Source organism: Canis lupus, chromosome 22 (assembly GCF_011100685.1).
Source record: "Canis lupus familiaris isolate Mischka breed German Shepherd chromosome 22, alternate assembly UU_Cfam_GSD_1.0, whole genome shotgun sequence".
Taxonomy (NCBI): domain Eukaryota; kingdom Metazoa; phylum Chordata; class Mammalia; order Carnivora; family Canidae; genus Canis; species Canis lupus.
The window spans coordinates 9,813,679-9,957,857 of record NC_049243.1 but is presented as its reverse complement, the minus strand read 5'-3'; the positions used below and the strand labels follow the sequence as shown (position 1 = coordinate 9,957,857).

General features: G+C 44.8%; 1 protein-coding gene, 1 long non-coding RNA gene and 1 other non-coding gene across 5 annotated transcripts; 1 reads left to right on the top strand and 2 right to left on the bottom strand.

The window, feature by feature from the left end:
- Positions 1-53,127: 53,127 nt before the first annotated feature.
- LOC111091828 lies at positions 53,128-108,059 on the bottom strand. 2 transcript variants are annotated; one of them, XR_005376299.1, is made up of 4 exons: positions 107,767-108,038; positions 104,483-104,797; positions 76,544-76,696; positions 53,128-53,493 (listed from the first exon to the last, which is right to left on the bottom strand). It is a non-coding gene; the product is annotated as an uncharacterized LOC111091828 (long non-coding RNA). The 2 variants fall into 2 exon arrangements; XR_005376298.1 differs by lacking the exons at positions 53,128-53,493; positions 76,544-76,696 and having other exon boundaries at positions 104,482-104,797; positions 107,767-108,059.
- Positions 105,952-110,639, top strand: LOC485469 (protocadherin-8). Of its 2 annotated transcripts, none has more exons than XM_038569677.1 (3): positions 105,952-108,504; positions 108,987-109,194; positions 109,676-110,639. In XM_038569677.1, the coding sequence occupies exons 1-3, from the start codon at positions 106,159-106,161 to the stop codon at positions 110,047-110,049; spliced, it is 2,928 nt and encodes a 975-aa protein (XP_038425605.1). In that variant the 5' UTR covers positions 105,952-106,158; the 3' UTR covers positions 110,050-110,639. The 2 variants fall into 2 exon arrangements, with proteins under 2 accessions (XP_038425605.1, XP_038425604.1); XM_038569676.1 differs by having other exon boundaries at positions 105,952-108,795.
- A 25,634-nt stretch (positions 110,640-136,273) lies between these two features.
- MIR759 (microRNA mir-759) lies at positions 136,274-136,369 on the bottom strand. Its single transcript, NR_049525.1, has one exon. It is a non-coding gene; the product is annotated as a microRNA mir-759 (primary transcript).
- Between the last annotated feature and the right edge of the window lie 7,810 nt (positions 136,370-144,179).

The window sequence follows — 144,179 nt, the reverse complement described above, 5'->3', positions numbered from 1 at the left end:
TATTCAATTTCCTCTTCCAAAAATTGAAGAGGTAAGCAAGGTAATTTCTAAAATCAAATCTCATTTGAAAAGTTCTTCACTCAGAGATCTAAAACGTCCTTAAAATATCATGTAAATAGCATATGTTTCTATGAATATAAGATAAGAAAAAGAATATATTGGCCATGCTCAATGTCAAAAATGAAATGGGTACAATGATTCCACCGAGAAAAAAACTCACCCTCTCATGGAGAAGGATGTGATAATGGATAGGTTTGATGACATCAAGATCAAGGTTTCTTTGCCCCGGTCTTCTTCCTGCCTTCAGTCAGCAAGCGCTGGTTTCCAGGCAAACCTGGTAATTACTGAAAGACATTTTACTTTCTTTCTATGTCCTACATGCAATAGAAAGGAGTTGGGTAATAGAAATTGATTGGAGTTGCTTTCTTTTCCTGGGAGCCTTCAAATTCTCTTACATTATCTGGAAGTGAAAAAGGGGGTGGGGGAGTGAATCCTATGAACTTCCAATCAAAATAGCAAAGTTGAAATCTTCTACTCAAGGAAACTTTAAGATGAGTTCTTTGAAGACGTACATCAGAGGTCAGCATTTACTGTAGGGATTTCTGAAGTTCCCAGCATGTCTTGTGAACTTCCCACACAATCATTTTAAATTGGTCAAGGAAAAAAAAAGAATCCTAGGCTTCTGAGGTTGCTAGTAACCCAGATACGCAGTTAGAAATGTGTGTAGTGTGAGTGGTATGAGCAGTGCTGGATAAAGAAGAGGAATACAGCACGTGAAGCTGCATTCAGGGTCCAAATTATTTATAAGAAACCTTGTGAAATGGCCCTTTCCCATTGTGTTAATAATATTTGAATAGAAATGGAAACTTTTCAGCTTTTCAACAAGAGGCCTGGGACCTTCCTCCACCCCTCCTGGTTTCTCCCTGACTCACCTCCTCACCCCCTACAAATGATTGATAGCCAAGGAATGGGAGCTGTGACAGTCTCTTTCTTTGCTTTCTTAGCCTCTTTTTCCTCCTTTCTTCCCTATCAGGGGGAAAAAATAGGCAAAGGGCAGTGGGAGGGGGCAACTGTCCTTTCAACCGCAAGCCTTGGAAAGAAAGCTTTCTCAGCAGGGAGTGGGGAATTGAAGCGTCAGTCAAGAGCATTTTGAAAGTGTTTGCCCTGGCCTCCCAGGGGGGCTCCACTGATCCTAGTACCTCATTCCCCTCGTGTGCCTTGGCTGAGCCCCAAGGTCTTATCTGGCTCTCCTCCCCTGCCCCACACCCGCCTGCCTGCCAGTTCCTTCCAACTTTCCATACCAACTGAAGGAGAAAGAAGCAGGATGGAGGGAGGAAGGAACAGGAGAGGCCACACATGCCCTGTGGGTCAGGCAGGGCTGGATATGCTCTGAGGGCTTGCAGGGGCTTTCGGAGAAAGCTGGGAACGGGCGCCAGCTAGACTGCCACCGCTCCTTGAGGCTGCACTAATATTATTGCTGCCTGTAATTAAAATACAGTCCTGCTATAAAAAGAACTTTTCATTTAAAGGTTTGATAGAGATGCATTAAAGATCCCTATACATGAATGAATTCATAATGGCCAAATGACATATTTATGCCATGTACTTAGTTATGCCTTAGCTAACTCCATGATTCTAATTTATTTGCTGGTAAAACACCATCCCTGCTGATGTGCTCTGCTGAGTATACTTCTGTCAAATACCTATTCAATAAACAAACAACATGACATATAAATAACAAAACCATTGTGAGGAGTAGCTATGGATTTCACCTTCCCAGTGACAAACCCTGAGCTGCCGGTGCTTGCCCTACCACTTGCTCTGTGGGAGCATCTCCTAGAGAGACAGCAGGCCTCTCCCTTCTCCCATCAATCTCCTAGCAATCTAACTTAACCATTAGGCCACAGTTTTCACTTTTAGGTGACTTTGTGGATCCCTATACCTGACTTCCTTCAGGTTCAAGGACTCCAAGGACGCACTCACCAGTACCACCACTGAACTGCCTGCAAGATTTCCTCATGTTTCTGACCCTACACACCACTGGCAGGCATCTTATCAGTTCTAAACACCTACCAGCAGAGCTAGTGACCATAGCTACTGCTACTGTTCACTGAACACTTACCATGGGTCAGGGGTTTAGGATACCTCACTTCCATGCCTTGGATAAGGCTTTAAATATCAATGACTCTCCTGTGTTGATTAGACAATAGACCATTAAAAAACTAGAATATCTTACCCAAAGTTATGCAGCAGGGTGGTGGCACAAGCAGGACTTGGAACTCAGGTCTGTCTCTAAAGCCCAGTCCCTTTACAGTGCATTATGCGTTCCCTAAGAGTAATGCTCAATGGAGAAGGAGGAGGAGGTGGAGGAGGATGAGAAGAAGATTTTATAGAGACTTTCCTGTGTTCTGTGAACCTTTTAAGTGCTTTATGTATGATTACTCACCTAATTAATGAGGTAGGGCTATTATCCCGATACTACAGATGAGATATAGGCAGAGAGCATGAGTAATTTTCTAGCTGAGTCACACAGCTGGTTAATGGTGGTATCAGGATTTGAACCCATGCAGTCTGCTCCAGAGCCTGTACTTTGGATCAAATTTTGCCTACCCTGAAGGCTACTAATCAGACCATGAGTAGGCCTCTCTTGGGAATCCAGTGGCTTCTTCCAGAACTAAGAATTGGGGCCCAGGAGGGGAGTGGAGAGAGCAGAGAGACATGCCCATAGACCTTTGGGAAAGCATGCCCTAGATTTGTGGAAAGAGTAGTCCTGGAAACTTCTTGCAGTTTCTTCTCCCTACTCACTAGCTCTTCTCCACATAATCTCTTGCTTCTTAACCTTTTCTTTTTCCTACTACCTGGTATTGGGCCAGATTTCATAGGTTAAAGGCTCAGTCCTCTGCCCTTACATCAGACACCAGCTAAAGTTCAAGGAGCCACAGGCTAGCCTCACTTCTGACCCACTGGCTACAAAGTCAGGGATTCCTACAACAGGTTCAAATTTTCCTGGAATAACTCATAGAACTCAGGAAAGGGCTGATTATAGTTTTATTATAGCAAAAAGATACAAATCAGAAACAATCAAAGGGAAGGACCTATAGTGTGAGGTCTGAAAGAATCCTAAACACAAAGCTTCCATCCTCCTCAGGGAGTCCCATCTACGTGTGGCAATATGAAAAGAGTATCGCAAACCCAGAAGTTCACCCAAGCTTAGGTATCCAAAGTTTTTATTGGTGCTTCACCATGTAGGCACTGATTAAGTGAATCATTGGCCACTTGACTGAACTCAATCTCCAGTCACTTTTGTCTTCCCAGAGGTTGGGCTGATATCACTGGCCCAGAGCTCCCACCCTCTGATCATAGGGTTGGTCTTGCTGGCATAGTCAGCCCACCACCTGAGTGACCTCATTATCAAAAACCATTAGGTGCGGTTGACAGGGCCCACCATGAGTAACTAAGTAACACTCCTATCACTTGGGAAACTCCAACAGTTTAGACACTACCTCCCAGGAATCAGGTAGAGAGCCAGCCGAATTCTTTATTTCACACCTATAATGCAGACTTGAGGCAATGAACACCTTTCTACAAATCATGTGATCACATGCTGATAACAACAAAACGAGAAGCCAACATAGATTCAATTTAATGATTACTAAAAAGTCAATCCAACTTTTTAGGTTATCTTAACAAAATGAAAAGGCTCATACAGCAATCCAATCAGTTTCTCAGATATTAACTATCAGATGACTGATCCTAATGTGCTTTGATCGAGTTATTTAGAGCACATACACTTTGTTGGGGTGTGAACCCTGGAGAGACTCTGAAAGACTCTAACCATTAATCTTTGCCAGCAGAATCTTCCCAACTTCTCTGGGGAGGAAATGAGATGATAAAGGAGTTGGAAAGAATATGTAAGGTCAAGTAGTCCAATACCCTCATTTTACAGTTGAAGAAAATGAGGACAAATGTCTCAGGGAGTCTAGCCAGCAAACAAATTGTATGATGCTGGGCAGTTCCTCTCCATTTGAGATTTATTCCTCAGAGTTTCCTCTACAGCTCCCATCCTTGAAAAAGCCGATATTCCTCAGAGAGGGAACATATTAAGAAAGGGCAACAAATCAGGCCACCTCTTTGAGCCTCCACTCCCCAATCTTTAAACAGAGGGGACTGACTGGGGGCCCCTTGACTCAGACACACCCACCTTAAGGCAGACAGGGAACATAACTGATTTAAGTAGGCAGTTAGGAAATAATAGACAGTGGTGGGGCTGGGAAGAACTGGAAAGAGGAAAACCTTCACATTTGAGTTTAAGAAATACACCAACGCTTTTGGCACAGGATCTATATAGTCTCTGACCCGGATGACCTCCCCAGGTTCCTCCTGGCTTTCTGATTCTATTATTCCATGTTTTCCTTCGCACAGTGTTTGCCAGATTTATTTCCTTTATGGTAGTCAGTTACGCCCTGAGCATCAAGTAAATGGGGTCAGGGGAGAAGGAAGGGAAAGTTTTAAACTGGAGGAGAGAGGCCCAACTGAGTAGCTATAGAAACATGAGTTGCCCAACAGGAGCAAAGAGGACAGGGAGAGAGGAGAGGAAGACACTGTCTCTAAATTTCACAGTTGGCCCTAGGTCATCCTAAGTGAATCTCCTACACAAAAATAAGGCCGCTATGGGAGAGGCTCGCATGCATGATGGGAATGGCAGCCCTGGAACTATGCAGTGTACAGCCTGCACAATAGTATGCAGCAGCCCCCAGTGGCCTGACCCTTAAATAAAAGTTCTGGAGACCTCCAGACCCCAGAAGAAATGCTCAGCTTCTCTCAGGCCTGATGCAACGATTAACCCAGTTTTCCTGCTTCCCAAACCACTAACTTTTCTTTCTGCTAAACCTCTCTGCCCTACAGGCATTTTGATACGTGGGCTATTTTAGCAAGAAAAGGTTCAAGAGAAAACGAAGGCTCACTGCCTTACACACACACACACACACACACACACACTCTCACACGCGCGCACACATACACCCCTGAGCAAGCTTAGCATTGAGGATGAAAGCCAATGTTCCTCCTGAGTAGTTCTCTTTCCCCCTTCCTAAGGTGTCTGGCCCTGGGTATTCTGAGTAGAGAGGCATAGGCAGGAACTGCCCCCTCCTTGAACCCTCCTCAGGTCCCATTTGCATAAATTCCAGTCTCTTGGCCCAGCTTCTGTCCCTTCTCCAAGATCTGCCACCATCCCCGGGAACACTGCGTCCTCAGCAACCTGCTCTGAGGCCCTCCAGCACTGATGGTTTCTCTCCAGAGCAAGGAGAGCTGAGCCTGGGAGGAAAGCAACCTTGCAAGGAGTCGCACCTTCCTCCCTCTGAGAGGGAGCAGGGCTTCTCCCTCCGCAGCTGCCAACACTCCTAATGTTATTGTGCGCGGGAGGCCCCCAAGACAGCTCCAGCAGGAGTGAATTAATAATTGCTGGCAACAGAGCTCCTGCAGCAACCGGCTCCGCCCCCTCGGGGACTGTTTGCCCTTCTTCAGAGAGTCCTCCACAACTGCTTTGCAAACTTACTTCTGTGCAAACAAAAAGCTTGGAAGTTCTGTGTATTCTTAAGAGTCCCCTCATTTTTAGAAAAGCTCAGGGCTGCGTGTCGGAACATGGGCATTCTTGGCTAGCTTAGCCACCGACTGGGAGTTTAACCTTGAGCAGGTCAGAGTCTTTCTGCATCTTGCTTCTTTATGGGTACATGTCTGGGTCGAACAATCCAAGATGTTACAAGCATGACCCTTCACCATGTCCAGATCCATCTTCTGTCGCCGAAATTTCAGCCATCCCCCTGCATCTGGGATCGGTGGCTGGGTCATCACCCCTGGGTTCCTGCAGGCTGCACTACAGCAGCTCCTTCACAGCCAAGCTGACCTGGAGACACACGAACCAACCAACCAACAGCCCCATCTCCACTCTCCCCTCCCTCTCCTTCTTATTTGTCTAGAGCCACAGGGCCTTCGTCTCTATATCCCCCTGGTCACTTCTCTTTGAGGCATATTTGAACTCATGCCAAGCTCTTGCTCCTTTCAGGGCCTTAAGCAAGAAAAAGATCTTGGTGGCCACCCATCTAGTGCCATAAATAATTCAAAATAAATCTGCATTTTGGAAAGCAGCCAACATATATGCTGAAATTCTAATGGCTTTTTTTTTTTCCAAAAGTTTCTGATCACACATGTTTAAAACAATTCATCAAAGTTTTGTTTCTCTTGATCCATCTCACGAAGCCTGTCTGTTGGGTGGTGTCCCATGACCTCATTTGATGAAAGCATGCCTGAGAAGCTTTCTTCTTTGGCCCGCTTGCACCACCGCTTGGACCAAATGCGGACACCTGACCAGCCAAGCCAATCAGAATTTTGACAGAGAAAAAGCCTGAAGTAAAAGACCAAAACCACTACAGGCCAACAGAGCTAGGAGCTTGAGCCATAAGGTCGAGGTCAGAGCACTTGAGGTGGTAATGACAGCCAAGCACAAGCCAAGTTACAAAGGCTTGCGGAGGAAGCCAAGCTAAAGAGCAGATGTGCAGACAAGAGACCATGTGGCTCTGGAAAGAATGGCCGTCAGTGCTGACAGCCTGTGGGTTCCTAATTCTGGAAATTCAGCCACAGTTCCTACTATCAAATGTCCTGAGATTCTCCTGAATACTGACAATTAATCCCCCTCTTGCTAATCTCGCTCCCCAAAGTTTGGCCCCTGAACAGCAGCAACAGCACCTTCTGGAAATTTTTAGAAATGCAGACTCTCTTGCCCAACCCTGAGCTACTATATCTGAGCTACTATATTTGAATATGCATTTGAAAGAGATCCTGGGTGATTCAGTGATTTGTGTACACAGAAGGGCTGCCCTGGTGGGAGTTTTTCTTCCTGTTAAGACACCCTGCTCCCTCTGCGGTCCCCCTTTCCCAGCCAGACCAGGGGCCCCACCCAGAGTCCCTGCTACCCAGCCCCCTGTAGAACCTCTGAGCCCTAGCACCTCCCCTGCCACCCAGCCTGGCACCTGGGCCCTGACACCTGACAAATCCAGCAAGCAGTAAATTAATCATTGCTAGCAATGAAGGCCCTGCAGCCAACCAGCTCCTCCTCTGGGGCGGACAATCTGCCCTTCCTCACAGAGCCTGCCACAGCTGTCTGCCTGCCTGACTCCCTGGTGTTGCCTACTGCTTGCCGCCCCATTTCCAAGTTCCATGCTGCAAGAGAATCTCCAGATACAACCCAGGCGGTGCATCTGGACTGCCCTTGGCTTGCTTGACAACAGCTTTTGTCCCCAGGCCAGTTTCCCCAGCCCCTGTGCCAAAATGTCCCCCTCCTTATCAATCCATAGATCTTGAGACCTGACTGCCAGTGGCCTGCCCCAGTGACAGCTGCAGGAGCAGAGACCTCAGCAAGTAAGGTCTGCAGGCCCCTGACTGGTACCTGAGAAACAGACTCTAAGCTCCAACTTCTCTACCAATATTGATGGGTTCCAAGATTGAGTGTGTAAGGCTCTAGACTGACATGAATCCTCCTATGTGCAGGGGCAGAGGAATACCGTGACACAAAGTCATGCCCACATTGGGTAGGCATGAGACAAAATGTTTGGGTAGACCACGGAAGGCCAGGCTGCTCAACAGGTGGGACATGGTGCTGTCTGGGTGGTCAGCAGGGATGGAGATTCCAAAGTCTTGGTGTTCCACCTGGGATCCCTCACCTCGAACTGGCCTATAGACATATGCCCTAAGCATGGTAGGAGTCCTCCTGAAAACCACATAATCATAACTTCTTGCATCTCTTATTGCTTTTAGAGTCTAGAAAGTCTTTCTGTGCCTTTTCTCCTTGACGCCCCATGAGAGTTCAAAGTCACTTTAAAGGTGAGTTGCATGGACATGATCATTCTCCAAATGAGAAAGCAGTGCTTGCAGGGTTAAGTGGACTACCCAAGATCACACCAGTCACAGTGGAGCTCACCCTCAGAGAAAGATTCTCTAATCCTGTTCTAGTGTTCTAGTGACCCAGTCAGCCAAATTTCTTGAAATTGTTGTCTTTTCTTGTGCTGGCTCTAATTCCCACCTCTCAATCCCTTCTCAATATGTTCCATTCATCTTCTTTCATGCTGTCACAAAAATAGTTCTCAAGATTATCATGACCTCTGTTACAGGTTGGATTATATCCCCACAAAAGATGTATTCACCACCAGTGCCTATGAATGTGACCTTATCTGGAAATGGGTTTTTTGCAGATGTAATTAAGTTAAGATGAAGCCATACTGGATTAGGGTGGCCCTATCTCCCTGTGTCCTTATAAAAAGGCACACAGGGGAGAAGGCCTTGTAAAGATGGAGGCAGAGATTGAGGTGATGCATCTACAACCCAAGGAACACCAAGGACAGCTGCCACTGCCAGAAACTAGGAAAAGACAAGGGAGGATCCTCCCCCTAGAGCCTTCAGAGAGAGCCTGGCCTGGCTGATACCTTGATTTCAGACTTTTGCCTCAAGAAATGTGAAACCATCAATTTCTGTTGTTTTAAGCCACCCAGTTTGTGGTCATCTGTTGCGGCAGCCCTAGGAGATGAATACAATCTGCATGTTGTTGAATCTCAAGGACAATTTCTCATATTGTTTGACATCTCAGCCACATACCTTTGATGGCCCCGCATTTCCCACAGATTCTCTCCCAGACACTGTTACCCTCATACTCTCCCAGTTTCTATCCCCTGGTCACTTTCTTCTCAGTCACATTTATAGACTTCCTTCTTCTATCTGGCTCTTGTGCATTGGAGTTCACTAGGGCTAGGTCAGTCCCAGGCCCTCTTGGTTTCTTACTCCATTCTTCCTCCCAAAGCAATTCCACCTACACCACCACTTTATTCTCCACCTATTCACCAACAATTCTGAGAATCAGAGTCCAGCTCTCCCCTTTGAGTGCAAGTTCATGTCCACCTGCCTATTTGGTTCTTTCCAAAGCCCATCACACTTAGGATGCCAAAGGTGGGACTTCTCATCTTCCCCATCCATCCAGTTGGGTCTCACAGAAACCTGAGAGTCATCCTCAGTTGTCTTCCCCCTCGTCCTTGGTCCAATTTCTTATAAACTCTTATTTTACCTCTCTGATCAGTCCTTTACCTCCATCACCACAGCCACCATGACAGTACGAACTCTTGGTATCTCTCATTGGATCAGCAGGACTGCTTCTGTTGGCTGTCCCCTGCGCTTTTTGCTTCTCACCTGCCGTTCCCCACCCAGTAGCCAGAGCAATCTCAAGACACAAATCTTACCATAACTCTGTCCTGTTTAAAATCTTCAGAATTATCCAATAGTTCTTAAGATAAAGAGCAAAATCCCTGAAAAGAACTCTAGGATCCTGAAGAGCAGCGTCCCTTACCAATTTGGAAAAATTAGTTAACTTCTCCATCTCAGTTTCTTCTTCTGTAAAATAGACACAAGAGGAGTACATATCTTGTAGGTTTATCAGAAATAGCAAATGAATTGATCATATGAAGTACTTAGTATCATGCCTGGGACATAGTAAATCTTAAGCAAAAACATCAATTAATATTATTATCAATACTGTTATTATTACACACAATCATTATCAATACTTCTAACCTTACACTGCAACATTCTTCCCCCTTGCTCTCCTTATCCAGACACACTGGCCTTCTTTCCTACCCTTGACCATGCTGTGTCTCTACCTGCCACAGGGTGTTAGCACATACTTAGCATGTACCTATTTTATCTTCTACTTCATTGCCAAGTTACCTCTTACTCAACTTGCAGATTTCATCTGAAGCGTCATGGCTTCAAGAAGGCTTCCTTGACCTTCCAGACCAGAACTAGGCTCTCCATCATTATATGTTCCCCTTTGTTATGTTTACCACTCTTGTCTTTACATTGGTATTTAAGTGACCACCTTATTAACATATGTCTCTTTGACTAAGTTGAAAGCTTTGTGAGTGCAGAGCTCATACTTAGCTTACTTAACCATTTATCCCTAGTGACTAGCACAGTGACCCACATCAATCCCAGCTGGAGGTATTTGCTGCAGGTATAAATGAACACTGGCCATCCAGCTCACTACCTCCAGCAAATCCCCTTCTTTAAGTCCCCCCTCAAGTCCATGGTGCTGAAATTGCCAAAAGGATAAACAGGAAGAACCACTCAGGTGGAGTCTTTGTGAGTGACACTACTCTGTTCCAAGCAATAGGGAAGTAAATGTTTTCTGTTCTGTTCCTTCTCTCTGGGCAACCCATTCTAGAGGCATTAAAACCATCTATCATGCTGTTTATCACAACACATCCAGATGCTCTGAGCAATAAAGCCATTCACAATACACAGTCATCCCATTTCAGGAAGATGCTCCCAGTCAAGCCTTCCCAGGGGATCTTGCAGATGAAGAGAGACACCCATCTGTCTGGGAAGGGGACTGTTGTCTGCAGAGCTGTCTTTCAGCCTGGTGGCATATGTCATGGGACTTGCCTTCAGAGCCTGCAGGTAGCAGACCCTGAAATGGAGCCTTGTCCAATCAAGCTGACAGCAAGTTCTGCATTTGTTCAGGGTATTAGAAAATGCCAAGCTCAAGTTGATTTTTGAGGAGAGCCTCCTGTTCAAAATAAAGAGGGTTTTGTGCGGGTTTCCCTTTCTGCAGCTAAATAAAATCAAACTTTGCAGAAAAAGGTTTCTTCTAAGAACAAAATCAGAATAAGAGAGAGAGAGAGACTTCAGTCTCCTGGATCAATGAGCCAAGTCTAACAAGATGAAGTTTAATAGCAATTAGTTTAAGATTTTCCACTTCGGTCCAGAAAGCCAACTGAAAAACTGAAAGCAGTATAGGATGGTAGGGATGAGCCTTGGCAGCAGCTGGTATGATAAAGATTTTAGGGGTTTTAGTTGACTCTCTGCTCAAGAGAAGTCATCAGAGTGTGATGTGGCTGCCCAAAAGGCTTAACCAGTGTTAATGGAAGGATAGGATCTAGTAAGACAGAAATGACCATCCTACTCCTTCTGTTCTGGTCACAGCACACCTGCAATACAGAGCACAGAACGTAATTTTCATAGAATACGGTCAAGCTAAACAGCATCACCAGGCAGGTAAGGAGGGGTAACTTCCAGGAAGGTCATGTACCAAAAAACAATGTGAAGATGAAGGAACCAGGACCTTTTGGCCTAGAAAGCTAGTGCCTGGAAGGGACAAGCCTAAAAGCATTCAAAAACTTCTGACAAGTGGAGAAAACATTAGTCATTCTATGCAATCCCTTGGAATTCCCTAGGGGGAATTAAAATTACTAAAGGGGGAAATATAGAGTGAAGAAGGTTTGGCTCAGTATCAAGAACATCAGTGTTGGTGTTTCTGTCTTTTTTTCTTAAATTACACAATACATGTACATTGTTGAAGAAAACTTCAAGCAACACAGATACATACATAGAGAATACAAGTTCCCTCCTTAGCTTCCTATATACCCATATTTCACTCTCCCTCCATGAGGAGCCACATGTGATTTTAGTGTATACCCTTTGACCCAGTGCAAAATGCATTTATTCATTCTCTCTCTCTCTCTCTCAGACACACACACACACACACACACACACACACACACAGAGAGAGAGTTTAAGTTTGGAGTCTTTCCCCATCAATGAGACCATACTTTACCCACTGGGGAAAGCTTGCAGAGCATAGAGCTATCCAGGGAGACAATGGGCTGCCTCCAGAGAGAATGAGATCCCCCTCTAGTAGAAATGTTCAGAGAATGGGCAGCTATTAATCAGGATTCTTACAGAGGGAACTTGAGCATTGGAAGATCCTTAGTTTTCACAAACTTTAGCTTGACAAAGAATCACAGAAGGTGATCTTTGAAAATTCAGATTCCCAGTCCCAAAACCAGAGAATCTGACATAGTAAGTCTCAAGGGCCATGAATCTGCATTTCCTCAAGCATCCCAGGTCACTCTAATGCAAATGGTCAATGGATCACTCATTAGAAAACACTGCACACACAGTTCGAACACTTGCCCTTAAGGTTCTTTCTGTCCTTGGCCCTCCACTTGAACTGGAGTAAATTGGAGAGTCCTTCTCCTGAGGAAACCATTTGCAGTAAGGAGACAGCTGTGATGTCCCATAACTAACTGGCTGACTACCTTTACCTGCTTTTCCCAGCTCCCCTGAGCCCAGGGCCCTGACTTTGCCACATTCTGGAAAGCTGATGGATTCCTCCAGTGGGCTCAGCATGGAGTAAACCTCTATCTTAGGAAGCAGAGTGGGGGACACACCAAATCTGTAGTCAACCACCCCCATGCGCACCCCCAGGGGCCAGTTTTGAGAAGGGCCGAGATTTTGTCCTGACCCAGGCTCCTCAAGAACAGCAGAGCAGGCTGGGGCCCAACAGAGGACAAGCTCCCCTGTAGGGCTCCATCCACCCCATGTGTTTTTGGGCTCCCCACAAGCTCTGGAGGACAGGTTGGGAAGGTGTGGAGGATTTGAACAGTCAGGATGATTGGGGGCAATAACATTATTCAGTGAGCGGGGCCACAGATATTAAACACCCTGCAACTTGAGAGAAAAAACCACACAAAGAAAAAGTGTTCCTCCACCCAAGTGCCAAAATTACTTACCCTGCCCTCCGTGCACACCACCAACTATGCCACTAGTGTCAGCATGAGCTGTACTCCTAAATTTTGTCTCCAGCTAATTACATTGACATCTACAACATCCAAAGACAATTGGATCTAGAGGATATTGGGGGAAAGAGCATGGATTTCAGCAGAAACTGAGGCAAAGTGCATGGCCACCAGCAAAGCAAGGTCCCAGGCCATCCCCAGCTAATCCAGCCCCAGACCTGAGAAATCTCTTCTCACCCAGACAAATATTTTCTGCCCACATTTCAGCTCCTAATGAGGGAACTGCCCTCCGAGCAACACAGTGACTGCTTGTTGTGGGGCTTTCTCTCCAGAGGGCTCATGCACAAAGAGACTTTTTCTCACCTCAAGGTGCTCTTGGCTGGTTGGACAGGAGTGCTATGCATAGCAGGACCACGTCCTCAAATGGTCGAGGCTATTTGCTTTGTCAACTGACAAATGTCATTTATCATTTGAGACAGAGATTGGATATTGGGGCCTCTGGCTGGTGAAAGCTGTTGAATATTTTTTTTCAGGATGGCTTAGCAGAAACTTGGCAAACTGAAATGTTTTCTCGCGCTGTGGATTTAAAGATACAGTCTTCCTCTATTGAAAAATGTCAGCCAGACTTTATGAGACGGCTAAACCCTGCAGTTCAGTTCAAAAGCATGGAGCACTTACTCATGCCATGTCTCTTCTTCTGGTGTTTACCAGTATGTCTTCTCCCTGTCCCAGTGTTTTGTAGATTGCATCCTCCTAGGAGATGGAAATCAAGCCTTTCCCTTCTGGTCCGCCCACAGCACTTAGGACAGGGTTGGGATCATCCTGCATTGAAACAGATGTGTCCACTAACTGACTATCGACTGACCACTACCAGACACACATTTGCTGTCTCCTCGTCTGTTTTACTCATTCTGTTCCACTCGTGCAAACTGTCCTCCCCACTCCTCACTTGTATCACAGGACACAATACAACACTTCCCTCAAAATGTTTTTTCTTGAGTAAATTCTGATCTTTCTCCTACTTCGTATTTCCCTGGATATAAACACAGAACAGCTGAAAAGGATGCATTTGCTTACGGGCCGTGTTACATTATCTTTTCAACTAGCCAACTAGCTTCAACTAGCAGCTACTTTCTTCAGGGTGAACATCAAATTTTCTTTTTTTTTTTTTTCCTTTTTAGATTTATTTATTTATTTATTCATAGGGGACACAGAGGGAGAGGCAGAGATATAGGCAGAGGGAGAAGCAGGCTCCTCACAGGGAGCCCGAAGCAGGACTCGATCTCCAGATCCAGGATCTCACCCTGAGTCGAAGGCAGATGCTCAACTGCTGAGCCACCCAGACATCCCTGGACATTACATTTTCTGCTGCCTCTTTGTCCCCACTTGAAATTTTGCTAAGGTATGTCTTCCCCTAGGCTGACTTCCCCATGATCACATAGCTAACAATCAACAGTGCCAGCACTCAAACTCAGGTGTTCCAAATCCAATCATCTTCCTACATAAACAAACCCTGTTAGTGATCCATGATAATCTGAAAAAAAAGTCTGATTTTGATATTTTCTCTTATAACTAAATTCATGAGGGTCAAAAATACAACCTTAGCTACTTTGTAGACTGTTGTTCCGTTATTAATAATGCTCTGAGTGACTAATTTAGAACTTATTATTTTGAACCATGAACAACAACTGCATATATTTCACTATTGAAGAGAGCGAGTTGTGCTTCTGCCTAATTAGTATTTTAAGATTTGTTTACAACTTTTACAGTAGCAGGCTTTTCAATACTGACTCTTCCCTGGGGCTTTCCAAGTCTTTGCGCATTATGGTTACTCTACTTGCCCCTGAGGATTTTAAAGCTCTCTATGCTTTAATTCATTTCCATAATCTTCCTGGGACAGGAACACAATACAATAATAGCTAACATTTATTGAGCACTTATTGTGTGCCAGGCATTGTGCAAACCACTTTACATACATTATCTTATTTAATTTCCCCAAGAATCTATGTGGAGAATAGCGTTAATATTCCCTTTAAAGAAGAGAAAACCACGTCTCCGGGACGGTAAGTAAAATTCTCAAGGTTATCTAATGCAGTAAACTGAGAACTGAAACTCAAGGTTTGTGGGACTCCAAAGCCCTACTTTATTGAAATGACTACTACTGGAAGCTTAGGGAACTGGATTCTACAGAAGACTGCCAAAACTGTGTGACTTCGGGACATGGAGAAAAATGGCAGTGGAGCTTGAAGGTGAGCAGGCATTTGTAGCAGAGGAAAACACTCTGAGCAGACAGGAGAGCATCTTCAAGGCTTGGAGAGGCATGAAATGTAAAGGTTGGGAAACCACCTCAGGTTGACAAACCACTGAGGCTCTACAAAGATATAACCTTAGGTGGCAATGAGAGCACAATAACATCTATAGGAGACCTTCCCAAAATGTTTTCTGGGTATGCTTGGAAAGCATGCAGAAACCAAGAAGTCAAGGCAAGTCCCCAAGAATGACTGCAATGGACAAACAAAGCCCCAAGGTACCCTGGTAGCACCAGGCTTCAGACATCCCCGAAGCAAAATTGTAACCTGGTGCCTTGAGCTCCATGGGGCAGACAGACGCCAGAAAAGCAAGTCTGTGTAAGTGTCTTACCTGCTTCTGGTAATGACATATCCTCCTTTGTTTGGAGACTCTCTCTCTCCCCTCATGTATTTCTATTTGGTTGCCAATTACAGAAATCCTCCCCCTGCTTACCAGTGTGGCTAAGTGTTCCAAGGAAGGCAACCCCAGCCCCTCTGTAGGGAATCTGAATCTTCAACAAACAGGGGGCCAAGAGGTAGTAGCTATCATCCAGCAATCACATTCGGTTATCGGTCCAACTGCTGAGGCACCCAGAACAGCCCTAGCGTCTGCCCTGCCCGAGGCCTACTGGTTTAGCTACGACTCTTTGCAAGCTATGCTGAAGCCTTCCAATAAAGCATTTTTGCTTAAATTAGCTAAAGTCTGTTGCTGGCAGCCAAATAATTTTAATACTGACTGATAGAGGAAATGGGGGCCTAAGAATGTTCTGTGTGGTCTTTAGCTGGCCCCAGGCCAAACCCAAGATGACTACCATCTGGAAAGTTGTATCTAGGCAGTCTAGTAATCTGCTGGACCCCCAAGAGAACTGGCTTGGAAATACTTCTATATCCAACAAAACCTACCACAACATCTAGGACCACGTACTGTCTTCTCCAGAACATTCCATTCAACATTGGTGAAGTAGAAATGGTGACTTTCACCCTCACACACACTGGCAGTCATCACACACTACAGCATCATCACTCCCTCCCTGCCACACACCATGTAATCTATCCAAATACTACAGCCTAAAGATAAGGGGGTCAAGATATATTTTCCTGAAGGTCATCAGGATTAAAGGAAGTCATCATACATGATGCCAATCCTTACAATCCTTGCAAGGTAGATATAACTGTCACCAGTTGCCTGTGATGAAACTGTGGCATAAAGAAACATTAATCTAGGGAGTAGTTTGCACAGCTGGTAGCTGCCAAGGTCCATCTGGGCTCTTTTGCTACACGTAACAGACACATCTCTGTACCTTTGTACCTCCTCAGCCTCTCTTGTCCCCCAGATCCTCATCTTCTTGCTTCATCTCAGCCTCTGCCTTGACCAACCATTTACCTAAAGCCTGATTGGTTCTTTCACATGAGGCCACCTAGCCACATATACCATGTCAGGGATATCCAAGACTATCCCTTCACCCCTAGGCTGGATAATCTACTAGGACTCACAGGACTCCAGCATGTAGTTATACTTATGGCTATGATTTATTACAGCAAATGATACAGAGCGCAACCAGCAAAGGGAAAAGGTATGTGGAGAGAAGTTGAGGGGAGACCAGGGACAAGCTATCAAGAGACCTCTCCCAGTGGGGTCCCAAGGACTCACTCAATTCCCCTGGCAATGGGTTGTAGCAACACATGTGAAATGTTGTCTACCAGGGAGGTTCATTAGAGACTTAGTGCCTTGTGATTTTTACTGGGGACAAGCCATGGAGGTAACCTCTGCCAATATATACCAAAACCTCAGATTTGCAAAAGGAAAACAAGTGATCAGCACAAACTTGCACAAAAAGGTGTAGGCACAATGATGTGAACCCTTATGAAATCCAAGTTCCCTGATGCCAGTCAAGATCCAACCTTTCCAGCAGGCCTTTTTGCGAATAGCAGTCTCAGGCCTGCACTACATACTCTCTCCCACATAGATGTGTCTTGGATGAAATGTCATATCATAGGGTATGAACTCTGACTTCCTCAGTGGCTTTCAAGAGGGTCAGATAAAACCAACCATAAAAATAAACCATAATAAATACAGGGAAGTTCTCTCCTCATGGGCTTAACTTTGGCCAATGGAAGTAGGAGGACTGTCTGGTCTGGCCAAAGACATCTTGCAAGGCTGAACAGGTGCACCTGCTGAGCAACTGGCTATGATTATTTTGTTTGTTGTCATTGTGTGTATGCGTGCATAGTAACATATCATCTTGTGTTGCTTCCCATTCTTCCTGCCTCTTTTCTCTCTTCCCTCACTTTCCTGGGATATCACTTCCCACATAACACATTAGCACTAAAGCTTTACCCTCAAGCTCTGATTTTTAGGAAACTCTGCCTAAGACACCACACTCTGTTGGGAATATATTGCCACTAGGCCACTTTAGTTTTATCTTACTCTGGGAGGAACCACCCAAATAGGGTGAAATGGTCTGGATGCATGTCTTAAAGAAAGGTGCGCTTTTTCTCTAAAAGAAGTAGATAGCCATTCATTTATACAACAAATTACTTACCAAACACTAAAACAAGACAATGCTCTGCAGTGAGCCTGGGGAAGTAACAGTGAGTTGGTCAGGCATGACCCTTGCCCTTAAAGATCTTACAGACTTGTGGAAGAGATAATTGATTAAATAATTATAAAAACATTGTGATAAGTGCTCTGATGAAGACCAAGGTGCCACAGGAACACGTGATAGGAGACCTAACGCGGCCCAAGGAGATGAATAAGTCTCTACAAGCAAATGGTGTTTAAATGGGAGATGGGAAATGTGTAGGGATTAGCCAAGGCAAGGGCCAGGAAGAGGGGAAATATCTGGGCTAGGGACGTGAATTTAGGAGTCTTCTCCATATATAAGTAACAGGATCCAAGGGAGTGGTTAAAAGGTACAGAGAGAAGTATATCTGGCATAGATAATGCACTTAGCCATCTCCCCCTCCTCTGAACTCCCAAGAAACTTGGAACTGCCAAAGCTTCTCTAAGTCCCTAACATTTATCTGGCACCTCAACTGTGAGTTAATATTTTGCCTGCGTGAGTCTTGTACCTGCAACTAGGTTGTGGCGACCTTGAGAACGAAGGGAGCAAGAGCCCTACCTAGCTCTGGAAACAAGGTAAGTTTGAAGGTTTGGCTGTCTGAGTGCCCTATTGATTGATTAGGATCCTGGAAGGGGAGAAGATCTTGAGAATTTAGCTTTCCAAATTTCCTCATTTTGCCTATTAAAAAAAAAAGGGAAACCAGAGAGTTGAAAATGTCCTAAGATTTATCATCATCACATTTTATTGAAATCATCCAGTAATTGTTCTGCGTCTCACATTAAACTCTAGAAGCCACATGAGGGCAGGGTTAGCATCTACTTTGTTTGCTCTTGTATTCCCACAGCTTCATGTTGTGTCCCCCACAGGAAGCGCCTCAGACCTGTTTCTTGAATGAAAGAATTGATAAAATGCTAGTGGACACAGAGCCCAAGGTAGGAAGCACATCCCCAGATCCTGCCCAGTGTTCTACCCACCAGCACTGAGTCTCCCTTCTCTGTCACCTGCGGAGCCAGACCCAGCTTGGGGAGGTTGAAAATCCTCTTGTTGAAGCCCTAGGCCCAGAGGGTGCCCCCAGACACTGCTCTGAGTATCAGAAGCGTGTTGAGAAACTACTGTAGTTCAAGCACAACATCCAGCTCAGTCCAAAAGCTCCGCCAGCGCTATTGATTTGTGGGGGGTTTTGAAATGGAATGAGTGGCTGATTTTCTCCAAATGGCACATTTCATTCATGATGCATGATTGTAATCATGGCTGCCTGAAGCTTGCAGTCCCCAGCTCCGCAAAAAATAAAAAATAAAAATAAAAATAAAAGAAAAAAAAAGAGAAAAAAGAAAAAAAAAGAAAAAGAAGAAGAAATGGCTATTTTCTGGAGTGAATACACTGAAAGGGCAAGAAATCCATATTCATTTTCTTGCCTCTCGGCTGGACTCTCTATTTCGCAGGCAGGTGGAACAAAAATCTTTAAATATCATGCTGATACAGGAAATGCTCGGCAATATTTAAAGAGCTCTGCGTGCTTGCCTCGTGCCCCTCTGGTTCTCGGCAGGCAGCCCCCACGTCACCAGAGCCGCAGCTCGAGTGAGCACGGCTCCAGACCCCGGGTTCAGATTAACTGGCGCATGACCTTTACAAAGTACTGTAGTTTATAGGAATGTTGAATTTTTCAGCAGCTAGGGAGGACGGGCACTGGTGGGGAGGGAGGGATGGGAAATGACTCCGGGCTATTTAAACCTCCAAGGGGAGGAATGAACTGGGCTTCGACTTTAATTATGTCCACTACCCTCTGAGGCCCATCAGGAGACAATGGGCTGCTACCATTAATAACGATTCTCCTGCCCTCGCCCGCGATAAATAACTTTAAGAAGGTCTTCAGAATATCATTTAGGTCCTTCTCCTCCCTCCTCCAGCACTGACTTCCTTTTTCCTTGGCAGATGGCTGAGATCTCGGGGCTTCCAGTGCCTTGACCTCCTGCAGATGTTGGGCTGTAGATGAAGGGCCGCGGGGGGAAGGAGAAGAAAGGGACTGAACGTGGCGCCAGAGCAGGGCCAGCCGGGGAGGGGGGGGGGGGGTGGCCCGCTCACTGCTTTTCTATGATTGTCACTTACGGGCTCTGATTGACCCGCCCGTAAAGAATTGTGGCAGCGATTGTTGAGGGCTCAAAGGGAGACTGATGCAAGGAGGGCAGAGTGTTATTGAGAGCCGGGTCAAACGGGCAATGAATGGGCGATTATGGGCAGGGGCAAAGTGCCATCGTTAGGGTGCCGTGACAAACTAGACGTTGATAGATTGTCCTCTCTGAGATCCTCCACCAGGCCTTTATGGCTCCCCTAATGAGATTGTCATGCATGTCTCTTTATGTGGCTATTAAAGTCTTGTCTACATCTGCTGAAGTTTCCTGGGGAGGTGCGAGAGGGGCAATGAGGGGGAAGGCACTCCGGATTTTCCTCTCTTGTGCAGCCGGCCTCGATGCCCCGGAAAAGGCTCAGGTTTGGCCGACAGCGGCAGACAACCCTTCCGAGAGAGGCAAAGGGTGGGAAGTGGCCTTGGTTTGGACGTGGGAGAGGAAGGGTCAGCAGAAGACTTCACAAAGGCCGCTCCTGATCAAAGGGCCTGCTTGGAATGGCCAACAAAGTGCCGCTTGTCCCATCACTTCTCTCTCACCCCAGATGGCAAAATAGCATGCTCTATGATTCTCAGTCACTCAAAACCCCTGGATGTCAATGTGTGGGCGGTGACCCAACCAATTCCATTTAATGCTGCTCAACTCAGGCACGAATACTTCATTTTTTTTTTCTCTATAAGACTGGAGGAGGAAAGATGGCAAAGAAAAAGCCCTGACACCTCTATGACTCACCGCCACAGAGGCTGTGGGTTTGGGACCATTCCAGGGCCTGTGAATGTGTCGGTGGGGGCAGAGGAACACTGCACATGGATCTTGCCCACACTGCCATGCAAAGAAAAGACCTTAAGGAAAGACCTGCCCGCCAGTTCAACATAAACTCATTTCCAAAGAAGGCATGACCAAAGGCCCTGCCTGAGCCTCCCCGCCATGACTAAGCCATTTGGTGCTCCCTAGTTCAGCTCTGAGATGTGTGACATTTGCTGTTGACTTCTCAGGAACAGATCTCGACATGTACAACCGGCTCGGTTTAAAATAAAAAGCACTTGTTTTTATGATTTTTTTTTTCCTAGAACAACCACCACCAAAGAACACATTTAAATGTAACCAGAGTGACTTGGAATTGGTACTAAAACATCTCCAAAGGAGGCTCTGCAATGAATATATCAGATGTCTGGAAATAGCTCCACAAGAGATATGCAAAGGCAGCCCCCTCTGCTCTAATGAGACAATCCACAATGGGTGAATCCATTTGGACACACAATGCTTCAGTGTCTGGTTGGTTTTGGGAAAACAGGAGCCCCTTTCCCCTTTTTCAGGCCAAATGCAACACAATAGAGGAAAGCCACATGAATCTATTATGTCTTATGGGGCTTTTAGCAGGAGTATGACTGTTTAACCAGGCAGTGACACGAGAAGAATTACTATTAGACACTCCAGCTGAAAGTAGAGATTTTATTGATTCCCCACACTGGCCTGCCTTTTTATCTTTGATTGAGTGGCTTTCATGAATCCAAAAAGGTAACACTTTTGCATTGAAAGCAGCAGTAGACAATCCAGCCCAGACTGAAACCATCTGTCACTCTAAAAGAAAGATGAAGGTACTTCCCAAAGTACCACTATCTGGGCCCCTCTACCCACAGGACCATCATCCATCGTCTACCCCAGTGCAGGACCCAGGGCCCTGGGGTACGGCTCCTCCAGCCCACTAAATCTTGACAGAGGGCTTCCTGAAGAGATAAGCAAAATACACCTTCATATAATTAGGACACTAATTGCACCCTGAGACAGAGTAATTATGTCCCCCTTTTTAGGAAGGCAGTTAGTTCTGCACATCCCTACTCTCCAGGTTTTTGTGATTATTTTTTATTGTTTCTGAGGTCTCGTTTGGAAAACGATTGGATTTGTCTCTCTGTTTACTAAATATCAGACATGATGTACAAACATCTTTCAATTAGGTGTTCTGTGAGGAGCCTGCTCTCCCCGTCTCTATTTTAAACGGGACTCATTTGCATTCATGGGCAAATTAGGATGCAGAAAAGCGTATAAGCAATGTGCAGGTTTACAGTTCAGTGAATATTCATAAAGTACCGATTCTCCTTGCGACCATTTCCCCGCAAATGGCCCTCCCACTATGTGCGCTGTGTTTGTCATTCAGGGATCTTTTCATTTGTTTTAAAGTGCCAGGTTCGAAGACAACACAAATGTATTCGGGCAGGCCCCGTAAAAGCCAGAGCTGAAAGGAAATGGTGTTTGTGTTTCATACCACAACAGAGCACGCTGGGAATCCTTGCAATTGACGATGCCGTCTCCCCACGCAGGTATAAGGGAAATAATCCAAAGTGACAAACGGATCAGGCCGAGGCTGGAGGAGAGACAAGCCCTTGTTCTGCAATACACAGTCGGTTCTCCAAGCTTCTGCAGGGTAGGGTCCTCGAGCACGGTGCCCTAGGACCAGGGATCTCCTTGCACGCTTCCCTGAGCCCTGCCTCCTCCAAGGTTAGGTCTACATGGATGGCATCATCTGAATAATTCTGATTTTATAAATAAAACACACTCTTGCCTTTATTGTGCTGCTCGGAATGATGTGTGAGGTAATTGCATAATTCACCTCCAAATCAAATAAGCCCCTCGGTGAAATGCACGGAATCAATAGGGAAGGAGAGAATAGGCAAAATTAAAGATAAAGGCTTTATCTGAATCATCTGTACTCTGGGAATGAGACACATTTTAAAACTGGGCTATGCTTCTAATCCCTCCAGTATCTGCACTTGGCATGTGGAGTCAGTCAAGTGGACATCAGGATTGGGGCAGGGCCCAGCCTGTGGGAGAGGGGAAAGGAGGGCCCCATATGGAGGTAGGGCCCTGATTCCTGGGAACAAAGACTGGGGGACCCCTGACCAGATCTTCCTCCTCCCATTTCCTCCCAGAAGGCGAGTGCTGAGTAAAAGTTTCCGCAAGTATGACCATGGCTTTGGAGCTGATGGCTTAGACCCTGTTCAGAAGGAGTTAAAAAATATAAGAGGAGGGACACCTGGGTGGCTCAGTGGTTGAGCACCTGCCTTTGGCTCAGGGCGTGATCCCGGGGTCCTGGGATCGAGTCCTGCATCAGGCTCCCTGGAGGGAGCCAGCTTCTCCCTCTGCCAATGTCTTTGCCTCTCTCTCTCTCTCTCTGTGTGTCTCTCCTGAATAAATAAATAAAATCTTTATATATATATATATATGAAAAACTATAATATAAATGAAAATCAGAAAGAGAAAGAAACACAAGACCCAAGAGCACAGGGGTGGTGAGATGCCATGGAGCTTCGGCCCTGCTGCCTCTTCGTGCTCTCAGGCATTCGTAATTCTGGATAATGTAACTATGCCCAGCATTCATGATCTGAAGTCAATGACCCAGCTTCCTCCATGGGAGAAATATAAATTTATATGTTTTGTTGATCCATACTGGTCAACCAGCCAACAAGACTTGCATCTTAGAGGCAAGTGTTTGTAGGCTGCTCCCAGACTCCCAAATGCCCCACTATCAGATCCCCAAAGAGGAACCACTTGCCCCAGTGGCTTTTAGCAATAGACAAAGGCCATCTTCCTTCAGACCATGGTGTTGCACCATGAAGGCTTCCTAAACTGGCAACCCCAGGTGTGTGGAGTAGCTCCTGAGTTCCATGGTACCATGCTTAAAGTTGACAAACAATGGAAGAGAAAAAAGGAGAGTAGAACCACAGAGAGACACCCAAGCATAAGCCAACAGAGGGAAACTCCACACTCAAAATCCTCCAGACCTAAAAACAGTTGAGGACACGTGAGTAAAGATGGGGTGAAACTGAACCTCAGAGATCTCAAATGCCATCAGAGAGCAGGGATCCTAGGCTCTTGTGGAAAAAAGGGGCTCACCAACATTTTCCATCTGGCATTGTATTTTCATTCCAAACTAGTCAGGAGGAATGAGATGGGCCTGGTATAGCTGGAGGCTGTTTTGTAAAATGGGTGGGGGAGTGGGACAGGGAGAGAGATTTGCCCAATGTCAGAGAGACCTGTTCTGTGACCTCTCGTGAGCTGTAGTCCTCAACCCATATGGATTTTCCACGTCTCTTCCTCATTCTGACCTCACCCCAGCCTGGAAGCCACTCGGCCATTCTGACAATGTGATTGCTCCCCACCCCCACGCGGCCCCTGCCTTGTCCTTCTGTAGCTCTCCCGCCCAGTCCTAGAACTGTGTCCTTTCCCTGCTCTGCTCCCCTGCTGCTGAGCATGACAAGAAAAGCAAGTTCTTACCAGAGCCCATCAGAATTCAAGCAGGGGGCCTGTGTTTGTTATTCCTTCTTAAAATCCCTGAAGTGGCTGATCCAAATGTCCTGCCTCCTTCCAGTCCCCAAGCCCACTCCCAACACACTTTCTCCTTGAATGTGGCCTTGCTTCATGCTTTATCAAGAGCCCATCTGATTTTTTCTTTTTTTTTTTTTTTTGCAGAAAAATCTCTCTTTTCCTTCCCTCTGTTTCTCCATGCCTCTCCCAAGGAAGAAGTAGATTTTCTCAAAAAGCCTGTCCCTTTCCCCACCTTCCCATACCAGCCCTCACTTGCTTACTCTGCCCATCTCCCAGCTCTCCCAGCTACTCCTGCTCACCTGCAGTCAGGCTGGGTCACCTGCTTCTCTCTCAGGTCCTATTCTTATACTCCTCCTTTTCCCTCTCTTCCAAGTATATTAGAAGAGGCCCCAGTATCTCCACTGCTTCCCCACTCACTCCTCATTGGCCGCTCACCTCCTTCCTCACTTGGCTCAAGGTTCAAGAATGACCTCCCCAACCCCACAGGGAAGACCTCTCCTCTCTCCTCAGCCCCCTGGCCTCCATGCAGCATTGACTCTATTGACACCTCTTCAAAGTCCAGGGGATTTCCTGCTGTTTCACCATCCTGACTGTGCTACTGCCTCTCTGACTATCCTTCTTGGTCGCTTTTCACTGGTGTCTCTCCCCTACTTCCTAAATCTGAGAGCTCCCCAAGGTCCTGCCCTTGGTTCTCTCCTCCAGCCAGGCTCCCTGCTTCACTTCTTCACAGAAAATTCACAATCTGTCTTCACCTGTGACCAGAGCCTCAGATCCATATCTCTAGCTGCCTTGAGGATCATTCCACCTAGAGGGAGGGAGAAGAGGGAAGAAAGGTGGGATAGAAAGAAGGAAGGGAGGGAAGAAGGAAAAGAAAGGCGAGGAGAGGGGAGAGGAGAAGAGAGAATGCAAGGCAGGTGGGAGGAGGGAGAAAAGAAGAAAGGGAGGGAGGTGGTGATTGAGGGAGAGAGCATCAAGGGAAGGAGAGGGAGTATATTTGGTTCACACTGCTGCTCTCACAACCAATCACATATTTGTGGCTTGAACACTAGAGATGTGTTACTTTAAAGTTCTGCACATCAGAAGCCCAAAATGGGTCTGCAGGACTGTGTCGCTTGTGGAGGCTCTTGGGAAAGAACCCGTTTCCTTGCCTTTTCCAGCTTCTAAAGGCTGCCCGCATTCCTTGGTCCATGGCCCCTTCTTCCATCTTCAAAGCCAGCATGCGGTCTCTTCAAAGCTGTGTCCAGCCTTCCTCTTCCAAGGCCCCTCAAGATTACATTTAGGGCTCACCTGGAGAATCTACTTAATCACACCTGCAAAGTTTCTTTTGTCATATGAGATGATACAGTCACAGGATCTGGGGTTAAGAGCTGGACATTTTGGCAGGTGGGGATGTGTAATTATTATTCTGTCTACTACAGGGAAGGAAGGAAGGAAGGAGGAAAGGGAGGAGAGAGGGAAAGAAGAAGAAATTCTACCCAGACTCCAGCGCTCCTCCTCCACGGCACTTGTCCTGATTTGGGATTTTTCAACTGGCCTTTCTCTCTTCCAGCTCTGATCCCCCTAGCTGTCCCTGGCTTCTGCTCTCTTGTGGCTCTTTGGAGGAGCTAGGATGTAAGTTCCTTAAGGCAGAAACAGGCCCTTTCTCCTCAGCTTCCTCTGCAGCCACTCACAGTGCCTCCCTCGTGCAGAGCATGGGCTCAATAATATTTGTGGGACTGGATTGAATTGTTGAAAGCACAGCTTCCCTGCCTGGGCCTGCCCTTGTGGCCTCGGCTGACAGCCTGGAGATTAACTGCCTAATGAATAAAGTTGCTGAGCCTGGCCCAGCTGTGCCTTTCAGAGTGTGTTGGGCTTTGCTTTGCCAAGTGCAGATTATTGCCCCTGTCATTCGTTTCTCAAGCCCCTGAGCTGCTGAGCCGAGGCGGGCAGGACCACCTGATCGCAGCCGCAGCTGCAGAGGCAGCAGGCGAGCAGGGGCTTCGGCTCACCTGCCTTTGAGTGACGTGAAACATAATGCTTGCCTCCAAAGCTGCCAACTGCAAGGATGCAGAGGCCCAAGGCAGAGCTGTCATCACTCACCTGGACGGTTCCAGATGGCCTCTCCCCACCCCAACTCCCACCACCCATGTTTAGCCAGTGCTGGTAGTGTTTTGATAAAGATGTGGCCATGGACCCATGAAGGTTCATCTGCAGGTTTTTCTCTTTCAGGAGTCACGAATGCACATAACTTCAGGAACATTAGATCAAATGTGACGTGAACCTTCAGACAAGGAATCTCGCCCCAGCACGGAGGCCACAGGGTCTGGTTTGGGATGCCCTGGAATGCAGCCCAGAATGAGCCCCAGGGAGGAGCCCCAAGGCTGGCACTGAGGCAGCTGGCCAAGGGGACTTCCAAATTTGGATGCAGCTATCAGGAGAGCCTCACAGGCATCTGGGATGTCCTGAGAAGGCAGCCCAGTGCGGCCCCTCTGGCACAGGGCATAGTTCCCAGAACAGTCACAATCTAGGAATGAGGCCACCCCGCCCCCATTCTGCAGCAATTCTTGTCCACATCGCCTTCTGGCAGCCTCGCCCCTTGTCCCCGCAGAACATGGGACCCTGTCCCCTGGGGCTCCCTGCTTCACCCTTTCTCTTTCTCTCTGAACTGTCACCCCTTCCAAGGATATCATTCTCAGACATTGGTGAGAAACCCAAAGTGAAATGAAGAGAGAGTGAAAAGAGAAACCTGATCTGAGACCAATGAGAGTGGCAAAGCTCTTCTGAAAGCCAAAAAAAAAAAAAAAAAAAAAAAAAAGCCCTCTTCTGTTGTGAATTATCCACTCATTCATTCAGCAAGTAGGCATCAAGGGTCTATGACGAGCCAAATACTGTTCTGGGTGCCGGGAAACAGCAGGATACCAAACAGACACCAATCACTGCCCCCATGGAGTAGGAAACAGAAATAAGATTTAAAAAAAAAAAAAAGTAAAATGGATAACATACATGACAGCACTAAGTGCAAAAAAAAAAAAAAAGGTAAACACAGAAGGTAGGTGGGAAGTGTGGAGTAAGCTCCAGCTGGATACCGTCAGGTACAGGTAAGGCCATGCTGACCAGCCTGCAAGAATGATTTCGGAACCAGTATGAGTCCATTTCACCTACCGGATCCCTGAGGTTCCCCGGTCCTGAGATTCTGCTTTTCCTCCCAATTTCATGCCCAGTTTCATGATCGCTCCACTGCAATCCTGCTGCCAGGGAGTCACTCATCTAGATTGCAGTAACCGGAACTACAATCTAGTTCATGTCACATTTGATCTAATGTTCCTGAAACAGCCTGTACTATTTGTAGAAAAGTCCTCCCACTTGGTCTGGGGATGATTCCCAAACCCAGAGAAGCCAGTGAGCAGCTGGCAACCTCCCCTCGAATAACCCACTGCAGGCCCAAAGCAAGGCAACGCTCAACGCCCGAAGATGCTCCTCAAAACCATGAGATACTGGCAGACATCCAATGTCCAGCAACAGGAGCAGGGGATACTTACATAAGCTAGACATCCACCCAAAGAACTATGAAATCACCAATTTGCAGTGTAATGGGGTTTCTCAACCTCAGCGCTGTTGACATTTGGAGCCAGATCATTCCTTGTGGTAGCGGTTGTCCTGTGCACTATAGGATGCTTGGCAACATCCCTGACCTCTACCCACTAGACGCTGGCAGCACTATCCCCCTAGTTGTGACAACCAAAAATGTCTTCAGATATGGCCAAATATCCCCTGTGGAGCAAAATCACCTCCCAGTTCAGAAACATTGCATTGTAAATATGAAAGCTATGTCAAAATATGGGGAAAACGAATAAAAAAAATGGAACAGGGTGATAATTTCCTCTTCGTGCATGAATGCATTCCTACCATCTTACAAAGGTATACAACTAATCACATTTTGTTATACAATTAATGATTTGCTTTTAAAAAATCAGAAATAAATAAGAGTGTTGCAGAAAATCTGGAGCATGCTGTCCCTATAGTAGAGAAACACACACACACACACACACACAAACACAACGCTAAAAAAGACCTCTAAATTGTACCTTCCCTATGATTATTATGACATAAAAACATGAAAATAGTTTGATTTGCTGGGGTAGCAGGATTGTGGGTAAAATTTTTTTCTGCTTCAATGTTTCAGTGTGGTTATGAAATTATATCGGAAAGTAATTACATTTTTTAAATCTCTCTCTGCAATAAGGCTCTCTCTGATGGCAACAGTGATGGAGAGCCGTGCATTTGGTGGGCATCTATGAGATTTTGTTAATGATGGTGGAATTCAGAGTGGAAAAGTCTGCCCTTGCAGCTGCAGGGTAGCTCATTCCTTCAAAAGAACAATTTGCCAGGCAGTAGGAGATGCAGAATTTCGCCTAGAGAATGAAGGAAATGATACCACTATCATTGACACATAAAAGACAAAACTCCAAACCTCTAGGTGTGAATCTAAAGGTGACTCTTCTAAAGGTAGAGCTTATGGGGACATTGGGACCCTATTTAGAAAATTATACCTCTCTCTGGACTTTCTGGGCATATTTCATGCTTGTTCCAAGGGTGCACTGCAGCTCCCACTTTATAACTGACACCTCTTTTCTTTACAGATGGCAGCTCAGTCAGCTCTGGGTTAGAACAATCAAAAGGCTTTACCAATGACTAGGGGTAAAAAAAAATGGGGGGAAAATACCAAAAATCTAGGTCATTTCTCTCACAAAAAAAGTACTTACTCCTCTTCAGTTAGCAGAGCACCAAAACCCTTACCTCCTTCCTGTCCTTAGCATGACAGCTTCCATCCTCAATATCCAGCGTGCAGGGCTCAGTCCTAGACATGGTCGTTCTTGAGTCTGGACAAAATAGAGGGCTGAGTTCTCTCTCTCCATTGTCACAGGTTAGTTCCTGACTTCAAGAATCTCTTTCCAAATTGAGAGACGTTGGGAACAATTTCACAAGACCATGCCTACCCAGAAGACGACCACCTTAATTTTGTGAGCCCCAGGAGAGTAGCCATGTCAGAAAACCACTTCATACAACCCCAGCATCACTTAAGAGAAGCTCACATGTAATAACAGAGTGTTGCTGCTCTATAGTACCTGGAAAGCAACTCTGCATTATTTCTATATTCATGGTCCATCAATTTCTATCACTTTCTCTGGTACCTTACAGATGCTCGTAACAGTCATCCAAGATAGTACCTGGCAGAGGTAATTTCCTATGGATTGACACTGAATTAGTGCAAAGAGGCTGAACAAAGCAGGGTAGTGCAAGACAAGAGTTCAGTGTGCCTGTTATGGAGACAGATAGAGATGACCCGGGTTCAAATCCCACCATTTGTCCATCTGTCAGTTATCTAACTTGGAAAAAAACTGTTTCACTTTTATATGCATCGGTTCCCTGATTTATAATTTGTGGATTGGAATGGTGATGATGATGTTGATGATGGTGATGCTAGTGATGGTGGAGATGGTAATAATGATGATAATGATGGCAATGGTGGTGATGGTGATGGCTGTGATGATGATGGTGATGATAATATGGTTATAGGGAGTAATTCAAATAAGCCATACAAAGCCCAAGCTTATAGTATGCACTCAAATTCCATCATCATTGGACAACTGCAACTTCAAAGCCAGTTCCTGCCCCTGACTTACTATGTGATCTCATCATACTCACCTGCCTTCTCTGCCCCTAGCTTCCTGGCTGGAAAATGAAGTTATTATCCTTATTGCTTTGAGTTGTCATGAAATAAATAAAACTTTATTATAAAATAATATTGTTTAGCACGGTTTAGACTCTACAGTGAGTTCATAAATTATACCAACCTAACTGTCACTACAAGGACCCCTGTTAGAAAGCCAGCAGTTTGAAAACAATAAATAATAATAATTTTTTTTAAAAAAGAAAGCCAGCAGTCTGGATCAGCAACAGTGCTCCAGTTAGACACACAAAGCTCACCCTAGCAGGAAAAAAAATGCAGAAAAGAATATAAACATTATGTTGCTTTGTCTTCTAAGTGAAAGGATCCTTCTGAAACAACAGAGTCTGAACAACCTCCTTACTCAATAGAGGGTCAGTATGTTTTATTGCCATGGTTGACCATGGCCATGCCCACCCATGGTGTCACCATAACTTCACACAGCATGTACCACCCTTGTGACCAAAGGGCCTCTGTACTTTCTTTCTTTCAGAGAGGGACAAGTTCTGTGTCAGGAAGCAAATCCATATCATTACAAAAATAGGAATCACAGTAGGGTTACAATAGTTGTGGGTGAGCATCCAGCATTTCTGCCTCAGATCCTTCCATGGCTTTGGTCTTATAAACAAATCTTAAGTGGTTTTAATCTAAGCTTACCCCTTGATGCACACAAAATCTAAGGTGTGCCACTTCTGTTCCCTGATCCTCGATTCCCTTTATGGCTTTGGATGTACTAAATCCCCTCTGTATCGTGTCACATGACCCTATGAGTGAAGTCAGGTCATGCGACACCTGTCGAGCTTTAGGATGTGGAAAGAGAGGCCATAGAGAAGGTGAAGACCACACTTCAGCAACAGACTTCTCCTCTACTGTGAATAACAGCCAGAAGAATTGGCTCTGGCTTTTCCCAGGCAAATGGAAGCCCTGGATAACACGTAGGGCCAAGAGACAAGATCTCTTATGTTAAAGGTTCTATAATCACAATAATTCCATTGAGAGTTAACAGAGAATTTCCCAGTCCATCATTTCATCTGCTCCTCACAACTTTGGACCTGCCTTCTTCTCCATCAAAATATCTGTATGGATCACCTACCTGTCATCCTTGACCTTTTGCTCTGCTCTACCATTCATCTCCATGGTCACATGGCACTTTGATGCCAATGGAAACTGCTTCACCTTCAAAACCACTGATTCCAGCATCCTACAATTATCATCCAAGATGACAATTTCCTCTCCATCCAACCCACTGTTCATTGATGCCTCCAGGGTCGTTTTCAACTTCATTGTGACCTCCAGTTCATTGCGCCCTATGAGGGCCTTCCTTTCTTCACTTCCTTCCTAATCCACCCAGGAATATGGCCCATCATGTCAGCAAGACTACAAGACTCCTTAACTCCTTTGACACGCTCTTCTCATCATTCCCAGTTTGCAAAAGCCCCAGTGTCTCTAAATGAAGCATTATGAGTCACAGTTTAGGTAAGATAGCTCTCTGTCATGCAAGGCAGCTATGCATAGCAAGGTGGTTAGCATCCTAGCACCTGAGTACTAAGTCTCAATAGTATCCCTACTCATCACAACAACCAAAATTCCCCCACAACCCAAAGGCCCCCTGCTTCTAGTCTAGGGCCCTGGGAAATGACAACTCCCCTTCACCCCAATTTCCTGGGACACTGTGGTACAGGAAGAGATGGTTCTATGGGTAGAGGGATACACCAGACAGGATTCCACCAGAGAAACAGAAACAGTAGGAGATATATACTAAGAGACTTATTGCGAGAAATTGGCTTCCATGATTATATGGACTGGCTCAGCAAGTCTGAAATCCACAACGTAAGCTATCAAGAAAGGATAGGCAGGAACTCTCAGGCAGGAGCTGATGCTGCTGTCCACAGGCAGAATTTCTTCTTCAAAGAAACCTGAATTCTGCACCTTAAGGTCTTTCAACTGATTGAATCAGGCCCACCCAGATTATCTGAGATAAACTTTTTTACTTAAGGTAAATTGATTATTGACTTTATTTACATCTACAAAATGCCTTCATAACAACACTTAGATTAGTGTTTGATTAAATAACTGGGGACTTTAGCCTAGCCAAGTCGACACACAAAGCTGATCATCACAGGAGACCGTATACTTTGCCATCTAAAGTGGGCTACTCCTGAAAATGAAACAGAGCTATTCATGATTATGTCAGGACAAGCATAAACTGAGACAGTCACAAGCAAATTGGAACATATGGTCACATATTTATGGGATGCCTAAATCTGCCTTAAAAAGTCCTCTTGTGTCTAGACAAGGCTCAGGAAACAACCAAAGGTTTTCCCACATGGCAGGAAATGTTGAAGCCATTATATATGAGCAGGCCTGGAAGGGTCTCAAGCATGACAAGGGAAGCTGCAGAAGAAAGCAAAAGACCAAAGACCCAGGGAGATTACAGATAATTCAGACAGTACCAGCACCTATGTAGCCTCTCCCCGGTTCATGTACCTAAAGGGCTTTCAACAAAATTAGCAATGGCCTCTACATAACTAGCAGGGAGCAGCATATGGCAGTGGTCAAGGATATGGGACTCTGGAGTCGTAGTCTCTCATTCAAATTACTTACTCTGTGACTTTGGGTAAGTTATATAAGCTCTCTGTGCTTGGTTTCCTTTCCCAGAAAATGGGGATGATGAGTTACCCAGGAATGTTAACTATCACCACCATTACATCTAAAAGACACATTTCATTCTCATCCTATCTCACCTATTAGCAGCATTTGACCCTGTTAACCATACCCTCCTTTTTGAAACACTGTCATTTCCTGGCTTCCAAGAAACAATGCTATCCTGACTTTCTTCCTAACTCTCTGATCATTCCTCTAGCCACACTTTCTTCCCAAGCCATCCCACCTGCACACCTGTGAATTCAGTAACCATCTCTTGACTCTCAAACCCATATCCCCACATAAGACCTCACTTCCAAGCTTCAGACTCACACTCTCACCCATCTACTCAACACTGCTTCCTGGATGCCTCCAAAGTTCTTAAATTCAACATGTCTAAAATCGAATGTATGATCTTCTCCCCTAAAAAATACTGGCTCTCCTCCTTGGTTCTTCCATGCCCCCATCACCCATCCCATCCCACTAATAAGAAACCATGGAAGTGATCCTCTCCATCACCCACTCCATCCAATTAACCTTCCAGTTAAATCAGTTTCACCCCCTAAACGATACATGAGGGATCAAAAGCACACCCAGTCCACAGCTCTCCACTACCACTACCTAACTGAATATTGTTCCATATCCTACCTTTACTATTGTTGTGTCCTGACTGTTCTCTACACATCCACTCTGACTCCCCTCCAATTCAATCTCATTGGTGGGCCTGACCTATATATATATATATATATATATATATATATATATATATACACACACACACACACACACACACAATATACACATACACACACTCACACACACATACACATACAATATATACACACACACTCATGCTCACAGAATTTTAAAATCTTTTATCACTTCCCATTGCTATTGGGATAGGCCCCCGAATCCTTGCTGTAGCCCCCAAAATCCCTGCCTAGTCTGGCTCCCACTTGCTTTTCCAAGCCTCCCTTCATACCACTCTCCCCTCACTCTTAACTGTGGTCACCTTGGCACTTGTTCAGTCCTGTGACTGAAGTGTACTATGCACCTCCCACCCCAGGGGCTTTGTACATGCTATGTCTTCTGTCAGGAACACACTAATCCCACTCTAAACTGTGGTACATTTCTAATCCAAGCTTAAATTTCTTTTCCTCAGGGACTCCTTCCCTAAACCATTTCCCAACTCTAACCTTTCATCTAGGTCATTTCTTTTGCTATATTCTCTCATAGAGCCATGCTCTCAGCTCTCAGGGCATGCATTCAGTTTGGAATTACATATTTATTAATGTGATAACTTGTCATGAGTAGAGAAGACATACAAATGGCCAACAGACACATAAAAGATGCTCAATATCACTAATTATCAGGGAAATGCAAGTCAAAACTACAATAAGATATCACCTGACACCTGTCAGAATGGCTAAAATCAACAACACAAGAAACAACAGGTGTTGATGAGGATGTGGAGAAAGAGGAACCCTCCTGTACCACTGGTAGGAATGAAAACTGGTGTAGTCACTTTGGAAAACAACATGGCAGTTCCTCAAAAAATTAAAAATAGAATTACCCTACAATTGAGCAATCACACTACTAGGTATTTATCCAAAGAACATATGAACACTAGGAGTAGCTCCAAGACGGCAGAGGAGTAAGGGATCCTAGCTTCATCTGGTCCCTGGAAATCAGCTAGATAGTTATCAAACCATTCTGAAAACCTGCAAAATCAACCGGAGATCTAAGAAAAGAATTGCTACAATTCTACAAATAGAAAAGTGACCACTTTTTGCAAAGTAGGAGGTGTGGAGAAGTGAATCCGAGGAAATATGTGGGAAGATTAACCCTGAGGGGAGGGAGCCTCCATCTGCCAGCACCGGAATGTGATAGAGCAATGGAGCACAAAATAAAAACCTTTAGAATTTACCTGAAAGGCGCTCAGAAGGTGAAGCAGGGTGGAATCCCAGGTAGGACAGTGTAGTCTCAGGATCCCCAAGGTCACAGAAAGGCCAGGAATGCCTGACCAACACAGAGTTCCCAGGCTTGCAATCAGAGAGCCCAGGTGCCAGCTGTCTGCTAGGTGCTGCTATAAACCATGAACTGAGGCATGGTCAGGTGACCACTATCCCAGCAGGGGCCCAGCAGGTGACAGAACCAGCAAGAACCCCACCCCGCCCCATCCTCCGCCCCCCCCCCCCCCCCGCGAGGAACTGGTGCAAACCTCAGGTGTCTACAAAGTTTGGAGACTCCAAAGGGGTCACATGCTGAGATAAAAATGCTCAGTCACAGGCTGGGGGAGCACAGAGTGCAAATGGAGACCAGGGAGACAGGAGTGATTGGCTGCTTTTCTGTGTGGGCATGCTGAAGAGTAGGGGGCACGAACTTTCAGCTCCCTGGCTGGAGAGCAGGACGCCACCATCTTCATCCTCCCACCAGATGAAGCCACTTACACTGAGCCCCACCCCAGCAAAGGGTATGAACTTCCGGCCAGGAAAGACACCTGAGAATCAGTGCAACAGGTCCCTCCTGGAGAATACCAGTAGGAACTTCCCACTAATACCAAGTTTACTGATCATACGGAACTGTAATACTCCAGCTCTTGGGGGAAGAAGTATATAGTATTCGTGGGGTTTTTCTTGTTATTCTTTAGTCCTTCAGTTTTATATTTTATTATCCTTTTCAGCTATTTTCTTATCAATTATTTTTAAGGGTTTTTTATTTTCTTTAAGTAATTTGTATACATATTTCTTTTTTTTAATTTTTTTTTATTTATTTATGATAGTCACAGAGAGAGAGAGAGAGGCAGAGACATAGGCAGAGGGAGAAGCAGGCTCCATGCACTGGGAGCCCGATGTGGGATTCGATCCCGGGTCTCCAGAATCGTGCCCTGGGCCAAAGGCAGGCACCAAACCGCTGCACCACCCAGGGATCCCCTGTATGCATATTTCATTTTTAGATTCCTCTCATTGTATTCAACTACATTTTTCTGTGTGTGTGTGTATATATATATATGTAAATATATATACACATATATATTTCTACTTCTTGTTTGATTTTACTCTCATTTTTTTCCTTTTCTTTTACTTTGGTTTCTGTTACTCTTCTCATTTGTGTACTGTATATTTTTCTGGTGTTGCTGTCGCTATATTTGTATTTTCCTTCCTTTTCATCTATTCTTTTCTGGACATAATGACAAGATGGGAGAACTAACCCCAAAAAAGAACAAAAGGCAGAACTCACAGCAAGGGATCTACTAGATATGGATATTAAGTAAAATGTTGGAACTACAATTCAAAACAATGACTATAAAGATACTAGCTGGGTTTGGAAAAAACTGCATAGAAGACACTAGAGAATCCCTTACTGGAAAATGAAAGAACTAAAATCTAATCAGGTCAAAATAAAAAAAACTATTTCTGAGATGCAATCAAAAATGGAGTCTCTAACTCTAGGATAAATGAGGCAGAAGAGAGAGTCAGTGATATAGAAGACAAAATGTCAGTAAATAAGGAAGCTGAGAAAAAGAGAGATAAACAACTACTGGATCATGAGGGGAGGACTCAAGAGATCAGCAATACTATAAAGCAAAACAATTTTAGAATAATTGGGATCCCAAATGAAGAGGAAAGAGGGTGGGCAGCAGAGCAGAAAGATTGTTCGTATAAATTACAGCTGAGAACTTCCCTAACTGGGAGAAGGAAACAGGCATTCAAGTCCAGGAGGCACAGAAAACACCCTTCAAAATCAATACAATAGGTCAACACCCAGACATATATTAGTGAAGCTTGCAAATTTCAGACATAAGGAGAAAATCCTGAAAGCAGGTCAGGACAATAAGTCCTCAACCTATAAGGGTAGAAACATAGGCTGGCAGCAGACCTGTCCACAGACATCTGGCAAGCCAGACAGAACTGACATGATATATTCAAGGTGCTAAACAAGAAAAATATTTAGCCAAGAATACTTTATCCAGCAAGGCTGTCATTCAGAATTGAAGGAGAGATAAAAAGCTTCCAGGACAAACAGAAATTAAAAGAATTTCTGATCACTAAACCATCCTTGCAAGAAATTTTAAAGAATATCTTTTAAGCAAAGACAGGGCCCTAAAGTAACAAAGACCAGGAAGGAACAGAGACAATATACAGAAACAGTGCCTTTACAGGTAATACAATAGCACTAAATTCATACCTTTCAATAATTACTCTGAATGTAAATGGACTAAATGCTCCAATCAAAAGACATAAGGTCTCAGACTGGATTTAAAAAAACAAAAACAAAAACAAAAAATAAACAAGACCCATCAATATGCTGTCTACAAGAGACTCGTTTTACACCCAAAGACACCTCCATATTGAAAGTGAGGGAGTGGAGAACCATATATCATGCTAATGGACCTCAAAAGAAAGCTAGTAGTAATACTTATATCAAACAAATTAGATTTTAAACCAAAGACTGTAAAAAGAGATGAAGAGGGATGCTATATCATACTAAAAGGGTCTATCCAACAAGAAGATCTAACCATTATAAAAATGTATGCCCCTAACTTGGGAGCAGCCAATTATATAAGCCAATTAATAAGAATTAAAGAAACATTTTATAATAAAATAATAATAGTAGAAGATCTTAACACCCCACTCACAGCAATGGATAAATCATCTAAGCAGAAGATTAATAAGGAAACAAAGGCATTGAATGACACACTGGACCAGATGGACTTCACAGATATATTTAGAGCATTTCATCCCAAAGCAACAGAATACACATTCTTCTCAAGTGTAGATGGAACATTCTCCACAACAGATCACATACTGGGTCACAAATCAGGTCTTAACTGGTTTGTGAACTCAATCACAAGAAAAAAATTGGAAGGAACACAAATACATGGAGGTTAAAGAGCATCTTACTAATGAATAAATATGTCAATGAGGAAATTAAAAAAGAATTTTAAAAATTCATGGAAGCAAATGAAATGAAAACACCACAATTCAGAACCTTTGAAATGCAGCAAAGGCAGTCCTAAGAGGGAAGTATATATGTATATATATACAAGCCTTTCTCAAGAAACAAGAAATGTCTCTCTTTTTTTAAGGCTTTATTTATTTATTCATGAGAGAGGCATAGACATAGGCAGAGGGAGAAGCAGACTTCCTTTTCCCCTAATACAGGACTTAATCCCAGGACCCTGGGACCATGACCTGAGCTGAAGGCAGACATTCAACCACTGAGCCACCCAAAAATGTCTCATTTGTGTAGTGTATATGTCTCAAATACACAACCTAACCTTACACTGAAAGGAGCTGGAGAAATGTCTCAGATACACCACCTAATCTTACACCTAAAGGAGCTGAAGAAAGAACAGAAAATAAAGCCTAAGTCCAGCAGGAGAAGAGAAATAATAAAGATTAGAGCCAAAATCAATGAAATAGAAACCAAAAGAACAGTAGAACAAATCAACCAAACAGAGAGCTTGTTCCTTGAAAGAATTAAAAAGATTGATAAAGCCCTAGCCAGACTTGTCAAAAAGAAAAGAAAGGACCCAAATAAATAAAATCATAATTGAAAGAGATCACAACCAACACTGAAAAAATACAAATAATTATAAGAATATGAGTAACTATATGCCAACAAATTATGCAATCTGGAAGAAATGGATGCATTCCTAGAGACATATAAGCTACCAAAACTGAAACAGGAAGAAATATAAAATCTGAACAGACCCATAACTAGCAAAGAAGTCAAGTCAAGAATTTCCCAACAAACAAGAGTCCAGGACTAGATGGTTTATCAGGGTAATTCTACCAACATTTAAAGAAGGATTAATACCTATTCTTCTGAAGCTGCTTCAAAAAATAGAAATAGAAAGAAAACTTCCAAACTCATTCTGTGAGGCCAGCATAACCTTGATCCCAAAACCGAACAAAGACACCACCAAAAAGGAGAACTACAGACCAATATCTCTGATGAACACAGATGCCAAAATTCTCACCAAGATATTATCCAATAGGATCCAACAGTATATTAAAAGGATTAGGGATGCCTGGGTGGCTCAGTGGTTGATTCAACCCAGGGCATGATCCTGGAGACCCAGGATCAAGTCCCACGTCAGACTCCCTGCATGGAGCCTGCTTCCCCCTCTGCCTGCCTCTCTGCCCCCGCCCCTCTCTCTTTCTCTCTCTCTCTCTTTCTCTGTGTGTGTGTGTCTCTCATGAATAAATAAACTCTTAAAAATAAATAAATAAATAAAAGTATTATTCACCACAACCAAGTGGGATTTATTCCTGGCCTCAAGGGTGGTTCAACATCCACCATTAATTAATAAAAGAAAGGACAGGAACCATATGATCCTCTCAAGTGATGCAGAAAAAGCATTTAACAAAATACAGCCCCCTTTCTTGATTAAAACTCTCTGCAGTGTAGATATAGAGAGCACATACCTCTATGTCATAAAAACCATATATGAAAAGCCCACAGCAAATATCATTCTCAGTGAGGAGAAACTGAGCTTTTCCCATAAGGTTAAGAACACAATAGGGATGTCCACAACTACCACTGTTGTTCAACATAGTACTAGAAGTCTTAGCCTCAGCAATCAGACAACAAAAAGAAATACAAGGCATCCAAGTTGGCAAAGAAGAAGTCAAGCTCTCACTCTTTGCAGATGACATGATACTTTATGTGGAAAAACCAAATACTCCATCCCAAAATTGCTAGATCTCATTCAGCAAAGTGTCAGGATATAAAATCAATATACAGAAATAGGTTGCATTTCCATACACTAACAATGAAACAAAAGAAAGAGAAATTAAGGAATCAAACCCACTTATATTTGCACCAGAAATCATAAGATACTTAGGAATAAACCTAACCAAAGAGGTAAAGTATCTTTACTCTGAAAACTATAGAACACTCTTAAAAGAAATTGAAGAAGACACAAAGAAATGGAAAAACAGGGGATCCCTGGGTGGCTCAGCGGTTTGGCACCTGCCTTCGGCCCAGGGTGTAATCCTGGAGTCCCAGGATTGAGTCCCACATCAGGTTCCCTGAATGGAGCCTGCTTCTCCCTCAGCCTGTGTCTCTGCCTCTCTCTCTCTCTCTCTCTCTCTCTCTCTCTCTTTCTGTGTGTGTGTGTGTCTCTCACGAATAAATAAATAAAATCTTAAAAAAAAAAAAAGAAATGGAAAAACATTCCATTCACATGGATTGGAAGAAGAAATATTCTTAAAATGTCTATGCTACCCAGAACAATCTACACATTCAGTGCAATCCCTATCAAAATACCATCAACATTTTTCACAGAGCTGGAACAAATAATCCTAAAACTTGTATGGAATCAGAAAAGACCCCAAATAGCCAGAGGAAAGCTGCAAAAGAAACCAAAGTTGTGGAATCACAATTCCAGACTTCAGACTTATTACAAAGCTGTAATCATCAAGACAGTACAATACTGGCATGAAAACAGGCACATATATCAATGAAAAAGAATAGAGAACTCAGAAATGGACCCTCAACTCTGTGGTCAACTAATCTTCAGCAAAGCAGGAAAGAACATACAATGGAAAAAAGACAGTCTCTTCAACTGTTGGAAAAATTGGACACCCACATGTAGGAGAATGAAACTGGGCCATTTTCTTACACCATACACAAAAATAAACTCAAAATGGATAAAAGATCTAAATGTGAGACAAGAATCCATCAAAATCCTAGAGGAGAACACAGGCAGGAGCCTCTTTGACCTTGGCTGCAGCAACTTCTTGCTAGACCTATCTCCAAAGACAAGGAAAACAAAAACAAAATGAACTATTTGTATTTCATCAAGATAAAAAGCTTTTACACAGCAAAGGAGACAGTAGACAAAACCAAAAGACAATCTACAGAATAGGAGAAGATATTAGCAAATATCTTATCAGATAAACTGTTAGTATAAAAGATCTATAAAGAACTTACCAAACTCAACATCTAAAAAACAAATAATTCAGTTAAGAAATGGACAGAAGACATGAACAGATATTTCTCCAAAGAAGACCAAAAAAATGGTCAACAGACATGTGAAAAAAATGCTCAACATCACTCGGCATCAGGGAAATACAAATCAAAACCACAACGAGATACCACCTCACACCAGTGAGAATGGTTAAAATTAACAAGTCAGGAAACAACAAATGTTGGCAAGGATGCAGAGAAAGGGGAACCCACTTACACTGCTGGTGGGAATGTAAGCTGGTATACCCACTCTGGAAAACAGTACAGAAGTTCCTCAAAAAGTTAAAAATAGAGGCACCTGGATGGCTCAGTCAGTTAAGCATCTTCCTTCAGCTCAAGTCATGATCCTAGGATATCCTAGGATAAAGCCCCTTATCAGGCTCCCTGCTCAGCGAAGAGCCTACTTCTCCCTCTCCCTCTGCCACTCCCCCTGCTTGTGTTCTCTCCCTCTCTCTATCAAATAAATAAGTAAAATAATTTTTAAAAAGTTATAAATAGAGCTACCCTCTGAATCAGCAATTGCATTGCTAGATATTTATCCAAAGGATACAAATATAGTGATCCAAAGGAGGCACTTGCACCCCATTGTTTATAACAGCAATGTCTACAATAGCCAAACTATGGAAAGAGCCCTTTCCTTTGGGTATCAGATATCCACTGATAGATGAATAGATAAAGAAGATGTGGTATATGCACAATGGAATATTAGCCATCAAAAAAATGAAATATTACCATTACCATTCACAACAACATGGATGGAACTGCAGGGTATTAATGCTAAGCAAAATAAGTCAATCAGAGAAGGACAATAATCATATGATTTCAGTCATTTGTGGAATTTAGGAAACATAACAGGATTATAGAAGAAAGGAGGAAAAAACAAAATAAGATGAAATCAGAGAGGAAGACAAACCATAAGACTCTTAACTATAGGGATCCCTGGGTGGCGCAGCAGTTTGGCGCCTGCCTTTGGCCCAGGGTGCGATCCTGGAGACCCGGGATCGAATCCCACGTCGGGCTCCCGGTGCATGGAGCCTGCTTCTCCCTCTGCCTGTGTCTCTGCCTCTCTCTCTCTCTGTGTGACTATCATAAATAAATAAAAATTAAAAAAAAAAGACTCTTAACTATAGGAAACAGACTGAGGGAAGGTGTATGTGTTGGGCAGGTGGGTAACTGGGTGTTGAGAATTAAAGAGGGCACATGATATAGCAAGCATTGGGTGTTATATGCAACTAATGGTTCACTAAACTCTAATTCTGAAACTAATAATAATTATATGTTAACGAATGGAATTTAAATAAAAATTTTTAAAAGAACACAGAACGCTAATCAAAGGGATACATGCACGCCAATATTTATAGCAGCATTACCTATAATAGCCAATTTATGGAAACAGCACAAGTATCCATGGACTGATAGATAAAGATGTGATATATATATATACACTATATATATATAAACATATATATATCACAATGGAATATTAATCAGCCATCAAAAAGAATGAAATCTCGCCATTTGCAATGATATGGTTGGAGCTAGAGTATTATGCTAAGGAAAATAAGTCAGAAGAAGACAAATACCATATGATTTTACTCATGTGTAGAATTTAAGAAACAAAACAAATGATCAAAGGTGGGGGAAGAAGAGAGATAAAGAGAGAGACAAAGCAAGAATCAAACTCTTTTAACTATAGAGAACAAGCTGATGGTTACTGGGGGGGGGGTGATGGGTGAAATAGGTCATAGGGATTAAGGACTGTGCTTGTTGTGATGAGCACTAGGTGATGTATGGAAGTGTTGAGTCACTATATTGTAACCTGCAATTAATATTATACTGTATGTTAACTAACTGGAATTTAAATAAAAACTTTTAAAATGTGATGACTTGTCTACCTCCCTGGACTCTAAGCTCCATGAGAGCAGGGACCACGCCTCATTTTTCATTCCTAGCACCTAGCACAGTGCATGCCATCAGCAGGTAAATAAATGGATGAATAAAAATGAATGGATGAGAAAAACATGAATGGATGAAGGAACAGCCCTGAGAAACAGGTCCCAACCACTACCATTTTAGACTCAGGAGCCTGAGCTAGATGTGGGGCCAAAGTGACTTACCAAGGATCACACACTAGTAAGTAGCAAAGCCAAGATTGGAACCTTGTTCTTCTGATGATAAATCATATAAAACCTTTGCCACCACAGAGTATTACCTTTTCTGAGAGGTTGGAGGTATATGACTAATAATGGAGAGAAAGAAATTGTGAAAAAGGTTTTTCTCTCTGAGAATAAAATTTCTAGACTTGGACATTGAATTTGTATCAATACACTCAACATAAAAGTATTTCCTTCTAAGAGGCTATAATAAAGGCTCAAAAGGATTCTTTCACTCAACAGTAATGTCTCCTTTCCTAACTTAAAAATAGCCCCTCTCCTTGGCAGGTCGGGGTCTGTTTCTCTGTAGTCCCTCAAAGCCTACCTGAGAGCAGAGCTCCTCCATTGACTTCAAAAGGAACTTTGAGCTTCCATTAGCCACAGGAAGCAGGAACACAATGAGAAATGGGTGGTGGGTCCTGGAAGGAGCATAGACTACCAAAGAGCTGTGTGGGTCGAATAGATGTTAAGCTGCCTTGGGTGCTGCCCTTGGGTGGCTTAGTCAACACTGCCTGGGCCTTTTCAGAGTAGAGAATGACATCAAAGTTATTACATGTCCCATCTAGAAGGCCTTGGGGTGATTTCCCAGCTATCATCTCCTGAAAATGGGTATGGGTGGGACTTATTTATAGAAACAGGAAGTCATCTGGAGGTATAAACAGTTATAAATGTGTAGAGAGAACAAGGGCAAGAAGTCAGGAGATGATTGTTTCAGTCGTGGTTCTACGCCAACCCTCCAAGTGGCTTTAGACAATTCTGTCGTGCACTTAGTATGTTAGTGTTCTCTTTGGTAAAGGAGTTGGGATGAATGGGCTCTAAGACTCCCACTATTATGAGATCTGCTTTCACGTAGTAGGTTAGAAATATCATTTCCTTAGGCTTCAGAGAGGGTGTTGGCATCAAAATGAATTGCCAAATTATTAAGAATTGAATTATTGCTATTGCTGATGGATGAGTTGGAAAATTTCTAAAATAACTACAGATCTTGATTCTTCACATTCGTGGAAAATGAGAAAATATGAAATATATACGTCAAACCCCATTTAGATGTCTCTTCCAATTTTCTTCCCAGAAAAAGAATTTAGAAGAATAAAGATATGGAAAACACAAAGAATCACCTTCCAGGTGGATAGACAACATGAAGAACATGGACACTGATACTGACAGGCCAGTCTTGGACTAGGAAACAACTTGCCTGTGAATAATAAGCCTCTGAGCTTTGCATCCCATTTGCTCACATTTCTGTAAGATGCTCTGCTAGATTTAAAGCTCCTTGACTTTAAGACTATGTCTTATCCCTGAAAGTGGACTGCCTTACAAATGAAGTTGGGGCTCAAAATATTTCTTATACTGTCACCAAAGTAATATTTTTTAACACAAACCTCACCATGGCACTTCTTGGCATAAAATCCCACAGTGGCCCCACACCTCTCTCAGAAATTATGTATTCTCTTTTCTTTTTCTTAAATTTTTTTAAAATTATGTATTTATTTAAAATATAATCTTTTCACCAATGTGGGGCTTGAACTTATGACCTCAAGATCAAGATTCACACATTCTTCCAACTGAGACAGCCAAGCACCCCAGTACCCATTTTACAATTTCCCTAATGAAGAGACTCGCTTGAGGAACTTGTTATTCCCCCCAAAATTACCAGACCCCTGAGTGAGAATCTCCAGAGAAAAGGCCTAGAGATCTGCTTTTGTTTATTGTTTCCTTATTTGTTTTCTTAATAAACCCTCCACTCTTCAACATGGCTCATTTAATCATCAGGAAAAACTGGATACTGCTTCCCCAGAGAAATAAGAGTAAGGATACCAATTGTAATATCATTTTGATGGCTTAAACCTGGAAACAACCAGTATCCCCATCAATAGGGAAAGAGATAAATAAAATGTACTATTCATAAAGTGGAATTCCATGCAACAGTTAAAATGAATGAACTTGATCTATCAACATGGATAGAGTTGAAAAAGTCAAGGGGAGAAAAAAGCAGGACACAGAATAATGTCTTAGAATATAATACTTCTGTGTATAAAATATGCTTTAAATGATGTGAAAGGATAAATACCAGATGAATGACTGTTGCCTTGGGAAGAGATGGAGAGAAAGTAATTAGACAAAAGATGTTGGTTCAAGGGGCTTTAAATGTATCTGTAGTATTTTATTTCTCTTTTGAAAGACTGGAAAAGAACATAGTTAAATGCTAACAGGTTTTTTTTTTAAAGATTTTATTTATTTGAGAGAATGGTAATGCATGTATGTACTCTGTGAGGTAGGGGTGGGAGGTGGGAGAGGCAGAGAGAGAGGGAGAGAGAGAATCTTAAGCATGCCCAGCACAAAGGCCAATGTAGGGCTCTATCTCACAACCCCAAGAGCATGCCCTAAGCCAAAGAAATCAAGAGTCGGACGTTTAACCAACTAAGCCCCCCAGGTGCACCTAAACTCTAACAGTTTTTAATCTTGGGTGGTAGGAATATGGATATAGGTGTCTAATGAACATATTCTTTTTTTTAAGGTTTTATTTATTTATTCATGAGAGACAGAGAGAGAGAGAGAGAGAGAGAGAGAGAGAGGCAGAGACACAGGCAGAGGAAGAAACAGGCTCCATGCAGGGAGCCTGATGTGGGACTCAATCCAGGGACTCCAGGATCACGCCCTGGGCCAAGGGCAGGTGTTCAACCACTGAGCCACCCAGGTGTCCCATGAACATATTCTTTATATATTTTTTTTCTAAAAATTCAAAATAGAGTGTGAACTCTTTAACACAAAATAAAAATGGACTGTGGTTTGACACTTGCCCTGAAACACGCCATGCCCTCTGACTGTGGACTATCAATCATACCAAAATACTTTCTCTACCCCGACACAGTAGGTGTGGCCAGCTCCCAGGTGTCTGCATACAAGGTTCCCTTTGACTGTCCTGTCCCCGGGGAGCCCCAGTGGCTAGCAAGATTCTTCTTCATGCTTCAATGCCCATTTCTACTGCTACCACCCAGAGGACATGCTCTCCATCTTGTTCTGACAGAGGCAGGCCCTCCCTTTTATACTCTGGCACAGATCTTATTTGAAGGTCCAGCATCCGGCCCAGTGCACAGCATCCGATCTGCACCAAATTAAATCCTTTGGACGAATGAAGGAATGAAATGGGACATTCAACCAGTTTCCCATCAGCAAGATTCATCCATGTGGATACACACTAAATGCCAATTAAAAGAAACAAAGCTATTTCGGGGAGATGAACACCACTCTTCCTTAGTTCTTTGTGCAACAGATAAGCAAAAAGTAATAGGTAGCTGAGGTAGCCATCTTCAAACATATGAAAGGCTTTGAATGGAAAATTGAGAATAACTGCTCCATTTCCGTCAAGCCCTGAGATAATGAACTTAAATTACAACTGGAAACATGTGGATTAGATATTGAAAAGGACTTAACAAGAATGGCATTCTATGGCAGGAGAGAACCATGCCTCAATGGTTTTGGAGGTAGCCCGTCCTGGCACAACTCCCAACTCTTCCACTCGATGGCCATTGAACTTTGGGCACATTATGTCTTCTCTCAGAGCCTCAGTGTCTTCAATTCCAGGATGGACGTAATAATACCCACCTTACCTTAATACTACCTCCTAGTAGTGAACGTTCAAAGGCATAACATGTAAAGCCCCTGGCACATAGGAGTTACTCCCCCTGAATCATCATAGAACTAAAATAGGAAATCCCTCTCTCTTGCTATTTTTGAGGCTCAATCATGCAACAGTTGTTGAGTAGAAATCCTAGCTTGGAGCAGAGGATGGATTCCAGGAGCACCACAGGACCCTTTAATCTGTCCTGTCGATTGTGCTATAGAGCCCCAGGACTACCCAGGGAAAAGCATCTTAAATTCCCTTTTTGGGAGTTAGACTATCCACAACATTGAGGTCACGACTGGAGCCAGCTGATTTTTGAGGGCCAGGTTTTCAGGGATGGTGTTTTTCTTTTATCTCTTTAAAAAGACATGTCACTTATGGTCCTGATAACAGCCTAGGCTAAACTGTTTAGCATTTTCATTTTAAAAGGTGATACTTAAATTGTCTTTTTAAACTTTCATTGTAAAAGGTGATAGTTAAACTGTCTTCTTTCAGCCCTAACATCAACACCTCCCCTGCTCCCGCCCTGATAATAGGCTCTGGGATTGTGCGAGAATTGCATTTCTCCTCTCTTCTTCTCCCAGTTGGGAGCAGAAATGAAGACTTGCTCAAGACTCTGAGATTCTTTTCCATTCCAATTCAGTCAAGCTCAGCCCCTAGAAGAGATGCTGACCTGATTCTAACAGTCTTCGTTTATAATGAGATCAGTTTTTACTGTAGCCTACTCTAAGTGGAGAATCTGTTTCTTGGAAAACAAGATTAAAATTCGCCCCTAACTTGAAAAGCACATGATCCAGGATCAATAGGTCCAGCAGAGCTAGACAGAAAGACTGGATATAAATCCCACAGTGCCACCCCATCCTATTCCATCTCCCCCTGCCCTCCCCTGCTCTTCCCTTCCTTCCTCCCATCTTCCCTCACCTGTCCCTAGGGTAAGACAAAGAGGTATCTTTTCCAGAATGCCCGACAACGTGTTCCATAATAATGCAACCCTTCCCCCACAGAATCATGGCACTCTTTACACATGGCTTCTCAAGGAGCAACAGAGAAGGCACTTACTTCCTTCATAGAATGTGACAGGGTTCAATACATAATGAACAAAATGTCATAATAGCTTGATAAAGGCACTTTGTAAAACACATGGAACAAGTAATTAAAAAAAAAAAAACCTCTAAATGAAGATTCAATTCCAAAGGGAAGAATGCCGTTGGGTTTTTTGACAAAGCAAAATATTCCAAAATTCAATTGTTTAATAGGGCTTTCCCCGGCAGCACTGGCACATATTAATTCTCATTTCAAGGCAGCATGTTTATTTTAGTTCCAACCTACTTTCAATGGTAGGTAATTAGGGAAACTAAAAGTGCATATCTTATTGCTTAATTTAGAGTCTACCACTGTGTTTCTAGGCCTTTCTTGGGATGTGTTTTAATGATTCAGAACGATGAAAGATTTTTATTCAACTTTAACTGCTTGAGAAAGGCAGTGAATAAAAGTCAGGTTATAGATTCTGATTTTTAAAAGAAACCTCGTCCTCTTATTTTAAACCCCAGCTTTTGCACATGCAAGCGAAGTTCTTGGGTAATAAATTCCACCAGAAGCTCTCAGGGCTCCTGACATCACTGCTCCAGGCATTTCTCTGAGGTCCAGGCACTTACCACAAGATTCCCGCCAGTGTCACCAGGAAAAAATTATCTTGGGTGGCCACCGTGGAAGCCACAGGTGTCTGTGGAGTATTTTTCTACCTAAAGAGAGGTAAGAAGCCACATCAAAAACAAAAACAATTGCATAGCATCAAAACTCCCCTCTGCTGGAGTGGTATTCTCCAAGAGAAATACAGTGTCGGCCCCCATATAATGTAATTCTATATTCTCTAGTAGCCACACTTTATTAAAATAAGCAATATAGTATGATTAAACTACATCATCTTATCTTGGACGTTTGTACTTTTTGGCCAATATCTCCCCGTTTCCCCCAGTCCCCGGAAAACACCATTGAACTGTATCTGTAAGTTCAACTTCTTTTTTACGAAGTCCACACATAAGCGAGACCATACAGCACCTGCCTCTCTCTGTCTTGATTATTTCACTTAGCACAATGCCCTCCGGGTCCATTCATGTTGTCACAAACGGCAACATTTCTTTCTGTTTTGTGGCTGAATAATATTCGCTTTTATGTACGTACCACATCTTCTTTGTACACATTCCTGTCCATGCACACCTAGGTTGTTTCCACATTGTAGCTACTATGAATAATACTGTAATGAACACACTAGTGCAGGTACCTCTTCAAGATACTGATTTTGTTTCCTTCAGATATATACCCTTAGCTAAAATTAAAAATTCTGTTTCTCAGTTGCACTAACCACACTTCTAGTCCTCAGTGACCCCAGGTCACTAGCTAGGCTACTATACTGGACAGTGCAACCCTAGAGATCTTTTAATCCAGGGCCATAAGGTGTAGGAATCTTGACCCAGCTGCCACCAGATCCTGAGCCCCACCAACAATGAGACCCCCCTCCTCCTCCCACCAAGTGCTCCAGGCAACTGTCGGTTCAGGTGGTTGGAAAGCCCTCCTTAAAAAGTGTGGAGCTGAAAACTGCTGCCTGTCATTTCTATCTCCAGATCCTACCTCTATTTTCCAGAAAGTCTGTCCCCTCCCTGGGGGGTGATGGGAGCAGCCCACACAGCCCCCAAAAGCCAGACAGGTCCAGCTGGGGTCTCCTGAGGTCTCCTTACTATAGACCCCAATCTGTCTGCCATAGGGCACCACGTCTATTCAAGAGGAGTCAGGCTTTTTGAGAAAGCCTTCTTTCCCACCCCTGGCCCCTTGATCACATAAAGGGGAGGGTGGACAAGAAGAGCAGTTAATAACGGCTATTCCCTGAGGCAAAGCGGCTCTGCTCTTTCCCGGCTCACGCCATAAAACGCAGCAGCAGAAGAGTGACCCTAAATGCTGCAGGAAAAGAGTCCACATAAAACTGAGCACTTGGTACCTGGCACCGGGAGATTTTTCAGAGAAAGCACTTTTGGAGAAAAAATGAACAGAGTAGAGAAAAGCAGTTAAACTTTAATACATATATAAATATTAGTTTTGCATAAATGGGGTCATATGATTGATGCCATTATCATGAACCCTGTACCCCACCCCGTATCAGTATCAGCAGCTCCCCATTCCCACACCCCCACCCCACAACACATATTAAGAATCCAGCATGTGTCCTAGATTTTTCTCCCAACTTAGAGAATCCAGCACAGCCCTTCATATACTTTTGAGTTGGCTTGTCATGGTGTGTTTTACAAAACCAAGATCTTTTAATACACGCTTTCCTGTACCTTGCTTTTCTCACCGAGCTACCTTTCAGTTATATGGAAAAAAAGAGCCCTCCCTGTGTCTCACACTGAGCCCAGATCTTCCCCCTGCTTGGTGGAATGGCTGGTGTGCACCTCCCAGACACACACACACACACACACACATGCACACTCACACACATACATGCTCTGGGGCTCTGGGGCTGACCCAAAGTAGGACTGGCTCACCTGGCCAGTTGAGACCACAAGGATGCCCCAGACCTCAAGATAGCTGGAGGTGATTCTGCAGGTGTCAGCCTGGCTGCCTGCGCAAACTGGAGAGAAGAAGAAGAAAGTTCTCCCTCCCGCATCTCTGGCAGCCCATACCACCACCTTCAGTGCCCTCGCCTTCAGTGTTCTGTGTTGCCAACATGTACACATCTTCTTTCCACTCTCAAGTTTGGGGAGCACTTAGGAAATTGAAATGCACACCAATAACCAGAAACCCGACAGGTCTGCAGGTGTGAATGGACTTCTTTACACCAGGTGTACCAACTTGAAAGACACAATTTTGCAGTGGATGCAGGGAGGAGCACTCATCTGTCTTGGGAAGCGTTCAATAGCTGCCTTTACTCTGCTCACTTCCCCTCTCCCATCCCTGGCCCCTGCCCTAGACGCAGACAGCGACGATGCTCCCAAAAGGACCCAGATCTGTCCTCTTGCACCACTTGTTCCATGGGGTGGAGTGAGAACTGTGCTCCCCAAAATGCGTCATGTGTCAGTGCCTATAGTACCACCAGAAATCACGGGGCAATGTTTCCTTCATCCATTTTTAATTGCTGCAGATTATAATGACATTCTTTACAAAATAAATACTTAACCACCTTCCCTTAGATTTTTCAGGCCCGAGGAGGACGGAGATGTAAAGCTTTCGGTTAATAGCTTAGTTTATTCTGGTGTCATTCCTTTTATTTCCTTTCAGCTTGTTATTTATGGTTTAAATTTTTTGCACCCTGGTGCTTGGCCTGCTTTCCTCGGGAGGATAATTAAGAAAAAGAATTTAGATGTTCAGGCATTTTTTTTTTTTTTTTTTTTTTTTTTTTTACCATTGGTCTGGAGACAGTAAAAGAGTATAGCAGGAAAAAAAAAAAAAAAGGAAATGCGAGAGAAAGGGGCAAACAGCACTGCTGCAGTCACCACCAAAACCCCAAAATAAAACCAATGACTTCCCTAAAGGGTAGTAAGGTGTTATTCTTGGCATTTGGGATGGCACAACCTATCATTCTAACCCTCAACAGATTCTGTTAGGCAAATGGCTAAATGACAGGACTCGTGTGTGTGTGTGTGTGTGTGTGTGTGTGTGTGTGTGTGCAGACAAATTATCATGGAGCTCATCTGTGACCAAATGGTCCTGTAATTGAAATGGGAGCGAGATTCTCCAAAGTGCATGTGCCCTACAGCTGACCTGATCCCACGTCTGTGGGCCTGTGAGACCAAAAGAATCAAGAACGGAAGCCAAAATCAAAATGGAAAGTATGCTTCTCCCACCACATAAAGAAGCTGGTGTTTAATTAGACAGGGGCCATGAATCTCAGCCTTCAGAATAAAACACAGGGGCAAAAACAATAAAACTTTCTCCATGAGCGACTCCTCCTCCTCTGGAAGACAGTGATAATGAAACCGACAAATATACCTTGGAGGCCGGCTTCAAGAATCCAATCGATTTATTTAATAATTTAGGAATCACTTCCAGCCATCTCTCCCATTAAAATCTGAGGGGCCATTGTGTTCTCTGTTTCCTCGGTTCCTTGCCCTTCCCTTAGCTATGCCTCACTGGCTTTAATAAATAAGTAATACAGGGGGGTTGGGGGGCACTTATCTGGAGTGCCTCGCCTTCGCCTTCACCCTGCAGGGCTCTCTGATTCTTTTCTACCTGGGTATAAATGGAGTCGAGAACAATCTTCTCTCCCGTCAAGGCTGGGCCAGCAGGGTTGGACCTCTCGGGGTGGCCGCGGCAGCCCGGGAGCCCAGGGCGCTGCTCGAGCCCAAAGACGTGCAGAATAAATAACACGTTAAGACAAGCTCGGAGAGGCCGAGGCCGGGGCTCACTCCCGAGGCACAGCGTGTGCGCGCAGGCGACTCTCCAGCTAGTAAATGGCAAGAAACCACAGCGGCCAGTAGGGGAATTCCAAGAGCATCAAAGTAAACTGTGATCATTTGTAGTTTATTGCTCAAAAGCGAGAGCTGCTGAACCCAGCCTCGGTTAGTTTCCTCGTGATGCTTTGAAGAAAACAGGGAAGAGACTGCTCCGGTATAGCAGGGCGCACAAAGCAACTGGCCTGAGCGCAGCAACCATTCCTCTTACCCTCCCCGTCGGGCAAGCATGGGTCCCCCATCCTCCACCCCTAGCCCTCCAGCCCCAGGCTCCAGGCCCCCGGCCCCTGGCCCCGGGCTTCAGTGACCCAGGGGTGCCCCGGGACGCGCGGAACCAGGGCGGCCTGGGGGGGAGGGGGCGCGGGAACCAGGGGGTCCTGGGAGGGGCGCGGGGAACCAGGGGGTCCTCAGAGGGGTGCGGGGAACCAGGGGGTCCTCAGAGGGGTGCGGGGAACAGGGGGTCCTCAGAGGGGTGCGGGGAACCAGGGGGTCCTCGGAGGGGCACGGGAACCAGGGGATCCTGGGAGGGGCGCGGGAACCAGGGGGTCCTGGGGGGGCGCGGGGAACCAGGGGGTGCTGGGGGGGCGCGGGGAACCAGTGGGTCCTGGGAGGGGCGTGGGAACCAGGAGGTCCTCGCAGGGGTGTGGGGAACCAGTGGGTCCTGGGAGGGGCGCGGGAACCAGGGGGTCCTCGGAGAGGTGCAGGGAACCAATGGGTCCTGGGAGGGGCGCAGGAGCCAGTGGGCCCTCGGATGGCGAAGACCCCGATGCCTGCAGAGCCACCGGAATGGTGACTCAGAAGCGACAGCTGGCCGCTGGCATGGCTGGCTCCATCTACGACCAACATGGCTAGTCTCCAGGCCAAAACCCAAGCCATTGGCACAACCAGCATCCACTTCCCAGCCTCTGCCCAGCGCCCACAAGCCGCCTCTGAGCGCCCCTCTTCCTAGGCCAGCCACTTCTACTGTTTACAGGTCTCTCTCCAACCCTTTGCAGGTGTACTCCTGATTGGAAAGCCTGCCCCTCTACCCTCCTCCCTGTCTCCAGCTAGACTCACTCATTTTTGCCCTGGAAGACTTGGCTTAGTTAGGCAGGAACCACCAGGACCCAGAACTTCCCAGGCCACTGCCCCACGGCACTGAGAACATGCATGTCTTGCCACTGATCATCTGATAATGTAATTATTTACATTCCGTCGGGGCTGTATCCCCATACTGAACATATGCGAGCGCACACGGTGGTGCTGAGGCAACCTGCATCCCTACGTGTTGAGGAAAGCTGAGCTGGCTCGCGGCCAGGAGTCCTTGCCAGTCTGTGTAACTTGCACTTTCCAGATTTTTCCGCTGGGGGAAAGAGGAGGGAAGAGGGGACTGAAGTGCTTTGTCTCCCCTGGAAACCAGCATCCCAGTCTTCACCCAGCAGCCAATGCAAGGGCAATTTATCCCTGCCAGGAAAGCACGGGCAGCAAGCCACAGAGCCGCTTCTCTCCATCCACAAATTAATGATCATTCCCGGTGTTAATTCCATAAATAATTCATGAAGTCAAATATAAGGTATCTCTAAGCCCCCACCAGCCATACTGTGCGGCCTCACTCACAGGAGACATTTAAACACAAACCTGGAAGCCTCTTTGGTTTGCAGGAAGTTCTGATAAGGCTAAACGCACATTAAATTTAGCCAAATGCCCTTTATTCCATAAATATTCATTGAGCACCCTGTCTGTGCCAGGCATGGTGTGGGCTGAGGCTGAATAAAGGGCACACAGTCTCTCCAGTAAAGGACAGAGTCTCTCCTTTATGGTTGACCAGGAGAAACTCAGAAACATCACAGAGTGTTAGCACTGAACAGACAACACAGGGAGGCTGAAGAGTGTAGAGGTTGAGTCTCTGTCCTCTGGAGTCCAGCAGATCTGGCTTCTAACCCCAATTCCTGGCCAAGTGACCTGGAGCCAGTTCATCTCTCCCTAAGCCTCAGTCTCCTCATCTGTTGGGTGGGTATGATGGCAATGATAGTCTCCACCTCATAGGGTTGGCCTACAGAAAGAAAGCAAGTAATGTGAGGCATTAAAATGATTAATATTATGATATAAAACACACTCTGGGGGACGGGGGGAACCAGAGAAGGTCTTTTGGAGAAGCTGAGTCCCAAAGGATGCATGGGAGAGGGTACGGGAGATTTGGAGAAAGAGGAGCTACACAATTCCCAGAGCCCAGGGCAAAATAAAGAGGCAGGTCCCCTTCTTCAAGAAGTATTGAGACTTTCAAGACAGTGACAACAGAGCGTTAAAGCAAGCACAGGGTCGCTATAAGCAGAGATTGTCGTGCCACTACACAGCCGGTGAAGCCAACCCGAGGAGAAGGTATGTTCCCCACAATCAAGCACGTGTCACGTACTAGGACTACAGGGGTGGCGGCTCTGGCTCACTACAGCCTGAGTTTTAAGCCCCAGTATGAATGCAAGATGCTTCTGACTGAACTACATCCGCTCTGGCTGTTGCATCGAGGTTTGTGCATGTGTGTGAATGACATCACTGCACCCCTCACTCCTCTGATGCTGCCTACAAGCGAGAGAAGGCACAGGGCCACTTTTCCAGGTCCCTCACAGGCCTGGGATTCCTGAAAGAAATCACTGGGAATCCTGGGGTTTGAGATCCAGGCATCCTGGGTACCAGCCCCAGGCCTCGCTCAGGGCAAGTCACCTCCATCGCTGGTCACCAGCTCCTCATCTGTGTAGTGCAGCAAGTAGACTCATTAATCTCTAGGATTCCTTTGGATAGAATATTGGACCTTTCTGTGCAATAGCAGCAGGAGGAAGAAAATAAAAGTCTGCAAAGCCAGAGTAAAGTAATAATAATTTTAAAACAAGCTATATACCTGCTGACTTTTTAATATACCATTTCTGGTCTGGGAAAAAACTGTATTATGCAAAATAAAATGCTGTTGAAAATTCCCATAATGTCCCCATATGCATTTCATTTAGCCGGTGTGGTGTATATCATGCCATTAAGCCTCTGTGTAATAGGGGTTCTAGAGCCTAGAATCCCTGGTAACAATCCATTTGGACTGCTCGGCGTGGGGGGCACATGTTTCCTGTACATCACTGACTGGTTTTATTGCTTAGAACATTTGCACAAAGTCAAACAATTACCCCCGAGAGATGGATCATTTGCTCCTGCTTTTCCTCACCTGAAGTTGCCATCCTTTAAACTCCCTTCTTTGGATAATCTCCCTGACTCACAGCTGAAACCATCCATGGAGCCACACGCCCCAGGAACTTAGATAGACCCCAAAAGGCAGCCAGGACCAGGGTCTTCTCCTCTGGAAACTCTTCTAAGCAATTGGACATCTTAACATTGGTTCTCAAACTGGAACGTACGTGGCAATTTCCTGGATAGCCTGTTAAACGTGATTGCTGGACACAGCTTCCAGAGCTTCTGATTCAGTAGAGCTAACAAATTCTCAGTGATGCTAATGCTGCTGGTCCCAGAACCACACTTGGAGAACCACTCTATTTGAGAGGAAACAGTAGCAAGTTCCTAGTCCACTTGTAAGATGGACAATTTCTAAGATATGATCAGATGAAAGCTCCCCTCTGTGTAATGAATGAAGGGCAAGGCAGTCAGAAATTCTCTGAGGCTGGGTTTACCCTCAAGGGGGCATCAGTGTCTCCCAACTAGGTTTCAACCTCCAAAGAGACAGGTATTCTTCTGGGGGCCATTCATTTCCGGGTATTGGGCTGGTGGGTGGGGGGCCCACGGGGAAGAAAGTGCTCACAGAAGGTGTTCAGTCTGCACTGGGAAGAGGCCCCACTCTCAGCCTCAAGTAGAGACACTCTCCCAAGGCTCTACCCTGCCCTAAATCCTGAGCAAGCAGCATCGGGATCACCTGGCTAGTTAGAAATGCACAATCTCAGGCCCCAACCCAGATCTCCTGAGCCGGATCTGTATGTTCAACGGGATTCCCAGCAATGTGTCTGCACATTATGGTTTGAGAAGCACTTCCCTAGAGAACATGGCAGTGGGGAGAAATGCCTCTGACAAAAGGGGGCAGATTTTCCAAGAGTGCAGTTCCTTCCATGTGAACTTGAGCCTGACCAGAGTCTAGCTTGGAGAGAAGGAGGTGGAAGGGAGAGGACATGCACATAGAGTAGCACTTGTCTCTATCTCCTGGTCCAGACCTAGGGAGGCCTGTGATGTGTGACATGCCGAGGCCTGACGAGGAGTTGCACACTCAAATGCCAGGAGGGTAACATGTGATCAATGCATGAATCAGGTGATGATGCCTTTGACTTACCAGCTAGAGGCTTGCAGCTTTGGAACTTGGAAAACACTGTGCTTGCCAAACAGAAGTGTTAGCCGGCTGGGCTCCATCTGCAGGCTACCAGTTTCTGATCCCTGCCCCACAGTTTTGGCTAAAATACACTGGCAACCTACTATACACCAGGCATGTTATCATTATTTCCATTCTACACTTGAGAAAACTCAGGCAAAGGCAAAGGAAGTAATTTACCCTCCTCCAATTATGCAGCTAATAAGGAGTGGAGCTGGGATTTGCATGGGGCAGTGTGGTCAGAGGGCTAGACAAGAAGGCCTCCTGTATAGAAGGCCACACCTGTGGGTAGAGAGTGGCATCTATCCTGAAGGTAGGCAGAAGCAGATTCTTTTAGAAGAAACCAGCACCTGTCAGGTGGTCTTAGGACAAACCTATCATTTATTATCCAAAATAGGATGTTTGGGAGAATAAAAAAAAATGTTAATTCTTATTAACTATGCTGCACAATAGATGTAAAGGCAGAGAGTCCAATGGAGGGCTGAGGGACTGAGGGACTCAGTCCCCCTCTGATTGGACTGAGGCTTAAACAAAGTCTCTGCCACTCTAACCAGGGAGACAATAGGAATCGAAAGTGAGGATGGGTAACCCATGCCTTGGAACCAGACCATCCAGTTGGTGGTGCTGGGATTTTTCTCAATTTCTGTCTGTTTGTTTTAAGATTTATTTATTTATTTATTTATTTATTTATTTATTTGAGAGAGAGAGCGAGAGCACAAGCCAGGGGACGGATAGAGGGAGAGAGAGAATTTTAAGCAGACTCCACGCTAGGTGTGGAGCCCTACGTGGGGTTCAGTCTCACGACCCTGAGATCATGACCTGAGCCACAAAACCAAGAGTCGGGCGCTTAACCAACAGAACTACCCAGGCACCCCTGCCTGTTTTTCTTTTATTACCCACAAAATCCAGTAAGGGCTTGTGAAATGCATCCCTCCTCTGGAGCCGCCTCCCCCCTAGTTAGATAAACTAAGCAAGGGGACAAAGTAGGGAGTCCAGTCCTCCCCTTCTCCCCACATGGCAACTCCTCCCACTGTTGTCAGCCTTGGAGGGTCTGGTCTTACAGGGGAAATTTTACCTAACATTACAATCTCCCCCCCCTAAAATCTCTATAGCAAGGCCCTCATCCCGGAATCTGCCTCTAGACTCAAGCAAATAAATACCTTGATCATTTTCAAAGAGCAACCTGTGTCATTGTGCCCTCGCCACAATAGGGAGAGAGGTTGTACTACCCCCATTTCATATCAGAGGCTCAGACAAGAGCAGTGAAAGCGACCAATTCTGAAATGGAAGCAATCAGACCTAATGAAAAGCAGGACTGATTGGGCTGGGTCCGTTAACTGAGAATAATTACCGGCTCCTTTTTTTTTTTTTTTTTTTTTTTTAAGGAACTCCCACAGTGACCGCTGGGTGGTTCCTCTTGAGTAAATAAAATGAGTGAGGAAGGATTTTTGTTTTGTATGGAACTGGCCTGAGGCAGCAGGTCCACACAAGGGAGCAGTGCCTGGGTCGTGCCTAGCCCTGGTTCATCTTTCTTCTTTATGCAGCTGCCAGCAGATGTCCTTCCCACAGCAGCCCCAGCCATCCAGATGGCACGAGAGTCTAATTGCCATTGTTAGCACGGATGGTGCATTCCAAAAGAGGAGAGAAAATCAGCCAGGAGAGAAAATATCTCTTCTCTCTGAGGAGCCACCTACTGCCTTCGTTTAATACAGATGAGCATCCCGCTATGCCACTCTGCCATCTGTGTCTGAGGGAAAGGACTAGAAGCCCCTTCTTGCTTCGGGAACCATATGGAAGCCATTAAGAAGGATGTCCTTGCCACTCATCGGCCCAGGGCTGATGAAAAGACATTAGTCCCCCAAAACTAAAAAGTCTGACAAGACCAAGTATTGGCGAATATGTGGTGCATCAGTATCTCTCGTACGTCGCTGAGGAGCCTGCAAATCAGAACACCCCCTTTGGAGAATCTGTACACCGTCTAGTAAAGGTGAAAATATCCACTTCCTGTGACTTTTGCAATTACACTCTGAGGTATGGGACCCTGTGGAAATGCACGCCTAGGCATGCCGGGATACACAGACTAGAATGTTCATGGTAGTGTCGTGCATGGTTATCACAAACTTGAAACGACCCAAATGTCCATCAGCAGTAGACTAGATGAATAAGTCACAAATCAGTGCCATTGCTATTGTTATTATACAGCAATGAAAATGAGTAAGCATAATCTTGAGAAAAAAAAAAAAAAGCAAAAGACAGAAGAATGCACACAGTATGATTGCATTTATATAATGTTCCAAATCATCAAAATACCAGAAACATCCAATACTACCCCCTATTGCTTTGGGATGCATTTGTGTGTAGTAAACATTAACATAAAGCAAGGAAAAGTATTACCCCACGTGAGTATAGTGTGTATAATTCTAGGGGAAGGAGGGAATTATGACACGGTGGGAAGGGTTGGGGGATTGTATGTTAGGTACTGGCAGCGTCCTATTTCTTGACCCGAGGAAGGTGGTACCCGGGTGTTTGCTTCTGTAGATGTACGCCTTGTGCATTTTTCTGTTGATATGTGATACTTCATACCCACACACAAAAGAAGTTTCAAAAAGAGAAAAGAAAGAAATCTCCCCAGGCCTGATGGCAGCTGCCCCCTACTGGCACCCAAGGAAAGTGCAAGTTGGGATGGTGTGTCTCTGGAGAGCCCAAGGAGGGGAGAAGGGATGAAAGGCACAGGAGGGGCGCAGCCTCAGGAAAGTCCTCCCGTATCCCTTTTGGAATTTTTTAGAGTTCTATTCATGAGTTGTTAACCATTTTGTTTAGCAAATCGGTTTATCCCGATGACGTCTGTGGAGGTGGCAGATGGTGATAAAGAAACCCCCACCCTCCAAATGCAGCCAGGGCCTGTTTGCTCACCCTCTGCTCTGGCATGGGCCTCAGTTCCCAGGGCTCAAAGAGTCAAAGAATGGGAAAGGGAGGGGAGGGAGCGAGGGGCAAACTGTGTGGGCAGCAGGCGGCGGGGTCTGTGGGGATGGATCGAACAGTGGCCTTTACAACAAACTGCAGCCCCAGAACTGAGCCTCGTCCTTTGCTGTGAGAGCCTTATAGATGCATGCTAATATCAAAGCCTGGGGAACCCAACCCCAGCCACTAAATAGAATCAGTGGGGCAAGAGCCAGAGGTGTCCTGGGCAGGGAAGCATGGAGAGCATGAGTTTGTATGAAAATCCAATGAAGAACTAGATGACAGTACGTATAAGAGCCAAGAGGCTAGAACTCTCTGCTCCCTGTTGTTGTCAATAGCCCCATCTGGTCCCTCCACTGCAGAAGAGTTTGCAAAAGGCCTCTTCTAGGGCCTGACAGTTCCTCTGAAAAGGAAAAGCCAGAGCAGACGTTTTCAGGGGCTTAAGTCCAGAGTGGGACGGGCGGGATGAGACAGTGACAATGAGATGTAGTTCTATTCTTTAACACTGGGGAAATGGCATAATGGGCCTATTCATTAATCAGGTTAAAATGTGGTCTTCCCTCTGCGTCTAATGTTAGTGACAACCCAATTTAATAAAAAAGGAGACTTATACAAGTCCTTGGGTCTGAGCTCTAAAATGACATTTTGCAGCTTGTGCCTTTTGAAATCTGAAGATGTTTGGATTTCCAGATAATCTAACAAAGGCCTCTCCCATTTCCTGAAAGACTACATCAAGGACCTTTGAAGCTGTTTCTAATTTGTTGCCTTGAAAGGGTTGCCCCTAAGTAAGATAACGTTCCCAAGCCCAAGGTTTCAGGAAGCTGTTCTGATCCAAGAACAGCTATAAGAAATAGATTAAATATAACTCTCCATTTATTCACCAGATATTTATTAAGTGCTGTCTAGATGCCAGGCCTGGGGCTGGCCACTGTGGCTAATGTTGGATGGAGCTGCTATCTGGTGGGGAAGGAGGATGACACAAGGGTCATACGATGGGATGCTGAGTACTTTGATTCAGGAAGCACGAGGCACTATGGGACCACATGAAAGGGTCTCCTACCAGGCTTTGGGGTCTGGGAAGGCTGCTTAGAGAAATGCCATACAAACTGAGCAGTGGAGGGTAAACAGAAGCCAGCCAGGGAAATGGCATGGGAGAGCAGTGTTTGGGGTAGAGGGAACAGCATATGCAAAGGCCAGAAGGTAGGCAACAGATGGGGTGCTCAAGGTACAAAGCCAGGAACTGAGGAGTATAGAGAAATGAGGCCCTAGAAGCAGGAGGCACCAGGTCATCAGAGGCCTCATAGGCCATCTGAAATAGTCAGACTTTGTTCTAAGTGCATGGGGAAATCTCTGCAGGGGTGTGAGCAGATTGCTAGATTAGAAAGATTACGTTGGTGGCTGTATAGAGTGTGGATTCGAGGAAAACAAGACAAGCGTCATGGAGACAAGTTGTGAAGATGTTTCTGTTCCCAGATGTGCAAGGCTGGTAAGCTCAAGCAGGAAGTGAAGGTGGCATGGAGATATGTGAGTGGGCTCAGGGAAGAACTGATGGTTCTTGGTATACGGAAGGGGAAGCACTTAAGGCTGCTTGACTTCACTACTTCGGTGAAAGGAAATGCTTTAGAATACAAAGCATCCATATCTAATACAAGTAATCAATCATTTCCTTTTAAATGTGGTTGTGCACCTACTAAGTTAGGCCTGGACCAATGTTAGTGAACTCAGTGATGCCAATAAGATGCTCAGCAAGCATGCCAATATGGCACCATCCTAGGCTAAAAGACAGGGGCTCTGAGATCAGACTGATCTGGGTTCAAATTCTGATGCCACTTGCTCTCCCTGGGACCAGAGATGAGTCATTTAGTGTCTCTACACTCATCCTCTTATCTGTAAAGTGGGAGAACAGTGCCTGCCTTGTCGGTTTGTTGGGAAAATTAAAGTGGGTAACACCTGTAGAGTCTAGCACAGTACCAGGCACAGAAGGTTTGTCCGTGAATGCCAGCTACTGTTATCACTGGTGGTGATGGTGATGGTGGTGAACTTTTTGGTGTTGCTCCCATAGTTCTAAAGTCAATGAATCCTGTTTTAGCATAGCACGGATAAATCCCATGCAGACGTAAGAAGGTTGCTCCCTGTGGTTGCTAGGCAGGTGAAAGTCAACACTGCCATCCCAAGTGCCCAGCTGACAATGTAACACGTTTCAAAGAGACATTGATTGATCAGACCCTTACAGGCAAGAAGATACGGTGAAATGCCACCAGCATCTGTACAGATGCCTGAACATGATGGTGACAATGACATCTCTGAAATACAGATAACTTTTTCCTCTCAGTTCCCATACCCAAGAAGATACACAAATGGGTCTGAACAGCTTCACTGAGTCAGCATGAGGCTGTGCACCAATAGTAAGAAGACTGAGAACACAGCCTAGATTGCACAGAATGTTCCATGCATGGTGCTTGCAACACTCTATAGTAACACTGAGTACTGAGAGCTGCCCCAAACGCTGTTGCCTAGGCAGCAGAGCATCCAGTGATGGACTGTGGAACAAGGAAATAGGAAAACAGATCAAGAAAAGTGGCATGACCTTTGGGAGACTGAAAAGCAGAACAAGGCCAGAGCTGCATTTAGCTCCACACTAAACCAACACTTTATAGACCAGTAGTTGGGTCCGACTTTCTTCTTGGCTTCACTGTCTGCTGCTTTAATTTTTTTTTTTTTTTTTACTTTGCCAACAACAGGTCAAAACAGATCATCCTCAAATGCTCCAACATTGAAGCAAATCAATCTGCAGCTCAGCCCTGTGGGGCTGAAAATGTATGGAAGAAGTATATAATAATAGCAATGTAGTAGAAAAATAGTTTGAGATTTTAACCAAGGTTCTCATGCTCACAATACCCTAGTTCCCTCTACCCACCCTTCTCCCCCCAAGCAAACACTTCTGAATCCAGATCTTAGTGCCTGAGGAAAGGGATGGTGCAGCAGAAATGCTGAGAGAAAGAAAAAGTCTATTCTTGATTTGGGAGTTTCAAATTTGAAATTCATAGCTGAGATTAAGACAAAGACTTTTGCATTCCAAAATCTTAGGAGAAAGCTATTGTCCTAAGGGGCTCATACAGAAAATGTGGGCAGACAGAGGGGAACTGAAGGTACCTGACCACACCCCCAGCAAGCACTGGTGGGGAGGGAACAAAAAAGATCCCACAGTGATTCTACAGATTTCAGAGCTTTCCAGGAGAAGCCAACCCACTGGTAAGGCAGTGGCCTGGGATGGTGGGGTGGGACTTATAGGCAGCCGTGCCTGAAAGAGACATCCAAAGCTCCCAGCATGATGTGGGGGGAGAGCCAGATCTTCCATCTGTGCAAGAAAAGAGCAAAAATAACCAAGTAAAAGACAGATCTGGAAAGGCCTTGCAGGTCGGAGGAAAAAATATGGTCTCCATCTTAGCTGATAGAAGCCCAGAAGGCTGATGGGCATATAGAATGGGAAGTGGGCAAGAGATGACCATGACCAGAGACCAGATCTTCTCCCCAAGGATTCGGGTGGGCTGAGACCCTGAAATGATAGAGGTTAAAACTTCCATTATCGGGGCACCTGGGTGGTTCAGTGGTTGAGCATCTGCCTTTGATTCAGGTCATGGTCCCGGGGTCTTTGGATGGAGTCCTGCATTGGGGTTGCTGCAGGGAGCCTGCTTCTTCCTCTGCCCATGTCTCTGCCTCTCTCTCTGTGCCTCTCATGAATAAAAACATAAAATCTTAAAACAAAACAACACAAAACTTCCACTATCTGGCAATTTGAATGAAGGAAAGAAAAAAAAGTGGGAGGGAAAGGGGAGGGTAAGGAAGGAGAGGGAAGGGGAGGAAAGAGGAAGAGATGAGAAGGGAGATATTAAGCTTAGGTATAAAAAAAAAAATCCCAAAAATTTAATTTAAATTTTTGCACACCTGATTGTGTGGCATCACTGTCATTATTAGTGGGTTAATACTACCCTTTTCTTTGTAAATCACCTACTATGTGCCAGTCACTGAGGGCGGCGCATTGTACCAGGCATTTTCTAGAAATTTCCCTACTTATTCCTCCAAATAAAGCTCTGAGGGGCCTTATTATTCTCTCACTTCTACAAATAAGATAACCAAAGCAGAGATTTGAGTATTTATCCAGAATGTCACAACTATTTAGAGTCAGATCCAGGATTTTATCCAGTTCTCTCTGGCCACTGGGGCACAATCAAGTGGCTTTTGCAGGATAAAGGGACCCGGAACAACCAGGCGCTGCAGGGGTAGGAGACGGAGGGGCAGAAATGTATTATCACACGGGGAGGCATTCCTGGCAAGGCTGTGCATCTTCCCTTCACTCACATAAATGGGCTCACTTCCCTGAGTGGCCAGCACCCGGGGGGGGGGGGGGGCCAGCATCAGTGAAACATAGGGTCTTCCCACACCAGCAGCTAGTTTTCCATAATTTCTAGGGACCACCTGCCCATAAACATTCATACGTGCTAAGCCCATTCTGGGAGAGGTGGGTCCCGCCAGCCTCCTGATGACTTCCCATGAGTGCCCCTGGCGCGGGCACCAGCCAGGACAGACCCAACAGCAGTTCTGTGTGTCTTCAGAGATCTCACAAATCCCTGCTCAATATGCATTTAGGGATGATTTATCACTTGCTCAATGGGCTGATGGTTTCCTGTGCTCTTTGATTTCAGGCCTCTCATCCTGCCTAGTGGAACTGATGATGGCAAGGCAGCCGCGCCCTGACGGAGGAAGGGAAGCAGCTATTTCAAACTTGTGAATAAATAATCTTTTAGGTAACAGATTTGAGCTAAAAGGAGATTGTTGCCCTAAACAGAGTCAATTATATACAGTCAGGGGCTTCTGTAGTGTATGTCTTCTGCACACAATGAGGAGTATTCCAATTAGGAGGCGGTGGTTCTTACGCCAGGATATTTGAGGGCCATCTGAAGGTTGCAATTCAGACTGCGTGTATTCAATGCTTAATTGTCACTATATCTAACAGTAAATCCCTTATCTTCCAAATTAAATCCTCCCTTCTAAATCCTAAAACCAATATCTTAAATCCTTTTTATTTTTTTTTCCATTTGCTACCCCTCAAAATCCATATTATGTTGATTCTTCTTCCTCAGTAATCCCCAGAAGTGTCCCTTCCCTGCTCCCTAGTTAAACCTTGCATTCAAGTGCAAATCTCTCCCTGGAAGAACAAGCAGTCTGGCCCCTTTGGCCTGTCTCTCCCTGGTTTCCTTTTCTGCCTTTGCTTTTCTAGGAGGGCCCGCTTTACCTTCTTTCTCTAGGACTGCCAAAGGCAAGATAAGCAATTCCCAATGGTGACTCACCTTTAGAACTACTGTACCCTCTCCTGCCTGGGACTTGGAGGCACCTGCTGGTAAACAAGATACATTATCCTCCATGATACATAGAGTCCAATAATACCAGAAGCTTTTACTGAGCTCCTATTCTATGCCTCACTGGGCATGAGGCCAGGATTGATGATGGATTGTCTATAACTCTTCATGTTCATCCGCATACAAACACACACCCAGTAAGCCCAGTCAGGAAGGGGGTAGGCCTACAAGCCTCCAGAGAACCCCCTACATGCCTGCCTGAATACAGGTAGTCGGAGTTGCAACCCTCAGATGGCCCTCAAATATCCTCGTGTGAGAAAAACCACCTCCTAATTGGAATACTCGTCTTTGTGAGGAGAGGATGTGCATTACAGAAGATAATAGCAGTTTATAAATGATTCTGTTAAGGGATATAAAAATAATAAAATGCGAGCTCACATTTAATGCCTAGAATATGCGAATGTTCACAACAGCACGTAAATACTAACCCAGCTCTTGGCTCAGGAAGATAATCTTCCTCACCCTCTTTACTTCCATTTTAGCACTTACTCAGGATGAAATGTACTTGAGAGATAACTTACCCAGTTCCCCACTGGACAGTGAGTGAGTTCCTCAAAAGCAGAAACTGTTTAATTCGCTGTAGAGTCCCCAGTAGCCGGCGAAGTGCTGTGTCACCTGCCAAGAAGTATGTGCTCAACAAATACTTCTTGAACAGCTGAATAAACAAGTGGCATGCCAATAGAGCAAATGAGATGGGTGAGGAGGGTCTTCACAAAGCAGAGAAGGCCTGTGCTCTGCAAAGGTTTGCAGCTGTAAAAGTTCACCAGGCATTTGAAAAATGCCCATAACCAATGCAATGGAGCACCAGACTAGTCAGGGGCAGAGAATCAGACTGGACGGGCAGGTGGGGCCAGGTATTGAAGGGCCTCATCCTCTAAGGAGGCTGGATATAATCCTGTCAATGAGAGAGAACCTTAGTGCTCTCTCTTCCTAGAGTCCTCCAACCCCCTTAAACAATCACTCTCCTCTGACAAACATATCAACATGTGACACCATTTCATTAAGGAGAAGAGAGGGGAATGGAAATAAAAGTTCCCAAGGTTGACACTCAACAACAACAAAAAACAAACAACCCAATTTAAAAAGCGGGCAAAGGGGGATCCCTGGGTGGCGCAGCGGTTTGGCGCCTGCCTTTGGCCCAGGGCGCAATCCTGGAGACCCGGGATCGAATCCCACGTCAGGCTCCTGGTGCATGGAGCCTGCTTCTCCCTCTGCCTATGTCTCTGCCTCTCTCTCTCTCTCTCTCTCTCTCTCTGTGACTATAATTAATAAAAAATAAATAAATAAATAAAAAATAAATAAAAAGTGGGCAAAGGATTCAAACAGCCATTTTTCCAAAAAAGACGAACAAACAGCCAAGGAATGACTCAACATCACAAATCATTAGGGAATTGCGAAGCAAAATCAGAATAACACTTCACACCCATTAAGACGGCCACTATAAAAAAAATAATAATAATAATAACAAATGTTGGTAAGCATGTGAGAGATTGGAACACTTGTACATTGTTGGTGAGAATATAAAACGCTATAGCCATTGTGGAAAACGTTATGGTGGATCCTTCAATATTTCCACATAACATTAACATATGAACCAACAATTCTACGTCTATATACTCAGAAGAATTGAAAGCAGAGACATGAGCAGATATTTGAACCCCCATCCTCTTAGCAGCACTTTTTGCAATAGCAATAAGTGGCAACCTAAATTTCCATCAACAAATGTGCTATATATATACATATATATATATATATATATATATATATATATATGTACAGATACATACACACACACACACACAATAGCATATTATGTACCCTAAAGAGGGAGGAAATTCTGAGACAGGCTTTCAACATAGATGAACCTTGAAATATTATGCTAAGTGAAATAAGCCAGACATAAAAGAAAAACTATTATATGCTTCCACTTACAGGAGGTACCTACAACGGTCAAATTCATACAGACAGGATCTAGAACAGAGGCTATGAGGGGCTAGGGGAAAAAAGGAATGGGGAAGGCTTTTTGGTCTTTTTTTTTTTTTTTTTTTTTTTTGGTTGGTTGGTTAGGTTTTTTTAGGTAATCTCTACACACAATATGGGGCTCAAATTCACAACCCTGAGATTGAGCCATACACTCTACCAACTGAGCCTGCCAGGCACCCAAAATGAGAAGTTTTCATGGGTACAGAGATTCAGTGTGAGCTAATGAAAAAGTTCTGGAGATGGATAGTGGGTGTGGCTGCACAACAATGTTAATATATTTAAGACTACTGAAATATGCACTTAAAATGGTTAAAGTGATAAATTCTATGACATGTATATTTTGCCATCATAAGAAAATAAAAATGACAGAGTTCCTGAAGACTTGATTTTCTATGACACAGTGAATTCAAGTGACTAGGGACATCCCATGGCTTGCCAAAGTCTCTCATTTCTCCTCCAGTTGTAACACGGGTACCTGCTATTTTGGGTATTCTCTCTCTGTTATCCACTAAATCCCTTCACCCCTTGCAAACTCTTAATGAATGTGTATCTTTCCATGACACATTCTATTCATCTCTCAGCCTTGAAAGGCTTTCCCATAGCTCACCAGGCTCTGAGAGGAAAACATGGCATCTCTCACAGTTAGGTGGGCCAGGTTCCCACTAAAGTTTCTAACTAAATTATGGCATCTGCCTAAGCTGCTAAGTCTTTGACCCTGGGTGTTCGGAATACACAAAAAACTGTCTGGAGCCCATACATAAGAGGTGTGGTTTCCCTGCCTATAGATGGGCAGGGGACTGTTGTGAATCTTTTGAGCAAAGACTTCCACCAATTTGTGAGAGGAAGAAAATGTCTGTCTCTTGCCCTCAGGAAGCATCATGTCTGACCAGTCCTCTGAGAGGTTTCTAAGAATAAGAGCCAAGATGGTGGTAGGGGCAAAGCAGGAAAGCAGAGAGATACCCTCAGGGACTTTGGCACAGCGCTTCCGGTTCTTTATATGACATATAGTCAGTCATAGATAATCATTTGAAACATAAACCGTATTTCCAATAGCCATACTTTCTGTCACCCAAGGCAGATGAGAATTCTATTTTTGCTTCCTCGGGGAAGGCCTGACACAGAAGAAAATGAGAGCAATAGTTTGAGAAAAAAAAGGTTTTAGGTTTCAAAAATCTAGGACTTGAGGCAAAAACAAAAGATCCGGGATAAAATATGCTCAGTCAGAGCCAGTTTCTCCTGTTCTAGAAAGTCAGATGAGGTTTACGCCAGCTGAGGAAAGGGGAAAGAAGGACTGGAAGTTGAGCACCTCTGCATCCCTGAGGACTTTGTCCCCTGGCCCTGCACGAAACAACACATATCCCAAGAGAGCCCAGCACTCTGCCTGCTGCTAGGAGAGACCCAAAGATCTAGGAAGATCATTGAGTCCCCACAGCCTGTAGAAGACAGGAGCAACAGAAGAAACATGCCATGTGGGTGTGAAGGTAGGTCTTGGTCAGCTTTGTGAGTTTCTTTCGCTCCGAAGTAACAGGGGAGCAACATTCACCCTCGAGTATCAGGGTGGGTGGGGAGAAACAGAGAGAATCAGACTGGGAAAGGTTATAGCTGGGACTGAGTCCCCAGGAGTGATCCAGCTGGACAAATGACTGGTCACCACGTTCACCCGAGGACGTCCCATCAACTGTGTGGGGCAGATGACAACCCAGAACCAAGTGCCCCCTCCTACTTCTGTGACGTGACACAAAGCCCCTTTATCTGCCAGCCCAAATTTAGACTCAATCCCAATAAAGGGAAAAAAGACTCTCAACTAATTTAGATTAAGTTTCTATCTCTTGGTTCAATAGGGATTCAAATGAGAAAATCTACAGAGGCACCTGGGAGGCTCGGTTGGTTGAGCATCTGACTCTTACTTTCCACTCAGGTCATAATCTCAATCAGACTCCCGTTCAGCAGGGGGTCTGCCCCTCTCCCCATTCATGCTTGCTCTCTCTCTCTCTCTCTCAAATAAATAAATCTTTAAAAAGGAAGAAAAGAAAGAAAAGAAAAGAAAGAAAGAAAGAAGAAAGAAAGAAAGAAAGAAAGAAAGAAAGAAAGAAAGAAAGAAAGAAAGAAAGAAAGAAAGAAAAAAGAAAGAAAAAAGAAAGAAAGAAAGAAAGAAAGAAAGAAAGAAAGAAAGAAAGAAAGAAAGAAAGAAAGAAAATCTGCTACTGTAGGGTAAACAAAGTAAGCCACATTTCTTAAAGAGGTGAGTTTGTGGCCTATGATATGAACCCCCCTAGATATTATTATGCATATTGCTTGTCAGTTAATAATTGGTGGAGTCACATTTTACTCAAGGGTTAAGTTTGAAAGTTGGCCTGTGAAGTGAAAACCAAGTATATTCACAACTACTCTTGAAAAATGTCTTGATTTATCCAGAAAATATAGTATTGTGCCACTATTCAATACATTCAAAGGAGCCAGCTTTTCTTCCAGGTTGGAAACAGATTGCTGGTTTGTATTTTCCAATCAAGCACCAAATATAGTACTGGCTTTTGTTTAGAAGTATAGTATGCCAAAAAAAATTACAAATAAGGTTTTTTTTTATTTTCTACTGCTAAAAGCACAAGCATGTTATATTATAATTCAATCACACAAAAGAACTAAGACTTAGGTAGGAAAGCACGGAGCTGAGACTTCCCATTGTCCTTCAGGGCATACTCTCACGAGTGGCATGGAAATAAAATTTCACCCACAGCTTAAGTTGCCATTTTCTGCTTCTCAGACAACCTAACACTGAATTCACATGAGTCCTCTCCACATATGTTTTGTGTGTCTGTCACCTTTGAGCCTGACACTTAGTGGTGGAACCTGCGTGAAACAAACCTTCTGGAAACTCTATGTCAGCTGTAACTTCACACCAACCTTAAGGCGAGACTTAGTTTTTCTTCACATTCACCAAAAGACTCATTCCAAAGCACTAGTCAGGCATGTTTTCCGGAAGGTTCTGCATGTGAATCAGAAGAAGGCTTTACATCACATAGTGCACAGCTTCATGCCAAAAATGTCCACGAGACATCCCTTCTCAGGCCTTCCTCTCCATCTTAGAGCAGCCCGGTCTCCTTTCTCCCACCACCACCACCACCCCCTCTCACATTCAGGCTTTCTGCCTCTCTGCCTACCTGCCTCCTCATCCCTGCTCTTTCCCTTCCCACATTGCATTGTCTCTCCACCTTCCATATACAGTCTTTTTTTTTTTTCATATACAGTCTTTTTTTTCTATTTCATTTTTTAACCCTTTATTTTTTTATTATTTTTTTAAATAATAAATTTATTTTTTATTGGTGTTCAATTTACCAACATACAGAATAACACCCAGTGCTCATCCTGTCAAGTGCCCCCCTCAGTGCCCGTCACCCATTCACCCCCACCCCCCACCCTCCTCCCCTTCCAACAGTCTTTATCGATTCAAATTTATAAATCCATTCAGCCGAAAGGCCCCTCCACCTACCAGAACCCACTCTCTTAAAAGGTAAAGGATTATGTAGAACCATCCTCCCCGGTTCCACGTCTGTTATGTGATGGCTTATTATGAAGACAACCTGGAATAAATTCGCCATCTCAACAACCACCATTTATTAACAAGCTGAATATGCTAAACACTTTATACGTGCTATCCCAATTCCTTCCTAACAATAACTCCAGAGTATTCTCCAATTCACAAACATAGGGACGAAGGGTCAGAGAGGTGAAAGTCATCTGTTTGGTCCCGTAGCTCAACCTAAAGTCTGTAGGTGTATTCCCACAGTACACTGCCTTCAGCCTGGGGAAGAGTAAAATGGCTTCCTTACCCAAACTTCCCTTTCATATCCGATTTGTCCATCAAATTTTGCAGTCAAATGAGGATACAACCTCACTCCCAGGATCATGGTACCCAAGAGAAGAATTGTAGCAAAGGCTGTGAGCTAGCTGACCCAACCTTATCTGTAGACTTTCCAGTTAGGGTTTAACATGTGACACAACTCTGACCAATGAGATATAAATGGAGGCTGTTGGCTTGGGCTTCTGGGAAACCTTCCCAAAAGGAACAGACTGGCTCATTCTTCCCTCTTCTTCCTGCCTGAAACCCAAATGGCATGCTTAGCGGTGCAGCAGCCATCTTGTGATCACAGAAATGATACGATGGAAAGAACTTTGACGATGTGCTTGAGATAAATTTCAGCTGTGGACTACCAACCCTGGTCTGCTTTTCATGGGAGAAAAATAAACTCATTTGCTAATAAAGCTACCAGTAAGGCTTTCTGGAACTTGTGATCTAACGCATTCCTAACTGATCCAACCAGTCTGTGAACACTTTATAGTTAATAATGGGTCTATTTCCTTCCGTAGGACACCCCTCAACAGCCCTCACTAAGCCAAGGACTGACCACTGGGCTGCCCCACTCAAACACACCTTAGGATCTTCTGGCCTCAGATTTACAACAGTCAAAACGGTCCTACCTGGGGTGCAGAGTAAAACTCATTTAGCAAATATTATATCTAAATTAATCAAAATTAGACAGGCTGTGCCCTCGTGGAGTGTATGATTAAAAGGATTAAAATAATGATACGCTCATGGGAAAGTTCTTTTCACATTTCCATAAATTTTGTTTTTAATGGCCAGCTCCCCCTGGGTAGATGGTGTCTCGCCTCGGTCCCAGGAGGGCTCCTGATGCACAATGAGTTCTGAACAGCGGAGTTAAGATCGGAAAGAGAAATTCTGCTGTGTCACTTTCAAACCACTAAATGGGTTCCCTAATGATTCTTGGCCAGCAGTTTTGAACATCTAAAAACCAAAGGAGACACCAAGTCTGCCGAAAAGAAACCAGCAGGTTGGCAGGTTAGCAGCCACTGCTCACCGCGAGTTGAGCATCAGCGATGGTGTTAATAGGAGCCACACCAGCAAGTGGTAGTGTTTGCTACTGAGAAAGGCCTTGAAGGGCACTGAAGAACCCTTGGCCTTTCTGGGCACCCCACCACCCAAACACCAGGCTGAATGTCACGGGACTTGCCGTGCCACATCGAGGCATATACGTATCAAAAATTTAGACATTAACCCCTATTTACAACATTTGTTCACAGCATACGGCCGAGAACCTTTTTAGTAAATCACTTGAGATAAGCTGTCTGGCCCCAAATGAAAGATGTTTGCCAATTTCTTGGTAGGCAGAAGAAGAGCTCTTTATCAAAAGCATATTAGCATATTTTGCCTCATTAATAACTTCACTGCAGCATTAATTTGCCTAATTATCGCATTTGGAATTCAACATGGTATCTAATTAATTCCAAACTTGAAAAACAAATCCAGAATTATAAAGCACACCGACATGCTTCTGCTTTATCATTCCCTCTTTCCTCTCTGTCCGTGTGTTCATGCAAGCGAGGGTACGTGTGCCCGCACGTCTACTCAGTGGAATCATATTCTTTATTCTGTCCCATATAATAAGCATTCATTATTTTAATAAAATGTCTTCCTTTTTTTAAAAGATTTTATTTATATATTCATGAGAGACACAGAGAGAGAGGCAGAGACATAGGCAGAGGGAGAAGCAGGCTCCATGCTAGGAGCTCGATGTGGAACTCGATCCCAGGACTCCGGGATCATGACCTGAGCCAAAGGCAGATGCTCAACCACTGAGCCACCCAGGTACCCAAAAAGTCTTCTTCTAATGAGGCAATTCTCTCCTCGACCTAGCAGTTTGGGTTTCTGAGCCAATGTCAGCCCTCTTGCTCCCATTACTTTTGCTCTCTTTCAGGAATATATACTTCAGGAGCAAAAAGAGATTACAATTTTTTAGGCTTAAAGAACTGTGTCATTTTCTTTCTTTACCAGCCAGTGCCTTCAGCGCTAAGTAAACTAACGGTATTTGTCCATATTTTCTCCTCCACGCGAAGCCCTCCTAACCAATTTGCAGGAGCCCAAAGTAAACATTAGTCAACACTATCAAAAATAAAAATCAGAGCATATTGGCCGACCCTTCCTGAAAGGTTTGAGTTTTCTAAAAATAAAACTGCAGGAAACTTTGGTTCAAGGCTCAAAACAACAGCTTTAGACTCAACAATAATATCCTCTCCTTTCACCCGTGGCCTCTAACTTCTCACAAGAATATCTGATTGTAACAATAGGCCATATGCTGCCATTGTGGTGGAAAGATACAGAAAAGACTTAGATCTACATGACATTATAGGCAACACAAAATAGTTGTTTAAGTAAATGGTCTCCTCCGCTATGCTGGCATCAAGGCTATTTTTAAAGCATAGTGAAAGCTGCGGCTAAGAAGTCAGGTCAGGTCAATGTACTAGGGAAATTCAGATTTTAAAAGGTGCTGTTAACTGTCCAATGGGAAATGCAGTTCTGGCAATCTGAGATGTAAAAGTGGAGCCTGCCGTCTTCAGGTAATTCATTCTAACTCAAAGAGCAGATATTTATAGATTATGAGGCATCTCCTGCTATAGGTCAGATCCGCACCAACAACAGTCTACTTCCCTTGGCAGATAATTTCCTACACAAATGCATATTTCAAGTACTCAGAAGCTACATGCGTAGTGTTTTTGTTTCCTCTACACCATGCTTGTGACCAAGAAGAGTCCGATCCAATGGTTCATCCCATGAATAACAACAATGACTATGAAAACAATGGAATTGCTCTGTGAGTTGACTCCTTCTTTGTGGTATATCTAAGGTCAACATGTCCTTGAACCTTCTGAGACCACTTCCAATCTGTCCCAAATGAAGAGCCATAAAACCAGGCTAGCAAACTTGCACCCTGTGTGATCCTGTGTTAGGAGGACCTATTGAGGTCTCGCTGTCTTACTATCTTAGGATCAGGGGTAGATCACAAATTTTTCAGTATTAAATTAGGACGAAGACCTTGGAAAAACACGAGTCAATAACCCTTCAAGAGAAGCATTAATCCATTTCAAGTCAATCTATGAAATAACACCAGAGTCAATCCTTCCTGTCCTGGAGCTAGAAGACTGATCATCTGAATGCTGACCACTGTAGCGCCAGGGCCTGCCCTTTACCAGAGATGGGCTGACCAGGCACAGGCTCTGGCTAAATCACTAGTAAAAGGAGGGAAAATGCATTAAAGGCTCTCTCGTGCTCCTCTGAAAAAACGCATGAATCCACATCATAAAGCTGCCACGCCATCAGGAAAGATTTACTATTTATTCAGGAGACACAGAGGCCCAGAATAACAGGGGTCCAAGGTTAAATAGCACAAGCAAGGAGCTGTGTGAGCCACTGTGGCCACTCCCCGCCTCTGCGTCTTTACTCCTATAAGCCCGGGAGGCAGAGAATGGCTTTTCAAATCTCGAAAATGGTTTAAGAGAAAAAAAAACCAAAAGCATTTTTGTAAGCCTTCATGCTCAATAAAGACTGTGCAGACATAAAATCCCTCATTTAAATGGCTGCAGTTTTAATATAAAATGTATTATACAGGAAAAAGATTTTATTACCACTAAATGCTTGCTGCAATTCAACGACAGAGGAAACTGACCTTGATTCTGAATCTCCTGCCTTTTCCCCCCTTTATTCTCCTTACTGTTACTTACTGAACAGACTTCCATTATTGCCCTTCCTTTCTGGAGAAATAACAATTTTCTCTAGAAGGCAAGTAAATGCACATCGTTTTCTCAAGACAATCCAACAGCCTGTTTTGCAAAGAAATGCTAATAGAAGGATAGAGTAGAGACTTTGGAGACCCAAGAAACTCAATCTTGGAAAATAATCATGGAGACTGGCTTTCCCTGGTCATGCAGACTCAATTTGAGGGGAAAAGAGGAAATTCGAGAGGCAAGTAGAAAGGCAAAAAGAAGGTAAGGAATGAAAAAATAGCCTTTTTGGAAGTTATAAATAGGAAATCCCTAGGCATTAAAAAGAGAAGCCCCAAATCATCTCCCTCTTGGTGAAAAGAGTCACTAATAGATGTAACCAAAACATTAACTCTGACATCACTGAAGGGATGCTTCACTATATCGGTAAAGGTGCCAGAAGGTAGCAAATGACACACTCAGGTTGAGCAATCCACCTGTCCTAACCTCGGTCTAGGGTTAATTGACAAAAGCGTGGGCGGTGTTGAAGAAAGCACAGAGGATAGTGCAGGGGTTATCACCACCCCCCTAAGCTTGAACCGGCAAGGGAGGGGGCAGTTAGTCAAACCCATGAAGGGGAGCTCCATGGAGAGGGCCCCTGAGGCAGTAGCGTTGGCCTTCAGGAGAGAGCCCAACAGAGAGAAAAATGAGGAAATCAATGCCTCAATCTCATTGTTCATCCACCTGTTGTCCAGCACCTTGTCTGTGTCTCGCCTTGGCCAAAGCCACTGTGAGCCAAAGAACAAGGCCACCGCAGAAGGAGCCAAGATAGGTCCATCGGCCAGGTTGCAGGGAATATGCAGAAGGAGGAAGAGTGGGTCTCGAGGAACTCCTGGAAGACATCAGCATGTAACGGCCAAGAGTTTGAACAAACAACCAAGAAGATAGTAAAAACTGGCTCAAATCAGAATGTCATAGCAAGAATGGCAAATTCACGTAAAACTCGGATGTCGGACAGATCTAGATTCAAAACTGTCAGCAGCCACGTGACATCAAGAATCTTACACCCCGAGCCTCAGTTTCTTGCCCTGTAAAATGGGGATAATGTTGTCCCCCTACATGACGAATTGTAATAAGACCGAGGCAAGTGTTTAAAGAATATCAGTGACTACAGGTTCCTCTACCCTCCCCGCTCACCCTCATCTCCTGTCTCCAGACACTGCTCCTTGAACCTGTGTCACAACAAACGAAGAGGAAGTCTGAGTCACATGTCACTATGGGTGAAGAGGCGGGTTCCCCGCGCCCACTGAAGGGAACCGAGGACATTCGCCCTGTTCTTGGTGTCTCTGCAGCCAGAGAATGAGCCTGAGGTAGCTGAACCCAAAGCTTTGGAATATCCTCCCCTGCATCACACACTCTCAGAGCTCTCCAGGGGCCTCCCCCCGTGTTCCAGTGGGAGGTGCTGCAATGTCTATCACGTGGTCAGACTACCCTGGCCAGCAGATCTTCTTCATCCTTCTGGACCTTATTTTCCTTTGATTCACCTTGAATCAGAAAAATAACAGAACACTGCAAGCAAGCAGGACCCAGGTTATGCACAAACCCCTCAGAAGAACCTAATGTTAGGCTCTTTTCTTCTTCTTCTTCTTCTTTTTTTTTTTTTTTTTTTTTTTTTAGAACAATGCCTGTCTGCTACCTTTTGTCTCTGCATCTCATACCTCAGGGCCATCCCTCAGCACAAAGATCGCTAGCACTCCTGTTTTCGTAAGACATGAGGAAAGAAACTTTACAGCTCTTCTGCACTAAAATGTAATAACTTTCTCCACACGGCTGCACAAAGGATTTCTCTGGGAACAAGGGACCAAGTTTCACAGTTGCATAAATATCAACTAAAGTAGAAATCCATCTTTGAGTCTGCGGGCACAGTCAACACTCCCATTTTTCAAGAGTCTCAAGGTCATTCTTCACTATGTGTTCTTTTGGCTCGGCTTTAAAGTTAAGCTAGTTTAATAATTCATGACATCATACCCATTAAAATATGAGTATTTTCTACCAAAGGAAACAGCCTTTCTTCCCCCTCTCCCCCCGCCCCCAACAGCCCCTTTCACAGTGGAAGAGGCCCAGACGAGTCCCTGCATAGGAAAGCAGTGACGCCCGCAACAGCAACTGATGAAGTTTCAGAGGGAGGCTTGCAATTTCGTCTGCCGCTGCACACAGCCAGTTTTATCATGAAAAGCCAGTGCCATATGCCAGAGGAGACAGGTTAAGCCTCTTAAATGTTCCTGACAACAATGAGCTTTCATTTGTGAAAAGTAAACATCTGCCTCATGGGGAAATAATCCACAAAACAATGGAGATGCTTATTTGTTTGTTTGATTGATTGTGACTGCAGTAGGGCCTGGGGGGTTCCAGACGCCCACCACAGGTCCAAATACAACTAATATCTTAGACATTTTAAAAAATAATTTGCAATCTTCTCCTAAAGATGCCAAAGGGGAGCCCTGGACGCTCTAGACTCTTAACAGGGAGGAGTGGGTGATCTCCAAGACTCGGAAAGAGAAGATGAGAAGTGATTCGTGGGCTCTGCCCCCACTAGCTATGAATCTTGAGCCACGCATTTAACATCTCTGGGCTGTATTTTCCACATCTGTAAATGAGGGTCAAAATGAAATCTCCTCTCTCAAGTCAAAGGGTTATTTCGAGACACCAGTGATTTGTGACTTTCTAAAGTACTTTGTAAACTGTACAGCAAAACAAATGTTAAGGTGGTGGTTGGTATTAAACAGACAAATGGGACATTTGCCTCCACACTTTTAAAAGTCAATAAGCAGAAGATTTATTACCTCCATGGCAAAAGAAGTTTCCCCTTACTTGCAGATCTTCCCTGGAAGTGGTTGCAGCCCCCAGCTTATGTTCATAAGGTCGACTGTGCTGGTGAGAATGATCACTTGACTGTCACCTGGAAAAAGTTGGGCCCATCGTTCTCACTGGTGTACCTAGAAAGAAGGAAAGATGACCATTATCATCAACCAGTATGGTTAGCTAATATCCTTCTAGACTTTTTTTTTTTTGGCACTTAAAAAATACATAGCCTTGTCTTAAAATGAAAAAAATGGAGATTCAGAGAAAATCCAGGTTATGGATAGGGCACAAGGACAGTATTAAAACCCAGACCCCAGGAGAGAGGAAAAGAGTGATGTCTGTCCCCTGTTGCCTTGTGTCCTTTGTGTGCCCAGACAGACATCTCACATGGCACTTGTGACTCTATCACTCTGTGTGCATGTCTTTCTTTCATTCACTGCCAGGCTGCGGATCCTTAAGGAAGGACCCGGGTCTTGATCACCTTTGAATTCCAACCACTCCTTACCATAAAACTTGGCACACGGTAGCACCTAAAAGGATTTGTTGAATGAGTGAGAAAAGGAAGTGGAAAGTAGGAAAAGAAAATGAGTGGGTTTGTTTTTCCTTTTTTCTTTTACCTTAACTTGTAGAAAAGTCTCTCTACTTCTCCCGAAACTCCTAAGGCTATGGGAACAGTCCCCTCTCTTGAGCTCAATTACAGAGGCCACAGTTAGTTGGAAGGAAGCAGGTGAGAGCAAGCAAGATTCAGGGAGGCTCCAGGCATGTACAGCTGGCCAGGGAGGCGGTGCAGGGAAAGGGGGAGTACAGAAAAATGCCTCCAGAAATTATTCCAGAAACCACTCAGGGAGATGTGTGCCAGAGTCTGACCATACCTGTCCATTATAGTCTAGGCCCGAACCACACAGAGCTTTATGAGCTAACATGAGCTGCCAGCATTGAATCCAGAGTTGGATAAGTGAGTGGCCTATATGCCACAGCCTCTGCTCAGCATGTGCCATATGACCCACATCTTCAAGCAGTTAATCAAATATACCTTGCACTTGATGACACTTCCAAAGGAACAGAATGAGTTAGCTGGAACAAATCATTTTTAAAATCATTTTTGCATAAGAGCCTGTTTTAGACATTAACAAACTGCCACTGCCTCATCCCCATTTCCCCTACCTCAAAAATGGGCAGTCTCCCCATCTTCACCCTGGGACACTCCACCTCCCAGCTTTATAACCCACTCTGTTTTGTTTTGTTTTGTTTATTTTTAATTTGAAGATGTCAAATAGATACAAAAGTAGAAAAAATGCACATAAGACACTCCCATGGACTCATAACCCAACTTCAACAATTGTCATCTATGGTCACTCTCATCTCACCTCTACCCCCACCCTTTCCCCATCTTCATCCCTGTGTTTGATTATTTTGAATCAATCCCAGACGTGATATCATTTCATCCATAAATATTTCAGTATTTACATCCAGAGATAAGAACTCCTTTTTAAAGCATTTCTGGCACCATTTTAAACCCTCGTCTTCATTCCTCATAACCAATTTATCACTAACTCAACAGTAGTTCTTTCTCCAGCATGGTATTTCCCTTTTCTTTGTTTTATTTCCTCAAATCACATCCTGACCTTAGTTCTCAGTTTAAAGATGCCTCCTATTCAGTGCTTTGACTCTTAAATTCTCCCCTCTACAAGCCACCTTTATCACTGCCCATCAACACCCTCTTATTATCCCTTGTTCAAGAACCCACAGTGGGTATTGCTGTCTCCTATAACTAATACTACACTAGTCTTCCTACCAAAACAACTTAAAAGCCAACATATGATGGAACTGTTTTCACAAATCACATACCAAATCATGAAGCAGAAGGAAAATTCACAAGTTGAGCCTCCAGCTCTTACCCAGGTAGCCATTTCCCAGCTGGGTGACAGTAAGTTGGAGACCAAGCTGAGCACGGAAGTCCTGGGAAGCTCAGTAGGCAGAGCTCAGAGTGTGGGGCAACTAGAGTGGATTCTGTGAGGTGGAACACAAACGTTGAAGCTCTATGCAGAGGGAAGAATCTGACGTGGGGATCTCTGCAAGTGCTTAGCCAAGGACTGAACTATACATGTATAGGGAGAGTTTAGACAAAGTGTACCAGAATCTGTCTATTCTGGGGTTGAGATCAGAACAGAAATACTTGAGGTTAAGCAATGTTGGGGGATGTTGTCAGCAAGAATGGAGAGAACTTGATAACACCTGTTTCCCAGGCACCCAGCTGGGACACCAGAAATACTACTCCTCAGGAGTAAGAATCATGCTCCACAGTAAAGTTTACAATAGACCTGCCCTTCCCAAGTCTAAAACCAAGCCTTGATAAGATTGCCGGAAGGAAATGTTAGAGATTGAGTCGCACAAATTAAAGTTATGCTTTGAAAAAAACATTGGAATTTTCAGATACTCCCTAAGAAAACATAAAACCAAGGCTTACACAAGGTGATCTACCATTAATCCCACTACCAATGAAAACAACAAGTGACATAGAAATATCACAAAATTCAATCTCCACGCTGATTCTTCCACAACATCCAGTATACAATCAAAATTACTAGACATGCTCACACACATACACACAATTAAAATGTAATGCATACTCCAAAAAAAAGGGGGGCAGGTGGTAGAAACAAACCCAGGGGTGTTCCATATATGCAATTTATGCGACAACAAAGCTATCATAAATATAGTTAAGGAATTAAAGGATGATATGCCAGATTTTTAAAAGAAAACATGGTGGTATATATATGCAATGGAATATTACTCAGCCATTAGAAATGACGAATACCCACCATTTGCTTCGACGTGGATGGAACTGGAGGGTATTATGCTTGGTGAAGTAAATCAATCGGAGAAGGACAAATATTATATGGTTTCATTCATTCGGGGAATATAAAAGATGGTGAAAGGAATTGGAGGGGAAGGGAGAGAAAATGAATGGGAAATATCAGAGAGGGAGACAGAACATGAGAGACTCCTAACTCTGGGAAATGAACAAGGAGCAGTGAAAGGGGAGGTGGGCTGGGGGAATGGGGTGACTGGGTGACTGGCACTGAAGGGGGCACTAGACAGGATGAGCACTGGGTGTTATACTATATGTTGGCATATCGAACTCCAATAAAAAAAACATACAAAAAGAAAACATGGTATATATGCAATGGAATACTACTCAGCCATCAAAAAGAATGAAACCTTGCCATTTGCAACAATGTGAATGGAGCTAGAGTGTATTATGCCAAGCAAAATAGGTCAGTCAGAAAAGGCAAATACTGGGATGCCTGGGTGGCTCAATCAGTTAGGTGTCTGCCTTCAGTTCAGTCTTGATCCCAGGGTTTGGAATCGAGCCCCACATCCCACTCCCTCTGCCTGCCACTCCCCCTGCTTGTGCTCTCTCTCTCTCTCTCTCTCTCTTTCTCTGTCAAATAAATAAAATAAAATATTTTTAAAAGAAAGAAAAGGAAAATACCATGATTTTACTCATATGTGGAATTTAAGAAGCAAAACAGGTGAACATAGAGGAAGGGGAAAAAAAGAAAGAGAGGGAGGCAAACCATAATAGACTCAACTATAGAGAACAAACTGAGGGTTTATGGAGAGGAGGTGGGTGGAGGATGAGCCAAGTAGGTGATGGGTATTAAAGAGGGCACTTGTATTTTTTTTTGGCACTTGTTGTATTAAGCACTGAGTGTTGTATGTAAGTGGCAAATCACTAAATTCTACTTCTAAAACCAAAAGAAAAAATTAGATTTAAAAAAGAAAAGAAAACATGATTTTAATTAATGAAAAGATATATAATTTCATCAGAGGAAATGAAAACCATTTAAAAATGAAAAGTACAATAGCTGAAATGAAAAATTCACTGCACAGTCTTTGAGGGAATTGAACGTGGTAAGAGAAAACTTGATGGACTTGATAAATCAATAGAAATCACACAATCTGAAAAAAGAGAGTAAAAAATGATGGAATACAAATGAACCATGCCTCAAAGATGTAAGAGCACTATTAAGTAGTCTAACATGTATAACTAGAGTTTCTTAAGGAGAAGAAGGTGATAATGGGACAGCAAAATTATTTGAGGAAATGTCAGGAGCTGGGAGCTATCAAGTATCCAAGTAGCAGATTAAAGCAACAAGGCAAAAATGAAAGAGTTAAGCCTTTAATTACTTATTTTGATGATAAAAGCAAAAGGCTAAAACTGGAGACAACACTGACTCTCCTTCGTTTTATTTCCTCATGAAATGGCACACCAGTCATGGGTCAGATGAATCAGAGCAGGCATGGGGATTGTCTCACTGTTGAGAGAGCCCCTAACAAAAGACTCCAGCAGTTTCATGGACCATAGGGTCAGATGGAGGAGAGGATTATAAGTGGAAAAGTAGTAGGCACTGAGTTGGTGGGGGGTGGTGATGGGGAGTGTCTTCAGATTTTCTCCCTCTTTCCTTCTATAAGGAGACCTCAGCAGAGGCACCTAAAAGAGACCTCTGCCAAGGTCTCAGATAAAGAGATCTAGGAATAAAGGTTCTGAGGCTCAGAATGCAAACATGGGAAGAGCCTGACCCACCCAAGTCCTTGACTGCAATTCCCTCCAGACACTGCAATGCACTAACTGTGCACCAAGCTTGGTGTGAAGAGGGCAGCTTCCCACAGTGATATCTGCCAAGGAAACCTTTGCAATTACTTATGGCCAGGCCTGAAAAATCCCACATAGGTTTTTAACCAGAAGCTGGACTCCTCAGAACGAATAGTTGAGAATTTCATACATTTGATGTAGAATTTCAGCTTATAGAACCAAGAATCTGAGTGAACCACAAGCAGGATAAATACAAATAATGTCCCACCTAAGTACTTCATAATCAAACTACTGAAAACCAATGGTGAAGAGAAAATTTTGAAAACATCCAGAGAATCAAAGACCTTATAAACAGGGTAACCATACAAAATTATGGCTGCATTATTATTAGAGAAAAAGAATAAGGAAGAGGAGAGGAAGAAAAAGAAGAATGGAGACCAGAAGACAATGCAATCTCATCTCTAAAATATTGCAACCAAAAAAACCTATCAACTCCAAATTTTGTACCCAGCAAGACTATCCCTCAAAAACCAGTACAAAGGCACCTGGGTGACTCAGTCAGTTAAGCTTCCAACTCTTGGTTTTGGCTCAGATCATAATCTCAGGGTTGTGGGATCAAGCTCTGCATCAAGCTCTTCACTCAATGGGAAGTTTGCTTGAGAGTCTCTCATTCTGTCTCCCTCTGCTCCATGTCCCCTGCTCACACTCTCACTGTCTCTCTTTCTAAAATAAATAAATAAATCTTTAAAACAAAACAAAACAGAGTGCAGAGAGACATGTTCAGACAAAAGAACACTGAGAAAATTTGTAACAGCAGACTTACACTAACAGAAATGCCAGACGATCTTCCCTAGGCCTAGGAAATGAACCAGATAGAAGCTTGGGTCTACAAGAAAGAATGAAGAGCACCAGAATTGGCAAATACGTGGGTAAGCATGAAACACTCCTTTATTTTCTTCTCATAATTTCCTGAACAGAAAATTATTGAAAGCATAGCAGTGCTGTAAGGTGGGATTTATAGTTTATGTACAAGTAAAAGAGGTGACAAAATAGAACAAAGGTTGGGAGAGAGGCAAATGGGATAATACTGTTATAAGATTATTTAATTTAATAAGATTGTTAAATTAAAATATAAAGATTATTAAAGCACGAATCGTCAGATTTGAAACAGGAAATGAGGCCTAAAAAGTGGGAAGTGTGTAGGAGTGGGAAATGGGAAACAGTAAAATGCTGATTCCAACATCTGTAACCAGAGGGCCACCTACTAAACACTGAAGGTGTGACCTCTCTTGAGGATGTTTGGATTTTACTAATGATTCCTAAGAAGACTTGAGACCCAAAAAGACTATCTCATGATTAAATGACAGGCTATGGAATTTGAATTTCGGACTAGAAATCTCTACCACCACCTCCTCAATCACACCTACAGGTGACAGCTTGCTCGGCTGGTGTCCAAGCCTAATTCCAACTTTTAACTTACTATAACCTTCAATTTACCAGACACTCCTTTCATCATACCATCTGAAATAAGTAAGAATCTAGTTTTAAAAAAATATTCTACTGTATATTATCATGTGTTCTTTCTTTTTTTTAAGATTTTATTTATTTATTTGAAAGAGAGAGAACATAAGTGTCAGGGAGGGGACAGACAGGAAGAGGGATAAGCAGAGTACCTGCTGAGAGGGGAGCCCAATGTGGGGCTCGATCCCAGTACCCTGAGATATGACCTGAGCCGAAGTCCTGAAACATCACATGACATGAGCCACCCAGGCGCCCCTATCATCATGTATCCTACTAGATATTATTTAAAGCTTGAATTATGTTTTATTCTAATGTGTTAAAACTATGCATATGACACAGTTTGTTCTCTTTTCATCTATTCTATATTATTGTGTCGACTGTTGCAAATCACAGCGTTTCCTACCACAGGCCTGGGAAAGCAGGCCTGTAACAGAGAACGAGCAGTGAATGCGGCAGTCCCAAGAGGCAGCAGTAAGAGGGGACACAGAGAATCTTGATTCTCAGAAATGAAGTGTAGCCTGAAGGGAATACCGACCGTTATCATGATTAATAAACATTCACTCAAAACTTGAAGCAAAAAATAAAAGAATGTGCTTATCAAACACATAGAAGCAAAGAGAAGAATGGTGGTTTCCAGGGCCCAGAGGGAGGAGGCTATGAGGACATGAGGATCAAAGGGCACAAAGTTTCAGTCACCCAAGATGAATAGATTCTGGAGACTTACTGTACAACTGAGGCCCTAGGGCAACAATACTGTATTGTACTGAAAAGTTTGCTAAAGGAAAAAATCTTAATATCCCATGCTCTTACTGCTAAAGGAAAACAACAAAACAACAGCAAACCAAAGGGGGTGCCAGGAAATCTTTGCCAGTGACAGATGATTATCATTATAGACTGTAGTGATGGTTTCATGGGTGTAAACTTATCTCCAAATAAATACATCAAGTTGTATACATTAAATATGCCGCTTTTTACATGTCAATCATACCCCAATAAAGAGATTTTTTTTTAAAAAAGAAGTAATGGTAGGAACAAAAGACAAGGAGAATTGGAGGGAAGGGAGGGAGGGAGGGAGGGAGGGAGGGAGGGAGGAATTGCCATGGCCATCCATGGCCAATGCATCAGATTTGCTCCTCTGTCCACCTGCTTCCTTTTCTCCCCATCAACTTCACGCACCTATTCTCATTCCCTTTCTCCCTCGGTTCTTTCCCTATTTCACTAGTTTCTCTGTCTTGCCATTCTCCTGGGTCCCCAAATTTATTCTCTGAGCTCTATATAAACCTTAACTCCATCCTCCTTCAGGACCAGGCATTTCTCAGAGCATATCAGGCTCATGTTTAAGACGTGACTTCCTCTATAGAGACCATCCCACCCCACACATATAAATCTGCCATTGTGAATTAAAGATCCCCATTTTAATCCTGCCATTTTATTCTCTGTTCCTGACTGATTTATAATTTGGGGCTGGTGGATTCTAATAATGGTACACCCTGTGTTTGTTATTCTGGTGGACTAGAAAGCTACAAACATTTTTTTTATTTACTTACTTACTTATTTACTTATTTATTACTATTTTATCAGTATCCCACTCCACTTTGCTAGCTCTTGAATTCCCCCAGATGTCAGGACACCAATTAAAATCATTTCTGTTGGCCTGAACCTATTACCATGTCAGGCCTCAAGCTCAGACCTTGGCAAATCAGCCAGTCAGTAGAGCAAAAAAAGGTTGCTATTCTCACATTTTAAAGCTTCCTTATGTTAATATTTCCTGGCTGGATTTTTAAATTTTTTAAAAATCATTAATTTTTTTTTTTTGCTAGAGAGAATGAGAACAGTGTTGAGACATCTAACAACAGCTTTTCTTCACCCTCCTCAGGTGTCCAGGGAATTGACTGGTCAACTCTGCCTGTATCTGCTCCCTGTCTTCCACCCCCTCCTATCCCTGCCTCTGACTGCTCCTTGTTCCCCACACCAAGAAAGCCTGGGGTGGGGAGTGGGCAGGCAACTACCCTTTCTAATCTATGTTTCTTCTGATTTCTTTTCTGCATGGTGTGTATACACCCACTCCTAACTCATTTTTAGCTTTTGGTCAATAATGCCCTCCAATATTTACAGAGTGCCTTCTATGCATGATCACTGGGCAGCAGCAAATTAGAGCTTATAGTCATATGGGGGCAGACATTAAATGACCAATCATTCAGTTAATGATTTAGAGTTGTGAGAAATGTTAGACAGGCAAGATGCTAGAAGAGAATGGAAGCCATGATGCAACCCTTTTCTAGAATGTCAGTGAAGGCTTCTGTGAAGAAGTGACTTTGAGCTGAGTCAAAATTAGGGAGCAAAGTGGCTATAGGAGGAGGTACAGGGAATCTGAGAGGAGGGCCAACAGGTGGAAAGGAGCATGGCCCTTTGAGGCCCTGAAATGAGGCTCTAGGTGGCTAGGGAGTAGGGAACAAGGGGAGAGGACCACAAGATGCATGCAGTGAAGCAGGCAGGAGCTGGGTTCCATGAGGCTAGAGGGCCATATTAAGGATCTGGGGCTCATCTAGAGTCATGAAATTTCAAACACTCCCAATCATCCATACCATCAATTTCAAAGTCAGTTCTGTCACTGAAGAAAACAAATCCGCAGAAATGGAGACATTTGTCTAGTTCCTAATGCCATTGATGGTTGTAGGGAACTCTAAATCCTCCAGAGCTGCAGCTCTGAAGCTCCGCAGTACTACCCAGAAAGTTCCCAGTTATATTGTATCAAGTGAAACATCATGGTCCACCACAGTCCTGCTAAACAGGTTTAGTCCAGTCCCACCTCAGCCACGGATGAGCCTCTGCCTTCATACCAGCATGCCTCTCCATAATCCCAGACATCTAACGTACAGCATGATGACCACTGTTAATACAGTATTGATACTGGAAATTTGCTTATGGAGGTGGTTTCAGGTGCTCCCACCACACACACACACACACAAATGCTAACTCTATGAGGAGATGGTATGTTCATTAGCTTCACTGTAGTAATCATTTCTCTGGTGTATGCATATCAAATCATCATATTCTACACCTTCAAATATATAATTTTGTTTTTAGAAATTAATTTCATTTTTAAAAAGAGATCTGAGTCCTCCCCCTCCCATTTGCAGGTGCGTCCACGGCTGTTAGTGTTGTCCATTGAAGATGGGCCCATGGAGCGCTGGACAGTCTGGCCATGCAGATGAACGTGGCTCAAAATGGAACACACCCTGGGCAGCAGGCTGACAGCTGACAATGAGTGGTCCCCTCTGGGTTTCAGAGAGACCACCTCAGGCTGCTTGGCTTCTGACTAGCAACCTGCAACAGGCCACCCTGCTCAGGTGGTTTCTCAGTGTCACTTTTCCTTTTCTACTCAGTTCCAAGTCCCCTCTTCTCTCTAGCCCACAGCATCTGTGTCAGATGTGTTCCATTCACTGCCTCAGATCCACTCTCCATCCTACTCCACACAGCTCTGCAACCCATAAGTCTGACCCATGTGAACTACTTCAACAAGCTCCCTTGCTCTGCAGTTGCCAGGTGAAGTCAGCCCATGGGGAGCACCTAAAGAAGAGACAAGAGGGTCTCTTGTGTGGGTTACCATGGACTGACCTCAAACAAAGTTCATGGCTCTTCTAGGTAGACCTCTCCATGGATCTATCCTCACTGGTGCCAGCGACTGCTCCCCCTGCTGCTGTTTCAAGCCTAAGAGTGACATTGTCTCCTGGTATTGCCCTTGGACATAGATAGCAGCATCCCTTCTTGGTCTCCCTACATTCTACCCTCATCTTTGTAATTAGCACCTTTATTAAACTCCCCAAGGCACTGAATTTAAGTGTGCCATCCTCATCCTCATCATCATTATTATTTTTAAATTGTTATTTAATTAAAAATAATTTATTTTGTTAAAAAATGAAAAATAATTTTATTTTTTTGAGAGACAGAGAATGTGTGTGTGTATTTTTGTGTGTCTGTATGCAAGAGGGAGAGGGAAGGAGAATCAGAAGCAGAGTCTGCCCTGAGCACAGAGCCCAACATAGCGCTCCATCCCATGACCACAAGGTCAAGACCTGAGCCAAAACCAAGATTCTGATGCTCAACCAACTGAGTCACCCAGGCACCCCTCTTTTCTGATACATTTTGATTCAGATTTCCTAGTGACTGCCCTGCAAAAGCCTTCAAACAAGCTGAAGTAATTTAGCAAATGTAGAGAAAAGGGAAACACATGGACAATGCTTTGCTCATCCTCTTCCCTGACAGACCTTACCTGATCCAGCCACACTGGTCTCTTTGCTCCCTAAGCACCTCAGGCACAACCCACCAATGGTTCCTACAACACCTGCTCCCTCAGTCTGTAATACTCTTCCCCCAGAAACCCACATGGCTCACTCCCACACCAACTTTAGATGTTTTTTTCAAATGCCACCTTTTTAATTAGACATCCCTGGCCTCCCTACCTAATATTATCCCCATCCCTGCAATCCATCTCCTTCCCTCCTTTATGCAACTTCCTGCCACTTGTCACGTTCTTATACACTCTTTAAGTATTTCTTTTGTTTACTGATCACACACACACCCTCGCATGAATGCTCCATGAAATGCTCCACAAAGCCAGGGACTCTTGTCTGTTTTGCTCATGATATCCTCAATAACCAGACCAGAATTTCACATGCTATTTGTTGAATAAGTGAAATCCCAGTTCCAGAAACAGATATGTGGAAAGGACTCCACACTGGTGACCATTTTGGTCCCAAAACTTTTGATTAGCTTCCAGGTGTCATCACTTCCTGCCAACATCCATCTGCAGCAAGTACTCATGCCTCATCCATGACTTTCTGTGAACAGAGGACATAAGCTCTGCTAGGTGCATGTCCAGTCACATTCAGTCAGGCTACATTCATGGGGAGTTGATGCGTTGCTCTTTCCTCTCTCCATTTCAGAAGCTGAATGATGCACCAGAGCAATAAAGCTTCCCTTCACCTGGGAATATAACCCCATTGATCCTGCAGTAAGATAGACACTTTGAGCAGATATATCCATTCATACTCTATTCATTTTGAAAGCTCCTACTACATGCTCGGCTTTTTGCCAGAAGCTGAGAAAGTAAAGATGAATAAAATATGGTCCTTTCCCTCCGGGTGCTCTGACACACCACACTGGACTTCTATGAGGTGAAAAGATGAAAGGCATTCTCTTCTGTAGTGCAGAATCAACCCACTAGATTTTGCCACCCCTGGACAGCGCATTAAACACATGGAGAGACCTCCCATGCCCAGGAGAGCCAGGCCTTGACTCTGAATCTACAGGCTCTGAGAAATCAGAGTCATGATCCATTCTGATATCTGAGACCCAGAGAGAGAAAGCCCAAACCTACAACTAGGACCGACAACTACTGCAAACTCCTGGAGGCAGGGACATAACCAAAATCATTACTCAGGCCCAGAAGCTATGAATAACTGCAAAGAAATATTTGTTGAGTGAGTGAGTGAGTGAGTGAGTGAATGAAGGAAAAATAGAAGAGCTTAAGGTAATAAGGGATTAAAGTCACAGGTGGGTCCACTTATTTGCATATGGCCCATCCCTCCTAAACTGCATTCCCAGGGCCCATGGATCTTCTGGATGTCCACTAAAACTGGGGTAAAGGTCAGAGCCAAAAAAGGGGTTCAATGTGGGGAGAATAGGCTCAATGGTAAAGATTAGAAACAGAGCAAATCGGTAACTTCTGCTTGGGATTAGTATTTGGGCTCTCAGGTGTCAGCTGAACATTGATTATTCATTAGATAATGCAATTGCACTCAACAAAAGGCACAGCAAGATGGTTCTAAATAGCAGAATTGGCTATTTGTTCCCTTCAGGTTTGTGTGCTCCGGGAGAAACTAAATGCCGTTCCTCAGGAATCATGGCCAGCCACAGCTTTTTAGGATAGCTATCGAATTGGACCAAATACATCATTCTTTTCACATGCTTCCCATTAAATTTCAGTAACTGTCTCTAAGAAGTTAGACTGCAAGAGCCAGAGTCAAGCATGCAGGCTCTAGGGCAGCCAAGGGGTGAGAGGCAGGTCACCAGGAAGCCTCAAGCAGTGAATTAATTCTCTGAATGCTGAGCCCTGGGTTGGGGGAGGCCGGGAGAGTGGGATCGGGTTGTAGGAAGGCACTTAGGGCCCCTCACTGGTCACCTCCCAGCTGATGTTTCTGCTGTTCAGATGGGCTGATGAATACTCTTCTTCTCCTACATCTCAAAGTAGCACCTAGAATGTGGTTATAAAGCAATTTAGTATAGAAATACCATTTTTGCGGGCAAAGCAGATGTGAGTTACTTCTGCCATTTCTCACAAAACTTACAGGGTGTCAAAATCTCCAAACCACTCTTTAAAGCACAGTACCTGTTCTCTGCTCGCATTTCCAAAGTGATGGTTGGCACGGCCTTCATGCAATCGATCCCAGGGAGCTTCTATCAACCCTTTTGCAGAGGCTCTCAGTCCTGAGCATTTCCAGAAAGAACAAGACTTTTCTTTGAATAATCTGCTAGCTGGTCTGACAAAAGCAGGTGCAGATCTGTTTTTTTTTTTTTTTTTTTTTTTTTTTTTTTAGGTGCAGATCTTTTTAAATGCCATATGTACTCACGTGCTCTCCCAGCTTCCCTGCCTCCCCTACCCCTGGCCCCGCCCTGCCACAATTTTAAGAAGGGGTTGTTTGGATGGTTTTGTGTGTGTGTGTGTTTTTTACACAAATTTTCCCCAAGACTGCTGCGGTCAAAAGCAAGAGTTACAAGAACAATGAGAGGCGTTAATACCAGTGATTTTAACTTTAAAGTGGATTTTCAACAAAATTCGGTCTGAGCATCTGTCTAATGCATGGAGCCCCGCCGAGGCTGTTCTGGAAGAGGAAAGGGGGAAAGACCTTTACCTCTTAGGATGAGTCAGCCAAAAAAACGGCACCGTTCTGTTCCCTTTCTGCGCTCCTCTGCTCTCAGAATAATCCATGAGAGGGGATTTCTGGGTGGCTCAGCAGTTTAGGGCCTGCCTTTGGCCCAGGGCGTGATCCTGGGGTCCCGAGATTGAGTCCCACGTTGGGCTCCCTGCATGGAGCCTGCTTCTCCCTCTGCCTCTCTCTCTCTGTGTCTCTTGTGAATAAATAAATAAAATCTTAAAAAAAAAAAAAAAAAGGAATAATCGACGAAAGGAACCAGTGGAGTATTTCTTTGTGATCTTGCCGTCACCACCAGTCTGCTCTCACGTTAGATTTTCCCATTTTGTGCCGGAATGGAAATAAAATTGCAAGGCCCTAGCTATCTCTGATACAAGCCTCGAATAGCAACTAGAGGAATGAACAGCTCCCACCTCACTCATTGCTCTTGCAGGTAGAACTCTATTACATGTAAAAGTACCCTTTGAAATTCTGATGAGCCCCAAGCCTTTGAAAGCAGAGAGTTATGCAACAGCCAAAATTCTCTTTCTGTCTGACAGCTCCCCAGCCCTTTGACTCCTGCACCCTCTGGCAGCCTCCGGTCAGCCTCCTGCCTCCACGCCAGATGCCTTGGAGCACCCCAAGGTACAAACCCTCCTGATGGACGTCAGAAACCAGGGGGGCATGGGGGAGGCAAAGGGCAGAACCAACCCTGTTAGGGAAATAGGTATGTAAATTGAGAAAACAGAATGCACCCACATATACAGAACCAGAGGGACACAGCCTCCATTCATTTATTCATCCTCCAAAGATTTATTGAGCACCTGCTACATGCCAGGTGCTCAGCTGGCTGCTGAGGATATGATGGTGAGAAAAACAGAGATAGCCCCTACCCCCTAGGAACTCACAGTCTGCTGGGGACACCAACCAAAGGATCCCACAAACCACAAACAGCAGCTGCTGAGGCCAGCGTGACAAAGCGAGGTCCATGGGGGCCTGTGAGTGTGTGGGGAGGTCTCCGACCAGCGAAGGCTTCCAGGGGGATTTTTGGCCTGAGATCTAGGAAATGAAGACATGAGGAAGGAAACCAGAAAGGCTTTCACGTGGAAGGGGCCTGGCCCTCAATGCAATCCAACCCACATAGACTCTAGGCGTTGATTTAGCTGTTCCACTTGGATGGAATGTCTGAACTGCACAGGGCCAGCCGGGTCTCGTCTTTCATTTCATATTTTCTGAGGAAAATATGTGCTAGCTCTTTATGAATGTCATCACATCCATTTCTGACAGCATCCCTGGCACGTCAGGGGTATTACAATCTGCCAACCTAAGTTGGAGTTGCCAACCTAAGTGGAGGATTGGCTTTGGCTTATGGTTGGGAGTTGGCAAATCTCTGGCCTCAATTGCATGTGTGTGTGTGGTGGCAGGAGTGAGAGCAGCCATCTTGGGCCATGAGGTGAAAGTATCTACTGAGGATGGCAGAGGAATAAGCTAGAAGGAGCCTGAGTCCCCCTTATCACAGAGTCACCCTGTGAACTAGAGAACTGAGGTGCAGAGAGGCTGAGCAACATTCCCAAAGCCAAGCAGAAAGTGACAGGCTGTGCCAGGGTCGAACCAGGCTCGGTGTGATTCTGAAGTCTGCACGCCTCGTCGCACACCGCACCGTCTCAGATCAGGGATTGCTATGTCTGCTTCCCAGTGCGGTGACTAGACGCTCTGAAGGCTGAGATTTTCTTCTTTAGGCCTACTCAAAACCGCTCTTGTTTGAAAGTAGCTCATTCCTCCCCTCTTCCGTAAAACACAGGCAACGACTTGCCCAAAACTGGCTCATTAAACACCACACACACACACACACACACACACAACCTTTAAGTGCTTGAAGACAAAGCAGAGACACATCCCCACTCTGCTCTCTCCTCTAGAGAAACAACCCCATGCCTTCCATAAAGCAGTAGTCTGCACCCAGAAGCAACTGCAGCATTGTTGGAGCAGAAGAGTGGACCAGGCTCCTAGCAAGGGCTCAACATTCCAGAAGCTGTGGGGAAGGGAACATTCTTGGAGTCAGAGCCAAGTGCCAAGTCCCAGGGGTTTGCCATTGCTCTTTAGGTTTCTAGCACCCTGTTGTTCTTTCCATTTGTATGAGATTCCCAGATCCTACAAACGGGCCTTTTGGATATCCCCAAAAGATTGGGCAAAGTCAGTCCCTCAGACACCAGAAAGGATTACTAAAGGGCGCCACAGGCTTTTCTTAGAGTAGTCATCCAGGGCAGTTTCCAAATGACAGACAAAATAAGAAATAAAAAATAATGTAAAAAAAAAACTAAAACTCAGTGCACTTGCATTTGCACCTCGTACATCTCATTAGCGTGTGTCACAGCTGGGTTGCAATGTGTGGCACTGGCAGAGATGGCCTGCCCCCTGGAAGGGTGCATCTCGCCAACCCCAGGGCCTGCTGGTTATACAGACCACAAGTCAGTTCCATCAGCTCTCTCCACATGCCCCTCACCGCCTTGCGGAGCACACCAAAGATCCATCACGGAGTTTTATTCGTGACCTCGGGTAATCAAAATAGGTGGAAAAAATCCCAGAGGTACACAGGGTACAGGACACACTCTTAGAAAAATGCATACCTCATTCCTAGCTAGAGCTAGGCTTCCATAGTCTCCTACTCTGGTGACTTGGGCTTAACCACACATGAACGGTGTATTAGTCAGGATTAGGCTCATTTGCAACCGACAGTAGCTTAAGCAAGACAGAACTTTATTTCTCTCCCATAAATGAAATCCAGAGGGCTCACGGGGTGGCTCTGTGAAAACTGGGGACTCAGGCTCCTCCTAGCTTATCTTCCTGCTATATCCTTAGTACATAACTCCCACCTCACAGTTCACCTGAGCCACCGTATGCACATCCGAGACCCGGGAGGGGCAAACTACCACCCATAAGCCAAATCCGCTCCTCCACCTGTTTTGCCAAGTAGGCCTTATGGGAATACAGCCATCCTCATTTGTTTATGTATAGTCTACTGCTGCTTTCAAAGTTCAACAGCAGGACTGGGTGGTTGGACAGAGATCATATGGCTCACGGAGCTCAAAATACTATCTGGGGCTTTATAGAAGCAGTTTGTGAACTCTTCTTCTAGACCGAAAAAAGAAAGAAGGACAAATAAGGTCATAGCAATCCAAGCCATTTCCCCAAAATCACACAGGACATTTCTGTTTATAAGCTATTGCAGAATTTAGTCTTAAAGCTCCATCCAGCTACTAGGAAGGTTGGGGGCCTCTCCTGACCAGGGCAGAGCTGGCCCCTGCAAGGGCTTCTTGCCTCCTCTGCTTCGAGCCACTGCTGGTTTCTGCTCGACTTTACAGACAGGCTCCCCTGTGAGGCTGACCACCCAGGCCCACGTTACCACATCAGGCACATGGGAGGAATGATTAAAGACAGAGATGAGTTGAGAGACAGAGACAGAGTGGGAGAGAGTCAGAGATCCAAGTAAGAGGCCTAGAAAAAGCTTGAAGGCAGGTATAAAACTTTGCTTACAAAAGCAGGTGTGAAAAAAACTATTTTTGTTAAATTCAACTTCTTTAAATTCTGCACTAAATTCAACTCTAAAACACTATCCTGCTGAACTGGTCAGAAACTCATTGTAGTCAGCACTGGGGCTCCTCTCCCCAGATTTGAGCAAAGGTCCCAGGGGCTTCTGCAGTGATACCTCCCAATAGTGAGTCACAGTGAGTATACTGGGACACCACAGGGTCCCTTCAGGTGAGCTGAGAGACCCAGAGAGGCAGACTCCCTAGACATGCTACTCCCTCTGAGGCCTGGCCCCCTCCCCAGGGCAGAGCCACCTGCTACTCCAACCACACCCTCATTTGCACCCCCAGAAGCATGTCCCTTCTCTGCTTCCCCTCTGGCTCATGGAGCAGCTTTTATTTTCTGCCAGGTTAAGAATAAAAAATAAAAATAAATAAACTCATAATCAAGGAAATAGCAAGAGTCTGACTAGCTGTTGGAATGGGAAGTGTACGAAAAACAGTAAAACTAAAAAAAAAAAGAAAAAAAAGAGTTAGCACTTAATACTTCATAGACAGATAAATGTGACCAAGTTTAACATCTGTGTTAATATTACCAGGTTTAACATCCGTGCATCTCCTCTACCCTGTAGCCCATTTACAAGTCTCTGTGGATCCTTTAGGCCTTAACCTCAGGCTGGGTTTCCTCCTGTTGGGGGCCCGTGGAGGGGAGCATGAGGGAGTGAAATATTTGGGAAAGAGCTGGACATCTTGAGCGCCCCGGAGGCAAGTCTGCAAATAGCCTGAAATCGGCTCTGATAATAACCACACCTAAATTTAAGCCTATTCTGAAACAATCATTTCTGTTAAGATCCTTGTCAATAGAAATTGATGATTGCTAAGTGGGAAATATCCAGACACCATTGATCAACAGAACTGGATCTCGATCTGTGGAGGGTTCCTGAGTGGGACAAGCTGAGTTAATACCCAGCTCACACACAGCAGGAAAGCAGTGCCACTTGTAAAAATACTAAAATACTGCCACCCTGCTTGGTAAAAATGCACTGCTCTGAGCTCCCAGGTGCCACCTTAGCCGCTGGCCAGCAACCTCCCCAACTTCCTACAATCCAGCAATAATAGAGTCAATGCCTAATCATCCTGGATGAGAATGTTTTGAAAGGGGAGGAACATGAGCAGCAAGGAGACAGCTCCCCTCTGGGGTCACCACGCCCAGTTGTGCAGGCTGTTCACTGCATAAGTTCTCCTGACTGAGGTAGCCACATGGAACTGAATTCCATCCTGTGCTCTGCTTGCCAAGTCAACGTGCCCTGGTACAGGACTGCATCCATCCAGGAAAAAGGGAGCCTTTTTCTAATGCACACAAAGGTGCTATGTGTTCCAGCAGCAGGCTTACTTCAGAAGCTATTTTAATCATCCAGGCCCCAGTGGAAGAAACCTGATGTAGGGTAGGAGTCAGAGCCTGAAAAGTCAGAAGTCAATTTTTCCTTGCCAGTAACCAGCCAGGAGCCCTGCCAGACACTATTTAATTTATCTGAGCCTCAGTTTCTTTAAAAACGGTCATAACACCTACTTTACAGAGCTGTTGAAAAAATTAAATTAAGTGAACTGCCTGACACAACGTGTGGCAAGAATCAAGCGTTCAACACCACTAATCATTACTAGAAATACTGCTGCTATTATTCTCAGCAAAGGGCTATCTTCCAAGCCTTTGAAATACCTAAAGGGCAGGACAGGACATAAGGAGAGCCATCTGGGACATATTAAAAGGATGCGTGATAAGTAACAAACTTCCCAAGAGGTGTCCTAGGACCATGGCCCTTTCTCCTAGATGCAGAATTTAACATGTGAATGCAATTGTGATCAATGACATGTAATATGAGCTTATCTGTGAATGAACTGAAATCACCTCTGAGCTGGGTCTGGCATCAGGAGAGCTGAAGGCAGGGAAAGGGTGATGCCTTAAAGACCCTGATGAAGAAGAAAGAGTCCACGAAGGCCAGGCGCTGATGCTGCCTTGAGCAGCCCAGAGTCAAGCAGAGGTGAAAGCCAACCCTGCTTCAGGAAACTGGGATCAGTCTCCGGGCTCTCGGGGAAGAGGGGCCAAAGGTTTCCAGGAATGGAACCAGGAGCAGACAGGACGGTCTGGAAGGGGGGCATCGCATTTCTGGCATCTTGACTTTCTAGTAGTGCTGACCAAGGTGCGGCCCCCTCCTACCTTGGCTCCATGGGCCTTAGAATGTCTGTGCTGAGCCAAATCTTGGACACTGAGTCTGCCCCAACCACCTGTTCAGACTCATACTTACTAAAATTAACCAGGAGCCTCCTGTATATGTGCAGACATAGAGATCAATATCATGTCCCCGGTACAATTGAAAGAGATACTATTTCATTCATTCATTCATTCATTCATTCCAACACATATTTATTGGGGAGTGCTTTACGCCAGGCACTGAGGATAAAGCACTAAACAACCTCCTCTCTGACTCATGTCCAGCCTCCAGCCACCTCTCCCACTCCAGCTGAGAAGACGTATACCCTTCTTCCCTTTACCATGGCCCCCACCTCTGGGATTACAGGTGCTGAAAACTTTCCGTGGACTTCAGATCTAGTCCTGCTCTTGCGCTTCAGCAGTTGCTGCAAGCTGCTCTCCCTCCTTCCTTATCTCCTGCCCTCTACGCTTGTCACAAACTGGTTGGTGTCCCTTTAGTGCAAGCATGCCCATCAGCCCTAAGGCTTACTGTGCTCACTGTTTTATAGCTCCCAAAGAGCTCCTCTGCACCCTTTGTATCAAGGAACCCTTCCCTCAACTCTGAGACAGGTGAAGGTTAAGAATCATCCACTTCATTCAACAGATTTGGCTGTTGAGGATACCTGCATGGTATCTTGTGTCTCCTCAAGCTTTCTAAATTATTTATTAAAATATTACATTATTGTATGTGTTATTTATACCTTGCCAACTTCAAAAAAAGTAAATATTATATTATATTTCATCTCTAATGGGAGATATTCTAGTCTCCAAGTCTTTTGGATATTGATGGTTATAAATAGAGCCTTGGAAGTACACAGTGGCAATTATCCCTGCCCTACGTTTACTCCCAAGTCCAAGGCTTGGCCTAAAATAGCCCCCCCTCCTTCTCACAAGGAGTTTGCCGAGCCATCTGCCCCCTTCTTAAGTGAGCTCTCCAAAGCTGATCTTCTCTCCCGGGAATTTATCACTAAGTGTATCACTGTTTATCATTATCCACAATACACTGAAGTTGTGTGATGGTGTCGTGCCTTCCCCGGTGACCAAAATGTCCTAGGGAGTCCTAGTGTTTACCCCGATGCCTAGCACTGTAGACAACACACACACTGATGAACTCAATTGTCCTGGTTCAGTTCTTCCTAAATACTGTTCATGATCCCTTCTCTCTTGATTACCCTGCAAAAAAAAATTTCTTCTCCAGGCTTCCCAGATGTCAATATTCATATTCATGTTGTTCTCAGTATTTGTTTAGTTGCCCTTAGTACTTCCATCCACGTGATTATAAACTCCTAAGGGGCCCCTGGATGGTGCAGTTGGGTCTGCCTTTGGCTTGGGTCATGATCCCGGGGTCCTGGGATGGAGACCCATGTGGGGCTCCCTGCTCCTGAAGAGCCTGCTTCCCCCTCCCCTCCTCGCTTGTGCTCTCTCACTCTCTCTCAAATAAATAAATATAACTTTTTTAAAAAGTTTTTTTTTAAACTCCTAAAAGGCAGAGAGAGAGAATTTAACTCCATTGTAAAGCAATGCATAGTTCCACACTCTGAAAGTTGCTTAGTAAAATGTTTTTGATCCTGGTAGTTGGTTGATGATGGTAAAAGTAAAAGCCATTAGGACTGTGATTAATGAAGATACTTTATGCAAGTTTTCCCCCAAGCACAAGTGAGAGGACATGTAATCCCATTACCAATACTCAATCTTTCACTCTTGGGGGATTTCCTCACTAATTAGTCTGAAGCTGTAATTTAGCCTATACTTTAAGGAATGTGTCACATGAGGACACTTCTAATTTATTTCTGACCTTCCTTGAATTTAGAGGCACATATGCCTTTGACCAGCATTTCCCCAACTGCTATTTTCCTGCTGCAAAGAAAAAAAAAGTAATAATTTATCCAAGACCTGAGAAGGGGAGGCAAGCCCAGAGCACATGCCCTGGCACTCAGCCTAAGGATTTTGTCCAGCTTTGTTCCCGCAAGCCTGCCTTCTAATGATGAAGTAGAAGGAGCTTTGCACTACATTACTAGGACTTTGAAATGGACAAAGAAATGTAAGCAGAAGTGAAGTCTGTCCTATGTGGGTGGAAACTTTTAAGAGCCAATGAGCAATTTGCTACATTCCCTCTTCCTTCGGCCACAACAAGGAGAAAGTTCTAGATGATGGCTACTCTATCTAGGTCCCCAAGTGAGGACAGCATACAGCATGTCCCCCCAGCCTACCTGTGATGGCCACAGGCAGAGTAAGCAAGAAACACATTTGCTGTTTTAAGTTACTAAGATTTGAGGGTTGTTTGTTACTGAGGCATAACCCGGCCCATCCTGACTGACACAATTATCCTAAGTAAAGGAACTCCTATCCCAGATTTTGATAAGGTATACTTTGCTATCACCCCTGAATTTCTTCCTGGAGGCCTACCTCCACAGATGATCTCCAAGAGCAGCCTTCCTAATTCCCAGAGATTCCATGGCTCCCATATGGAAGCCATATGGAGATTCTCCCTCCAAAATAGTCTACTCACAACAGTCCACTCCTGCTAAAAGCCACTCCACTCCTCCTTTTCCAGAAGTCCAGTGAAAGCCTCCACCGAGGTTTGATGGAAAAGTGTATAATCCACCATACATCCTGTATTGTTCCCTCCTCTCAGCTCCCGGCCCTGAAGGATGCAAGGCTGGCAGGGCCCCCTGGCCACTGAGGGAACAGGAGTCACCCAGTCGCCATGTTCTGACAGCTTGTCACATTATTTTTCCCTGTGGGGGCTCTGATCCCTCCATTTAACCTTCTTCTCAGTCCCCTGAGACCATGGGCCTCTATACAAGGCTCCCCAGGCAAAGCAAAGCAAGATTGATGCCCTACAAACGGCCTGCCATGCCCGAGAGGGCTCTCCGTTCAATGCATGGAGCAGCCCATTCTTCGCCATCTCGGGTTCCCACACTGGACACCAAAGCGGGAGCTTGGAGCCAGGGCAGCAAGAATTCAACCTTTATTCATCCCTGAACACAAATGATCCACCACACTCCCCTAATCTCCTTGGCCCTCTCACCTTACCTACTCAAAATCTTTCCGAAGTGCCCAGGCCTTCCTGGAATAACATGTGATTCACGCTGCCCTTTGGACAGAGGCGCTGGAGCCAGGAGAGGATCAGAAAGTTTGGAGGGAAGATATCCATTTAAATATTGACCATGGAGCATTTCCCCCTTCTATTCCCACCCCCACCGATGTGCCTCCTTCCTCATTTGGCTCTTATTACAGCAAGTAGCACCTTGAGAACAGTAGGCTGGATTGTGCTGCTGAAGAATCATGAATTAGCATTAATACTGATTGTTATTTGCATCCACAGTTCCCTGCACTGCAGGTAAAAGTTTCCTAAGGGTTTGGGCCTAAGAGCAGGGCTTCGGGGACTTCCAGGGGGCTGTCGAGCAATCCATATAAAAATGATTTCATCTCAATTCCCTGAGTGGTTTCATAGACCAAAGCACCTCTGAAGGACAAAAAGACAACTGTAAAATTACCTGAAAATAAATGCCTCCAAAGTGTTCAGAAATAATCCAGGGTGAGGAGAATCGGGAGGCTGATAACTAATCCATCAGCTCCTTTTTTTTTTTTTTTTTTTTATCCTGCATCTAGACTTTTTTCTTCCAAGGCCGCAGCCTGTCACCGTGCAGTTTATCAGCCGTCACTCCATCTCGATTCTGGATGACATGAGATCAATGGCCTAAAACTGCTCTCAGATCTACGGAGAAATTTATAGCACCAGGCTCTGCTGTGCCCTGGCTGGGCCCGGGTCCCAGGGCTCCGAGGGTGAGCTTGCCATGCAGACTTCATTTCCATTTCAAAAGCGGATTGTGACCCACTTGGAGAAGGCGAGTTCAAGCCATCAGATCCAAAGGAAAGCCTGAGTCAGAAGTCTTCAGCACTTACAGAACAATAACTTTGAGGAAAGGGGAAAAAAAAAAAAAAGACCAACCAATGATTAAAATTCTCTTCCCCTTGAAAAGACTCTAGCTTCTTGCCTTAATTTCTTTTGAATCATGTGGGATTTATTAATAACAAAACCCCAAATTTGCAACCGCATGTTTTAGGCTCTGAAAGCAATTAATCCATCCAATTTATTTAACTACAGAACTCCTGAGCATGGTTTGAGCAGAGATTTGTGGCTCTTTGAATCCTCACTGAGGGCTCCTTTGGTTATCTACAACCTCTCTTCTTCCACCATGAACTGTGTAATTTGGTTCTAATTTTGCCTCAGAGTGCCTAGGAACCATAAGCGAGGTCCAGGAGCCCAGGCTACATCCTATATCCTATACTTTTCAAACAAAACACTCCAGGGAAATTCTTAATCGCCCCCACCATTCCTCCCTCCACACACACTAAATCCTTGGATGATAAGGGGAACATTGGCTCTCTGTCCACAACCCCAGGCTACAGGCAGCTTTGGAACACACAGCTCCTCACTGCCCTCACCTCCACCCCTGCCCCCCCTCCCCACTATTTGTCTTGAACAGATACCCAACAGAAGATATACTGTGGGGACTCTGGACCTGCTCCTGGCTGAACCCAGAGAAGCCTCAGCTTTCTGAGCAAAAAGAAAACCCTACTGTCTGCTTGAACTCTCCTTGGAACCAGACATCCAAGAGGAAGTTCCCAAGAGGACCTGCATTCTCCAGAGGATGAATCCTCTGGCTGGGCCCACAGACAGCAAGTGTCATCTCAGTGTACGCCTCTCCGACTTGAGTCTCTTGGGATTCAGCTAGACCACTAACTAGCTAGTCACTGTTCCCAAACCAGTCACTTCAGACAATTGCCCTTCACCTTCCTCCTAGAATAGAGTCTACCTGTTTAGGCTTTGTTCACTTCTCTGCCCTGCCCCTCTTTCGCCCTCTGTTTACCCTGGTGAACCTGTGATTTCAGAATGACCTCCTTCAACCCCATTGCCCAAGGATAGAACTGGAATTCCTCAACGTGGTGTATGAAGCACCAGCCTGCTCACTCTGGCTTTCTTCATCCCAAGGTCCCTCCTCCAGGCCTAGGATCTTCATGCCATTGAGCTGTTCCTTCAGGAGGGAATGCCCTTTTCATCTCCACACCTCCCTCTCTCTCTACCCCCAGATAATGTCTGCTCATCCTTCAAAATTCAGCTCAAATGTTACCTCCTGCAGGAAAATTTCCCTGAGCATCTCTACTCCTTAGCACAATTGGGCCCCCTTCCTCTGGGTTCAAGAAGGCATGCAATGCATACCGGCACCACTGTTCTTGACATGTGACGTGTGTGCAGATATTCCACCCCCCTAAAGACTGTGGGCACCCACCTGGGATGGGCTGCTGGGTAGGCCTTTATCACAGCAATCCTCACACCTGATTGTGGTGTCCTTCCTCTTCTAGTTTTCCTGCCTCAGGACTGGCAAGCAAAGTCACTGATTTCTTCTCCTTCTTTTTCTTCTACTTCTCCTTCTCCTTTCTCCTTCTCCTTCCCCTCCTTCTCCTCCTTTTCTTTTCTTTTAAATAAAGTGAGGAGAGAAGCATAGAACAGATTCTCCCTCACAGCCCTCAGAAGGACCCTGCCGACACCTTGATGTTGGACTTCCAGTCTCCAGAACTGTGAGAATATAAATTTCTGTTGTAAACCAGGCAGTTTGTGGCAGCCCTAATAGACTAAAGTTGAAGAGAAGCACAGAGTCACACACTGGCTCCGTGTAAGTCACAGAAAATCACCTGGTACCCCTGAGCATCCTAAGAGTGAAAGTCTTCTGGAATGTTCTCGCTCCCCCAGAATAGCAAGTTGCTGTCTACTAAATATTTGTCTTGTAGGTGGTTTCAGTCATGATACATGGCTTTTACGGAAATGGGTGGTGAAAAAGTCTACTGGGAACTGCTTTTTGCCATCATCTGATCTCAACCAGAGAGTAAGGTACCAAAAGATTTTGAAATGACATGAAAGCAGAAAAGTTACTTGAACTCTCACATGACCATTTTTTTCCTTCCCTTGTGAATCCATAAACCTACAACTATATCTAATTGTTTCCCGAAGAGTGGGAGGAAAAAAGGGGTAAGTAAGATAGTTGTAATGAAAGCAAAGAAGCAAAAAGGAAACAGGAGAGGTGTTGTTTTGTTTTGTTTTGTTTTGTTTTGTTTTGTTTTTTGTCTTTCTGATTAAATATGTCACCTGGGAACTAAAAGGTTTAGATGACATGGCTTCTGATGTCTCTTCCTTGCGCTTTAAAAGGAAATGGTAATTAACATGAGCTCAGGGCTTCCTAAGCACCTGACACTGTATTACCTTACACAAGTCAACTTTACAAGGTATTATTATTAATAGCCCCCTTTACAGAGAGATCAAGTAATTTGCCCAGGGTCGCACAGCAATTCAATGGTCAAAGATTTGAACCCAAGCAGCATGATTCAGAGCCTGTAGCCAACAGCCAAGTTTTGTTTCTTATCAGGTGAGGGTGGAATTCCAAAGCATCCTGACACACAGAACACACACAAAAATGAGGAACCCAAGACCTGGACTTGGTCCAGGGTTTGTGAGCATCTAGTACTGGGATCAATCCAAAAATCAATGTTTAAACAACATTTACCTTCACCCCCAAACTGCCTCACTGGCTGCCTGCTGAGTTTGAATCAGGGCTATGGAGGATGCTGTTCTGTGGGTACCAAAGTTTAAAAGTCTCAATGCCAGTACTGACAGCCCAATATAACAGAGAGGGAGATGCATTTTAAAAAAATTATCAAGTTAGCATTTGGAATGTAGAAAAGAGCTTGGCTGCATTTCTAGAGAGCAAACCCCAGCAAAACCCAGCGACTTAGGAATTCTGAGATTTCTACAAAGTATGCTTTCGTTACAAGGATGAATTGGATGCCTCTGAAGTGCTGCCTGTGTTCTCTGCTTGGAGGAGCCCTTGCTGCAAACCTCCCTGGAAGAAGGTTTATCCGATGCAGTGAGCCTGTTGAAGGGGGGCGGGGGAGGGGGAGATGGGCCCTGGGCTTATAATATTTTTTAAATAGTTAAAAGGTTAAAAAAAATAACCCTTCTCCGCACCCATCCTTAGAATTACACTTTCCAGCGAAGTCTAGTTCCCCTTCCTGATAGATATAATCCTAATTAAAAATAAATTACATGCTGTATAGAACTTTAAATGGAAAAGATAATCCTATTACGTATGAGAATATATCCTGATTCTCTTTCCCGCTAAACTGTGGGAGCTATCAGATCCGCCTGAGCCCCCCATTGTCGCCGCTTTGAAAACTTTTCCTGCAGCCCTAATCCGTCACGTGACACCCGTGTCAATCTCGGAGTCTGCACGCGAGTTTCACAAAGCAGGCATTAGGCTCGGGCCCAGAAACCCAGCTTTGCGGAGCCCGCAACATTTGCATTCCGAGAAAACGCCAGCCATTGTGGGCCTGTGTTTGTTCTCAGGATTGCAAGACAGTTGCGGGCGAAGTTGCTAAAACCTTAGAGAAAGGGGCTCCTTTGAGCCAGCCCCGGGCCTTTGGTATGATAACAAGTCGATCTGAGCTGCTTTTGTAGGGGCTGGATCAGCGCTGGGGGAGGGCGAGTCCCCCTCCCTCCCTCCCTCCCTCCCTCTCCTCCCCCCCCCCCACCTCCCCCATCCCCACAGACCCCACCTCCCAGGACACTTTGCATCCCCCGGGAGATGCTGTAGGCGCTGATGCGCTATTTTAAATCCTATTTCCATAATCTGGAGGCCGCAGGCGGCGGGGCCGGAGCTCCTTCTGCTCGCGTGCCTTCACACCTCTGCAGCCGGCTCGGGAGGCCGTGCTCGCTGCTCTGCTCCTGCGGCTCAGCCCCGGGCTCTTTGCCGCCGCGGCCCGGGTCCCCTCGGAGCGGCCGAGTCTCCCCGCCCGGGATAGAACGCTTTGCACGGCCCACTTAGGCCGCCCCCCCCTCCACCCCTCCACCCCTCCTCCAGCTTGGCTGGCGCCCGCTCCCCCACTCCCCCGCCCCAGCACGCCTTCGCGGATTTCAGGAGCGTGATGCCGCGAAGCGCTTGGAGTAGAAATATTAGGTAGTTCTGATTCTCCAGCCGAGCAAAAATAAATTTAAACAGCGCGCGGCTGGGGTCCTTTGGGGTCCAGCCCAGAACGGAGGGGCGCGGGGGCGCAGGGGGCGCAGGCTGGGCCCGGCTTCCAGCCACTTGCGCCGGTGCTCTAGCCAGCTGTCTACTCCCGGAAACAGCTGAAAGCATCCTTTTCTCTGCGACTCCGGTCCCGCTGCCCCCACCCTCCCCAGCTCGCTCCCCACGTCCTCGGCTCCGCAGCGCAGCGCCGAGCAGATCTGACCTCCCGGGGTTACAGCCGCGGCCGCGGGGAGGCCGCTGTCCGACTGCCGGGTTCTGAATCTGTCCGCGTCCAGGCTGCCCCGGGAAGGGCATAATGAGGGGGAGGCCGGGACCCTAAGAGCGCTAACGGTCACCTACAGGCCCCAGGCCGGGGTGGGAGTGCTGCGAGGCGCGGACAGAAGACAGAAAGTTCTCTCGGCTGTGCATACCCCTGAGAAAGGTCCCTCTGCTGCAGCACAGAGAGAGCAAGCTATTAATTGGCAGCTGGGTGGGGTGGAGGGGAAAGTGGAAGAGAAGGCTGGGAATCGCGCTCCTGTAGGGGGCGTCGCCTTTCCCTAGTGCCTGCGCCGCTGCAGTACCTGGCTTCGCTGCTTTTAGCAATACCAGGGCAGCAAGGTGGAGGAGGCGGGAAAGGAACCCAGAGTCACCCACGCGCTAGGGAAGCCCCCAGCTACCCACAGCCCCGCCCTCTTCCCAATCTCAGAAGAGCTCTTATTTATTGATCGCTGGGGCTGCATTTTCCCCCCTTTGGCAATTCCAGGGCTCCTACTTCATTCTCCCCCACCCCCGCTGCACGCCCCACCCCGCCTCCCCTGCGTGGTCTCCCTACTTCGGGGGGCGGGCGGAAAAACCTCCCGAAGGTGTTCTGAAAAGACCTCAGGACGCATTCCCTCGGGTTTGAGCAAAAGGAAAACACAGATGGATGCTGACAGTAGGACTAAAATCTGGATTCGGAAGAACGTTCCCCAAATGCAGTCTGCTTATCAAATCCATCGCCTTTTTAAAAAAAAAAATCTTCCAGTGCGTGGCTTTTGTTTTTACCTCTCCTCCGTGTGTATTTGCATAACCTGCTCCATAAAGCTCTTCAATAAGAACTCGTCTTGTCCCTGCTTGGAGCTCCAACTCCTGGGTCTTCTCGGATTCTGAGGGTGGGGGGACTACCTGTGGGGGGCCTCGCCCAGCCTGGCCGGGGGTGGGGGTGGGGCCGGGATCCGCCCAGCCCAGAGTCTGGCAATACCGAAGCTCCACACGTTTGCAGGCAGATGGTTAAGTTCCCCCAGGTTCGTGCCAGGTTTCAACGTCATGCTGTGATTTTGTTCTTCTGGAACGGGATGAGTGTTGCTTCTCGGAGCAGCCCTATTAGGACAGAAAGAAAATCCTCTAAATAAGCGGAACCAGGCATCAGGAGGGAAAGTTCTCTAAATGCACTTTAATACGAGCCGGGTATTGTGTGGAATTCAGCGCCCATCACCGTTTAGCCGGAGAGTTATGGCAGTGATTGGGGATGAATAGAGGAACATAATGGATACATGTGGCGTTTGCTCATTATATTCAAGTTAGCCCAACTCCGCTGTGGAAACTGTTCAACTTTCTCTCCCCTTAGCTTGTCACAGTGAAATAATACAGACATTGGGGCCTCCAATGGGATCGCCTGCCATGCCATTCTATTTCCACTGCTAACGAGGGCTTCATAAGCCTTTGATACAGTCTGATCTTTGAAATCTTTCCAAATCTCCTCAAGCTTATGCTAAATCCTATTTGGAACTTTTTTTTTTTTTCCTGGCCTGCTAGCGGCCCAGGGCTTAAGAAAGCCATTTGGACAGTGACATGCATACTAACACATCGCAGAGCTCTTTTCTGAAAGGGAAGTGGCAGCCCTGATCGCCGAGGCTCACACGAGCAAATCACAATTTGGCGGACGCAATTTTGAATAGAATCAATTTCCCCTCGTCTTTGGGATTTCCTAAATCGACAAGGTACTGCCGAGCGCCTTGGGAAGCTGGGAGAGAAGGCTGTATAGGAAGACCTCACTGGGCTGAGCAAGTCGGTGGAGAAAAAGGCGAGGATCGTAAACTTCGAAGGTACAAAAGGCAAAAAAAAAAAAAAAAAAAAAAAAAGTGGGCGGGGTGGGGGGTGGTCCCGAGCTACTGGGGCGAAACCCCAGCGTGTTTGCTCTCAGCTGGAAAAGTGGGCTCCGGACGGACACAATTAACAAAACCATCCACTGCTTTGACTCTGGGCGACCTGTGCCAACTCCTCTGTATTCAGGGCGTTGACAGGAAAGGAGGAAAATAAAAAAAAAAAAAAAAGGCGAAAGGAGTTAAAGAAACAAAGAAAAGATTCCCTAATTTTCCTTTCTTGTTTTCCCCTCTAAGCCTTTCCACATTAAAGGGATTGTCAGAGGCCGGCGTAGGAGCGGCGCGAGGGCGAAGCTGCCATTGGCTGCCCGGCTCTGCCGATTTGCATATCGGCTGCTATAAAAGCGGAGGCGGCGCGCGGCGGCGCAGCTCCAGCCGCGGGAGGGAAGGGAGCGGTGCTCGGCGGGGGCGGGTCGGCGCGTCCCCGGAGCCCGCCGGGACCTCGCGCTGCAGCCCGCAGACCTCCCTCACGGGGCTCGCCGAGAGCGTGCTCCTAGGAGCCTGCGACTCACCCCGGGACCCGCGAACCAGGGAGGAATCATCGCTCAGCGCCTTGGACTAGCACTCGGGGCTGGCGGCATGGGTCCAGCGGGGCGCGGGGGCAGCCCCTGCCTTCTCCCTTTACAGCTCTTCAGCCTCTGCTGGGTGCTCTCGGTGGCCCAGAGCAAGACAGTGCGATACAGCACCTTCGAGGAGGACGCCCCCGGCACGGTCATCGGGACCCTGGCCGAGGACCTGCATATGAAAGTGTCCGGAGACGCCAGCTTCCGCCTGATGAAGCAGTTCAACAGCTCGCTGCTCCGGGTGCGCGAGGGCGACGGGCAGCTGACCGTCGGGGACGCGGGCCTGGACCGCGAGCGGCTGTGCGGCCAAGCGCCACAGTGCGTGCTGGCCTTCGACGTGGTCAGCTTCTCCCAGGAGCAGTTCCGGCTGGTGCACGTGGAGGTGGAGGTGAGGGACATCAACGACCACGCGCCGCGCTTCCCCCGGGCCCAGATCCCCGTGGAGGTGTCGGAGGGCGCGGCCGTGGGCACGCGCATCCCCCTGGAGGTGCCGGTGGACGAGGACGTGGGGGCCAACGGACTGCAGAGCGTGCGCCTGGCCGAGCCTCACAGCCCCTTCCGCGTGGAACTGCAGACGCGCGCGGACGGCGCCCAGTGCGCGGACCTGGTGCTGCTGCAGGAGCTGGACCGCGAGAGCCAGGCCGCCTACAGCCTGGAGCTGGTGGCCCAGGACGGCGGCCGCCCGCCGCGCTCCGCCACGGCCGCCCTCAGCGTGCGGGTGCTGGACGCCAACGACCACAGCCCGGCCTTCCCGCAGGGCGCCGTGGCCGAAGTGGAGCTGGCGGAGGACGCGCCCGTGGGCTCGCTGCTGCTCGACCTGGACGCGGCGGACCCCGACGAGGGCCCCAACGGCGACGTGGTGTTCGCCTTCGGGGCCCGCACCCCGCCCGAGGCGCGCCGCCTCTTCCGCCTGGACCCGCGCTCCGGCCGCCTCACCCTGGCGGGACCCGTGGACTACGAGCGCCAGGACACCTACGAGCTGGACGTGCGCGCCCAGGACCGCGGCCCCGGGCCCCGGGCCTCCACCTGCAAGGTCATCGTGCGCATCCGCGACGTCAACGACAACGCTCCGGACATCACCATCACCCCGCTGGCCGCCCCGGGCGCACCTGCCGCCTCTCCCTTCGCCGCGGCCGCCGCCGCCGCCGCCGCCGCTCTCGGGGGTGCGGACGCGACCTCGCCCACCGGGCCCGGGACGCCGGAGGCGGGCGCCGTCTCCCTGGTGCCAGAGGGGGCGGCGCGCGAGAGCCTGGTGGCGCTGGTCAGCACCTCGGACAGGGACTCGGGCGCCAACGGGCAGGTGCGCTGCGCCCTCTACGGGCACGAGCACTTCCGGCTGCAGCCGGCCTACGCGGGCAGCTACCTGGTGGTGACCGCGGCGTCGCTGGACCGCGAGCGCATCGCCGAGTACAACCTGACGCTGGTGGCCGAGGACCGCGGCGCGCCCCCGCTACGCACCGTGCGGCCCTACACCGTGCGCGTGAGCGACGAGAACGACAACGCGCCGCTCTTCACGCGGCCAGTCTACGAGGTGTCGGTGCGTGAGAACAATCCGCCCGGCGCCTACCTGGCCACGGTGGCCGCGCGGGACCCGGACCTGGGCCGCAACGGCCAGGTCACCTACCGGCTGCTGGAGGCAGAAGTGGGCCGCGCCGGGGGCTCGGTGTCCACCTACGTGTCGGTGGACCCGGCCACCGGGGCCATCTACGCGCTGCGCAGCTTCGACTATGAGACGCTGCGCCAGCTCGACGTGCGCATCCAGGCGAGCGACGGAGGCTCCCCGCAGCTCTCCAGCAGCGCCCTGGTGCAGGTGCGGGTGCTGGACCAGAACGACCACGCACCGGTCCTGGTGCACCCGGCGCCGGCCAACGGGACCCTGGAAGTGGCGGTCCCCGGGCGCACGGCGAGGGACACGGCCGTGGCGCGCGTGCAGGCTCGGGACGCGGACGACGGTGCCAACGGGGAGCTGGCGTTCGAGCTGCTGCAGCAGGAGCCGCGAGAAGCCTTCGCCATCGGCCGCCGCACGGGGGAGATCGTGCTCACAGGCGACCTCTCGCAGGAGCCGCCGGGCCGCGCGTTCCGGGCGCTGCTGGTCGTGTCCGACGGCGGCCGCCCCCCGCTCTCCACCACCGCCACCGTCAGCTTCGTGGTGACCGCGGGCGGCGGGCGCGGGCCGGGGGCGCCCGCCAGCGCGGGGGGCCCGGAGCGATCTCGCCCGCCTGGCTCGCGGCTCGCGGCGTCGGGGCCGGCGCTGCAGTGGGACACGCCGCTGATCGTCATCATCGTGCTGGCCGGGAGCTGTACGCTGCTGCTGGCCGCCATCATCGCCATCGCCACCACCTGCAACCGCCGCAAGAAGGAGGTGCGCAAAGGGGGGGCCCGCCGGGAAGAGCGGCCCGGGGCGGCGGGCGGCGGAGCCTCGGCTCCCGGCTCCCCGGAGGAGGCTGCCCGGGGAGCCGGGCCCAGGCCCAACATGTTCGACGTGCTCACCTTCCCTGGCAGCGGCAAAGCGCCCTTTGGCAGCCCCGCGGCCGACCCGCCCCCGCCCGCGGTCGCCGCGGCCGAAGTGCCGGGCTCGGAGGGCGGCAGCGCCACCGGGGAAAGCTCCTGTCACTTCGAGGGGCAGCAGCGGCTCCGCGGCGCGCACGCCGAGGTGAGGCCTTCCTTCGGCCGGGCGCCCCCCTCCGCGCTCCGCGGACAGGCTGGGGGACGGGACTGGAGGGGCCTGGGTGTGCCTGCGCCGGAGATGCCTAACCTGTCGCACCTGTCTTGTTTGTTTCTTGTCCAACCCCCACCTCCCCTCCTCTCCCCCTCCCGCTCCGCATCCCCCATCCCTTGCTGCAGCCCTACGGCGCCTCGCCCGGCTTCGGAAAGGAGCCGGCGCCCCCTGTGGCGGTCTGGAAAGGACACTCCTTCAACACCATCTCGGGCCGGGAAGCGGAGAAGTTCAGCGGCAAAGACAGCGGTAAAGGGGACAGCGACTTCAACGACAGCGATTCCGACATCAGCGGGGACGCTCTGAAAAAGGATCTCATCAACCACATGCAGAGCGGTGAGGGCTCTTCTTTCCTGCCAAGTTCAGCTCTCCTCGTCTCCCTCCCTTGCCGCCCTCCTGTCCATCTCCGTTCCCAGCCAACACCCCCCCACCACCACCACCACCCCCCCACTTTTTCCAGTCCCCGAGATCGGCTGATTTCAAAATGCCACATCGAGGCAGCTCCACCACTTGAATAAAGAACACTCCCATCCTGTTTAGGTGCAGGCAGGGGTGATGCTCTAGCTACCTGAGGAGGACAGTTCTGCCCCTCGGGGTTTTCACTTGCTTCCGGCAAAAGGAGCTGAGCCGACTTCACCAGAAGGTGGCTGTATAGGAAGCGGTGTTTCGAATCCTGAATCCCCGCGTTCACCCTCATCCTGCTTGCTTTTCTTTTCAGCCCCGCCCTGACCCTGCCTGACGTTCTGAAGAGGGAGGCGTAGCTGTGTGCCATCTCAGTAATAATCACCAGGCTCTCTCCCTTTCTCTTTTATGCTAGGACTGTGGGCGTGTACCGCGGAGTGTAAGATCCTGGGCCACTCTGACCGCTGCTGGAGCCCGTCATGCGGAGGGCCCAACACGCATCCCCCACCTCACCCGCCAGCCCAGATGTCTACCTTCTGTAAGAGCACGTCCCTGCCTCGGGATCCTCTGCGCAGGGACAATTACTACCAGGCCCAGCTGCCCAAGACGGTGGGGCTGCAGAGCGTCTATGAGAAAGTGCTGCATAGGGACTACGACAGGACAGTCACTCTGCTCTCCCCTCCCCGTCCGGGGAGGCTCCCAGACTTGCAGGAGATCGGGGTACCCCTCTATCAGTCCCCCCCTGGCAGGTACCTGTCCCCAAAGAAGGAAGCCAATGAAAATGTGTAATCCCACGCTGCATGTGTTCACAACATATACAGGTCACTCCGAGAAGCCCCTAAGTTATTGACTGGTTTCAGTGTTGTACATATAAATATGCAAGATGTGCCTTAAAATGAAGCTGTTGGAAGCTATTTCCAATCACATTGGTACTGTTTGGTATTTGCAAACAAAAATGTAGTTAATGTAATTTTTATGAAATGTGTGCAGTATTTAATTTTTATCATGCTATTGACTTTAATTTCACTTGCAGCTTGCCATTTTCTTAGTGTTTTTAACCTGTACATTGTGTAATGTAATGTTTGTATATAATGAAATTTTGTTATATTTTTATATAATAAAAGCTAAAGTGGAAGTTATTGCCAAAGGAACTGTCTGTAAGACAAAAAAAAAAAATGTGGGAATTACTTAAAATGGAAATTTATCTTTCACCTGAAACAACCTAGTGTTTGAGAATTTTTGCCTTGCCAAGTATACCTTGTATATCTTGCGTCTGTGGTAGATTCCAAGTTCAATGTTATTTAATTACTTTTGGTTTTCTGTAAACCAAACCGTGTCACTTATAAGCACAGTAATAAAGGATTTGTCATGTGTTTGAAGAATCTGCTAATTGCTTTCCATGAAGCTGCCTACAGTTAGACATTCACAAATAATCTGAGTGCCAGAATTAAACCTTCTTTCAAGTGCTAATTCTTTGGGCATTATTAATATTCACAGCAATATTAAACTTTCAAGTATTGGAAAGCCTCATCTGAGTATTAAAAATACTTTATTTTGGAAATCATGTGCATTTCTATTTACATCAGGCACTCTATAAAAATTTTTGTTCTCATTTATTCACTCAACGGATATTTATGGAGCATCTACAAAAAGTAGAGGGAGCTGTTTGGGCTGTTCATTCACCAATCAAACGTCTGTTGAGTTTTTACTAACTGCAGTAACTCCCCTAAGAGCTGGGGTTCGAGGTTAAGGAGACATAGTCTCAAGGAGCTCTTAGCATATTAGGATGTTAATAGTAAAAATACGCTCAAATGTATGGGTGAAATGACGTACTTGGGATTTGCTTTAAAATATTCTAGGAGAAAACTCAGGGGCTATATGAAGCAAGACTGATAAAATATTGATCCTTGTCAATGCTGGGTACCTGTGGAGGTAGGGGGTTAATTATACCCACCTATTTGTGTGTCTGTGTGAACTTAATGTTTGCTATGGAAGGTTTTTAAGAGACACTCAAAAGACCTATGTCTATGTCTTATACTCCATTCATTTCATTTGAAATTAAAATGATAATAATGAAGGCTAACATTTACTGAGCAAGCTTTAATATGAGCCAAGATCCTCACAAAGCCCTCCGCAGGAATTATCTCATTTAAGCCTCAAACTTCCCCCCATGAGATTTACAAATGAGAAAACTAGGGCACAGCAAGGGTAGGTAAAATGCCCAAAGTCATACAGCTAGTCAATGGCCAGAATGAGGTTCAAACCCAGATTATTCAAGTCAAGAAAATAAAATGAAGCAACAAGAAGGTTTTTGTTTTGTTTTGTTTAACTTGAAAGAAACACAGAGGTGAATAAGTCCCGATGCATTGCCTTTGCTGCCTGATTATTGTTTAGCCCTTTATATTTGTGAAGTGCCTGTGCCCCTTTATTACTAATTATAGAGTGTGAGGCACTGTAGTGAATAGAGGAGCCCTCAAAGCTGCCTGTTGAAGTCATAATTGAAACCAGTGGTGGCTCCAAGCTGAACAGCAGGGTGGGCACACACAAGTGCTTTGCCACCCACGGCCTGCACAGAGTTCAGTGGTTTCTGCAGGGAGCTGAGCTGAGCATGCGCCTGACAAGCTTGGACTCCCCAGACTTTGGGTTCTCAAAAAAAAAAAAAAAAATTGTGGATATGACTAGGTTACCAGACAGCTCCAGAGCCATGATGACCAGCCCCCAGCAGAGAGACCCCTAGGGAGAATGCCCATTCTGACATCTAAATCTTTATTCTTGAGCTTGTCCCATCAAATGCAGAGTGAATAACGAAGCAAAATAAAGAATGAATAATCCCACGCTGCAGTCTAAAAGCATCCAATCTCTGAATATGTTTGCCTGCTTATGCCCTTCAAAAGTAAAATAATGTCATTGTCATTACTTTATTTTGCAGCTACAAACTATTTCATTACCCCCAAAAAATCAGTTGTCAAAACCTCTATGATGTCACTGTCATATTTTTCCCTTAGAGTAATGACCATTAGAAACCTTATTTTTGCTTGGAACTTAAAAAAAATCAGATATACAATTCAGTCCTTAAAATTGTTTAAACAAAAAAGGAAGGGAGGGATCCCTGGGTGGTGCAGCGGTTTAGCGCCTGCCTTTGGCCCAGGGCATGATCCTGGAGACCCGGGATCAAATCCCACGTCGGGCTCCCAGTGCATGGAGCCTGCTTCTCCCTCTGCCTGTGTCTCTGCCTCTCTCTCTCTCTCTCTGTGTGTGTGACTATCATAAATAAATAAAAATTTAAAAAAAAAAAAGGAAGGGAAGGAGAAGGAGTAGGTCTTTAAGGGCCAACAGCAGGAACTCTCGGAGAAATGGGAGTTGGATAAAAGAAGCTTTATGCTTTTTTCTAGAAATGTTGACTTTCAAGCACAGTCCTAAGAAAATGTGCTGCTTTATTAAATTAAATGAACAGAGTACTTCAGTCAATGCCTAGCCCATGGTAACACTTGCTACATTCCATCTTCCTCTTTCCTTACCTTTTTTGAAAGCCAGTCTCTACCATAACTATCAGTGCAGTCCCACCACTAAGGAAGATGACAGATTCAGGATGTCTGGCCTTGTCCTGCTACTGGTTTGCTTCCTCTACTTCTCCCACTTTCAATGTGTAATCCAGAAGCTCGAGTATACTCGAGAGTATACAAACAAGTACAGCTAAAGTAAACATCACAGGCCAGTTCACAAACCTTAGAGATCTGTGACCGTCCCACCAACACCTGGGTTTTTGGAGGTGGAGGCCAACAACCCTCGGGCACTTTGGCAGTGAGCGCTGGGACATGGGAAAGCCCTTGGGAATGTAGGAGTTCACCTTGAAGGAGAAAGCTTAAGCCAGACTTTACCTATTTCATATTTTTATATCTAGCCCCATTGACTTGAATGTCCTACACTTCCTATAATAAAATATCCATCAAAGAAACCACTTCAGAAAATTAAAATGTAAGTGGTTTCCACATCTATTGAAAAATGCATTCTGAAATAGAGTGAAAACAGGATGCATATCTTCAATACAAATATATATGCACGTGGAGAGAAAAAAATATATATAATCAGGATGAGTTCCAGGCCATAATTAGCTAACTATCTGGCTTATCTCACTTGGCACATATAAGGTTTTATCATCTAAAAATTCCATTTTCGAAAACAAGCATATTCGCTTTAGTATCGAATTCAGTAACAACAGGATAATTGGAATGCTGTAAGTTTTAAGAGCAAACTGAAGCAAGGTAATACAATGCTCGATGGGGCACTGTGCTTTCCAACAACTCAGAAGGGCTTTGAAAATGCTGTCTAGTTTTCAACAGCTATGCAATAACTCAAGAGAGCATCTATTATTCTCTTTCTTCAGAGGAAAATAATCTGCAATGGAATTCACCAACAGGTTCAAAGTCACCTAATAAGAGAACAGCAGGTAGAAAGAGACACTGGGCTGTTTTAAAAGCTATCACTTAAACCACCAGATTAAATGTGCCTTTTCCCCCCGGTGGGCCAAAGTCCTTTTAAAAAAAAAAAAAAGTATTTATTTATTCATGAGAGGCAGAGAGAGAGAGAGAGAGAGAGAGAGAGAGAGAGAGAGAGGCAGAGACACAGGCAGAGGGAAAAGCAGGCTCCATGCAGGGATCCGACATGGGACTCGATCCTGGAGACCCAGGATCGGGCCCTGGGCTGAAGGCGGCTCTCAACTGCTGAGCCACCCGGGCTGCCCGCAAAAGTCTTTACTCATTATCAGAGTACAGGATTTGCTCCCACAAAACTTGTAAAAGACATGTCAACATGTCAGAGTGAAACCCACATAGTTTAATGTGAATTAGGGAAATTCCATTTGCCTACCCACTATGGTATGCGGCTATATTGTGGGCACTTTGGGCTCAGTGTGTCCAAATGAAAATCATCCTCCTCCTTTCCCGGCCACCATTACCACCCCCCCCCCAAAAAAAAACACACACAGACTACCCCCGTGGCAATTGTTTTAAACTCAATAAATAGGACTGCAGTTTATAGATGAAACCCAAAATACACTTCATTTGAAGACTCTACCCTATTTCTTTCCTCAACTCACCAAGATCTATCGATTCCGTTTTCTATATACCTTCTTCACTGTTCCCTCACTCCACTGCAGCAGATAGGATGCTCTATCCAAGTCCCCACTTTGAATCTACCTGAGCTTCAGAGGACACTTCGGGATACACTGTGATAACCTCTACTGCAAATGTCTGTCTCTGCTGCTTGGGACTTCCTGAGGGCTTGGGACCCCCAACACCAGTGGGGCCACAGAAGCTTATTCAGTCTGTGCACAGAGCTACCTGGAAGTACAGGATATATAAGATCTGTAGAGGCAACCCTCAGCCAATTAGAGATGAGTTTGGTGGCTAAACACCCCCAGCTTTCCAGTCTCTTGGAGTAACAGTTGTGTTAAAAAACAAAAAACAACAACAACAAAAAAAAAACAAACAAACAAAAAAAAAACAGAAGATTGTAGGGTGAGAGAGAAGCAGACTCTCCGCTGAGCAGGGAGCCCAATGCAGGGCTCGATCCCAGAACCCCAAGACTATGACCTGAGCTGAAGGCAGACTCTTAACCAACTGAGCCACCCAGGTGCCCCTGAAGGGACAGTTTGTGGAGTTGTGTTCTCCACAGTTCCCCTGAGAGCCTCAAGTGAATCTGCCTTCATCCCTTGTTGGCATTCCTCTCTCCCTACCTCACTTTTCTCAGCCACCTGTGCTTTCTGGGATCACCTCCTGCATAAATTTCCTGCACCCAATTCCCTGCTTCAGTGCCTTCTTTTAGGGCGACTGTCCAGATCAGGATGGCAGCATAAGAACAAGAACAGAGACACCATTTTTTCATGATTACTGTGCTCTATGCACCATACCAAGCACTTTACACTCAATCCTCACAACTTTTCTAGCTAAGTCCCCAAAAAGCCATCTTGCATATGGGGAGAGGTAAGGTGACTTGCCTTAGGTCACACAGCTAATCCCAGGAGGTATTGGGATTAAAACCGACTTCTGTCTAATACAGAACAAGAAATAGCACCTTATTCAAACTTTTATTATGTCATTCCTGGGTTCCAGTACAAATGTATCTGCTCTGCCCATCTCCCTCCACTCCAGCCTCCACGCTGCTTCCGTAAAGGCCTTTTCTAAACATCTGCTCTCTTCACTCTACTGATTAATACCTGCGTGGCTTCCCATCACCTTTAGGATAAAGTTTGCCGTGCTGTCCATGGCATCCCAGGCCCTTGGTGCTCTGGTCCCTTTCCTCTCTCCCTCCCCAGACTGGGTCCCCGCTGATACCCTTCCTCCCCACCAGCTGCCCTGCTATGCACATCTGGTGCTTGCTTCAGCCACAAGGATCTACTTATGTTTCCTCACTCCATCCTGGCCTTTCTGCCACGACTGGCTTTCCATTTCCTCACCCCTCCTCTCCGCCTTCATCTTCTATGGTCCTTTCTTCTGATCCTTCAAGACTGCTCAAGAATCACTTCACCCCTTCTCCCAGCCACCAGCCAGACTGGGCATGGTGCATCTCCTGCGTGCTTCCTTAACACTTACTAAACTGAGGGCAATTGCAGCTCTGCATACCTATCTCCCCAGGTTGGCTCGGGAAATCAAGGACTGGCTGTGTCTTTCATCTCTCTATCTCCAGCACCTGGCTGGCTCATAATCAGGATTCAATAAAAAGCACTTGCTGAATGAAATGATTTACTGAGCCAAGCACAAAAGGTCATGGTTACACACCATAGCCAAGAGACTCTGCATCTACAAGTCAACATACCTCCCCACAAGGGGACTGTGCTAAATATGCCTCCAAATCAGACATGACCAACAAATTCAGCATCTCATCCACCCCAGCAGGCCTAGTGACTGCAGGAGTGCTGGAGGCCACAAAAATAGCACCAGCCATGACCATACACAAGCCTCCTTTCCTAATGAAGATCCAGTCTTCCCCATCACCCAGTATCAATGAAGCAGCATCTCTGAGACCCAACTCAGCCATTCCTAGAAGTGTGTAGGCACCATATATCTGGAGATCTGATGTGGTCTTGTTCCTTTTGGTATCTAAAGCAACATGGCCCAAACACAAACAATTGGCAAATCTACGCTTTGTTCTAGGCAAACACAGCAAACCACACAGTGGACGAAAGCATCTAGGTGTTTTCTATGCTAAATGTTGGATATTACACTCTAATTTTATTGAGACTTTTGTCTAGTTTGCTAATTTTTCTTCCTATCAGTTTTAGGAAAGGAGCTGTCAAGGAGGTGATGGTTTGCTTCTAATGAATGTCACTAGATCATCAGAGGAAGAACTGGGCTGTTGGCAGTAGTAGGTGAGTAGGTGGAGATGGAATCTCAATTTTATTCAGCAACTGACTTTCAGCCATCACTTAACCTCCTCATGATTCATTCGCTTATCAGCCAAAAGCCCTTAATCACCGGCCTCACCGAGGTCTGAGAATGAACTAATGAAGATGCTGAAATGCAGCAAGAATGCTAAGAGCTAGGTCAGCCATCCTCTCACACTAAAGGAATTCAATTTCACCATTCTGTCTCTCGAGTTCCTCCCTATGACTTTGGCGGGGCAATTTCCAGACTATATCTACATACAAAACCTAGGAAAGATCCCATTCTACAAAATTATATAGATTTTTCCAGGTACCCATATGGAACTTTAAATATATGCATAAATCCTTCAATTCCCCATGTAACTTTGGGTGATTGTTCCTGAGAAGCATAGCCTGAGATGGAGATTGTTGTGAAAATCACGTATTGAAAAAGTGCTCTCAGGAGAAGGGAAGAGAAGCCAGCATAAGTGGGTAGGAGAAGAAGGCTCTCCTGAGAAGGGAGCCATCATGAGCCTTTGACTACTCACAGCAGCTGGGAAGGAGTGTACAGGCTCCACGGGTGAGTGCATGTCTGTGGGATACCAACTCTAGTGGTGCTTCTCCAATCGGAATTACCTGGAGGGCTCGTTAAAACACAGAGTGCTGGGCCCCAATCCAGAAGCTTCTGATACAATAGGTTTGGAGTGAGGTCCTATAAACTGCATTTCTGACAAGTTCCCAGGTAATGCTACTGCTGCTGGTCTAAGAACCACCCTCTGAGAACTACTCACTGCACTGTGGAGATTAGTGCAGTGTAGAGCCAAGACATACCTTCTGTGAGTATACCAGGTTTTATCCAGGAGTATTTCGGCTGTAGAATATAACCTTTAACCAGTGTCTCCAGAATACTGAACTCTGTGATTGTCATAGGCACAAAGAGCAAACAGAAATCCTCTGAGTAGAGAGCACGTGAGGTGATGAGCATGAAGCTTGGAGCTCAAAAGGCAGGGCCCATCCCATCTACCAAGACGGCATCAGCACCATGTTACCTACCTTCATCTCTTCCTCCCCATACCTCTCCTCAGTACTCCAGGAAAGAGATGTTGGGAGAGGTTAAAGGGGGCCTGGAAAAGTCTGCTGATGGTCGTTGTATGCTGCTGGTAGATGGTTAGGCTCCCACTGGAGTGCCATGCACAGCTCTGGATGGTACATCTTGTCAGGGACCTGAAACAACTGGGACATGTCCGGAGAGGAAAGATTAGGGGATGAAGGGACTCCGTGCAGTAATGTTTCATGGGAGAGATTTGGTAAACAATTGATAACAATATATGATACTCAAAACTAAGATGGGGTACCTTAAGAGGTGGTAATTCCCTATCACTGGAATCTTTCAAGCAAAGGTATGACAATCAGCTGATGGAATAAGGGATGAAAGGATCTGGTTTGGAGGTCAAATGAGGTAGCCTTTAAGTTTCCTCCCAAGCTTACTTATTAGTTTATACAAATTCCTGGTATGCCTCATCTTCTACTCTCCAGGTATTCTTAGGGTCCTGTCCTGCTCTACCTCATTCTCAAATGGTGGAAAGTTTAGCACTCTAGTTCTTATTCCATTCAGCTTGTAAGAGCCCCTAAATTCCTTCTAGTTTTCTAAGAGCCAGAATAATTCCTGTTTTCCTGGCTGGATGCTTAGCTGATCTGGAAGACTAGGTCTATTATTTTCTCCTTTTATTGCATGAAACCCAACTCTTGTCCCTGTGAAATTGCCTTTGATTTGTTGTAGGGTATTTTTCAAGAGATTTTTAAAAATATACTGCCCACAATGACAGCCCTCTGCCACTGATCATGATGAGTGGCCCCATCTTACAGAAAGAGAAACTGAGAGCAAAAGATTATCAGAAGCAGGTATCCTCCCTGTCCTTTCATTAGCCCTGCCACCTCACCTCTCTCTCCAATGCTTATTAAATGGAGATATTTATTCAACGTAAGTCTTCAGGCTTATGTTCATTTTAAATCATTTAGGAATTGAGTTGCTGGGATTGTGTTTTGGCCAACCTCCTGCATTCACTCATCCCAGACCCATGCTCTAGAATACAAAGGGGCTGTGATTCATTTCTGCTCTTCTGCTTCACTAATCAGAGAAGCCCATTGCTCTTGCCATGCGCTGAGTGATATAACGGAAATTTCTAGTCTGAGGGTATTAGATTCAGATGCAGCTAAAAAAAAAATGTCAGGCAATCTGATTTACTGTAGCTGTGGAGATGTGGGAAGAAAAAAGAGCAAGACTGGGTTGTTTGTGCTCTCTCTTACTCCTAACTAGGACACAGCCTGCCACCAATTTGACCAAGTCATCCATGTGGGCTCACATAACTCTGGCCAGACAGGGAGGAATGGACAGGCCTGAGCAGTGCATGGACAGCCGTTTATAAGAAGCATCATCAAAACCCCCATGAAATGTAACTAGATACACAACTAGTTTCCAGACTCCTCTGAGAAAGAGAACTGCATGTGGTTGGCATATTGGGATTAGGGAAGGGTGGGGGGTGTTGGAGATCAGCTGCTGACTGGCCTTCTAAGGAACATTTGTCCATTAATGGTGTTGCTTTTATTTTGCTGAATGGGTCAGGGAAGTTTGAAGAAAGCTGAACTGCTGGAAGGATGAGAGGATGATTATCCTCTGCCTTTTCTCACTGCTATTCTTCAAAATAAATGTGCAATGAATATTTAAAGGATATAGGCTTAGGAGACTTAAATCTTGTTTGTAATGTTTTATTTCTTTTATTTAAATAGATCTACAATGAACATGACAAAACATTAACATTTGTCAATTTCCGTTGGTTGGAGACACGAGTGTTTGTTTTGTTGTTATTGGTTTTCGGTTTTTTTTTTTTTTTTTAACCACAACAAAAGAGTACGGCTTTGAAGGATCACTTCATTTCTTAGCATGCCCAGGGCTTCCACAGGTCTTTAACCCACAATATTATTACTATGCCACCCTCCCCCCATCCTCACTTCTTATCCCCATCTGAATGCTGCTCTGGGCAGGATAAATATCAACATGCCAGTGGTGAACATAATCACAGCCTAAAGACATGAGCATAGAGGTTTCCTGGCCAGAGAGAAGCATATAAGGGTCTGGGATACATGGGTAATGCTTCTGGCAGCCCATCTCTCCTCCAAGGGGCACCTCATTGTCAGTGACACTACTCAGCCAGTTATGTAGAGGGGCGAGAAGAACAACCCTTACAGAGTAGGGTTTATGCATTACAAGGAGCTTGGGACTAGCCCAGGATCTGTGGGGGCTCCAAGACAGCTCTGACAACAGAGCATGAGCCATCTCCTCAGTGCTGTACACAGGCACCTCTTTATAAATATTGACTTTACGATGTTCACACCCAGACTAGCATGGCCATGCTCCTGGGACTGGACGCAGTCCCTTTTTATTTTGAAGGGCCTTATACTTTCAAGCACCAAACATCTAGGAAAGAGACAAAAAAGGGGAATTCAGATTGTGGTCTTCTGGCAGACCAGAGCAGGGCCTATTCAGATTGTGGTCTTCTGGTAGACCAGAGCAGGGCCTGGCTCTCAACCTACTGGGTCTGAAAATAAAGGATTCTGGATGGGCTTGAGGTAACTCTTAGGAGGTAAAGGGTTAAAAGTTGTGATTCTCCAAGTGTGGTCATTGAACCCCTATGGATCCCCTAGAATCTTTTGGAAGGTCCACAAGGGAGTATCTATTTTCATAATAACACTAAGATGTTATTTGCCTTTTTCACTGTGTTGACATTTGCTCTGATGATGCAGTGATGGATAAAGAAGTACTGGTGACTTAGCATGAATCAAGACAGGTGTACCCAGACTACTAATCATCGTATTCCTCACACTTGCAGAAAAAAAAAATGTCCTCAAGAATGATCTTGGTGAAGCACTAATAATTATTAATTAAATTTACTCAATCATTGAGTATGTCTTTTTAATATTCTCTGTGACAAAATGGGAGGTACAAAAGAACACTTTTGCTACAAACAGAAGTACAATGGTTGTCTCCAGGAAAAGCATTAGTGTGACTGAGTCACAAGCTGAACTAGCTGCTTTTTTGTGGAATACCATTTTCACCTGAACGAATGACTGGCAGACAACTATGGTTATTCAGATTTGGGTATTTGGCAGACATCTTGAAGATGAGTAAAGTGAATCTGTCGCTTTGAGGACAGCAATGACAGTGCTTGTTCAATAATAAAATTTAAACTCTTAAGGTAAAATTAGAATTTTGGAAAGCCTATGGGCTTGACAATTATGTAATTCTTAAAGACTTTAAATGAAATTGGCAATTATATTAACAAATATGAATGTTTCAAAATATAGATGATCTGCAGAAATCAATAAGTCAATATTTTCCAAGTGATCAACGCACAATGTTAAAAAGTCACACGTGGGTGAGAGATAAATGAAAATGATTTTGGGTTCTCAATAATTCTTTTTTTTTTAATTTAATTTATTTATTCATGAGAGCCAGAGACACAGGTAGAGGGAGAAGCAGGCTTCTCACTGGGAGCCCGATGCGGGACTCAATCCCAGGACCCCAGGATCATGGCCTGAGCCAAAGGCAGATGCTCAACCACTGAGCCACTGAAGCTTAATAATTCTTAAGAATATTCTCAATAATTCTTAAGATATAAACAAAAATTAAGAATCATTAAATTAGACCATTACATGAAGATTGAGTTAAACCTGGCTTAGGAAAGCACTCAGTTATATTAATAGCCTATCCGTATTTGTTATGTTCGTGCACTGTTATAAGAATTTGTTTAATTCCTACAACACCTGTATGAGATAAGTACCATCATTAGCTTTTACAGATGAGGAAAATGAGGCACACAGAGAGGTTAAGTAACCTACCCAAAGACAGTTAATAGTTCATAGAGCAGAATCTGGGCTCCTGATCCCTATATTACACTGTCAGTACATGTTGGTGCTGATATTGGTAATGGTTGTAACTTAGATTCTATAGTTTCAAGTTACTCACTGTAAGTATTTTCCTCTCATTATCCTCAAGCCTTTTATAGGGTCTTATTTAATATTTCAAACTAGTCTCAAATATGCTATGGGATAATAAGGGACTAGAATAGAGGGATGGGACTAATGGAGAAAGCAGTACCACCTCCCATTTCTGTGGTAGAAACAATATAAATTCACATCAGTGAAGCATCAGTGGGAAAGCCCAGCAGTCCCTCCTCATGTAGAGATTTGCCCCTCTAAAGTCAATCTTAGAGGATTCATCTTGCATTTGTTAAGTAAAATGGCTCTTTCCCTGTATGTGGACCCCAGCACTCAAAGAAGTGACAATCTAATTGAAGGGATACAACAAATATGTGACATACAGCTAGAATAGATGACACTGTCTAATTAAGTGTTAAATTAATATGAGACCACAATGAACCTTTTTTAAAAAAATTCACTCCGATGATTTAGAAAATACTTTAGGGTCTACCGTGCCTCTGGGTCATAATTAAGAACAGTAATTATTGTCGTACTCCTGATGTCACAGGATTCTGAGTTAAATTCTTTCACATCTCAATTTGGCGAGCTTCTTTCCTCCACTGGCAATTCAGGATGATTCTTGGTTCTCTCCTATACCCACAATTAAGAGCTTGTTTCAGGATGAGTTCTGTTGTGTTGCCATCAGCCACTGGCCCTGCACTAAGGGACACTTTGTGCACCATGAGAATGTTGTTGAGGGTTTTCATTACAACACACAGAGCTCTTTTTATGGGCGATGCCTGTCAGGTACTGGCACCGATAGTAAACTGGGCTTCCCTGAGCTACTGGTTTGTGTTGCTTTCATGCATATCATGGATTTTGTGTCTGACCAGGTTTCCCTTTTGCTTTGATGTATCGATGTATCGATGTATAGACATTTTTTAAAGATTTATTTATTTGTTTTAGAGAGAGAGAACGAGCAGAAGGGGCAGAAAGAGCGGGAGAGAGAATCTCAAGCCAACTCTGCACTTCTCATGGAGCCCGATGCAGGGCTCGATCCCATAGCCCTGAGATCGTGACCTGAGCTAGACACTTAATGGACTGTGCCACCCCAGTGCCCCTAGATGTATAGACATTTAGAGCCAAATGTGTGGCTACCCTGTCATGGGGAGCCTTTGTTTGACCTCACTTTTATCTTTAGGTTATTTGCTTTCTTCTTTTGCACCTAATTAATTGTGATTTTGCTATCATTACCTAATTAGTTATCCTTGGAAACTGCCTTAAATCCTTACAGGAATAAGGTGGGTTATAAATAACTCTTCTACTCTGCCACCAACCACCAGAATGGCCTTGAGCAAGTCTTTCATCTCTTTGGGCTTCTTATCTGGAAAACGCTCACCTCAGAGGTGACTTCCAAGCCTAACAGTTTATGATTCTTAGTTGCAGATAATGGAGAGTTAGAAATAATGGGATGTCTTAGGGCAAAGTTTACAAACTGAAATACACACTAAGGATACATTTGCTGGAGTCCTTACATGTCATCAATTGATAGATATCTGGAAATAGGCACAAAAAATGCAAAGTGGAAACACTACTGTCACAATGCTTCCCTCTTGTCCCTGAAAATATCTGTGGCAAGGATATTTTCACTACTTATTGAGCACCTACTTTGTCCAAGGCAGATGCTGGAAGCAAGAAGAGAGGATAAAAATAGATAAACTCTGGTCCCTGAATTTCAAAAGCCTAGCAAGGAAAGGAGAGAAACTCTGAGGCAAAGAACACAAGGGAGGGAGGGGTGAGAAATGCAAAGTGAAGAGCTCCTCAGGAGCTTGAGAGGGCCAGGGGGGCCAGGAGCCAAGGAGCACCCCCGTGGCTGCCCTGTGGCAGCAGTGGAAGAGGAGCCCAGAAGGAAGGAGGCAGCTCACCCTGCTGCAGGTGCCAGGGCTCTGTTCATGTGCATCCATAATAATAATAACTTCACACGTGAGTTAACTTCTCTTTCCAGGCTCTGCCAAGTTTATGTGCCAGATGGTACTTGCCTCCCACATCTGATTTACTGTAGGGCCGACCAGCTGTGCCTCAGCCCAGGGCAGGCCCACATCTGGCAGCCAGTTGGTAAAATTCTCTCCATATGACACTCCTGCCCTCATATCAGATTCCCCAGAGCAATTATCTTTCTATCTGTCAAGGTTTTTTTAATACGTTTCTCTCTTCTTGGCTTATTTCTGGGACAATTGTTGAGTATGTATCAGCGACGGATCTGCTTAAGCACCTTTGTATCAGAGAAAAGGCTCTTACCGTGATATATAAATAATGCTACCACCATATTCTGTAGTAAAAATACTCATGGATAAAGCAAAGAGGCAGACACAGCTGACTAATGCCCAAGAGCCATCCCTCCCTTTTTCCTGTGTTTGTAGGACTCCAGTTTTATTTGAGGAGTCAATAAACCAGAAAGGACCTCAATCCCCAGCCCCAAAGGATGTGAATTGATTGCTCCAAGGTGACCTCATTCTTCCTTCTAGGAATTTCATGGGGCATATGAGGGTGACCCAGGACTGGCCAATGATACACAAGTAAAAGTCTGCTGGGAGTACTTCTGGAAATAATTTTACTCTCCCTAAACAAACACACAAAACACAGTAATAATAATAATTTTATATATATAATATTACATTATATGTTATAACATATAGTATACATAATAAAGAAAGAATCCGAGAGAAATTAAAACATGTGTGTACACAAAGGCTTGTACCTCAGTGTCCATTGCAGCTTTACTCAAAATAGTCAAAACCTGAAACAGCCCAACTGTTTGCCATCAGGCAAATGGATAAGCAAATCGTGCTATACTCAAACAATGATGTTAACCAGTAATAAAAAGGAATGAACTACTAATTTCATGCCACAACATGGGTGAATCTCAAAATCATTACACAGACCAGAGTCCAGACCACATGCTCCATTTCTATGAGGATCTAGAAAAGACCAATTTAATCACTAGTGATAGAAAGCAGATCAGTGGTGGCTGAGAGTTGGTGGGAGGACTACCCAGCAAGGGGCTCAAAAGCACTTTCTGGGATAATGAAAATGTTCTGTATCTACCCATTTGTCAGAACTCATCTAGCCATAAACCCCAAATAGGCACATTTCATAATATGAAATTATATCTCAATAAACTTGAAAATGTTTCAAAGGCAGTAACGAAAAAGCCTGTACTTCCTTCCTTCCATGAACATTGCTATGTAGAAAAGTACACTTGAAGCTGAGGCAACTGTTTTGCAATCACAAGAGGATTAAACCCATAGTTCCCAAAATACGTGTGTGCCAAGGCACCCTGGAGTGCCATAGTGAATTCACAAAGGCATTATGGGGTGTAAATTTTCAAGGTAAACTTAAAAAAAAAAAAAAAAGAGGTTGTGGGGGTGGGGGACACAGAGGAAGAGAGAATCTCAAGCAGATTCCCCACTGAGAGCAGAGCCCAACATGAGGCTCCATCCCAAGACCCCTGATATCATGACTTGAGCCAAAATCAAGAGCTGGAAGCTTAACCAACTAAGCCACCCAGGCACCCCTTAAGGTAAAGTTTTAACAACAATGATATCCAACATCTGTAAGCATGGTGCAAACTACCAGATCAAGACAATTCAGAGTTTCAAGAGAAGATTGCACTACCTTCCTGTTGATGGCATATCTTTAATGAAACTAGGTATTAGGCAGTTGCTGTGACTTAAAAACAAGTACTATGTGAAAATCAACATGAAATGGGAATTGACAGAAGTGGTTTGAGAAGCTGTGCAGTGCCCAACTGCAGAAGCACACATCTCACTAGTATATGTAATTGCAATTATTTACCAGTAAAATAAAAATATTTTTCTTTTGGCATATGTACATTATTTTTTTAAGCAGTGACTAAGTTGTTAGGACATAAATTCTTACTAAATCATTTGGATCCAACTTCCCCATAAACAGAAATGTTGGGTTATTTCTTTCTGTCTAATGGTTCCTGGAAAAAATTTCTGAAACACAAAGAGCCTCATGAACTGAGAAAGTTTGGGAACCCCTGCAATCAATTTAAGAACAAAAAGCCAACATGCTGGGGGATAGCTGAGCAGAGAGAAAGAGCTAAAGTTCTCAGTATCACTGACTTGTTACCCATACATACCCCAGTCTACCTACCTCCAGACACAATAATGTGAGATGCGTAGATGTCTTTATTGTCAGCAGAATCAGACCTATAAATATAGACAACAAATATGGTTGCCAGAGGGAAGGAGGTGAGGGGGAAGGACAAGATGGGTGAAGGGGAATGGGAGATACAGGCTTCCAGTTGTGGAGTGAATAAGTCACAGAAATAAAGGTACAGCATAGGGAATATAGTCAATGATATTGTAATAGTGTTGTATGGTGACAGGTGGTAGCTACACTCCTGGTGAGCACAGCATAATGTAGAAACTTGTCCAATCACTACATCATAAACCTGAAACTAATGTGCAACATTCGTGTATCAACTATACTCAAATTTAAAAATAATTTTTTTAAATACACACTACTAAAAAGCTTGTAAGGAAACTAGAATACTAAGATATTGCCAATAGCATTATAAACTGGAAAAATAACGTTGGTGTTTTTAAAAATTATTACAAATTCACATTTAAAAAAAAATAAAAATAAATGTCTTCATTGCCTAAACGGTTATTGTAAGAAAAACAAGTCAAACCAAACTTAGAAAGAATAATCTACATATTCCACATGCTGACTCGTAGAAGTGACGCATATATCTTCTGAGTTCCTTTTCTATGCATTTGTATGCAAATAGTTGTAATTTGTATGTGTGTTTATAACATAAATGTAGCATTTTTATAACTCGATTTTTTCACTTATGTCTTAGAGATTTTTTGAAACTGCTGCTGTGTATTGCATTGTGTGAATGTATTACTCACTACTGATGGATATTCAGAGAATATCCCATTCTTTAAATAAGCATCACTGAGGTAAATATCTGCAAAAATGTCTCTTATGCAAGTGCCAATATTTCTGAAGCATAGATGCCTTGGATTGATGATTCAAAGGACGTACCAATTTTACATTTTGAAAGATATCAATAGGGGCGCGAGGCTGGGCTCAGTCGGTAGAGCATGTGACTCTCTTTTTTTTTTAATTTTTATTTATTTATGATAGTCACAGAGAGAGAGAGAGAGAGAGAGAGAGAGGCAGAGACACAGGCAGAGGGAGAAGCAGGCTCCATGCACCGGGAGCCCGATGTGGGATTCGATCCCAGGTCTCCAGGATCGCGCCCTGGGCCAAAGGCAGGCGCCAAACCGCTGCGCCACCCAGGGATCCCAGCATGTGACTCTTAATCTTGGGGTTGTAAGTTTGAGCCTCACACTAGGCACAGAGTTTACATTAAAAATAATAATATAAAAATAAATAAATAAATAAATAAAAATAAAAATAATAATAAATAAATAAAGTAGAAAGGGGAGTTGGTATTTTTTTGAGAAAGCTATCAATAGGCTACATCAATTTATTCTTTCACCAACCATGAGTGTAGCAATTTCCCCAGGCCCTCATTAGAGAGTTAGAGTCAGTTAGTCAGAGTAGCTGACTTTCCAGATGATAAGGATAAGGTTAAACCCCTCTTCAGAGATGGCTCCAGGGACAGGCATGGGTCCCAGTTCCAGGCTACTGAAACACAAAGGAAACCTGCCTGAGGGAACTTCCAGAAAAGCTTCCTCCCTCCTAAAAGGATCACAAAAAATAGAAGATTCTCTCTTCCTTTGAAACTTATCAGGACTGGATGTGATATCTGAAACCCCTCAACCCTTTTGCTACCATAAGAGGAACAACCTAAGGATAAATTTTGACAGAGCAAAGAGAGAAGGAACCTGAGTCCCCACTGCCATTATAAGCCACTTAATTTACCACATGTGGAGCTGGCTATACCTCTAGACTTTGGTCATTTCTGGAAACAAATCCACTCACTCTGTAAGGTGCCTTAAGTCATGTCCTTCTCTTACTTGCAGCCAAAAGCTCCCAATGTGCCATTATTGAATGGTTTCCTTTTTTTTTTTTTTAATTCCTATCAACCTTATGAGTAAAAATTGACAGGATGTTCTTATTTTAGTTTGCATTGCCCTTTTATTAATAATGTTGAGGGGCACCTGAGTGGCTCTGTCAATTAGGCTTCCGACTCTTGATTTCAGCTCAGGTCATTATCTCAAGGTCATGAGTTCAAGCACCCCGTCCCCTACCATCACCACAGTAGGCTGCACACTGAGCATGGAACCTGCTTAAGATTCTCTCTCACCCTCTGCCCCTCCCCCCCATAAAAATGTTGAGTGTAAATTGCCTATTCATATTCTTTGCTCATTTTTCTATGGAATTGTCTGTTGACTTACATTTAAAGTTCTTTATCTTGCCAGCATTTCCTGCCATAGTCAAGCTTGTTTGTTTTTTGTTTTTTTTGTTTTTTTTTCAAGATAGTCAAATCCATCAGTGTTTTCTGACTTTTTGGTCTGTGTATCTGTGACTTTTTAGAAAAGCTATTCATTTAATAAGACTTTCTCCATTTCAAGATAATTTTTTAAATTATATTTTCTTTCAACATTTTCTATTAGATTTCATTAGTTTCTTTAATGCATCATTAATTTGCTTTTGTGATGGTACAAGGCCAAAATCTATTTTCATTTTTCAAAATGAATAGGTAATATTCTCAACACCTTTTATTATTAATTAATCTATTTATTTTTAGCGGGAGAGCAGGGGAAGGGCAGAGGGAGAGGATCTTAAGCAGGCTCTTGGCTGAGTGGGAACCCCAGATAGGGCTCCATTTCACAACCTGAGTTCACCACCCCAGCCAAAATCAAGAGTAGGACTCTTAACTGACTGTACCATGCAGGCGCCCACCCCCTGGATACCTTTTAAACACTGTCTCCCCTCCAACTGAAATTCCCTCTTTATCATAGGTAGACTCATCTGCTCCTAGATCCTGTATTCTGTGTTACTAATCTGTCAGTTTTTGCACCAACACTGCACTTGTAATTATGACAGTTTGGGAACATATTCTGGATGTCTGGCAGGGTAAGCCTTTCCTCTTTTACTTCTTAAAGTGTTTCTTATTCTCATGCTTTTTTCCTCCCAAGTTAATAAGGTTTTTATTTGGATTGCACTTAACTTGTAGTTTGATTGGGGGAGAATCTGTCATCTTTTACAATGTTGAGTTATTGCACTTAGGAAGTGCATCTCCCCTTTTTATTCATGGTCTGTTTTGTTTTACAATGTTCTCAGTATCATTTCAGAAGCTCCTTTTCATTGTCTTGCCTATTTCTTGTTTGGTTTATTATATCAATATTCTTGGTATTTTGTCGAGTTTGTTGCTACTATAAATGTGATTCAGATTTTAGCTTTTTCATTTTCTAATTGGTTATTATAGGGATTTAGAAAAGCTATTCATTTGTGTAGGTTGATTTTGTATCTGGTCACCTCATTGACCTCCCTATCGGTTCTGTTGATTTGCTTGCACTTCCTGCCTAGAAGGTCATATAAAATATTGCTCTTGATTAAATTTCATTTATTTGTCCTTGAGTCTTGGTTGTTTGGGTTTTTTTTTTATCTGATACTAATATTACTGTATTTGCCCTTTCTTTCAGCCTCTTCCTGGAAAATAGTTTCCCATTCTTTATTTTCAAATTTCATATGTGTGCACATGGTGTGTTTGGATTGTTTGTTTGATTTAGATCTAGGTTTTAAACAGAATTTTTAAAATCAGACCTTAGGGGATGCCTGGGTGCTCAGCAGTTCAGCATCTGCCTTTGGCTCAGATTGTGATCCCGGGGTCCTGGGATTCCAATCCCACATTGGGCTTCCTACGAGAAGCCTATTCTTCCTCTGCCTATGTCCTGCCTCTCTCTTTCTCTCTCTCTCTCTCTCTCTCTCTGCATCTCTCATGAATAAATAAATCTTTAAAAAATTTAAAATAAAATAAAATCAGACCTTAGAATATCTATCCATTCATTCATTCAATACATATTTACTGAGGGACTCAGCAGGGAATGATAGTTGGCAACTATTGTGGATACTTTTTGTTATGGATCAGTATTTACTTGGATTATTTATAATTTTTACTGAAAAAAAGAAAAAATGAAAAAAAATTTTACTGAAGATTTTGCTCAATATTATTTTCCATATTCCACCTTCCTACTTCTTGTATCGTTTTTCCTTTTTACCACAATATGTTCCTGATTAATTTTTTTCAGAGACATTTTGTGAATGGAAAACCTCCTGAATCATTACATGTCCTCATAGTAGAATGTTAGTTTGAATTAATAGAAAATTCTAGATTCAAAATTATTTTCTCCCAGGACTTGGAAGATTTTCTGCTGATCTTCAAGCACCTGTTTACTTAGTGAGAAGTCTGATGCTAGTGTTTCATTCCTTCGCAGGTGCATATTACAAAAACCCCACCTCAAACCAACTTCGTCAAAGTAGGGAATTCATCAGCTCATAACCAGGAAGCCCAGAAGTGGAGCTGACCTCAAGCATGGGTGAATCCAATGGTCTAAACAGAGTCATCAAGGTTCTTTTCTACATCTTCTGGCTCTATTTGTCTTTGTTTCTACATGTTAGGTTCATTCTTCCTACTGTGACAAGCTTCCTCTATGCAAGAAAGTAACTACACCCAGCTACAGCCAACATCCCTACAACCACATAACCCAAAAGAGAGAGACCCACTTCTGCATTAACACATGAGAAGACCCTGGAGAGGACTCTGAGTGAGCCCTTTTGAGTCTTCTACCCATCCGGAGCTATTTACACTCTTCTTGGGGCCTGGATTGGACACGGGGGCAATCCTATAATTCACAGTCCCCTCTGACTGGCATGGAGAGAAGAAAAGGCAAACAAGAAAGGCAAAACTATAACTACCATTGTCCACAATAGTAGATAAAATCTCTCCTTTTCTGGAAGCTTTTCAGATTTTCCTTTCATCCTTGGAATCTGCTCATTTCACCAGGATTTCATTTCACCACTGTTCATTTCACCAGTTGTGGGTCTTTTCTCCACAGGCTTTCAGTGAATACTTTAAAACAGACAATTCTTGTCTCTCTTTAGCACAAAGAACTATTTCCTCTATGATTCCCTTCTTTCCTTTGTCCCATGTTCTCTGACTCTGGAATTCCTATCCAGTTGGTATTTGGGGCCTTCCTGGATTGACTCTTTTTGTCCTTTAACTTTTTCCTGTATTTTTCATCTCTGTGTATTTTTGCTCTGAATTCAGATAGACTTCCTGAGCATTATCTTCCAGGTCACTAATATGGACTATTCTATTGCTCAGTCTCTGTATTGAATTTTCCGTTTCATATTTTTAACTTTTTAGAACTATTCCTTGCTGAGTGTTCCTTTTTCAGAGCAGCCTATGTTTTTATTGTTTTAATAAGCACACCTTTACTCCATTTTGTTTTGGTTTTTTTTCAAACTTCTGTTTCCTAAATTGTCCCTTTTTCCTCCAAGATCAGCACCTCTTCTTGTTAATCTCAGTACTTCTCTTTCATGCTGTTGTTTCTCCTCAAGCTTGCCCCTTCATACTGTGATCAGTGTGGATAGCTGGCAAATCTTTCTCTTGCAATTGTGTTGACTGGTTTCCCCAAAAGATAGTTCTCCTGAAAGGGTTCTTTGGGAAGGGGATATCCAAGCAGAGAAGCTAGGGGATGGGGCAGCAGGCATCTGTGGACCCCTCCCTAAGTCCCAAAGTAAAGGGGACTCTACTCTAGCAATGAAGAATTTCTGTGATTTCCCTCCTGGGAAGGTCTCCTTCTTCTCTCCCCTTTGTATCTCTTATGAAGTCTGAAAGTTCCTCAAGGCCACCCTGGTTATTTCACTCCCAGACCCTCTAATCACCCAAGAATCCTTCCCTCATACGTCATCTTCCCCTCCTCTGCTTTTTAGCCACACTTGCTGTTCAGCAAGAGGCCAGTGAGAATCCTAACTAGCCTTTCTAGTCTGAATGCAGTTCTCAATTGAGTTCCTAACAATTATCCCAGGACCCTCTTCCTGTTCCTTAACTTTGCTGAAGCCAAGCTCAGAGTTTCTTTCTTTCTTCTCTAACATTAAAGTTGTTTTCCTCTGGGTGGTTTTTGAACTATGGTTTTCTTGCCAATGTCATCCATTTGAGGAATTACTCTCAATTTCTGGTGCCACTGCATCGAGAAAATTGGAGAGGAAAAAAAGTAGCCGCCTACGTTCTGATTGACCCACTTGCATATGTGTTCCAAAGTATTCATTATACAATGTTTATATCTTGAATGCCCCAAGGAGCACTAAAAAGGAATCAGTTTTCTAGAATTTGATTTATATCCAAGGGAGATATGAACAAACTTTTTTGTTTATAATATGCAGTGTCAGATACTATGCTAGTCACTTAATATGCATTTCCTCATTCAATATACACTAATTCAAACACTAATTCTCATTAAAAAAAATTTCTGTGACTCAGAGACAAAGGCTGAGGTGAGGATGAGGGGATGGGTAATCCCATAACTTACCCAAAGTTATACAGCTAGTAAATCACAAAGACAGGCTCCAAACCCAGATCTCTCCAATCTCAGGACCCAAGAATACCAAATGTATATATAATATCTCCAAGCAAGCAAATGGCCATATTATGTTATGGTAATGTGACTCTTGTCATTTCAAATGTTGACTGAATTAAGTGAGTCCATCTTTAGGCCAATCTAATGGTCAATTAGTCACTTACTGGGAGAATTCAGCATTGGGATCCTGGGACTGTTGATAAATCAGGGAAGAGGCAGATATGCTTGGTGCAGATGTGAGCTAAGAAAAACAGTCAGCCAAGAAAAGAAAAAGTCAATCAAGTTGACAAAGGAAAGCAGAGACCCTGAGGCCCCACAGGGTAGCTGACACAGCTCCTGGTGGCTTTTCAGTTCCTGAACTCAGCTTCCTGGGAGCCCTGTTGCCATCTCTGCTCTTGTATTCTATGAGACAAATTTTCCTTTTTGCCTAAGCCAGTTTGAGCAAATTGTGACCAAATGGCTCCTAATGAAGATAAGTGTAAAACGACTGTTATTCCTCACCTCCTCTGTGTGCATGTGTGTGTACGTGTGTGTTGATGGAGGGGCTATTTAACTTCATTCCAAAGGCCTCCCAATGATCATATGGAGATGATGAAATTCTTTTTTTTTTTAAGATTGATTGATTGATTGATTGATTTGAGAGAGAGACAGAGAGAGCATGAGTGGGGGAGGAGCAGAAGGTTGGAGAGAGGGACAAGCAGACTCCCCACTGAACAGGGAGCTCAACTTGGGGCTTGGTTCCAGGACCCCAAGATCATGACCTGAGCCAAAGTCAGACACAACCCCCAGGCATCCTAAAAGTCTTTCTTACAATAAGGTCCTGTCATACACAAGCAATGTAAGCTCTACAGTATGATTTACGAGACACCCTAAAGGCTCTTTGCCCTCCCTCAAACCCTTCCTGCTCTTCAAACTGCACCATTACAGGTTTGTGGGTATAAACATTGTCACCCCCAAAACTAGTAGCATATCCACAACAGTGGGCTTCTTATAAGCAGAGACTGACCCCGTTCATAATGGAGTCTTTACCATACATAGGACCATAGAGGAGGAGGAGCTGGCACATATTCCTGTGGAATAAATGAATCAAGTGGAAAAACAAGGACAGAAGTGGAAGGTGAGGACACACACTCCAATGTCTTCAACTTCACCATTTGAGCTAGGTTGGTTCCAATCACAGGTGAGCCAAAAGATGACAGTTACAAAGAATTGAAAAACCCTGAACTAGATGACAGACTACATCCGTCTCTGCAGTTTCCATTTACCTTTACAAGCATTAATGCCACCTGGCCAGATTCATTTAAACGAAGAGAAGCAGAAAGGTTTACATGTTCTAGGGGATTGAAGGGCATAGAAGGGGGAAAAAAAAAGAAAAAGAAAATTGCCAGTCAGAGCTGTCTGAATCTCTCCCTCCTGCTTTCTCTTTTTCCCCCACACTTGCTCTATTTCATAAGTTTTATTGCCATCCTGACATTATCTAAATTATGATTTGAAATTCATTCAAGCAGACTAACTCATGGTTGCGTTTGTAAAATTTGAAAAAACAAATTTAATTTCTTCCTTTGGAAAAAAAATGGCAATGTTATAAATACAACTAAGGGACTGTTCATGTGCACTCAGTGACTGGAACAAGCAGATGCATGGTTTTAATATCCATTTTCATAAGCCTGGGGGTTAGCCTCCCAACAGTACCCAACAGGATTCCATATGATCTTTTCAAAGCGCTCCACTAATGAGCTGCCATCATCTGTGCAAACAGCCCTTTGAGAAGGGGGGAGTCGTAGCTGCCTCATATACAAATGAGAAGACTGAGGTCTAAGCAAGGAATGTGAGTTTTCCCAACTGCACTGCAAACCCACAGGAGGGCTCGAAGCTCTCAGTCCCTTGCACTTGATTCCCTGAGCTATGTTCCTATTTGAGATGAAACTCCCTCCTGCAATTAATTTGTGGATTCTAACATGACCATGGGGTAGAATGGGGGTAGAAATTCCGCCAGTGGAGACAGACTTAGAGCATATGTTATATAGCATCATGTGCATATACAAGTCCAAAAGAAAATTTTCACATGGCTCATGGACAAAATTTTAAGAAGAATCATGGTGGTCTCAGGAAGAGTATTCTTCCTAATAAACATGAGTGGAACACTATTCCACATGGATGTAGGGCCCAAGGAGTATTTCTGTATGCTATTCTTGGTCTCACATAGGATGTGAATCTAATTGGAACTGTTGTGATCCACATCTAGAATTTTCCAATGAACAGCCCATTGCCTAATTGGCCCCTTGAGTTAGCAAATGGTTGCTATTTTGATGACTGAGTTTTCCTATCTGTAACTACTTTTTACTCCATTCAGTTTAGCATACAGTTATTGGGCGAGGAACAATGCTGGAAATTGGGCAAAGCAAGGAAGCAGAGAGGAGACAGGAAAGAAAGATAAATAATATGCAATCTGTTGCCTCCAGGAACATAAAGTCCCTTTGCATAAATAACCAAAATAGAAGGCTAATGGCATTCAATACTATGAAAGAGGTAAAGATATCAGAAGGCAGAGGAGGCAAAAATGAATGTTGTAACAGGATATCAAGGGGCAGAGGAGGGAAATTGTAAGGCTCATGGAGGAGGCATATGGGTTAGACTATGAATGAATAAAATGTCAACAGACGAAGAGCAGGAGAACATTCTAGATAATGGAAACAGCATAGCAAACACACAGGTGGAAGTAGAAGGACAAAGAGTGGGTAAGTGGGAAGTGTGAGTTGGGATCAGGTTGTAAAGGACCTTGAAGCTGGTTCTGCAGGCAGTGGGGAGCTACCAATGGTTTTCAAGTAAGTAGTCAAGAGCTCCTTGCCCGCCTGAAATATCTCAGTTACATCTCATGAAGAAATGAACTATGTTATTTAAGTCACTGTATTTGGATGCCCCTTTGTTGCAATACCTCAGTCTTTGTCTAATAAAAACACCTTCAGGGCACCTGAGTGGTGCAGTTGGTTGAGCATCAGACACTTGGTGTCTGCCCAGGTCATGACCTTGGAGTCACGAGATCAAGAGATCAAGCCTTCCATCGAGCCCCACATGGGGCTAACAGGCTCAGTGCTGCTTAAGACTCTCTCTCTCTCTGCCCCTCCCACCACTTCTAAAATAAATAAAAAATACATCTCAAAAGTAAAAAAAATAAAGCCCTCATTTTACAAATGAGATACCTGAGTGCACTGAGTTTGGAGAAGACAAGAGCCTTAAATAGCATCATGTTGCCAATCTGTGGCAGAACCAGGACCAGAAAAGAAAGTTTTCAGCCAGGGGCACCTGGGTGGCTCAGTTGATAAGCCTCCAACTCTTGATTTCAGCTTAGGTCATGATCTCAGGGTCATGAGATCAAGCCTGCAGTGGGCTCTGCACTCGATATGAAGTTCACTTAAGATCATCTCTCTCCAAAAACAAAAAACAAAAAACAAACAAACAAAAGATTATCTCTCTCCCTCTCCCTTTGCCCCTCTGCCTCATTCTCTCTCTTTCTCTCTCTCCTCCCTCTCCCCTCTCTTTCCTCTCTCTCCCTAAAATAAAAAAATATATATTAAAATTAAAAAAAGAAAAGAAAATCTCAGCTGCAATATTCACTGCCTCAAGAAATGTGAATGAAATGACAGTGATGACATTGGTAATGACGCTGATGAACATTATACGTTTTTGATAAGCTGGTCTTCAGAGGTTTTGTTTTCATAGCTCTTATTCTTTACATTTTGTCTATTTTTTAAATGTAAAGTCACACAACAGATCATCCATGTCACCACTTTAATCAATTATCTATGGACGATAACATCCCTGAAACTTAATTAGCAAAGTTGTTTCCTGGACTAACAATATCTTACAGCATAATCTAAAAGTCACCTCAGAAATACAGAACAATTCATTAAAAATCACTAATGTCTGTTGGGTTTAAAGATGCAAAGTGCTCATTTGGAGAATGAGAAACCAACGCACACTGGCTCTTGCTGTCCGAGTTTGTCACGCTCTGTGTACGTGGGATGACTCACGTTCCTGAAGCCTGAGTATAATTAACATGCTTATTCTGTGGTGCTACTTCCATTCTAACAAATTAAATGTTTAAACAGCCAGTGCAAACATTTAGATCTGAGGCAAAATTGTTTGCACTCTGCCAGTTTAGGCATTTAATTTATTATAATCCTTTCCATAATACATGACTTGAAAGTCATTTTTTTTGCACCGAAAAATATTGTTAGTATTTCAACTGACAATATTGAATCTGAGACTCTCAGAATGTGATGGGAGAACTAATTTGGACAGCAATCGAGGGCAATAAATGAGATAATAAATGAATCTTCATCTGTCCTAACTTCCCCAATTGGCCGGGTGATGACAATGACAGGTGCCAACTCTGGGCCTGACTTTTGCCCCATAAATCTCTTCTCTTGTAGAGAGATGCTACAGCAAGATGAAACAAGGATCTTGCAAGGCTCTCCAACATTTCATCTTTAAAAGCCCTTCCCTAGATCCTGAACTCTTCCTCTCTGCAGATATTTTTCCAGAATATAGAATTTTGCTGGCTCTCAACAACTTCCCCTTTCGTGAGGCTAAAGAAAGAAAGTAAAAATGCTTTGGAAAGAAAAATGGTAACAGGAGCTCCATGGAAGCAATGCTGCCGGCACTGATAAAGATCTCAGGCCAGCAGCCAAAGCAGCCCTAGATAGACAGGGTCTCCAGAGCCACGACCCTCTGGGGCTGCAGATGACCACAAGGTGGCAGTGAAGGTCTTCTTCCCCCTGGCCATTTGACCCTCTCCCCTCCCACCCTCACACCAATCCCCAACCCCAGATACCCTGCCTCCTCCCCATCATCTCCCAAGGAAACAGACCAATGCACCCAGATCTAAAGAGCCAGCACTTTTACATTTCGAATAGATACCTTTCTGTTTCATTGTGAATAAAATGGAAACTGTAAAATGATTGGAAATTCCCCTTCAATGGCTCTTGCTTAAAGACAATGGAGCATTGTATTGGAACCAAGAGGAAAACATCAAATAGTGATAGACACTTGTGACACAAACTCATTAAATCTTGTTTTCTTCATCTACCGAATGAGGGATGGTCCCCTCTTATTCCTGAGGTTTCTTCCAGTGATCCTTCCAGACAGAGAGTAAAATGACTCCAACTCATCACATGAGGGAGGGGGTGGGTGTCAGGGCACATCAATCAGTGTGTTGGCTGGGTGCGAATTGACGTCACCAGAAACTAAAATCCCAAATTTATTCACTCTCTGGCTCTTCAGGCTTCCACTTCCTGCTCAGAAATCTTTCACGGTCTTTCACAAAACATTCCATATTGTTTTCACCCAGAGATTAAATTCTCTAGAATCAACCCTTGGTCAGATTTCATAATGAGGCTATAGCTACCCAATTGGGTGGTAGAAGAAGGGAGGAAATAGCTGAATTTAGCCCATTTTTTTTTTCTTTTTTAAATAGGCTCCACACCCAGCATGAAGCCCACCTGGGGACTTGAACTCAGGATCCTGAGATTAAGACATGAGCTGAGGTCAAGAGCCAGCTGCTTAACTGACTGAGCCACCCAGGTAACCCAATCTGTTACTTCTAAAAACAATCAACTCCGATTAATCCAGCTTCGTTTGTTTTTCCAAATAGTTTGTGTTGTTTAGACACACTAGGCTTTTCTCCCAAAGCCAGCTCCAGAACTTTCCATTCAAAAGAGCTCTGTGAAATGAGAAAGGATGCCTGTCCCTTCACCATGTTTACTGTTTGTGCTCTCTCTCTCTCTATGTCAAATAAATAAATAAAATCTTTTTTTAAAAAAAAAGATAAATGACGAGAGAATTAATGGAAAAATAAAAGTCAAAATCCTTTCTCCTTAAATATTTATACTGAGACACTTTCAAATATTTTTTAAAACTTAGCCATAATAGTAACTAGCATTACTTACTATGTTATGTGCCAGGCAGTGTATGTATTGCTTCATCAATTCTCAGTACACCCTTAAAAGGAAGGAACTGACATTTTCCCCATTTTATAGATGCAATAGACACTGAGGTTTAGGGAGATGAGGTCACCTGCCCAAGGTCATGCAGCTAGAAAGCACACGTACATATTTGACTGCAAAGTCCCAGCTCTTCAAGGCAGTTCATCCAGCTCAAATTGTGTTTTTAATTTTCTCATAATCCTCAAGGATGAGCCCTCTTTCTTACTGGGATCTGGAGAATTAAATTTATTTAATATTTGTAAAATGAAACCAACTTGTTCAACTTTGCAGTGGGAAGCCCAGATGTATTATGGTAGAAAGGATTAGAAGGGTCACTTAGGGTAGCTCCTGGCCTCTGTGCCCTTCACATGAGATGGATATTGTTCTGTTCCAGATTGCCCCTGAAGGAGATTCCACACACTTGGAGTTAAGGAACCCACCTGTCTTAGTCCATTCGGACTGCTATCACACAACACCATGGGCTGCTGGCTTACAACCGGCACACATTTATTTACTTCTCACAGTTCTGGAGGCTGGGAAGTTCAAGATCATGGTGCTGGCAGATTTAGTGTCTGGTAAAGGCTCTTTTCCAGGCTGTAGATAGCCAACTCCTCTCTCTCTGTCCTCATGTGGCAGATATGGGGAAAAAGCTCTCTGGGGTCTCTTCTATATGAACAGCATGCATCCCATTCCTGAGGGCTCCACCCTCATGACTAAGGCACCTCCCAGAGGCCTCACCTCCAAACACTAACACAAACATCCAAACCGGAGCACACCGCAGTGGCCTCAGCTACCATCTAAATGCCTTCCCTCTTGTCTTAAAGTTCAATGGACACAGAGAATAGCCAATGACCACATTTCCTTCTGATACTGAATTTGAGGACTATCAAGAAAACACACAAGTCTTACACCAGACATGATGTCAAAAGGTCCCCCAGTCGTGTCCTCTGCTTCCAGCTAGAGATTGTATAACCAAAAACAATTAACCTTCAGATCACAGAATATTAATGAAAATTACTAACATTTCTGAACACTCAGCACAGTGCAAAGGGCTTTACCTATATTAACTCATTTGGCAGTAGGGGGGACCCTGAGGTATATATAGGAGAGGTGAAGTGACTTTCTCAAAGCCATACAAATAGAAAACTAGCGAGGGCGGAATTTGAACCCACTGTGCTCAGAATTTCATTTGTGAAGTCCCTGCTCTCTCTCCCTAGGCTGGGCTGATGCGGGAAGACCAGGGAGGCACCTGGATTGGCAGACTAGTGGGCAAAGCCTTAAAATGGCAGACAGCGCAGTTCCCTGGGAAAACCAGTAGTGTTTCTTTAGGTGAGTCCCCACCCCACCTGACTGGGCTTAGTTTCCTCATTTTCAAAATTCCTTAAGGGCCCTTTTAAAACCCTGAAATCCTAGGATTGGGGTTCAAGGAGGATAGTTGAGTTGCAAAGGGAAACAGGAAGGTAGCAAGTTGGGAAACCAATGGACCTGCTGGTGGTCATGGCTTTCTGGATCCTTCTGCAGGAATTCTGTACCAGCCAGGAACTTCTTCCATTCTCCACATTATGCATTCAGCATTAGAGTTCTGTTTTATCTTCAACATGTTAGTATTACACATTTATATTTTGCCAGTTATCTCTTCTATTAACCCAGGCACTCCGCAAAATGACTTGTCATTAATAACGTGAACTGGCTTTTTCAGTTTAGACAGAAAGGAAGATATGGAATTGAAGGAACTGTGTTATCTAATGCATTTTCAAAGAGATTTGTTTGGAGAGAGCGCTTGTTAGAAATACCTAAGCAGAGAGCATCAAATCTTTGACAAAATATATATTAGAAAAATTGCTTAGAGGACTTTCAGGGATTAAAGTCTACCAGCATGCATTGCTTCAAATTTTCTGACAAAATTTGAGCAGCAAGCATATTAGAATCTTACAACCACATTCCTAAATGCCAACACCCAAATCACAAATGCCATCTCTACTGGATGTGGATTTGAGGGTATGTTTGTTCAAGGAGGTAACTGGAGCTCTGTAGTTTAGTTTGCTTGCTTACCTTTATAAAGACAAGCACAGAATTTTAGAATGGGGTGGGACCAGATAGATTTTTCCTAACCCCCTTGTTTTAGAGTTGAGGGAAATCAGATCCGCATACAGGGTCTGTTCCCAGGTCATACAACACAAAGCAAAGCCAGGACTCAGAGCATCTGCTTGACCCCAGCCCCTCACTTTATCTACTATGCCAGTTATCATATTCCACAAATGGACAGAACCAGAAAAAAAAAGGCATAAGAAGACAATGTCAGTAGTCAATCATTAGTGAAGTCATCTCTGAGCTTAAAGGTGGAGGTTCCATGATACCCATCAGAGCCCCCCAAAAGGGAAAATAGATCTGGTGTAGGGAATCAGGGAATCAAACCAGAGGGAGCAGCTGCGGAGGGCTGAGCTGGTATCTGACATTCCAGGGGCTGACACCAAGCCAGGTGATTTACCTGGGAGTAGAGATTTATATGGAACTGTCATTTTATTGTGAAGTTGACAGGCCCTCAAAGGACAATGCAGTGGGAAAGGATGAGATGTGGGGTCACAGGAGCCTTGAGTGTGATTCGCTTCTCGCTGCTTGTGACCTTGAGCAACTATCTCACTTCATCCCTGGCTCAGCACCCCATCTGCAAACTGAGACATCTTTGTGCACTGTTCAACACTGTGAATGTGTAAATTTTAATATTGCCGCTTACATTTGTAAGGTTTTATAATGCAGTGAGCAACTGACCAATCAGCCATGATTTATTTGCCTTTCCTGCAAGGACACAGGCAGGAAGCTCTGACTCAGAGAAACAGGGCCAGCCTTGGATTCCTACAACCAGAGGTGACCACAAATCATGCAGTGTTGGCCTGGACCCCCAGCCCAACTTTTCCATTCCACCAACCAGCTGCTCTGCTTATGTTTGTTTAATTCAAACGCCATCCAAGCCCGAGAAATACACTACTGCTTTTGTAAGGGAGGCCTGAGACTGGCAGAAAAAATGCACAAAATAGCCCTGATGGGTGGTTATGCTCTGCGTGGAGGGCCGTGTGTGCAGGTACCCGGGTTCGGGGTGGGCAGAAGATGGCCAGCTGTCCTTCTCGAAGGCACACAGCCCTCCAAGACCCTGCCCAAAGGTCAGGTTACCATGAAGGCCCCAAGGGGAGGCCAGGGTCTTTTAAGGACACATACCTATGACTGTGTAATATATAGGATCAGCTACCTAAACCAAAAGACGTCCATTACAAAGCCTCTCGGAAGGCAGGTAATGGGGAGGAAGAAAGGCCGGAGGGAACATAATGCCCATATGAAAGGCTCAGAAACTTCACAAAGTAACCCCAGGTTTGTTTCCACAAGAAGGATCCTTTCTCTGATGGTAGAAAACCTGCAGTCCAGTCACTACAAACCAACCTGCCCATTGGTTTGCCTCCTTGGGCCTCAGTTTACCTCCCCAGCCTCAGTTTACCTCCTCAAGCCCCAGTTTATCTTCCTGGGTCTCAGTTCTTCTCCTACATAAAAGGCAAACCCTCAATTACACAGTCTCTCAGTCATCTTTCAGGTTTCACACCAGAGGTTTCGTTCCAACTTGAAGGAGAGAGGCAGTTCACAGAGGAAGCTGGGCTTTGGGGAAAAAAGTAGAATAAGTGAGAGGAGAATAATCCAGGTGGAGCTTGGTATGCAAAGGCCAGAAACACAACACCAAGCAGGACTCACTTCAGAACTGAGTGAAGAGCTAAGAAGCCGGAGTGTGAGGGAGGAGAGGAAGCAGCCTGCATGGCCCCGTCCCTTTCCTACGTCATCCCTGATACTCAACACCTGCCTGTGTTGGATACCAGCTTTCCTCTGACGTCAACAGAATTATAATGAATTCATGAGTGTTGGGGGAAAAAAAGAGAGAGAGACATGTGGCCAAAGACCTTCAGAAAATGCTGCAAGCTAAATTTCTCTTGGAGATTCATTATATACTTTCGTACATTCAAACTCTTTACCAGGGTGCCTGGCTGGCTCCGTCAGTAGAGCATGTTGACTCTTGACTTCGGGGTTGTGAGTTAAGCCCCACATGGGGTGTGGAGCCTACTCTAAAAAATGAAACCAAACCAAGCCAAAACTCAGTATCATCCCACTGGCAGGAAACCTGCTGAATTCTGTGTTTGCTAAATGTAGGCGGCCGTGGAACCTTTGCATTGAACACTTGTGAAGATGTTTCCGTCACATGCAGTGAATTCGTCAGGGTAATGTCAGCTGCTAAAACAAAGACAGCCCAAAATTCCAGTGACTTTCAAAACGCAGGTCTGACTCTACTCACGTGGTACATGGCAGGTGTTAGCCATCAGTGGGTGCCCTTCCACTTGGAGAGTCAGGGCCCTGGTTACTTCCATCTTAAGGCTTTTTTCTGGCCTAAGATTCAGAATCCTGAGAATCCAAGTCAGTAGATGCAGAAGACAAAGGAAAAAGCTGGCTCACCTTTTGACTGCCTAGTCACATGGCCCCATCTAGATACAAAGGAGCTTGGGAAATGTAGTCCCTGGCTGAGCAACTAGTCTGTGGTATTAAGGACAGCATAAACTTTGGTAGGCTCTCTCCATCACTTCCACTGACTAAATACATTCCCTAAACCACCACTTTTTATCATCATGCCTTTACTCATGCCCTTCCTTTGCCTAGAAAGCCCCTCCCCCTCCCACAAATCTCCTTTCTCCAATTGGCAAATACCTACTTACCCCTCCAGCCCGGCTGAAAGGTTGCTTGCACCTGAGCCCTTCCCTGACCTCGACCCCATTTCTCTTCTTTCTGTGCTTGTAAGACTTTGGACAGTAGTCATCAAAAATTTGTGTCTAGGGATCCCTGGGTGGCGCAGCGGTTTAGCGCCTGCCTTTGGCCCAGGGCGCGATCCTGGAGACCCAGTATCGAATCCCACGTCGGGCTCCCGGTGCATGGAGCCTGCTTCCTCCTCTGCCTGTGTCTCTGCCTCTCTCTCTCTCTGTGTGACTATCATAAATAAATAAAAATAAAAATAAAAAAAGAAAAGAAATGTTACTTAAAAAAAAAAAAAAAAAAAAAAACTTGTGTCTAGGTGCACCTGGGTGGCTCAGCGGTTGAGTATCTGCCTTTGGCTCAGGGCGTGATCCCCGGTCTGGGTCTGGGGGTTGAGTCCCCCATTGAGTCCCGAGTCCTGCATGGGGTGCCCCACAGGGAGCCTGCTTCTCCTGCCTGTGTCTCTGCCTCTCTCTCTGTGTCTCTCATGAATAAATAAATAAAATCTTAAAAAAAAAAAAAACCTTGTGTCTATTTCCAACCAGAAGAGGGGCCCCATATAGGCAGATTTATACCTCAGCTGCTTTCACATCCGTAGTGTCCAGAGCTGTGTTTGATAAGAAGTAGGGGCTCAAAATAGAGGGAAAAAAAGGAGAAAGAGGGAGGAAAAAAGGGAGAAAGAAAGAGGAGCTGTTGCAAATGAAGGAATAGAGTGGGAAGAAGCAGCCTTCTCTAATCTGTGACTCAGTAATTAAAAGGGCAAAAGGGCCTTTAAATAAACATTTTGCTCCACGTAGGAGCCCAGAAGTTAAACATATGCCACCATAGGCAATTTAAGCCTTTATCTTTTTCTCTGAGTGGTTTTGGAGGGGTTTCTTTGTTTGGAACTCTCCTTTTTTTTTTTTCTCAAATTGAAGTATAATTGAATATAACATTATATTAGCTTCAGGTGTTTAACATAATGACTTGATATTTGTATATACTGCAAAATGATCACCCCAGTAATTCTAGCTAACATCCATCACTACACCTAGCTACAGAATTGTTTTTCTTGTGATGAGAACTTATAAGATCTACTCTCTTAGCACTTCTCAAATATGCAGTACAGTATTATTAAGTGTAATCTCTGAGTATTCTTCATAAATGACTCTTAACAACAGGCAAATTAGCACCCCTTCCCTCTTCGAATCTCAGGCTTGATAGTAACGTAAACAATTATTGAAGTTCCATATC

Excerpts from the sequence above, each read along its gene's own strand:
- LOC485469 (XM_038569676.1), top strand. The coding sequence starts at position 106,159 with ATGGGTCCAGCGGGGCGCGGGGGCAGCCCCTGCCTTCTCCCTTTACAG. Across the intron at positions 108,796-108,986 it reads TCCGCGGCGCGCACGCCGAG|CCCTACGGCGCCTCGCCCGG; the intron begins GTGAGGCCTTCC and ends CCCTTGCTGCAG. Across the intron at positions 109,195-109,675 it reads CATCAACCACATGCAGAGCG|GACTGTGGGCGTGTACCGCG; the intron begins GTGAGGGCTCTT and ends CTTTTATGCTAG.